Genomic DNA, 138,914 nt, shown 5'->3' with positions numbered 1-138,914 from the left:
TGTTACCTCTGAATATCTTTAGTGCAGGGTGATAGATCTCATTTGCCTTCCGGGGACAGTCAGAATAAAACAGCACAAAAGCAAATGACCTTAAGTCAGAAAACAGAGGTTTCTGAATTTAACTGCAATGCCTCACCTGCAATTTATATTCTCCTTCTTGCACAAAGCCTGGAAACATAGTTAAAGCATTAAAATAATTGTTGTTTAGCTTTCGTTGGAGTAGCCAAACTTAATGCATGAGCTGCTGCCTCTGGGGAGCTGGTGGGTCTAACCTCTACTCTAGAAATTCAGGCATATTCCAGCCTGCAGGTAGGATGTTAAACCAATGTCCTTTCTTCTGATTTCTTACATCAGAAACACAAATGTTAGCTTTGTAAAACATTTCAGGGTAGCTTCTATTTCTTGTCCTGGAACATTCCTTCTTCTAGGCTGGCTGTCTTGTGTGTTATTTCTGAATGCACAGCCGATGCTGTCTTTGCCTCTGAAAGTGGCAGCAGCTATTACTAGTGTTTTAATTCCCCCAGGGGCTGCGATACCTTGAATACAAAAGTCTCTTGTATGCAGCCAACGCTGTATTGTATTTGGCCAAAGACCTTTAGCCCGATCACGTCTTCTCCAGATCGCCAAAACCACACTACTTTGGCAGCTGCCCAGAAAGGCACTGCAAATGCTGACCTAGAATGAAACAGCTGGAAGTTTGGGAGAGGAATGCTTGAGTAGTGCAAAGCTGATTTGCTACGCTCATTAGTGAACATATTTGGAACCTGGCTGTGCGGTTCTGGGCCTGGCCTGACAGCAGGTTTTGTTTTATTGTTTACTTTCAAGCCATGATACTCGTGACAAACTCACAAACAAACAGCAACAAGAGCTTTCATCTGGCTCTGTGCATTGATAATGCTGACTTTTCCCCCTATTAGGTTGTTTTCTAATGTGCTTATCCCTCTTTTCTGCTTAGAGTCATAGTCTTAACTAAATTAAAAATGATACCAGACACTGCTAGAGCTCTTTTTGCATTTCATCTTTGAGAGCAAACCTCTCGCCAAACTGGGTATTTCATTCCAACATTGTAGCATAACATGTTCCAGCTTGCATAATAAAGACACTGTTTTTTTGTAATTCATTTAAAAATAACTTATTTTCATTGATTCAAGGAGATCTTTCCACTCCAACTAGCTGTTGTGAAATTGCAACGCCTGTGGTAAAATAATAAGCCCTAAAATAATAAGCCTAAGTCCCTAAGTGAGACTCAGATTTTCCCCAGCCTGAATTTCTTCTCTGCTCTCAATTTTGCAAGCACGGTTTGCAATGTCAGACCTTCTGAGTAGCTCCTCTACTATGAAGGATGCATTGCATGAGCTCTGGACTTGCAATCAGCAGGGCTGGGTTCAGTTCCTGGCTGGCTTTTCCAACCCAGATGCTGGAGAGTGTCTGTCCACAGTAAAGCACGTGCTTTCAAGCTAAACAGACATAAGCACATGAGCTTAAGTGCTTTCCTGAACTGGAGCCCAGAACAACTCTCCAATATCATGCCTTGAACAGTACAATAAGCGACATAACAAGACATTAAAATAGGGGCAGTTCAGTCTGTTTTCTGGGAAGATGCAGGTCTTCTACTGTGGCTCTAACCGACACATCAGGCACAAGGCAGCTGGGTTTGGGCTACATGGGCTCTTCCCAATGGACAGCACTGAGTCTCGTTGCAGTGTTGAAGCCTACTGGAGCTCTGCCCTTGGCTTCAAGGAGAACATGACCATAATGTTGGGACCCTCTCCTGTTTATGACAGGAATTCTCCTTACTTTGTTTTTAATTGTGTTCCCTACGAATGACGCTTATGTCATGATGGGATCTGTGCATCTATAGGTCGTTCCCCATCACTTCTGTTTGGTTCATTTCAACCAAACTTAGCACAGGAGTCTCGAAAGTTCCCACAGCTGTCATTGAAAGAGGTTTCAACTCCAGACCTCTCCTAATCAGAGCTTTTATCTTCTCAAACACCTGAGTTACCAGCAAAGCACATGCAGAAGATATTTTTAGATCTAAAGCCCATGCAAACACTTGCTGTGTAGGTTCACCAGGCATTGTTAGCAAGCTTTTTATTCAACTTCCACATACAAATTCCAATAATTAAATTGGCCACTCTTCTTGTCTTCCAACGGCTGTACATTTCAAGACATCATTTTGGAGGCACGTTATGGATCCCAGCATCGCAAACAAAGGCGAAGTCGCACAGCCTTCACAGCCCAACAGCTGGAGGCATTGGAGAAGACCTTCCAGAAGACTCACTATCCAGATGTGGTGATGAGAGAGCGCCTGGCTATGTGCACAAATCTACCTGAAGCCAGAGTACAGGTACCAATTCTTTGGTTGTTAGTGGGGGACATTTTAAGAGGTCCTTTGGGGTTCCTAGAGGGTTGACTAACTCTGCAGGTCTTTCAAGATGCTTACAGTGTGGCCAAAGATTTTTGGGCAGATGAAATTGTCAAAGAGGACAAAAAAAAATCCCAAAACCATTCAACCCAAGTGACAAATCTGCTATAGAAATTTTGTATCCACGAGCATATTTTTTAAATTTAGGGTTGTCTGAACTGTACGCTGCTTTTCATTTGTCCTTTTACATTTCTAGGGGGGAGGTTTTAGAAACTTCAACAGAAGTTTATACTTATTTATATACTTATGGTGATTTTCTGGCTTTCTCAGAAGAGCAGAAATGCAAGTAAATGCAGCTGCTCTCTTCCATCATTACCAGTACTTGTAACATTTCAGGCTAAAGTTCTTTTTTTTTTTTTTTTTAGCTTCAGCTAATGCAGCGTGCTTTGCAACCTGCTGGTAGGGAGGTTCTTACGTTGTCATGGTTTTTAAAGACTAAGCATCAAGTTCTTCAATGCAAGGTGGATAAGTGGTGGCTCTAGGAAAAAAAAAAACATACTTCAATTCTTTTAAACAGATATCAAGATATTTTTGACCTTCAGAATTTTTGTCTCTTGATCTACCTAACCAGCCAGCACAATCATGGATTGAAAAGATGTTTCTTCCAATCCATGTCTGCAGAGTTTGGTTAAAAAATATGGATTCTCCCCCATACCCTAGATCCCATTTCGACATATGAGCTTATACCTGTTATGACTTATTTTGGCATTTTCCTCTCTAGTTCTGGAACGCTGATAAATTAGTGTTTTCAGAACCTGGTAGAGCACTGTACTGTCAGCCAGTGTAATATCCTCAGATTCAGCTATAAGCCACCTTGATCATCTGACCAGTTTAGGAGAAAAAGAAAGCTTTTGCCTTAAAGATCCAATATAAAGGTAGACTTTTTTTAAAAAGTGTATTTATTGTACTATTTGTAAGAGCACTGAAAGAAGGTAGAGTTCTAAGTTCCAACCAACTAAACTGACATTCGGGTACCGTGGGTTTGCAGTACCCAATTTACTGGAGTTCCCTTGAGGCTCCCAGGCTGAATGATGGTGAGTTGGGAATTAAGGAGGATTTCCACCTGTTTTCTCCCCTTGCTATCTGCGACACTGAAGGTTTGGTTCAAGAACCGGAGGGCCAAATTCCGTAAGAAGCAACGCAGCCTGCAGAAGGAGCAGCTGCAGAAGCAGAAGGACTGTGAAGGGAGCCACAGTGAGGGCAAGATGGAGGCATCCATGTTGGAGACACAGACCACCGCCCCCGAGGCCGAAAAGGCCCAGAGCCTCCCGAGCGAGGTAAGCACGGACCTCAACCTCACCCTGTCAGAGCAGTCGGCCAGCGAGTCAGCGCCCGAGGACCAGGCAGACAGAGAGGAGGAGTTCAAGAGCACCTCGGAAGAAGTAAAAGCAGACAAGAGCCCTGGTGCGGACAGTAAGGCTTTGAACTGCAAGAGAGCAAGCCCAAAAGCAGGTAAGGGGCAGTGTGTTCATGGAACGTTGGTTGTATTTCTAAGGTAGATGCCAGTGGTTGGTATAGTCCTTAACCTCTTAGAACAAGGCATCTTGCACGTGGACTTCCGAAACTTGTGTCCCTGCTGTCAGGACTAAAGGGAACCTGTGGAAGGTCTGATTTCTGTTGTAACAGAGAAGGAAAAAATGTTCTGCTCAGATTAGAACTTGGTAGGGGAACAGTGTCTGGTAGCAGCTGGAAAGCTGCTGAGAAAAAGGACAAACCCATTTCTAGGAACCAGTGTGTTAAGCCTGACCCACAGGCAGGCATTAGCCGTCCTGAGCTAACACAATCCCTCTCTCATGGGACATTCCCAATACATTTTTTTTAGGAGCAAACCTTGATGTTGTGTGAACCCTATCTGGGTGAAGATCAGTGCTGGCATCTAGCTTGTAGAAATAACCCCTATCCCCTCTGTCTCCTGCTGCAGAGTCTCCTATCAGCGCAACGGTGACGCCTTCATCCAGCAATGGCCTGGCTCAGACCCACTCCTACTCCTCCTCGCCCTTGAGCCTCTTCCGCCTGCAGGAGCAATTTCGCCAGCACATGGCAGCCACCAACAACTTGGTCCATTACTCCTCCTTCGAAATGGGGACACCCTCTGCCATGCCCTACTTGGGCATGAACGTCAACATGGCGCCACTGAGCTCTCTGCACTGTCAGTCTTACTACCAATCACTGTCCCACGCTCAGCAGGTCTGGTCCTCACCCATCCTGCAGGCCTCCAGCTCCCTTCCAAGCCTGAACAGTAAAACGACGAGTATCGAGAACCTCAGGCTCCGGGCAAAGCAGCACGCAGCTTCCCTTGGGCTCGACACCCTACCCAACTGACTGCAAGACACGTTGCCATTGGCCACAAGAAGACGTACCAGGGTTGGCACTAGATGTATCATGCCTTGAACCCCCCACCCTCATCTCTTCCTGAGGAAAGGTGCTCCCATGCAGGGCAAACTTTGCATTTATAAAGGTCTCTTTAGCACCACAATTGCATCAGACCCATTGTGGTCTACCAGCCTGGTCTTCACTACGTATTGAATGAGGAAGGGGGAGAAGATGTATATTTAGAGAGATGAACTATCCTCTGGACTGCTGTCATTTAAGATTGTGAGATTCAGAAAAAGGTCTCTTTTTTCCGCCCCCTGGCAAGGTGCCAATGTGTTATATACACATTTTTGCTATTGTCACTTTCTTTGGGAAAAGAAAGAGCCCTGCTTTATCCTGTATATAGCTGGTAATGTTGAAAGCATCCGTCACCCATGTGTTACTGTCAGTGTTACAGACCTGTGACCTCTTTTGCTTTTATTCTTTCTTCTTTCTCAGTTTGAGTAGCTAGTCTCAAAGTTACCAGTCGGCCATCATCCCCACCACAGCTTGCAGCTCTTCTTGTGTCAAAGTCCTAAAGGTGTCTGAGATGAAAGGATGGCGCATGTCACTGCTCCACTTCTCTCTTCTCTGCTAAAGCCAATTTTGCAATGGCTGGGAAATATGCAAAGGTAAAATTCTAGTTTGAGCACTTCCTATAGGGCAAGCATTTTTCATTTATTTTTTTCAAAGCACTTGTTCAAAGATGGAGGATGAGACATTGGCCAAATGCTCCTGGCTATGTGGAGAAGAATGAAAGCCAAATTTACAGGACTATTTTTGATCTATTTCCTCCTTGATCCCCAGCAAAGTGTAAACTCTTTTATTTACAAATCATGGGGTTTTCCTTCTGGAGAGCTTCTTGGTCCAACTTTGACAGTAAAGGGCAATAAAAACTTTGTATGAACTCCTGTCGTGTTCATATATTACATATTAGAAAGTTCTTTGACAAAACCGTGATTAATGCAAGCTGTGTTTAGAAAAATGCTCTCACCATTTTTACCCTCAAGCCCTACAGCTTCAGAAACTGGTTATCAAGTGAAAATATAACAACTGAAAAATGCTGAAATTCTGGAGGCAAAGCAGGTGATGTGCAGGGGCTTTATATTCTCTGGAGATGAGGAAGAATAGATGAACTTGCCAAAAAACACAGGATTTATCAAGTAACCCAAATTCACCAACTTCAAAATGAGCTAGGTTAATAGTTCTGGTCTTGTTCCATTGGAATGACCCTTCATTTCAACAACCAACCTAGTTTTTATTATTATTTTATTCCTTTTTGAGAAGCAGTATTTCTGCAAACCCAAATGACTTTTTTTTTTCTTTTTTTGCCAAATCAAATAAAGCCATTGAAGCCGCTGCTGTTATCTTGAGTATCAGGGAGGAATGCAATCCAGATCTAATCACTGACGTTGCCTAGGACCAAAAACCCAAACCGTGGCAGGTGCAGGTTTGTATTCCAAGGATGTCAACCGGGTCTGCCACTAGCCCACTCAACAGAGCGGTGCTAATTCACTGCAGATGATAATCTGCTCCAGGACTGATTTTAATGTGTAGATGTAGCATGTGTGCCCAGTCCGTGGCTCCTCTCACTTCCCTCTCGGTTCAAACCAATCAGCACTGGTTCTGCAGCCATGGTTCAAATTACTTCTTTAAATCTTGGGGAAGAGCAAACCTCTTTCCAACCTCATTAATGTATCTTGAAAAAGCATCTAACTCTTGGGAGCTGAACTGGTTTTGGTTAGAAATGATGTTTTATCCCTCCTAATGTTGTAGCAAAAGCAGAACTCTGCAGAGGGGCAATTCTGCAGCAGCACCAGCTTCCAAGGAAAATGGAATGTCTTCCTGAAACACTTTTGTTCTGTCAAATACTTCAGTTTGGGGCTATATCTATCTCCTGCTTTAATTTTTCTAATTTTATCAAATAAGCCCCTGTGGCCAGCAGAATCTTTGCCCAAACCAAATGTATTCAGTGAAAGGGCCTTTTGGCTACCACCTTTGAAGGAGTCTGATTAAATTAAAAGCACCAAAGTGTATCTACAGTCTCCAAAAGGAACCTTTGAATGTCCCAACTGTCACTGAAACTAGGGATCAGATGTTTAATTTTTTTTCCTCTCCTTCCCCTCAAAACTGCTTTTACCTTATTTTTTAGCCTCTTGCTAATCTCAGCACACAGGTAATTGCTTTACGAGATCAAGGCACCAGCAAATTTAATTAATGTCCCTTACATTTTTTCTTCTAGTGCCAGTCTAGAAGTGAGACAATAAACCAAACAAGGTGGTAATCTGCACAGACACCAGAGCTCTTCTTTGTATAATAAAAGACTCCCACAAAACTGCAGGTTATAGGGCGGCTGTTTCAGGCAGTGCATCACCTTCTCCTTCCACCATCCCAGGTCAGATGGGGCTCCGGCATTGCAGGGCTGGAGAGGGCAACACGGTCTCAGGTCAGAGCAGTTATAACCTCACTGTAGGTCTCTGCTTTTCAGCAGAAAGAGAAAAATCTGTGAATATCTGTGCTACTTCTGTCAGTAAAAATAGAGTGCAAGAGAGAAGCTCTCTGAGCCGAGGATGAGGTTTGCCTTGATCCCCCAGGAGAAGATGGAGACTTCACACCAGGTCAGGGGGGAAATCCTGCTCTCTATCTTGGTGCAAAATTCATTTTAACGTCCTGCATCTTAACATGGCTCAATCTGCTCCTATGTCTAATCTCTCTCATCCCCTGTGATACTGCTGGGATACTCATGCGGGCTCTGCTCAGCTCCTATGGACTTTGTGCACGGAGTTTTTGACATGCCACTAAAATCACAGGCATCTGGATGGCACCAGCAAAGCACAGAACATGAACTGGTCCCTGTACAGACACAGGCGGAGGTGTCCAAATCTCTGTCATGCTCTGGGGACGGCTGTGTCCTGTGTGTCCCCATTCTGTGTGTCTCTGTCCTATGTGTCAGCAACTGCAAGATCTGCCAGCTGGTCCTAGACCAGGACCTGGAAATATTTCTCGTTTGGGGATTATTTATTCCATTCTGAGAGGATGAAAAAAAAAATCTAAAATTTAATAATAAGCAAGAAAAAGAAAAGCAAGAATATATGAGCCCCTTGAATAATTTTATGCTAAGTTGCTTTTTCTTTTTTTTTTAAATCAAAATCAACTGAAATTTTAAAAATGAGAGTAGGTTTCTACATAAAACCAAAATTGGTTTGAAAATGCAAAAAGCAAGAATCTAGATTCCTAAGTTATAAAAGTTTCACAATGAATTGCTTGATAAATCTGACTCTTACCTACAATTTATCTTAATGCATCTTGACATTGGGGCTTTTTAAACACAAAATAATAATAATAATAATAAAATAATAATAAAAGGGAGAAACTCCCCAACTAATTGAAACCTCTGCATAATGGGAAGACCAAAAGGAGTGCTATTGTGTCATTCCTCTTAGGTTTTTAAATAACAGATTTCTTTTTGAGGTAAGAAGAAATCACACAAATCTTCCCTGGTTGGCAATGAAGAAGATGATCTCCCTTCAGACCCTGTTCAAGGCTAGAGCTCTTAAGACATTCAAATTGTTGATAGAGTTTCAGAAACAAAATAGAGCAAAATTTCCTTCCCCTCGTTGTTCAGGCAGAGACTGATGCACTCCAGCAAAGCCGGTGGCTGGATGTAGTGCAGTTTCCTTCATCGCAGGCATGAAAAGCCTGGAGTGTTGATGGTCCCAGCCCATCAGATAGAGGAGCCGCTACGGAAAGAAAAATTCCCATATCCTGGATGTTCAGCCAACCTGATGCTGGGGCAGAACAGCACCGATGCAGTTTCAGCCATGGGAGACAAATGTAAAAAGGAAAGCAACATTTTGTATTTCGTAATGCAGACCAGCAAGGTGATTTTTTTTATGCGTGAAAGGAATGTTCCCCAAACAAATGCACAGCATGGCACTAAGACCAGGAAAGAGCGTATATGCTCCTTAAAAATAGTGGTGGAAAGATTGGAAAATATTCTCCTTGGTTCCTATTTTGAAATAGGTTTGTATCTGGAGATTTCCTCTGCTGGTCTTTTCCCCTTCTTACGGCTTTGCTTGCATTGGTGAGTCAGCTATCCCTCAAAACCCTTCTTACACAATTTTTAGATGTCTTAGCTGCAGACCTTGCAGGGTCAGGGCCTACGGGAAACCTGGTCTAAATATCTAAGTAAGAGTTTGCAGCAAAATTGCTTCTAGTGTGCAGGAGGAGTCTCGTGGGTGTTAATAAAACTAAAGCTTTTTAAACAACTCAGAAGAAATTCCAAATACTTACTAATGCCAGTCACAAAATCTAGCAATCAAAGTAGAAAAGGAACCTCTTTCTTTTTTTCCCTGTTTCTTTTTTTTTTTTTTTTTCAAACTGAAATATCCATGATATTGATTGTGGTAATGAGCAGAGGGACAAGTTTTTCCTGTATTTCCCCAACCAAAAATCGAGGTTTGCCGTATAGGAAGTATAAACCCGCCTCCCAGGCATCAAAATAACCACACACAGAGAACTTCTCCCACTCCCATTTGTGACTTATTTCATAATGTGAGAAATTTTGACCAGGTCTGGCCACCGCAGGCAGCCAAAAAGAGATGCTCATTTTGCTGAAGCAACCCCAAAGCGCATATACACATAGAAGGGATTTCTCTTCCTGTGTGTGGTCTGTGGTACTTCCATTTACACATTTTAGCAACATGAGGAGCCTTTGCAACAGTTAATATGTAAAGGACTTAACAAACCTCTGTAGAAAAGGAAATGTAAATTCAAAACTGCCATATTTTGTAAGTTAATTACAGTAGCTATGAAACATAACTCAATTAAGCTTAAAACAAGGCATTTACAGAACTTTCCTGCTGTTTTTAACAAGCTGTGTTGATTTTTCTATTCCTTCCTCCTTATCCCTTCGTGAACCCCCTGCTGACTTTTTAATGAGCTGTTCTAGAGCAGCACAATACATCTCCTGTTTTGCCTATCCAGAGCAAAGGCCTATTTCTTTAAGGAGTTCTGATCCCAACCGAAATCAAGAGGCATAGGAAAGGGTCGGTGCAATAAGCAGCAGTAAAAGATTTCTGACAACAGTGCAGTTCTCACAGAGGACCCTTCGCCTTTAATCCCAATCCTGAGCATGGCCTCAGGATCTGCTGCAAATTTCAGGATCTGCCCCAGATCATGCAATTTTGCTGTTTGCAAAGAAACCCACTGAGACTCCTAAAGCCAGACCTAGGCACTGCTCTGCACCACTGTGGTGCATCCGTCAGTGGAGCAATGCCAGACTGACCGTGTCATAACTAAGAACAAAACTGAGTGCCCAAATTTGTTTATAAAGAATATCATATTGTCATATCTTAAGTTAAATATTGCATCTGGTCTACTACAGATGGCCAAAGCCTTTTCTAATGCTCTCGTTATTGAGCAGTGCAGTCTCATGCTGGAGAAGTTTGTATGTGTCTGTGCAATTGAAAATAACACTTTGGTTTATTTTCTAACGTCAAGAGGCAAACATCTTTTCTTTTTTCCAGCTGCTGCTCCAAAGCATTCAGTTAGTTCCAAAGTGTAACCGTGTTTGTGTGTCAAACCTATCTTGCAAAGGAACAAAGGCTTTTAAAGGAAAACAAAAAGGAAATCCAAGTAATATACTGTACAGATTGCTGTAAAATTGAGCTGTAGTGTAAGAAGTTGTGCTTTAGATTTCACTATTGATGAACTCAAATGTGTATCATATTTATTTATTCTGGTAGGTAAAAGAAAAAGAAAAAGAACAGAGTTTATATTCATTTCTGAAAAACTGCAGCATGACGCTATGTACCAATTGTGCCCGTCCTGCTTTCTGTAAAATTATTGCCTGTTTTCATATTCCACTAATAAAAAAGGAAAAAAAATGCAATGAAAGGCTCTGTTTGCAAGTCATTCGACAGCAGCAACCTGGGTGCCCGGGTCTGGGTCAGCACCACTGGCTGGCCCTGCAGAATCATGATGATTGGGACACCCCGCAAAGGAGTCATCTTCATGGGCACAGAGTTATCAGCCTCTTGCTGCCAAGGCCCCTGACACCAGCAGGGTGGTGGTGGGTAAAACATCCTTTTGGCTGCGAGACACTGAAGTTGGGGGAACTGATGTTGTTTCATGCGAAGATGTGGTTGCACTTGAAGCAGAGAAAGCCACTTTTCCTGTCTGGCACCTTCTGGGCAAGCAAAAGAGGTTTGGTCTGTTGTCATCTTCCAAAGTCATGCCCCTCTGATGGGACAGGGGCAGCATGACCAGCCGGCTTGTCTTTACAGACAGCACTATAGGATCAATTTATCATCCTCAAACATTTCATGGGTTTTCCTGCAGTCTGGGGAGCGTTTCTATTCTTCAGTGGAAGACTTGTCCCTTTTTACAGCTTCAGGTGGCCCTGGGAGGGCCATGCTCAGCCAGACAGAAACTGCTCTTTCAGGGTCATCTTGAACATCCTCTAGATAGTGCAGGGAAAGATAGTCAAGACTTGGGGAGTGATGTCAAGGGCTTTTGCATCTCAGCTATGGGCATAATCTGACACCTGATGAAGCTGATGAAAAAAAGATTTTCTTTTCCTGAAGTTGTTGAAGGTTTCTTGAGTTAATATAATAATGAGGCTCTTGGGAAAAACAAAACAAAACAACACAAAACTTTTGGTTTTGGAATCTCCACCTACCCCCACCAAGCTTGCCCATTATGACTTTTTGTTTTCTTTTCCAACAGTAGAAATATCATAGAGGAAAAAAAAAAAGGTAATTGAAACATTGGGAATAATGATTTATATCTTCTGTGGTACGTTCATCAATAAACCACGAAGAATTTTATAAAGGAGTTCCATTTACCCTCATTTTACAGTTTGAGAATCTGGCACACGGAGGAAGAAAAGTGACTTTCTCTCAAATCAGGTAAGAGCCCGACACAGTGGGATATAGATAGGGATTGGGTACAACCCTGCCAAAATACTTTTAGTCCTTTTTTTTTTTTTTTTTTTTTTTTTTGACCTAATTCCATCAATGACTTCAAGGACCATTTGATCACATGTACCCAACATTTCAGTCATGTAGAGCCATCAGATTGCAACTATGGCTGTTTCCAGAACCATGGGTCAGGTCATAGAAGGTCCTATTGGCCAGTAGACTCCCTTCCTCACTGCGTTTACAGGTTTCCTTTCAATACTAAATATCCGCTTGATAAAGAAAGTCCTCCAGGTGTCCTTCCAGGCCACCAAATAGCTCACTCTCTACAGCCATCCAACTGCTGCCTACAGGACATGGCCACAGCCATGTCGATGGAGCTGGGGACAAGCATGGGGACAGCAGTCAAGGTCTGTCTTGGGCAGAAATACCCACGGGGCTCCAACAGTGGCCAATGATCTGCTGAGGGCTGGAGGTGGCATCTCAGTGGATGCAGGCTCCTCGCTCACCAACGTGGCCCATGGAGACAGGACACAAACGATGCTCACGGCTGGAAAGTGCTCTGGAGCCAGCCACCCTTCCATGGTGAGGCCTTGGCTTTTGGAGAATTGGTGCATTCCTGCCTCTCAAATGTGTGAGTTATGAGCAAGTCCCCTCTTGCAGTTATGTCATTAAGAATAAGATCAGAATAAAGTGAGATCGGGATCCTACCCATCATGCAAGGTCAATGAGATAAAATCAGTCAACCACTAAAGCTGCAGTTCAAAACTCCAGAAAGTTAAAGGTGATGTTTTGGGCATAAAAGTCATAGCCTAAAGTTATCTGGAGGTTTGTTCCAGAATAATACAATGTCAGAGGAAAAATAAGATTTGAAGGAGCTCCAGAGCTCTGTATTAACTGCATATGTGGCATTTTGATCCATTTCCATAAAGCATAACATAATATTTGCTAAAGAAGGAGGAGGAGGAAGAGGAAAAAAAGACCACAGTTAATATTCTCCTTTGGATCCCCCATTTGCTGATTACTCTGCAAGCTGTGTAATTGGGTGTCTCTGGCAATATGATGAAATGTGCCACAAACATCAAAAAACGGTGCTGTATTAAATCTGCTTTTCATAATCTCTTCTCATTTCCCAGACCTGAGACATTTTATTCAATTTTTCCTGACTAAGTTGATATGTAAAGCCATATAAATATATCAATGCAAATAAATACATATATATTTTTCAAATGCTCATCAAAATGCACTCATTACGAAGATTTGCATCAAGGGTCTCTCATATTACTGTTACCAGAAGTAACTCTTAAAAAAAAATAAAATAGTATTTTTAAGAAAAGTTTAAGGAGCTACATGCTACTTTTTTTTGTATCTCATTAACAACTCCATCTCTGTATATCATGTTTCAGCCTTAGCTTACCTGATTAGAAAATCATTTCCTTATTTGCATGAAGGACAAAAATCTATGCAAAGTCACCATAATGTTATTCAATCCTAGGAAAAGCAGCAAAGATCCTATTACACACTGGGGCTGTCTCTGTTTTCAGGAGCTGTAAGTCCAGAAGGGACCAGGCTGGTCTTTTATTTTAACCTGCCACCAGACACACATCAGAAAAACCTACCCTAGCTTTGACATAGTAAATAAGAAATGTCCAGGTGACTGAAGTACCTGCAACTTTTTTCCAGGTATCACTGAAGGTCTCCGCATGCATTTTACTCCATGCCTTCAGGATCTGCTGCCTGTTCTTTGGTGATGGCAGATTTGTGAGGGAAATTGCTCAGCTCCACTTCCCTAGATGCTCCCACCAAGATCTCCAGCCAGACCCTCAGCCCGGTGGGGACTCCCAGCCTCCGAGGTTTCCTGCTGCAGACCCTTCCTGTGCTGCAGCTGGCAGAGGAAAACGCTTTCATCCCTGTGCTCGCAGGAGAGTGTCAAGGCGAGGAGGTGGTAGGACTACATCTGACCTGCACTGGATTTATCAGATTAGACCCAGAGCCTGGAGGGTATTTAGCTGGCCAACTTCTGCAGAAAGCAGTGCAGTTAGTGAGAAAAAGAGTTTCCAGTAAGTCCCGGCTCACCAAAGCTTGTCCCAGGAGGCTCAGCCAGAGCTTACGATTACTCCCAGGCTCCTGGGACTCGTTTGGCAGGGGTGGGAGCAGGGTGTCTGCACCCTGCATCTGCACCCGAGTACTGCTTTCCCTTCCCAAGCCCTGGTCAACTCCCAGCCAAAGCTGGGCATCGCTGGGACACGTGGAGCCTGTTCCTCGTCTTTACTTTTCCTGGAAGGAGCCAGGCTGGGGTTGTGCCTGCAGGTGATTGAATCCCTCTGCTCTTGGGAAGCCCCGATCCCGCAGGAAGGCGCATTGCCTTCCTGACAAATCCTGAGCAACGAATGAAGGGACTGAAAGCAAAGTCAAGACTGAGATAGAAAACACATCCAGACTACCAGCAAGGCACAGATTTCCTTCAGTTTGAATTTCTTTCAAACACATTCTCTCTGCATTAGGAAAACAAAATACGGTTGTGCTGGGTTGCACTGTATCCACAAGAAAACATATGGGAGAGTTGATAAACAGGGGTGCCAGGTTATTTCAGTAAACATAGCTGAAGGACTCATAAAAGATGATGTTATTTGGATGTTTCATCTCCTGGGAGACTGAACTTCCTCCTTACAGCTTTCATAGGAATCAAAAAGGAAAAACAAATCTCAGAATGACCACATATAACAGAAAAAAATAGATAAGTTCATAAAACTCAGCATACAGCAGCGTAAACTGACCTGAAGCACTCCACACCAGTGGCATCACTTACGTGTTTTCCACTGCGTCCTAGGCTGAAGGTTCATCCACAGCATGCTGCGTCCACAGGGGATATCAGATGAAGCCAGCAGGCAGCATCTTCAAAACCACCAGCCCTTTTCACAGGGTGCATCATTAACCTGGGAACTGCTTTCTGCAGGGTGTCAGGAAGCCAAAAGTCTACATCATGTTGGACAAATATATGGGAAAGGGAACTGCCTAGAGCTAGTCCCTCCAAAAAAAAAAAAAAAAAAAAAAAGTGCTACCTCCAGTTCAGGGTGCCCTTCAAATCACTAGAGGTTCAGGAATATTTAGAGGAGGTTGCATGTGCTAACCCTACACCCCTCTTGGTTCTGCAGCATCGAGCAGGCAGCAGGCCAGGCACAGAACCAGTCCTCAGCAGAGCTGGTTCCCATTAGGCTGCTCAGCTTGGAAGTTCAATTCCCTCTGCCTTTCTACTCAGTCTTCTTCCAGGCTCGTCCAGGAACCAGGAGGACATTGCAGGGTAAAGTGCAACTTTCCGTTACAACCTCCAAGGGCTTTTGCATGGCAGAATTAAAAGCAGTCTGTTCCTTCCAGAGCACTTTGCATAAAGCTGCACTTCAGATGACCCAAAAATAACATAAAATAAATTGAAATAAAATAAAATAAAATAAAATAAAATAAAATAAAATAAAACAATAAACTAGAGAATAACAGGTCTGAAATTAGACAGCAAAAGAGGTGGTGGCCCCTGGGGTTATTCCATCATCAGTAAGTCGTGATGAAATACCTATTCTTCCCAGGCTGACTTTGGAGCTATCATTTTTGCACAGGAAAAGCCATGCCTTACCCCAACGACAGCTGCAAGCACAATTTGATTGCAAGTGCAATATTTATGCTAATTTCCCCATTATTTCCTTCCTATGAAGTCAATTAAAAGGCCACAAGGGCCATGAGGGTCACAAGGTCTGAGTGAGCTGAGAAAAGTCACCCATCTCAGCTATTCGCAGCCCATGGCATGGGAAGCAGCCAGGGGCAGGAGACCTTTTCTCCAAGGACTCCCCAAAGAGGAGCAGAATAAAACCAAGCAGTTCAGAAGTTGACTTAAAATCTCCCTGAGGTTGTCTCTACAGAGGAATGAGCGGGGGAAAAAAATAAAAATACACTGTTCGACCTTATAAAAATCATTGCTGACAGTTTTTCTCATGTACGGAGCTATTCTATAGTTAAAAAACAACTTCCCTATAATGAGATAAATGGCTTGTGTTTGGTGGAGGTGGCTCTTTACCCTTTAGCTTGTGGGTTGTTAAAGCTGAAAAATCTAACAGTTTTATTTCTGCTTCAGTTTTGCTTTGTGCTACCAAAAGAAAAAAATGTAACACCTCCCATAGGTGCTTCTCCCTTCTCCAGATAAAACTTTTAACTACCTGGTGAAATTTCTGGTGCTTGCCCTGCAGAGACCACCAAGGCTGAAACTTTTTCCCCAGAAGAGATTATCTGCTGTAGACAAACTTGCATGTGCAATTAAGGATACATTTACTGCAATGTCAAGAGAAGCATTGCAGCGTCCCAGATATCAACCCTGCTTCACCCCATCCCTCTCCCCGCAGCTAACGTGTTTGCCTAACCTCTCCTTAACAGGCACCTTCAAGGAAAAATGAAAAAATAAAGCCTTCTGATCCATTCTGAAACATGAGATATCTCTACACCCTCAATCACATCTTAATTTCCTCTCCTAGCTCTCCGTGCTGGAGAGGATTGCTCAGGCAGGAATGTTTCTGAAGTAAGACAAAAAAAAAAAATTACATTAGTGGGGAACAATGGAGAGGGGACCCGGTGGAGCAGAAGAAGTGAATTAGTTTTGCCTTCGGAGACACCCACGGAGAAGAGAGGTGCCTGAGTTTCTTTAGGGCGATTCTTCTTCCCGCCCAGCTCCTCTGAGTGGCTTAAGCCCTGGATAGGCTTCACTTCTCATGTTCCTGCACGAAGATGAGCAGGCAAGGCTTTTCCTGCATCCATGCAATGCAGAGGGAATGGGAAAGTGGGGCCGAAATGTGAGATTTTTGCATAGGGAGCACAGAAGGGCTGAACTCTCAAATAACTAGAGTATTATCAAAGTACTTTTTAGGCCCAAACAGATCAAGAATTCTTGCGTGCACCTTCAAAATTCGAGTTCATATTTAGTTGAAAACTCCAAACATTTCATTTCTGCATTAAGTAGAACCCCCAAATCTGTCTCTTCATTTTCCAGTAATATCGGAACAACACTTCATTCCTGCCAAAAAAATAACCCCTGATTCGCTTGCCTTTACTTAAAAAAAAAACATTTAAATTCACCCCTTGAAGTACTTTGCTGAAGCAGGACGTCTGTTCAGCAGCTCCACTTGGCATTTAACCCCCTGCTTTTTGGCACGTCTTGTGGGGGACCGGGGGCTCCTCTCTGGTGAAGTTCGAGACTGTCAGGCTGAACAAAAGCAAGTGTGGTTTTCTTTTCTTAAGGATGAAGTGGAACACACACCAGCCAGGATGTCTTGTACATTGAAAAATTCCTACGCTGTCACGCTTAACTAATAAATTGTCGAGCTATGTAAACAGGGCCAGGGATGCTATTTATTTATTTATTTATTTATTTATTTATTTAAAAGGGAAAGAGGCTTGTCCACAGGTTTCATGCCAAACGTGTGTCAAAGCAGTGGGGGAAGAAAAATCAACAACGAAGGAGTTTACAGACAAAATATTAAGAAACCCAAATTGGGTGAAAATTGCTTTCTGACAGATATCACCTATTGCAAACGAGACAGAAATACAAGTAATCTTGTAAAAGCAAAGCCAAGGACGGACTTGTACCTGCCTTAGATGAATAAGTATCCCATTATCTTGAAGAATGAGGGCCTCAGGCTGTGATTATGCCGCTATTGTATTCTAAACAGCATGGTTTGTCAAATGGAATAAATCCCAGCAAAATCAAATAAAAAAAGGATCCAATTTGAAGCCCAGCAGACAATTTATTATTTTGTTTAATGTTGCCCTCTCGATGTTACTGATTATTGGGCAAATAGCGCCGTGTTTAAGCATGTGTTTAGAGGCGCCTGTCCCGCTCGCTGGCTCCCTGCTGTCACCCTGAGCAGCTCATGGCTGCAGGAGCCACCACCGTGCTCGGTGGCCTTGGCCGGGCCATGGTTACAGCAGGACTCATGTGGAAAGAAAGACAATATTTGGGTCTCTTTCTGCTTGGATGAGTTGTGAGGTGACTATTTGGCGTAACAGCATTTTGCAGCATCTCAGCAGAGAATTTCTCCATTAATTTATGAGATAGAAGCAATTTTTTCCGTGTTCTGATGCTATTTTATGCATTTCAGGTGATGGCCCATCTCCCAGTGGCCAACTGAAACCAATAAGAGCTATGGAATGTAGCCTCCTAATTTGACTTGAAAGCATCATTTGTTAAGAGCTATGAAAAACAGAAGAATTTTGAAAACCTATTTTTTTTGTATCTTTTTGTTACAGGTGTTTAACTTTCCCAAAGTTCATCACTTTGGACATGGTAATGTCATTCATTCGCTGTTTCACTTAATCTCAGTATTGTCAACCACGAAGATCAAGAACGTTACTCTCAAGTTCCTAAATTAATTAATGCTCGGCTTGACTTTCAGCTGCCTGATGTCTGTAAGCTACAAGAGAGAAACTCACTCACAACTGAGATGCTCTCTTTTTCATAGAACTTCAGGAGTTGTGTTTTAACCTGGTTTTCATCCTTACTCCTCAGATACTGAAAACTTAGGAGAAGGAAAAATTTTTGACAACAGGACTCTTGACCAATTTTCTTTGACATTTTGAAACAGACAGGCTTTGCAGAAAGATGCAATGCCCTGTCATACCAAAAGGAATATCTAAGGGTAGTTGTTATCTATAAAGCTAATTTGGTCATTTGCCCAGCTATTTTGATTAGTCCAGGATTTATATATCCTGCAAAATATGCTTTTCCAACACAAACAAGAAATAGCAGCAAGATTTCTCTTTGGTTTTCACGGGACAAGTGAAAAATATTCTACACACTACACACCTATAGACATTAGTCAAATGGTACCCAGTTTCCTGTAAATGAATATGAGTATTTTGTCAGATTCATTTCTTCTCTAGCAGATTTCTGCTGAAACACCTTTATTTTATTTATTTTTTTTTCAGTCTCTGAAAACTCTTTGAATATTCTCTAATCGGTTGTTCATATGGTCATATGTTACTGAGAACCAAATGTGGGCCTTTTTGTGCCTTAGATGATTGGGAAATAATGACTGTGACAAAATCTTCCTTTCTATGAGGTCCTAATCTGTAACAATGCTATGAAAAAATTACAGGTGGAAGCATCAACAGTCTCTGTGTCCTTAAGCTTTCTGAAATGAGCACATGAATGTTTCTCAAGGGAAATGAAACCCGTTTAACTCTATAGCCCTGGCAGCCTCAGTGTGCTTTGTTTGTTTGTTCTGTTAAAAAGGTTTCAAAAATTACCAAAATTTATTCTTTCAGAAATATTTACCTCTTTGTTGTTTTCAAAATACGTTTTTTCCCCTTATTTCTAAAGTTTCCTTCTTCTCTTGAACTTCTGTTTTCTACAACCTGGAACATTAAGATACTACCTCCCAATATTTCCAAAGAAATTCTCACCAGGATGCCAAACCCACCTAAAAGAAGAGAAGAAAAAAACAAACAAACAAACGAACAAACAAACAAAAAAATAACCCAAACTAAAATTCTCAGTGAAAGTCATGAAATAACATGCAAAAAATAATAATAATTTAAAAAAAAACATGACACTGAGCCCAGGACTTTAAAAATGGAGTATTCTCTCACCAATATGGAGGCTTACACCTTAAAATCCTCCGGCCTCTTCAATATTAACTCTCACCATGTTCCTTTTTCCCCCTGGAGCAGCCAGGCTGCCTGCCTACAACCCTGAACATCCAACAAGGCCCTGACCCCTCTCCCAGCTCCTGCGCCGTGGGAGGACGTTTCCAAGAGCCCATCTCCCCATTCAGGGTGATGATTATGCTCTCACCATCACGTTGAAAGCCTTGTGCAAAGGGGAGGGAAAGAGGGGAAAAGAATCCAAAGGAATTCTGGCACCCCGGCCCGATAAGAAACTTTAGCCCTATTCAGCAGCTGACAACCGCTTGTAGAATATGATCTTAATCCTGTTTCTAACATTCTTTCGCCGTTCGGCCTCCCTATTCCAGGCTGTATTCTTCTAACTGTCGCTTTAGCAAATCCCCCAAATAGAATTACTGGGGGAGATAAACATCAAAGGGAATTCAAGAAATCTACAGTAGGTTCACACAGTAGGGGAAAGAGGGGCAGTTGGGGGCAGTGGAAAGGGCTGTCTCTCCCCTTGCCTTGAGCCCCTTTCGGATTGCATTCCTAAGGACTGGCCCAACATCTCTCTGCAGAGCAGCCCCATAAACCTGCTCAGCAGCACCCTGGTTTTAGTAGCTATTTTTTATTCTGCTCGAAGCCCTTTTCCCTCAGAAGGAAGAGACCCTGGTGTTGTAAAGAACTGTACATCATTACCACATGCAAAAACAACTCTTTTCTCGGAGAGGTGCATCACCCACATGCAGAAGATGGACATTGGAGAAGGAGGACATGTTCCTGGTATGAAGCAGAAGTCAGGAAAGGACTTGCCCAGCAGCACACAAGAAGTGTGTGGTAGATGCAAAATCAGTGAATGTAATTTGAGATCCCTCAGTAATTCCCAGTAATTCCCAGTAGAAGCAGGAGCCTTCAATGTGGAGACACACAAAATCATGCTGTCTACCCTGAAGAGCTTCCCAACATGGCTTGAACACCTCCTAACCAGAAGAAGCGCCTGCTGAGCCTGAGGAATCATTCATGTTTATCACACAGTCTCCTCAACCATCAACTTCCTCTGTAATTACAGCAATGACAGCACTGTGTGCTGCCCCTCCTGGGCCAAGGAAATGGCAGGACTCTGTAGACAGAGCAAGTCTTTCCATCCTGCCTCAATTCAGTCTTCTGGAAACAAGGGACCTGCCTTCTGCTCACTATATAGTGATGGTGAGGGATGGACTGCTACAGACAAGCAGTTGGCCCAATCTTAGATGCTGTATGGCATGGCCACGGTGAAGTATAGACCAGAGATCATCGGACGATCCCTTCCAAGCCAAGTTATTGATCTAAATACCATGCTTCAAAAGGAACTGTCCTACCAATGAGGCACAGTCAGTTTAGGTCATTGGAAAGAGTACAGATAATTCAGAGAGATTAACCCCAGCACCACATGAGCATCCCCTTCACTCTCCCAGAATCACTCCCTTTCACATTGGCCAATACACAGCGTCATTCACACTAGCTCAATCAATTTCTTCTTCCCAGCCCTTTCTAGCAGTCGCAGCCTACAACAGTTTGAGGGAGCATACAGAGATGATGCAGCCAAATTGTTTTTGTACAAGCAGATACTGTGACAGCTGGACAGTTTCCATGACTTGCAGCTTGGGAAATTCAGACTGAATATTAAGAAAAATAAACCTATTATGAGAGTTGTGCAGCCCTGGAACACAATATCAGAGAGCGCCTTCCCTGGTGGTGGATTTCAAGACTTGGCTAGACACGGCCATGTCCAGCCTCATCTGGCATTGATGACAGCATTGGTCCAGGCAGCAGGTTGGGCTGGAGAGACCAGAGATGCCCCAGCACAACCCAAGGATACTTCTCAGTTAGTCATGCACCAACTGTCCAATAAGCAGTTTTATTCTGAAACAAACGAACAAAACAAAAAAACTGTTTCAAGAAGAGTGCCATGAGACTCTGTGGCAGCTTCTAGAAGATAAAACACTGATCACATCTAAAAGAATGCAGAGACCTAAGAGTAGAGCTTCCACCACCCACACTAAAGGATTGACTTTCAGTTAAGAAATACGGAGAGGCTTCAACTTTCAGCAAATCAAAGGTCCTTCTTTTTTCTTTTGTTACTGCTAGGCAACTACATATGGTTTAGAGAAAGAGTTCACATTGTCGTTAATGGTTTTCATGTTTGTCAAAAGGGGCTCAAAATCATTCTACACTCATTGATGGTCTAGGTTCACGTCTCATCAGACCTCAGACCTCCAGTCAACCTGAATTGCAGTGTAGTATTGTCGATGTATAAACCACGGTAAAATAATTCCAGCTCCTCTCTTTTGCAAAAGCAAGTGTCAAAACTTGTTTTGGACAATGAAGCAACCCTCTAAATATAGCACACACATGAAGATTGCCACATTATAGCAGTTATTTTGCTTCCTTTTAGCACATTTTGTGGTTTTGGCATCTCACCTCTCCAGGGGAAGCTGCATGGAGACATTCCACATCTTCAGCACATTTCTAGAAGGAAAAAAAATTAATCACAGAGGTGTACCATTTTTCAATCTAAAACTGCTGTGACAGATTTTCAGCATAACTGCTTGATTTCAGCTGTATGATGCCCATGAAATATTCTTGCAACCTTAGACCATCCTGAGAGTACTTACAAGACATGGGAATGCATTGTCTCTGCTCATCTCTAGTTAGATCTGAGGTGGAAAAGCATGTCTAGCTTTCAGCAGCACTTCAAGAAAGAAGTGTATTCTTTTTTGAGAATGGAGAAAAGTCCACAGGAAATCCACAGGAAAATAATGAGAATGACTGGAAAGCAGCAGAAAGAAAAACTAAGAACATTGATGCTTTGCAACCTAAAGAGAGAAGGGCTAGACCACTAGAACAGGTTATTTGGGAAAGAGATGTGCTTTCCTCCTCTGAAGCTTCGCAAGAGAAAAGTTAACACACAGCCAGTAAGAACAACTATTAAGATAATCATTCATGCTTCAGGATGCCTTCCAGCAGCTCAATAACTGTTTAGAGACAGAAGGTCAAGGTGAGAAGAGGATCACTGAATGAGAATGAGCTTTGTATTTTCTTCCTGAAAATGTAGAGTGCTTAGTGGACATGGAATATCCCTTGGGCATTTGGATTCAGCTTCAGAGAATCCCAGTTATAGGCGACTTGCCCAAGGTCACCCAGGAAACCTGTGGCAGATCAGGAATTAAATTCAGCCTTGAAACCCCAAGTTAAGAACTTTATTCTTTAAGTTTTGCTGATCAGAGTATATCTGGGTTCTTATGAATACACTTTTGCCCTGTGAGAAGATCTCAGCTCTCATATGTCTTTGAGATACTCTCTCTTCCACTAGGTCATTTGATATGTTGGGAATAGCTATTTACTTCTCACACTTTGTATGACCTGTCTATCTGTGGCTAGACTGGTCCCCAAACCTCCTTTCCAGCTTCATAATCTAGTCTGTCACCTTGCAAATCACAAGCCAAAGAACTTGAATAAATTAATTCCTCTTGAAACAGGGAGTCCATTCTCCAGTCAAAAGGCTGCCAACAAGAGCGCACCCCTCACCTCACCTTCAGCAAATTGCTACACTGGTTAATTACCCTCACAGTCCATGTTAATCTCACTATGAGATCCTGTCTCATCCTATGGCTCATACCTCCTTCTCAGGTTGCTTGAGATTTCACCCCTGATTGCTGATGGCATCCACAGTCCCCCTGGTTATGAAAAGCTCAGCCAGATCAGTTGCAAAGGGAGGCTTAAGTGTTTCCAAGACTATAATGAAAATTCCTTTCTGTAGAAACTGTGACCCAGACATGAAACCCAAACCTCAGTGGGAGACTTCTAATTTCACAGGAGACAAAAGCCAAGAGCACTAAAAAAATGTCACTTGTTTGGAGAATGAGGCTTTATCATTCAGGTGTGAGAGCTCTGTCACCCTCCACCCATCACTTTATTTTTGCTGAGTTTTTGTTCTTGGGATTTCCACAAAATGGCTACAGGAGCACTCTGTCTCTGCCTTGAGAGGACAATAGGACAACCAAAAAGTGAGGCAGATTTTTAGGATACTAGAATCCCTTCTTGATTTATCCTGAAAATGTTTATCTGGCCTTGAAAGATTGTTTAGTGAAGATCCAGGAGATTTGATGGTTCGCTTGGAACGTTAGTGCACCTGTTTCTGAGGGCAAGGTCACAAGAACCTTTTAGACCATAACATTCAAGGCAACAGTCCACCTCACACAGTTATCCCTGAAGGCTCACTCGGTTGTGACAAGCGACATCTGAGTCCTACTGCATTCATCCTGGCAGCATTCATCTGAGGTTACATCATTGGTTTCCAGAGATGCCCCTCATCAAGCAACACATTTAGATACTTCAAAAATGGGGTGATGACCATGCGGTTCCTAGCAAGATGATGTCTCTACACAGAGGGAACAGATTTGGACAACATGTCCTATCCATGAAGATAAGGTGTTCGGGCACCTCTACCGTTAGCTCCATTTGTCTTCTACCAAGTGGCATCTTGCATTCACTGCATACAGAGACTGCTCTGTATGTCCAAGGAGCAGCTCCATGCTTGACTCAATAATGTGACACATGAGATGTGCCCTGTATGTCCCAGCACCAAGAACACCTGTCATACAGGAAAAAAAAAAAAAAAGTAAAGATGTCAGGGTACGGTATGCTATTGGATTTCATCCACAGCAGTGACACCCCTGCTTTACATTTAAGTAAAAAAAAAAAAATACTCCCACAATGTCTGAGTCTAAGGAAAAAAATACATAAATAAACAGCTCCAAGAAATCAAATATCTCATCCCCACATGTCACTCAGAGAGATGAGGGGAAACCAGGGCAGGAGCATGGTGGTGTGCCTCCATCACAGTCCTCCGCCCTCAGGTTTCTGCAGGCACAGTGAGAGAAACAGTACCACAGTTTCATGCTGAAGTGCCCCAATGTACTTTGCTTTTAAATTAAATGCATTTACCTAATCACCTGTTATATTGTCCCTGAAGTGAGACAAATATAATAGTGTCATATTCAAAACATATGTTTCAGAGCTTGGGCATCCACTGAGTCCAACACAGGAGATGGTTTTGTATTGCCAGGCTCAGGACAGAACCTGCACATTCATGCTCAGCCCATGCAGACACTGGCTACATTACATCTGTGTCTGAATGAGCCTCAGGGTCACATCATATTCCCTCTCTCCTTTCCACACATCCCTGCTTTCCAGAGGGTCTAACAGGTCAACCCTGACATTCAGAGGAGCAGAATGTGTGTGCTGCAAAGCACCCACATGCCATTCCTGGGAAGCTTCCAGTGTTTCTCCATACCATCCAATTGCAAAATCAGCTTCTGGAAGGACTCTGCTTCTCAGTCGTGTAGCTGTTCGTGCTTCCGTCATTAGCCTTGCCAAATTTTAGTCACTTCTTAAAGCAGTTCCAATTAAATGGCTTTTCAGTTAGTTTGATCAGAAATGCTTTTTGCTAGGAGTGTGGCACACCCATGAAATCAGGCATTTCCTGCCTATAGGAGAGCTACTTCCTGAAAAAAAAGTTTGGATTTTCTTTTGGAAAATGCTCAGCTCAGAAACAGAATTATGTGACTTTGCAGCCAACATTTTCCTGTATAATTTCTTCCAGAATTTGAAGTAGATTCTTCCCTCCTCCCCGTCCCCCATTTTTTTCCTCGTCAAAATATTTCATGGATAAAAAAAAAACAAACCAAAAACATTCTCCACTGGCTTTGAGTTCAAACAGGCAGGATTTTCACACAGCGCAGACCTGAGCCTTGGAATTGCTCTGGCTTCTCGGCATCCATTCGGTAAAGTAGCTCGGAGTACCCAGATTTGTCCAAGGCACGCCTTCCACCAATTTAACACTGGGGAAGATAATCCGGTTTTAAAATGAGGAAAAAAAAGTCTAATATAGATTTGCTGGGGCTTTCCTTTCCAGCAAATACTTATATATATATATATACATATTTTTTTTAGCAGCAACTATCCGAGAAACATACTTTTAAGGTTGGATCTTTCCCTCCTTCTCAGCCTCTTGACTATAGGTCTTAATTTTACGTGTATCGTGTTTTCCCCTTGTTGTATACACGTCAGTTCAGAGGGTCACTGTGATTTATTTGACCAACGATGGCTTGATGGACCAGATTGCAGTGAGATAGGAGAACTGGGCTGCTTCCCTCCCTGCTCCTAACGCTGAAAGATTAGATGGGGAAGGCAGATAGCCCAGCTTTGGAAACAAGCAAATGAGCAACCCTAAATACCTTCCTAGGCTTGGTGACCGTAAGTCCTTGGCAGTGACTGGTCCTTGTGGGATAATGCCAGGAATAGGCATATTAAGCACATGAATGTCAAGTTCTAATTCATCTCTTTAATGTTGTACAGTAGGAGGACTGTACCCCCCTGCTGCGGTGTAATTTCACGCTGAGGAGTCTGATGGGGCTTCCTGCAGACTGATCCTTTATGGATCAGAAAACTCACTTTCTCTTTGTGTTGGAGGGCCCAGAGATTATCTTATTAACCATTTCCATGCCAGCACAGATTAAACACCAGAAGAGGCTCTGCCCCTTCTGAGGACTCCTCTGTCAAGCATCTTTTCTTTTTTTTTTTTTTTTCCTATGGACTCACATTGCAGAAGTGGAGAGCATTAAAAATCCAACCCTCTACCACAGGATACCATATTATGTGAGCAGATAATTTATTTTGTATTTTCTTGGCTTGGGTGCAACACCAGCCTTGCTTGAATCCAAAGTCAGTTTAAGCAGATTCTTTCATCCACATTAGTTCTCCTGTATCCCTTTTCCAGGTTTCTCTTCTTTCCTCTTTTGTCCCCCAAAAGAGAAAGTGTTTAAAACTTCTTCAGCAGTGATGCCCTTCAGGTACCACCTGCCCTCGAGCTGCAAGTTTGATCTGCAGGAGGTAGAGATTCTCCTCAACCAGTGCTACACTACTTGACAGTCATATTAAGCCAGCTCCAAAATCTGATTTATTGGATCTCAAAACGTAGAACAGGCTCCCAAACATGGTGTGGATGATTATCATCCAGATATGGTCATGATTATCAAGTGTGGCCTAGAAGTTGGACAGAGAGAGCTGGAGGGGTCTGAGATGTCCTCACTCCTGCCTGAGGGCAGCATGTGCTAATGGTCACAGTGACCTGCAGGTCCACCACAGGTACCAGGAGTGACCTGGTCAGCAGTAGGAAGGGCTGCTAAGCGACTGTTAAGTGACCTGCCTGAAAGCTCAGCCAAGACCTTGCTGTGGAGACAGCAAGACATGGCAGTGACCACTCCCTACTTCCTCTAAAGGTGTGGGGCACAAGAAATGCACCGAGAGCAGGATGCAGGAGCAAGGATGGAGACCAAGGCAGGTTCTGCGAGACTTCTTCAGAGGGAGAATATTCCAGCCTTGGGAGACAGAAGCCACATGCTGTGTCCTCAAATGGTGGCATAGGGCCACCCTGGAGCCATGACCCAGCATGTAACCAGAGATGATAGTTTATAATCTCCTTTTCTGGGATGGCTGTCCTCCTGGTGCCTCCCATACTCCATGTTAATCATCTGTAGTCTTATGTCTTTGCTTAACAGGGCCATTTCTCCCAAGTTTAAAGTACAATTTACATTTGAGAGGCTTGTGTCCTTCTAATGGATTCCTAGTTGTGCAAGGAGTTTATCAGCGAAGGTATTTCCCCATTCACAGACCCACCAACAGACCATTCTGCACCATCTTTAGTCCCACATTCCGCTGTGCTATGCATAACAAACTCCTGATCTCATGCAAGTGCATGTTTCTGCAGGTTGGGAGCAGCTCCAGCATGCTCTGATGACCTCTTTGAGCTCCCCGTTTATGCATCTCCCCATGCATCAACATAGTGTCCTGAATCAGGGTCATCTCATCCCTCTCTCAGTTCACCTGGTGCACCAAATGCAAGCTCTTCAATATAGCCTTTAGTAATTTCAGTCATTTTAGTTGAGGATATTGTTGGCACCTGCTCACATGTCAGGCTACAGAATTGAGTGACAAACATCACCACCACCAGAAGGCTTTTTGCAGTAATGGAAAACAACCTTTTATCTGCTTTTACAAGTCTTTTTTTTTTCAAATCTGAAAATAGCATCAGCATCATCTTATCATGACCAATTATTTAATAGCTCTCCAAGCAAAAAATAGTCCTTCCAAACCTACATGGCTATGTACATTTCTTTCCAGTGGCTATCTTACTGGATTAAGATGTATTGCTGACTGTCCCCTCTTGCAAACTGACCTAAGAATCCCTTGGGAGAAGTTTATAACTTGCACCCTTTAATTTTGTATTTGCAATTTAAGGACCTTCTCCTCTGCCTGGGTGAGCTGGAGCAGGTTTGGGAGCTTTGACTGTTGCTGCTGGATGGGACCCAGAGCGGTGGGGCTGCCTGTCCCTGCTGTCACCTCCCTCACCAGCAGCATGGAGCTGCAGGCTAGGACAGCAGGTGGAATTAAGGGAATGGTGTTGGAGGCAGAGCCCAGGAAGGGCCTTTGCCCTGAAATGGGGGAGATCTTCAGCGTCAATAAATGTAAAGCCCCCTATTCTGCCTGGTGAGGCAGGTTCCCTGGAGCTGGCGCCTGCTTGAAGGACCCTCTGCAATCCGCAAGCCGGCAGATCCCGGAGCAGCGGGGAGAGCTGTTTGTTTAGACCTATGTGGGTTAGGCGGCTCAGACTTTATTCTTGCACTTTGATAGGTTCCTAAATGAAAATCCAATAATATTTTAAGCAGAACGAGTTCCCATGAAAGTCATTTCTAAATCGCCCAGCTCATCCTACCTGTCGGCTGGATTCTCCATCCCCAGTGGCCTAAGCCGGGCGTCACGGCGCCGCTCCGGGGGCTGTTACTCCAGGAGCAGAGTCCGGCCAGGCCAAGGCAAACGCCGGCTCCTGCTGCCCTTTAACGGACATGTAAATAGATGGGAGGCTGATGAGGAGAGCAACCTCTCAGTTAGGAAGTTCTCCAAAGCAGCTCAGCAGAAATAATACTTTATTCCTGGTGGTGCAAATAACTGATATGCGCCGGCTAAGAAGGGTTCATGCAAATATTCCTGAATTAAGCTCCGTCTGAAGTTAGAAAGGAAAGATGATAAACACACCCGGCTTTAAAACTGCAAAATATGCTTTGCAGGCATGAAACCGGAGGAGTAACAAAACTATCTGACATCATATTAAACAGCAAAGCATTTCTTATTCTCAAGGCTGCAGTTACCTAAAACCAGAGTCCCATTAAAGAGCCCTAACTATTATTTACATTTCTAAATCTTAAAACCATTAACAAAAGCCACTTAATTCAATTACTTTCCCTGGGCGCCAATGTTATTACATTATTGTCATGAAGCCGAGTTTGGCTCTGGATTTCTCTTTTTTTTTTTTTTTTATTCATTCCTCTTTTCTCCTCACCAAGTGCCTCCTCCCCACCTCCCTCTCCTCCTCTCCCCCAATGTCATTGTGTAGAACTAATGGGGTAAACTGAAATGGTATCTGTCCTCATTGACAGGTTTATGAGAATTTAATAAAGCGTGGCGCGGATAAAATGAGATATTACAAGGCCACACAAAGCTGATTGACTTCTCCACGTCAGCATTTTTATTTGGTTATTTATTTATTTCTTCTCAACGCCAGGGTGATCTCACCAGTTCTTCAGCGCTGCCGGCCCACGGGAGACGCGAGGGGGAGGGAAGGTGTGGGAGGCAGCAGGGACTGACCGACTGATGAGCTGGTTCGTTTTAAAGAAGGACCTGCTATGAGGTGGGTTTCTGGTGGCACCAGGAAGATGAAATGGCAGGAGACCAGCAAGGGCTCCTCTGTGGCTGCTTCTGTTGCTCAGACCCCTTGGACCTCCTTGGGGCCTGGGGCGAGCTCTCTCCAAGCTGTGACATGAGATGAGGATAAAATGGTCCATGCTGTGGACCCTCCCCAGACTGAGGTGCAGGAGGGCTTACATCGGTCAATGCAGAGACTGATCAAATCTGCCCTAGGACCCAGAGGGTCCCCAGGAGGGAGAATCCTGCTCCTGCCATCGGGAAACTCCTGCAAGCAGCTCCCAGCCAGGCGCACGTCTGCTCCTGGCCTCAGCTTCTCCCTCTGTCCAACGCCTCTCCTGCCCTTTTAAATGTTAAATGGAGATTGACAGATCAAACCTTCCCTCTGGGAGCACTGGGAATGTCTGGGTGTACACGTAAGTGCGGATGCTCCCATCCGAGGGCAAACACGGAGAGCTGCCAGGCCTGGAAATCGGGCCTGTGCGGTGCCTGGCTGCTTGTCTCCCTCTCCTGGCCTGTTCGGAAAGTGAGGCCCAGAAAAAAAACACCAACCTGTTCCAGGTGTGTGTTTTTCCAGGCAAGGAAAAGTTGTGCTGGTGACCCAGGAGATCTGGTTTCAGCCCAGACACTGAGAGACACAAACGTGCTCAGGACCCCACTTAAATCTTGATCCCAAACTACGGAAGAGTGTTTCTTTGTAAGAAGATTGTCAGGATTAAACCCGGCTCCTGTTAGACTCAACATTTGGCCTGTGGTGGCTTGAAACTCAAATAATTTCTGCTGTTTCCCCCACTCCTTCTCTGTTCAATCAGAGAGTGGCAGAGAGGCCCTTGCACGTTCTGAAGCGCAGGGAGCTCTGCACGCAGCGAGGCCAGAGCTGACAGGGCAGACCAGCACGCCACGGGTTCGAGCCGCAGCCCCGGGCACCGGCACCAACGCCAGCCGCAGCGGGTCGAGCACCGTGGGTGCCAGGATCAACACCTGGGCCATCCTCCTCAGCAAAAGCAGACAAGCCAGGAGGGACTGACAGTAAATCTTCCGTCATTTTTTAGGAGGACTTAAATCACCTGAAATTGAAGTGTTGCTCTCTACAAATGCTCAAGTTGTCCCATCACCCAGAGAGACAGAAAAGAGGCTGCTGCCTCCTTCCGTACTCACTGCACGAGCCGCGTGCAGGCTTACAGGGTGCAAAAGCCTCTGGAGCCCCAGATTTAAGGCAGGCCAGCAGCTCAATCCTGCTCTCTGGTGGCTCTCACCCGAAAGGCCCTGTCGCATCCAGTAGCCTTCTCAGAGGACCAGGCCACCACTGCTTGTGACCCCAGTAACGGGTTTAATGGAGTCAACAGACCCTGAGCAGCATCCTATAAAGACCAGGTTCATACTGTGCAGTACTCAGGGACATTTCACCCTCTTCGCCATGCTGGCTACACTCCGAATGAAGTTTTAGAAACAGAGATGACCCCCTATTTTCTTCTCTGAAATGCAGCACTAAAGCAAAAGACATGGTCAAACTTGTCCCCCCTCTTCAGGTTTGCTGCCTTGGCTCAGCTCCCCCAGAGTTGCTCAGGATGTAAATGTATGTAAATCTTTGGCAGTATCCACAATAGCCCCCTATCTCCTGCTCTTTTTCTCTCTCCAAGCAGCTGGAGTAATTACAGTGTAGCAGTGCCAACATGAGGCATTTCTGCTGATGAATGCACTCAATCTAAGCACAGTTTTATGTATCATTAATTCAAAAAAATAACTTTTTTGATGGCAGATAATACTGTAATCACTCACAATTGCCAATACAATTATCTTCATTCAGCTGTGTAAAACAACTACAGGAGTAATTTTAGTCACTTAAATTTCCTTTCTCCCTCTTTTATTTTCTTATTTTTTAATGTTCACAGGAAGTTCAAGGCTGCTTGGACTCAGGTTGCTGTGACAGTCACTACCCACTCCCTGACCTGCACAGAGAGGAGAAGGTTTCAGAGCCAGCCCTCTGCCCCTCATTTGCAAGTTAAGCTTAAGATGGTTTAAGCAATCTTAGGGTTCTCCCAAAGGGTCCCAACATCCTGGACACCTCCCTGCTAATCACTTTCCTGATGTCCCATCAAGCCACCACACAACAGCTCTTCCATGTTACATATGGAGCAGCCAGCTAAGCGTAAAAAACACTTACAAAATGCCACGTCCCCAAAAGCTCTTCTGGCTAACAAGCTGCAGATTTTAATAGGCCAAGTGAAGGGGAATGTCTCCTCTCAAAGATATTTTGAGAGGCCCTGGTGTTGCTAAGGGAGCCCTGACACTTTTCACAGGCACAGAAACTGAGCAGTGACAAGGAGGGTCAGCACAGCCGCTGAGTTGCATTCCAAATTTTATTTCCATAGAGGGGGAAGTGGGGATTTGCATATCACAGAGCGGTGAGCTTAACCTGGGTGATCGGTTGGCTTTGGTCCTCTGTTGACATGCCACCTTCAGCTGCCTGTGTCTGCACATGAGGCTCTGAGACACTGGGCTGTGGATCCCTCTCTTCATCCCTCCAGGGTACCTGTGTTTGCACATCAAACTCTAACTCACCATGGTGGCTGTGGGTCCCTCTCTTCATCCCTCAGGGGTACCTGTGTCTGCATATCAAGCTCTGACTCACCAGTCTGTGGGTCCCTCTCTTCGTCCCGCTGGGATGTCTGTGTTTGCACAGCAGGCTCTGCCTCACGAGACTGCAGGCTCTCTCTTTTGCCAGGTGGGCGAATCAGGATTGGCCCTTCATTCTCCTCATCTGACCAGGACACCAGCGTTGTCACATCAGGCTGAGATGATGTTTTTACAGCACTCTGCTTCTCTGATGTTGACACGAGAGGCTGGGGTGATGACGTTTGCCCATCACTCTGAATGTCTGCTTGGAGAACAGCTGTTTGCACGTCATCCCCCTGGTTCTCGGCGATGGTGGTTTGCAAGGCTGTTCTTTCCTCTGCTGGTCTCTCCTCTGCCTTGCTGATTGTGCTGGACACCTCTGGCAATGTGCTACTTGCCTTTAGGGGCTGCCAAGCCACAGAGGCTTCTCCCAGGGAGACCTCATTCAGTTCTTTTCTCTGGGCTGTGCTAGCCCCTGAATCATGAGTTCTCTCTTTCTTCTCATAGGTCAGTCTTTCAACCTCTTTCATGAACCGAAGGCACAGCTCCTCCTGCCATGGTAAAGCCACACACTGGACAGCCACAGGCAGCCCTACAGCTCCTTCCACTGCCTAAAACAAATGGAGAGCAGAGAAGCCTGACAGGGGATACTCAAAAGCTGAAGATCTAACACATCTACAAGCTCTGGTGGAAGGAAGGTTTCCAGGACCTTAATGAACATACCACAGAGCAGGAGCCACACACAGGAGCACTGTCCTGACCCAAGGTCCTCGGGAATAAGAAAGTCAGGCTACCTCTTCTTGAAGGAGGTGGAAGTGTCCTCTTCTCTGGCAGCCAATCCAGACCCGAACTCCCATATCCATGCTCCCATATCCAGCAATTTATGATGTCACCAGCAGCAAACACTTGTGAAAGTGTTTGGACCTTGCCACCAAACCAGTTCAGTGGGATCAGGCCATAACAAGCCAAAGACAGACTAGCCAAGCCTTAACACTAACACCTCAGCAAAGGAAGACAATAGAAGAGCAAAGACCCCATATATTTAAATTGTGCCAGGTCTGGGGCTGCATGACAGCAGCCGAGGTTTTCACAAAGCACGACCCCATAGTCCAGTTGGAATTACTGTGTTCTGACAAAGTGAGCTCTGAAGCAACAGGTTTGTCCTAAACTTCCCAAACCCTGGAAAGAACCCATCCTTCTCACCTTCCTCAGTCCCCTGTCCCAGGGTTCATCCAAGTATCCACTGTAAAGCTGCAGCTGTTCTTCATCTGCCTCTGTGACCACGGTGACAGGCACGACTCCCACGGGGAAGTTGAGGATGTTGTACAACATAGTGGAGGACAGAGCATCTGGGAAAGAGTGGGGGATGGAGTGGGATATCCTGGGAGCATGTGTAAGGCCTCTGACATGCCAAAAGCACTGAGGTGGACCTCAGTACCCTGCTGCTTCAAACACAAGTGCCTACACAATGCAAGCAAAAGCAAAACATCCTAGAGCCAGGAGCAGTTCCTCACAGAGGGCCTAGCTGGCCAGTATTAACCATAGGCAAGAGCAGCTGAACCAGCTGATTTATCATTTCAGTCCCCCACCTTGAAACCTTCCTAGTAGCTGATATATTTTTGGTGTTCAGGATTCTTAGGCTGTGATTATCCCAGATTTCATTTTGCCTTAATGTCACCCCTTGAGATGTCCTCTAATCTCACAGGTAGGATGAGAAGGGAGGGCTTGAGTTATATGGAAACAAAGCTAGGACTTCCATAAGGGTTTTCTTGGATTTCTCTATGCCCAAATAGGTGGATTTCCAGCTGAGTCTGTCCGTTTGTCACCTGTTCTTTGAGACTTACCAAGATTTGTCTCCACATAGTCCAAGCTGAAGGCTGGTCCAAGCACAGGGCACAGTACAACATCCAGGTCAAGGTTCTTCCATCGGGTGATGAATTCCCAGCGATAAACCTAGCCAGAGAGAGTCAAGAGATTGTTACGGATTCCAGGATGCACCAGCCTCCTCCTCTCTTGGGAACCTGTGGTGCTTTGCCAGCTCCACAGATGATAAGAGTGGTACGACCCAGCCCCATCACAGCACTGAGTCCAGGGAGGGCTCAGGAGCTTGTACCCTGTCTATACAATTCTATCACCCTCTGTAGCACATTAGCAATCAATATGAACCTGACATTTTTTACCCCTGACAGCACTGTATGTTGCACTCATTTGTAAGCTGTTAATTTCAGCTGTCTGGGAGCACTATTAGAGTTGCACAGACTAGAGTAGTGACTGAAGCTTTAGGGTGTTTGCTTTCAGCAAGTAGGTGAACAGCATGAGTAGGCTGCAAGCACCAGGAAAAAGGGTACGTGTTTGGACCAGTCACCAATAATTCCCACTTCTCTAAAAGTGTCTTGCTGCTTCTCTTTGAGGACAAAATCTTTGATGCTGACAAAGACATATGCTGACTTCTGGGAAATCTTTTGCTTCCCATGGCTGTAACAGCAGAAATGTCCTCTGTGGAGCAGTAAAATTCAATTCTGCATTTTTTGCAAGAAGCATAAAGCCACCTGGGATTCAAAACACACTGTTTCCTGCATGGGTAGAGATCTTACAAAAATCAGGGTCCAGGATTTTATCTGTGCATGCCACACAAGAACCTGAGAACCTATGTCAAACAGCCATCACCATCACAGCAGTGGCGAGACAACCTCCCTCAGGAGCAGGGACGGTATTCATCACATTCAAGGAATCCCATTACCATCATGGCAGCATGGAGGTCTGCGAGTTCCTTGGGTGACCTGCAATGAGCCAAACACAAGCGATGGTCACTGAGCGGGTGTGCAGCCTCCCTGGGAAAGGGCACAGAATGTGTGCCATGCAGTAAAGCCACTAACCCCACACACATGGCCCTGAGAGGTGCTGCAGCAAAACTCTCCTTAACCTGATCCTCACACTGCACAGTGGGTCCTGCTGAAATCTCACTACACATTTATTGTGACTCTGTAGCCACACAGTGATTACAAGAACAACTCTTGGGGCTATGCTTCCTGTCAGCAGGGAAAGGAAATCACAATCTTATGACTGTTCTTATGCCTACTACTTGCAGTTGCCATCTGGCTAATGCACCCATCAGAACAGTTGTTCTAAAGCGGAGAGCCTGACCAGAGCTTGTGCTCAGCTTTCTTCCCCGCATTATACTGCAAAGCCCCTTTCTGCAGCATCCTGCTGCCACCCCAGTGTCTAACACCCAAAAGGTTCTTACCGTGCTCCACATGGCAGGTCCAAGTAGCTGGCAAAACTAGGGAACTGCAAAAGAATTAACAGTGGCCATCAGTGGACAAGCTGAGGATGGCTGTGGCTGCAACAGGCTGTGGTTTCGTTCTGGAATAAGTGGGCTTGGTCCCCACGCTACTCCCAGAGTAACTGAATCCCAGCCCTTTCTGTCAGAGCTGATGATTCTGAGTTGTCAGAAGAGCATCAATGTTCGGAAGTGACCTGGGAGACAGGAGGCAAAATCCCATGGCCTGGGGGTCAGTGGGCTTTCAGACATCCCAAGCTGTGCTGCAGTGTTCCTGTCTGACCTTGGGCCACCAGTTACAAAGCAGAGTCCACACTGTCAGGCTACCACAGGGTTCGAGCTTGCCTTTGGGTCCACACCGTTTTAGCTTTGGCTATTGCTTCACCTTGAATCAACCTTTCTCTTGGGTATGTGGCCACCTTGGTCCAAGCCCACCACCACCATCCCAAAACAGCTGAATCAAGCCTGGCACCTCCAATATCTGGGTTCTCCTTTTGTTGACACTGCTGTGCTGTTTGGAGCAACTCGGGATCCCTGAGGTGGACCCAGCACCCTCCTTATCTTCTGAGAGATGTGGCCCTCCGCACCCAGGCAGGATGTGGTAAATGGCAGGCCACTCACCAAGGGCTTTATGAGACAAGCCAGGATCTTTCTTAGCAGAGTTGGGAGCCCGTCACAGCAGATGAAGTGGCTACAGCCTGGATCCAGAGAGTCCAGTTTGCTTGGAGGGAAAGACAAGGATGAGGTGGGCACAAGTCAGTCGTATTGCTGACAGTGAACGAGGTATCAGTGTCTGATTTATTGACACCAATACACGAGCAGAAACCCTGCAACCAAACAAAGCCTGCACCTGGGAAAGTCTCACCATCTCCTGGTGACCCTGAGTGTTGTAAAGCAAAAAATGAGGCAGAGCTCTGTTCCCACCCAGAAAAGACCCCTATGGTTCTGTGCTCTGGGACTTCAGTCTCACCAAACAGCTTATGATTAAGCAGGGGAAGCAGTTAAACAGGGAATAAACTATTTGTCTGTCCCCACTCGGGCTGCAGTAATAATCTAGCCAGGGAGTGGGACTTTTCATCTGGGTAAGGGCCGCTCTTAGACATCTGAATTTGGCCCAAAGGGGCAAGACGAAGAGCAGATGTTGTTACTGTGGATGTTTTAGTGCATCAGATGTGCTGCAGCCTGCAATACTAAGAGCCATCCCACCTCCCCACAGGGACCTAGCACCCTTTTCTCACTTGTCCCAGGTATAGAGGCAGAGATAGGATGCACCAGCCATACCACAAGCATGCAGAAGCATAGTTGCTGTCAGCAAAGAGCCCTTTCACAAACAAGCTGTTCATTGCATAGTCAACACTGGGAGGAACGAAGGGGATCATCTGCGGGAGGAAGAGGACAGAAACTCAGTATAAGAGCTGATTCGCTGTCTCTGGGAGTGAGTTTTCTGGTGTCTATTAATAAATACCCATCACTCTTCGCTCTTGGAGGATCATTATGGGAGCTTCTCCCTTCTCCCCTGTGTTGGTAGTCTACATTCATGAAACCTTTGAGGCCTTCTTACCTTGGATACCTCAGTATCTTTGTTGAAGTGAGATAAATTTGGCTGAAGAGTCCAATAAGAGAAGGAAAGAATAGACAAAAAGGCACATGTGTATGTGCATTCATGCACACCCAAGGGGCCCACCTAGCTAACCTACCGTGTGTCCAGCCTCCTCGAGCAGCAGACGGGTCTCATAGACAGCCCGAGTCACACAGGGTGGAAGCAAGAAGTATCCATCCAGGGAATAGAAGCCAATCCGAAGGGGAGTGGGGCTGCTAAACACCTGTGAGAACAAGGAGCTAGAGAATGGCTGGAGAGAAGCCCAAGGGGAAAACTTCACGCAGGGCTTAACCTCCTCTACATTATCTTTCCTCCTATTCTTCCTACTATCTTCTGCCCTCATCACTTGTGGTCAGTCTATCTCAGTCTTTATGGAGTTTAGTCCCAGGATAACTGCAGAGATGTCAACCCATGATGCCAGGATTTTGGCTCAGGTGGGAACCTAATGGGCATTAGTTCCATGTATTGACTCGCCACTCTTTAATAATTACCTCCATGTTGAAGGCGATGGGTGGCACCGTGGGGTCCAAGCAGAACATGTCTTCACACAAAAGTGCTCTCATGCACAAGACCAGACTGTCCACATCTCTTGCTATTGGTCCCACCACACCTGCAGCTGCCACAGAGAAAAATATACACAGCTTCTAGGCTAAATACCTGTTCCTCAGTTAAGCTGGTAGAGGTCATAGGATATGTCAAGAGTGGATGTGTTGCTACCACACAAGATCATCTTGCTTTCCTTCTTTCCTTCCCACCTCCCATGACCATCAAAGAAGATCTTTTATTATGCAGATACCAAACAGAGACAGGAAAGTTTAAGTCCATGAGATTTAGCCCCCAGGTTCACTTTATATGTCCTACGGTAGCATCTTTTTTTTTCTTTCTTTTTTTGTATATGTGTGTCTGCCTTTTGCTGATTAAGCTGATAGACTTTTTTTTTTGGCCAGGGCTGAGAAGGGCTTTCCACCCTCACTGTGACAAAACTGACATTGCCCATGGACAGACATGCTCATGACCAAAATGAAGAGCAGGCAGCCAGAGAGTTTGGTGACTCTAGGTGGCAATTTCCTCTGACCATGGCGAGCTGTGAAGCCATCTGGCCACCCTTGCTGTCTGAAGAAGCTTTTTATTAACATGAATAAAAAGCTTCTTCCTTGCTTTTGAGGTCTGCATACCCAGTGTCTGGCTCACCTGTTTGGAGGCAATGCGCTGGTTCACTAACTCCCCAATAACTATGGAAGAGAAAGAAACACATTTTTAAAAACAAAAGACAGCAATATATGAGACTCATGGATAGAAGGTGAGACAGAGACTGCAAGCTTGCTGCTAGAGAAGTTGCTGAAGGTTTGTAATCAGGAAGAAAGTCTTGTGGATGGGGCTGCCATTAAGTGGGCTAGTTGCTGCAGGTCCCTCAGACACTGCAAACACCCACAGTTGCTCCTGTTCTCCTTTCTCTGGCCACTGGATTGCTTTATGGCTTGCCTCCTAAAGAAACTTTACAAAAGTTTCTCGGCAGATGACAAGGCATGTGAGTTGGACATTTGGTGATGCCTTCCAGACTAAATCAGCATTTCTAGGTTCGTTGAGCCAGGTGATTTCTCCCAGCCCTTTGCCTGGCATAGGAGGGCAAGGCTAGATGGCATCTGTCCTACCTGCAGCTCAGGGGACCAAGCACCTTCAGGTCATCTCTTCCTGAAGTGGTAAGAGCAGGCTGAGCATGTCAGTTGGGCTAGTCTGGAAATGCTGGTGAGAAAAAACAGACTTTGGATAATGCAGGCAGGGCAGACCCCAGCACCTACCTGAGCCTGTCGCTTGTGGGTTTGAGCCCGCACAGCCCACAGAAGCTGGACAGCAGGCGAATGCTGCCACCAATGTCCAATCCAAAGCCCAGGATGGAGCCTCCCCCTGCAATCAGAGCTCCCTCTCCTCCAGAACAGCCTCCAGGGCTCTTATTGTGGTTGAGAGGGTTCAGCGTCTGGCCATAAATGTCATTGCTGCAGTCATAGCTGGAAGAGATCAAAAGGAACAAGTCAGTCATTGGAAACCTGCTCTTTGTTCCTGCTGTGTAGGATGGAGGAGCATTCACTCCGTGGGTGAATTCAACTGGGTGAGAACAACTTGCATAATTCAGAAGAGAACAACATGGGCAACTTGGCCAATGCAAGCCTCCTGCTGCGGGGACTTGGTCCCTCTTCCAAAAGCAGTGCAAGCACAGGGGAAAACAAAACCCATGAGGAACCACAGAGCTTATGAGTAGAGAAAAGAGGGAGAAGGGTGGCCATTTGCTACTGTCCTCAGTTCAGCTACATCCATACAATGAAGCCAAACAGAGAAATGTAAGGGGCGGAACAGGTGCGCCATGACTTATGGTTATGCCAACTACCAACTCTGAGATGACTTCAAGTTCAAGGAAGGGGATAGAGGCTAAGCTATGCCTGATCTATGAAACCTTATAGAGAAATTAGTGTTTGGTGTATTGCAGAGCACCTGCTGAATTGCACCCTTCTCTGTTGCCCCTCTCTAGGAAGATGAAAGTCTCAGCAGTGTCTCGGGGAGTCAAGGGTAATTTTCTACCAACCCTCAAGACCATGACCCAGGGCAAGCTCCACAGGGCTAAGTCTGGGACAAGACAAGGCTACCATTACAGAGAGGAGGTCCGCTGATTACTTGATCACACATTGTGCCGTGTTGGTTTTCACGAATGGGATGGCTCCTTGGCTCCTCAGCACTCTCATCAGCATGCTCTCCTCTTGCTCTGGGACACTAAGCTTCTCTCCTGAACCACAGGTGCAGCCACAGCCCTTGAACCCAAAGGGCAAACACAGAACTCGTTAGAGATACAAAGCAGAGGTTACAGCACCACTGCTAATGAGTAAGCTTGCAGGCCCAGCTTGAGGGCTGTGCCCATGAAGACATGGAAATCTCAAGGCTGTTCCCCCCAAAAAGAATTTGACACTCCAGGAGACTTTTAGCACCAACACGTAGCTGCAGTCAGCCTTCAAATAAGCCTTTTTTGTCCCTTTTCCCAATCCCAGGCTCAGGTGACTAAGCACTATGATACTCTTCCCCATCCCACACTTCTGCACATCAATTCTCTCTCCTTTTCCCATTGCGTTTTTACCCTTCTGCAGGTCTTACTTCAGGTCCCTTTGCCATCTATTTCTAACCAGCTGGATGAAATGGTGAGTAGACACAGGAAAAAGCCCATCACAAACCAGTCTTCTTCATGACATGGCATGCACACTTGCACCCAACCCCAAAGGCTCACCAGCTCTTAATTCCTGAGCTTCCCAAATACAAGGAAAACAGAAAACACCTTGCAAACCACATGATCCTTAATGCTGATGGGAACACCATACAGCAACCCTTTCTTCTTGTTTCTCATTTCCTGAATGTGTTGCAGGCAGCTAGGAATAAAAGCTGTCACACAGTTCACCTCCTGGTTGACTTCTAGGGCCTTAGCATGGAAGCACAGAACAGAAGAGAAAGGTCAGTCACCTCTCTAGTCCACACAGTCCAAGCTTATTCTCTAAGCAAGAATCAGCAAGAAGAGAAAACCCACTGCTATCTTCTGAGAGATTCTCTGCTGTCTCCTATTTGACCTAAGAAGTGCCCTATCCCAGGAATCCCTTTGAAGGTCCCTTTGAAGGAGTTGAGCCCTTCGTTTTATGAACTATATGTGGCCCATGAGCCCTCAGCTGACAACCTTCCTAAGTAATAACTGAGCTTCATTCGGCCTTGAAGAAAGCAGTTTGTTTTGTTTTGTTTTGTTTTGTGTTTGTTTGTTTCGTTCTTCTCACAAAAGAGATTTTAAACACATCACTATATATATTAAGCTTGGTATTTGTGGTGGTAAATGCCCTTTGGGACCTGGATGGGATGTGCTTCTTTGCCCTTTCCACTCCTGCTGAAGTGGAAGGTGTGTAAGGTGCCCTGCAGCAGAGAGTAAGGCAGAATCTGCCTCTGTACCAGAGGACCAGTCCTCTGAACAGGCAGAACAAGGAAACCAGGGCCACTTCTGCTGGACAGGTGACAAATAATAACTCAGGGAGATGTACTTCTTTGTTATACAGTCAGAAAAAGGAGTCTCTATAGACCAAGGATTTATCTGCTGCCTGTCCCCTAGCAGGGCTAGTCCCTCACCTTCTCTATGTAGGAGTAGAGGACACTCTCTGGGGACAGGGAGCCTTCTTTCAGTTTCTCTACCAGCTCCGCCAGCGGCAGCGACAGGATGTGGCTAGTCTGGACATCCGGGTTCTGCAAAGGTTTCAGGAACAATTTAACTTCACCCAAATGACCTCCTTTTCATATGTATATATATATATATATATATATAAAAAAAAAAAAAAGAAAACAGATTCATTGTAGGCGTCTAGGAGTCAGCCCTATTAAAGGCTGGGCTGCTGCTAAACCAGCTCTGCTAGGCACTGCCAGTATGTGCCAATGCCAGTAGTGTTTTGAAAATCATATTGATTGAAGGCTGAGCTGTGAGCAAAGGGAAAGAGCCTGCATGGAGGCAGGGATGATTTGCAACTAATTCAGGACCTGATCCAGACCGCATTAGGCTGAGTAATGCTACTCAGTAATGGCTGAGCACATGCATGAAATTAGAGAGTCCTGGAGCCTCATCTGCTCTCCAGTGAGCAAAAAGCAGATGTCCTGATAAGGAGCATGAGATATGGACGAGTAACGGAGGTTGTGCAAGCCTAGGTCCATGAGCACTCTCTGTCAGAGCAGAGTGCACCAAGTCAGAAACCTGCTTATAGTTCAACCTGCTTATAGTTCAACTTGCTTATGGTAACTCAGCTATTTCAGCTTGAAGTAGATTAAGGAGCAACCAGCCAGACCTCTGACCAAGGTCTTGGAGGCACAGTGAGGATGACAAGCATATTTTGTATGCAAAGGTGAATATAAAGTGGACATATGTCTATGACCTCATTTGAAACACACCATATTCTTGAAGGGACCCAAATGTGACATTACCTCTTCTTTGAACTGCTGGACGGCCTTCTCCATCTGCTCCAGGGCCTCTCCATGGTGCTTAGCTCGCACAAACTTCCTCTTCATCAGCTTTCTCATGGCCCAGGTGAGAGCCACAAGGGAGCTGCACACCACGATGGGGACGGAGCAGGGGTTATCCCCCAGCCCTGCGAGGAATTGCTTCACCTTCTCACAGATCATGGTGGCAAAGCCCTCCCCGGAGCCAGCAACCTACATGGAGACATGAAAGGAAGGGAAAGAGGCCACTAGCGAAGCTTGGACCTCCCAGCAGGAAGGGAAAGCCCATGGGAAGCCAGGTCGGACCCACTTCACCTCTCCAAAGGGCAGCCCAGGTGCTTTCTCCTGGCAAGGCTGTGGGTCTTGGTGCCTCCACGGCGCATTGGTGTCTCCAGGCCTCGCACTGGCCCTCGCTGCGTCCCCCAACACGGGGCCACGGCTGGCGGCGCCACCGGTGCCCAACTGCCCCCTTCCAACTGCCGCCTAGAACCTGCTGGCAACGCACTCAGGGCTCCCGCACTCCCATGAAGGTGTGTGTCTTGCCACCGTCCCGCTGGCACATCCTCTCCACCACATTAACGAGATAAAAGCTGCTACTGCACGTTACCTGCAGACCTGCATTAACAGGGGGGTGCTGCTCCTCAAAGACAGAGTGAGGAGGTGGGAGCCATGAGCTCCGGTCAGACTCCTCGCCCAAATGGCCTCTCACGGCGCGGGCTTCAGCCTTGCCATGTCGAGCATTCACCCAGCTTCAATGGCCTCTGGCATGGGGCGAACCAGGGCACCAGCAAACCCTCCCTCACATCATGGTCTCTTGACAGCCACTAGGCCCTGCCTGGGGAGCCTTGAGGCCTGAAGCGGGTCTGGCATTTCCTGGTGTTTTCCTGACAGTAAAGCCAGGAAAGTCAGGCCGGGGGTCATGTCACGCTCCATCACATCTGCCAGCGATGGCTGAGGCACAAAGAAAACATCACAAATCCTTTCTGACAAGTTTTCCATCACCCTTATAAAGAGCATCTAAACAGGACAGCTTGGAGTACAGAGGCAGGAATTTTTGCGAGCAACGTCGAGTATTTTTAGGACAGGCACATGGAGAGATAAATCATGCTGATGTTTCCAAACTGCAAGCCCAGGCAGCACCTCCTTGAGGGAGCCGGGACGCCAGTTCTCAGCCTTTAGCAAAGCGCTGGCGCTCACCCACGTTCTGCCTCACCCATGCTCTGCCAGTGACAAGGCGGACGCTGGAGAGCACAGGCCAAGGGCATTGATTGTTTATTGCTCCCAACAGCCACCTGGGTTCAGGAAAAACATCGGAGCCGGGTATTTTCAGGAACTTTCTCTGCTCTTTAGATATGGCCAAGGCCATTCCCGGAGAGCGCAGGGAGGGGCGTAGGGGCGTGCGCTCCGGAGACCCAGCCTCATTCAGGGAGCCACAAAACGCCTGGGACGGGAGCGCACCACGGCGTAGAGGGCAGAGCAGGTTTCTCTCCAGGAGCCTTCCTGCTCTGAGGCCAACTCCTCTCCGCCTGCGCTGGCGCCGGTTGCGCGCGCGAGGCTGCAAAGCACTGACTGCCTTGTCAGGCCAGCCCTTTCCTGTGCGCAGATCCCTCCCAGATTTTGCCTGCCCCTTCCCTCGCTCTCCATCCGCTGCCGCCAAGAGCAGGCAGGGACAGTCCCCAGTGGGTGCCGCGGTGCTGCCGGAGGAGAGGGGACACCCTGGCAGTGGTGATGGCCGCTATGGCGCTGCTGCAGCTGCCCGTGCTGCTCTGCTGCTCGGCCGCCAGCCTGCTGCTGCTGCTGCGGTGGCAGCGGCGAAGGAGGCTCTGGAACAAGGTGAAGGAGGCTCAGCTGAGGCACGAGCAGGGCTTGGCACAGATGGAGAAGATTGCGCTGGGCTTTCGGAAGAAGGTGGGTGCAATAATCTCCATGGTGGGAGGCCGTAGAGGGGGGTGAAGCACCCACCCCGCATGGGCTCGTTGCCTGCCCCAGCGCTGTCAGAGCAGGCAGGACTGGCAGGTGCAGACCCCTCTTGCAGGCACAGGGTCTGTGGCTTTGCAAAGGGCAATTGCTGGGCTGGTGGGAGGCCGGGCTGTTTTTGCCAAGCTTGCGGCAGTGTTGGAGCTTTGCCTGTGTCCTGGCTTATTTCTAAGGCCTTGACTCCTATCAGGTGGATTTCTTCCTAAAACCCGTGTGTCCGTGCACCCCTCACTAGAAATGCTGGCACCCCCTTCAGGGTACACCCCTTTGGGGAGTGCAGTGGCGAAGGGGAGGAAAAGCTTTATGGGTTTCCGTGTGCTGTGCAAGCACGGGGCGGGGGGGCGATGGGCAGCAGAGCAGGTGTCAGCAAAGTGTAACTTGAAACGAGAAGAAGCTGCTACTTCTCTCAATTTGAAAGTGCCGTTTGTGCTCCTTGACCTCTTCCGCCTCGGTAAAATGCCCGGCATGACTAATAGGGAGGCATTAGGAAGAGGCAAGAGGGCATCTGCTGTGGGCGGAGGCCAAAGTGCAGCTACGCAGCCCGGGGATGGTGCTGGCAGGGCAAGGGACAGGGATGGGGAGGAGGCAGAGGTCGGGAGCTGCTCGTGTCCAGCTGGCTGCTTCTCGGCTCCAGCTTCGCTCCCGTCAAACTGTCCACCCCATGGTATGAGTAAACTCTCCCGGGCTTGGAGCCCGGCTTGGGGAGCGAGGCTTTCAAAACATTTAGAAGACAGCAGGAAATTTTTTCCTGGCTCAAAAATGAGCCCTGTGCTCGGCACGAAGTTCTGCCTGGGCCACGGTGACACCAAGAGATCTGGCGTCAGGGATGATCTCATTCCTGGATGGAGCAGCATCCTCACACCCAGGGCGAGTGCATGCTGCCATTCAGCAGGGAAAAATGGGGAGCAGAGCCCCGGCCTGAGCTGCAGCCGGTGCGAGCGGGGGTTTGTGACGGTCTCCTCCTGATCAGCAGGTGCGGGGTAGGACCAGGCTGGCTGGGACTTCACCAACTTTGCATCTGTACTAACTCAGCAGGTTTTCTCCCATACACACCAGGAGCAGGGCTGCAGCCTTGAGGCAGCCTTTGGATTAAGATCATTTGGCACCGCGAATGGCAGATGTTTTTAGGATGAGCACGAAGGGGAGAGGCAGAGCCCTTGGCACATCAGCCGAAGCAGTGATGGTTTCAAACAGCGGGCCATTCCCTGTCCAACCTTTCCCGTAGCACCCCTCTGTGAACCCGGTCTCCATCCTCTCTCTGTCCTTGCCGGAGCTCACCAGGAAACTCCGTGATGGCTCTCTCCCTCCGGAGCATGTCTTCTGCGCCTACGTGGGCAAGGTGAGGAGCGTGCGTGGTATCTCCCTGGAGCTGGCACCGACTCTGTTGGGAGAAGCCCAGTGGGAAAACACTGCCTGGCTCAGATGCTGCTGAGCTGCCACTGCCTGCCGGGTGGCCCTGGTTCCGTCAGCACATTTCTGCAAGCTAAAGAGATCGGGATGTCTGGCTTGCATCTTGGCTTGGAGAAAAACAGGCAGCAAACACAGTATCTGGGAAGTCCATATGTATCTGGAGACATGTATAATCTATATCTTGTAAGATTTATTCAATAGCTGGGTGCTCATATGTCTCTCCTCTGCCCCCTAACAAAGTGGGCTAGAAAACCTCAAAGACACAGTGTTTGGTTCAAAATTCCTCCTGCTTTACACTTTGGGTGTTATTTTGCACAACAGCAGAATTACAATCACGAGAAGAGCCTCTTGCACCCTGCTATGCTGAGTGTCCATTGAGACACATCTGTTTGTACCAGCTGATGCTGTGGTCCCCTTGCATCCAGAAAGTATTTTTGAATTTGGCGTGAAAACATCTGGTAAAGAGGCACAGAGGGCTGTCCTGAGAGAAAACGGCCCAAGTGGGGAGGTGGGCAAAGGGGAAGAGGCAGATGCCCTTTTCCAGATAGTGGTTAACAGCATGGGCTGAATCCCCCCTGTGGGCTTTGTCGGTTCCCCTCAGGCCCTCCAAATCACCAGAGAAACCAACTGCATCACGGAATACATGTGGGAAAGTGAGACCCAGTTCCAGCAAGCGGTACGGCCGGAGAAGCCGGGTTTGCTCTTTGGGGTGCCCGTCAGCATCAAGGACTCCATCAACTGCCAGGTACTGCCAGCGTTGCCTGTCCCAAGGTCCCCACGATTTTGGGTTTGGCGGCAGGGGAGGCTCGACTTCTGCATCTGCCTGCACCACGGCACTTGCAGACACTGGTGCCCCTGCCCTGCCAGGTGATGGGATTTGCTGCCCATCTCCCACATCAGCAAATGGAGAAGGCTGGTAAGATTTACTACAAATGCAGTAAGCTTGCATGGTGGGTGGGAGTGTCCCCACCAGCTCTCATGAAGTGCTGGTTGCCGGTCAATGCCCTGATTTATTTAGATATTTCCTCTACTGCAGAATATCCTGTCAGTCCCTGGCAGAGTATTGTAGGGCAGGTCCCATCTGTGCCTCAGCCGGTAGCGCGGTTCCTGAGCACCGTCCTTGCCACCACAGCTGTGCGGGAGCCCTGTGACCTCCTTCCCTGAGCACAGGAAGGGGAGGAAACAGGAGGCCAGCTGGAGAGCGGGAAAGCAGCTTTCCAGCACTTACCGTTCCCCTGGGGACCCCGGTCTGTCCGTTGTCCTTGTGACATCCCTACACAAGCCAGAGGAACTGGTAGCAGAGGTGGACTCACATCTCTATAAATAACACAATGTATTATGTAAACAGGGACTCTTGGGTGCTTAAAAGTTCCTTTGCATTTACATAAAAGCCACACTGCTGAGTAAAACTGCAAACCTCCATTTGGAAACCCCTCTGTCCTCTGTTCGCAGGGCTACGACTCCACCATGGGGTTTGTGAGTAACATCAATAACCCTGCAGCAGAGGACAGTGTGCTGGTGCAGGTGCTGAAGAGGCAGGGGGCAATTCCATTTGTGAGAACCAACGTCCCTCAGTCCCTTGTCAGGTGGGTGAAGAGCCTCCTGCCCTCTCCTCCTTTCCCTGGCGGCAATGGTGTTCCTCAGTCCCTGGTCTCACATGAGGGCTTTTATCAATTCTAGGCTAATTTTCCTTTCCCCTTTCTTTTTTTAAATGTTGACACCTATTCCCCCTCCTCAGTCTCTCTAAGTCTGAAAGGTACTCATAATGAAAATCAATTGCGATTCCAAATGAAATAAAGAGACAAAAGAGGAGAAGCGGAAAAGAGAAATCTGCCCTTATTTCCTGGGTATTATCCTGCCCACCAAAACTCCTGATGTGGCTGGCAAGACCACTCTCGGTGTCATTGGTTTGGCTGAGGTAAGGTGTGCTTTCCTGGAGAGCTCCCCTGACAGCATCCATGTGTCCTGCCGAGTGAGCTCCGGCCAACCTGCTCCCTGGACGACTACTGTTGAGCCCCTGTAAACTGCCTTAATTTTGTGGCAATGATTGGCCACATTCTTTTTAAATAAATAAATAAATAAAATTTTAAAAAATAAAGTGTGCCGGAGGGAAGCCACATGAAAGGTCACCTGCTGGGATTATCACATTTTATGCTGGTTCCTGGGGAAGCCCAGGCCTGCAGATTGCATCCAGCCTGTTCCCAAGCAGGGGCTCGTGCTCTGCCATCCTCCCACCATAGGAGCCCCAGGCCTGCATGGGCAGGCTGTTTCTGATGGCCAGCAGCTCTCAGTAGCACCTGGATGCAGGGGGAATCTTCCCAAGAGGTGTGATGGATTTGTGCTGCTTCAAGGTCTGTCTCTTCGCTCTGAGGATGACTTGGCAACAATTAGTTGGCAGTGAATTCAAGTCCTGGGACTACTGTGAAAATGCCAATCTTCTCAGGAGCTTTGGGAAGCTCTCTAGGCCTCAGGGATGTCAATATAACAACTAGTGAATTGCCTATTTATACAGGCTTTTAAAGCCAGCCATGGCTTGGGTTTCTTTTATGTGACCTCCCACATCCACAGATAACTACAATTCTCTAACCTGCACACATGTGCTTTCTCTCTTCCTCTCCTCTTTCTCTCTCTAGCTATGACTGCAATAATGTAATCTTTGGCCAGACACTCAATCCTACGCTCTACACCAGAACCTCCGGAGGCTCTTCTGGTGGAGAAGGGGCACTCATAGGAGGAGGTGGGTCCATACTGGGCTTTGGGACAGACCTTGGAGGGAGTCTGCGTTTGCCTGCTGCCTTCTGTGGGATCTGTGCACTCAAACCCACCGGGAACAGACTCAGGTACTGCAAGTAGTGCAGCTGCCCAGGTGAGACCCCCCTGGCACCCCCTGACCGCTGTGCCGGGATGCTCCTGCTTCCCTTGTCAAAGGCAACAGGCAGGGCTCATTTCTCCCTGCTATCCAGACATTTCCTGGCACCTGTATGAAGGGAAGAATTGTTCCAAACAGGAATGTTCCCTCAGAACAGAGATGGGGGAGACTTTCCTGTCCCCATATTAAGGGAGGGGGCGGGTCATTCTTGACAAACAGGGCATAAATTATTCAGCCTAGACTGAGTGCTTCTCTCCTTGCCCTCCTCTCAGTCTTTCCTTGCCTGACCTCTGCATTTGCTTAGGCAGGGCAGTGCTTTCACCAGCACTTGATACTCAAAGGCTTTCCCTTCTCTGAAAACTGCTCAGCTGCTGTTTGTTGTGTCCTTACTTCACAGCAAGAGAGGCACCATTTCTGGAATCCCTGGGCAGAAGTCAGGTAGGAATTGATGATTGTCCTCCAGGGAGGGGAGTGGGATAGGGATGGGAAGGAACCTCAGCTGGCTATGGGGGACCTTCTTCAACACATTCAGAGAGTATAAGTTCCCTTCTGGGGGCCCCTTTCTAAAACTAGCCCTATGTGGCATTACACAGCCGACTCAAGGCAGCCAAGTTGAACACAGGAGCTTTCCAGGAGACCCGCTGTGTCTTGCATGTCAGTAAGGGCAGTTGAACAGAGCTCGAGATGTGCCCTGGGAACAGGCAGGGTGTTGTGCTGTGGCTGTACTTGGCTGCACTGTGCAGCTATGGCCAGAAGGCCCAAGCAACCTGGTTTTCCTGGAGCATGCATGGCTCTAGCTCAGGCTATAGGCCAGCTGGAGGACCCTTTTTCCTCTGACCCTGTCTGATCAGAAACTAGAAGTCTCTGAGCATGATGTCTGGGTATAGTGACTCTGGGTCCATAGTTGTTGCTGTGAGGACTTGCGGGAGAGGAAGACTGCTAGTAGGAACTGTTGCTAATACTAGATTGGATCAAAACTATACCAAGGGGCCTTGCTTTTGGAGAACATCCCCTGTGCAAGCTGTGCAGCCTCTTGAAAGACACCTCCCTCTTCAACCATGAACACTCTTCTCTTTTCTGGTCTCCTCCAGTGGTTGCGGCTGTGGGACCGATGGCGAAAGATGTGGAGTCCCTGGCACTGAGTATGCGGGCGCTGCTCTGTGAAGACATGTTCAACCTGGACAGCACAGTTCCCCCACTTCCCTTCAATGAAGAGGTAAAGGGCTCCAGACAGGGAGGATGAGCTTGTGGGAGAGCTGCCTTTGCTTGATCTCGGAAGGGCAGTGGCTCACAGGAGCAACCCAGGACTCATTCCAGCCTGCTGCATGTTGTGGGTGGACATGTGGGCGAGAAATTTACTGTTTTCCAGTCGTGCCCTGAGGCATGGCTGTATTGCCAGCTCCTGACAGGGCTGGCACCCCTCCAGCTGCAGCATGCTCTTGTTCCACAGGTGTATTCTAGCACAAAGCCGCTCCGCATAGGCTACTATGAAACCGATTCCTTCACCATGCCAAGCCCTGCCATGAGACGTGCTGTTCGGGAGATGAAGCAGCTTTTGGAGGATGCTGGTCACACGGTAGGACATGGCAATAACCACTTGTGTGAAAATCAGGAGCGAAGACTGCAGATTCGTGCTCTCTGTCACCCACTGCAGCATTGTAAATGGTTTTTTTTTTTTTTGTGCCCTGGGGCCTCTTTCAGCATCAGGAAAACAAGCCCATTCTGCATCTTTTGAATCATCAATTGTCATTCAAAGGGAAAGCTGCTTTTTTATTGGTAGGGATAGTTGGGATGAGAGGACTGGTGGCCTCAGACGCCATAGGCTGTCCTGGGGGATCATGTCAAGAAATCCTCAGTGTTAGCCAAAAGAAACCCAGCTCAGGGCACTGTGAGGCCCGACAGCTTCTCCCACCCAGTTGTTGTGTCTGTAGCGCTGACTCCTTTTCTCTTGTCATTTCAGCTGGTGCCCTTCGAACTCAATAACACCAACTACTACATTTTTGACTTATTTATTAGAGGACTATTTGCAGATGGAGGCAAATCATTTGCTAAGAAATTGTAAGTATAGCCTGGAACAGCTCGGTGTGATCAGTGCTTTTCTATGAGTGCCTTCCCTTAGGGGAGCCTGGGTTTCTCAAACAAACGACTGAATTAAATTTAGGTCTAGTGTAGTGCTGGATAGACCAAGGGGAGATAGGTTTGCTCTTTATCTGAGTGCAAGATCTGGAAGAGGTAGAGTTGGGTTCAGTTCTTGACTTTGCTGTAGATGTCCTGTGTGAATTGTTTAACCTTGCTGCATCTCAGTTTCCCCACTTTAGGGTGTCTGAGGCCAGTGTCTGTATGTGAGAAGTAGAGCCACTGGAAGTATGTAGAGGCTACACCCATTGAAATTTATGGGGTAACTTACAGACAAGCAATTCAGCTGAATCTTGGGGCTGTTTGGGAGCGTGACCAGCATGTGACAGATCAAAGGGAGTCAGATTAAGAGAGCCCATAAATGCCCAAACACAATGGGAATCGGAAACCCAAAGGGATGAAGAAACTTATTTCTCTCTCTTAACTATATTGTTCAGGTGGGTTTGCCACACAAAAGCTAATCTACTGTAATTGTTTCCTAATGCTGCTCAGCTAAACATCCTTTTCCTTTTCAGCAAAGGAGAGATAGTCGAAGGCCTCACGCGACTGGTATTATGGCTGTCAAGGACACCAAACTGGCTAAAAACTGTCCTGTCCTGGATTATCAATCGCTTTGTAAGATTTATTTCTTCCTAGCATAGATGGAGTCAAGCAATACTTGGTGAATAACTTGTTTCCCATTGGAATGATGCTTTGCCATGGGCAGTGCTCCAGGCTTTGTTTCCTGGTTGTGTTTAGACAAATCTCCTCTAAACCAGAGTGATGCCATTACAGTTACCCCTGGGCCCATTTTGGAGAAAATCCACAAATCCTGCCTGAGCACTGAGTCAACAGCTTGTTTTTCTGCTACTGCTGTCCACATTAATTACAAGACTGTAATTAATGTAATTCTTTTCTTTATGACTTTCTTCTTCTCAGGTGCCCCGACTTTCGAGTCTTTTAAGAAACACAAAAGCAAAGTGAGTAAATCTGAGTCTAAGCCAAATGATAAAGTTTTGGGGTTCTCTTCTGGATTTAAAAAATAGACATCAATGTTTTCTACATTAGGGATACCTCAGAGTCCTGTGCATCTGGGAAAACATAAGGCAATGATGGGAGCAATCAGAAATTTATGCCAGTGCCATAACCCTGTGGGGTTTGACTGAGGATGGTAATGGGGACAGGGAGTCACAGCCTCTTCTTTATGAATTAGATGAACCTTGCAGGCATTAAATATGCTGTTAGCTCCAGCACTGGTTGATGAATCCATCACTGTATGAAGTAGGGGCTGCATAAGACAGAATGAAAGGCCAAGGCACAGGGGCTTGCCCTCGCCTGCTCTGATGACAGTGGTGCGCTGCCAGTGGTGAGAAAGCACTTGATTTCCATAGCTGAGAGGGTGTATTTTGTGCTATGCCTTCAAAGCTGTCCCCACATCAGGGGATTGGCCTGTTTTATCCAGGACTGGCCTCTTAGAAGAGTCCCAGTCATGCAAGTTCAGTGGGAGGGCTGAAAGGGACTGCAGCCAGCTGAAAAATGGAATATAAAAACTGAGATGTTTTACTTCCTTGTCCAGCACAGTGGAAGACCTCTGGAGCCTTCACTGTGAGTTTGAGGTAAATAATCACCATTTGGGGTATTGGATGTTTCTTTCATTCTTTGGGAATAGGTGGATTCAATAGCCAGGGGTCATACTTAAAAAACACATTCCTTTTCTTGAATTAGTGCTTTTTTTTGCCTCTTTGCCCTCCGATTTTAGCAGGGGAAAGAGTGCTTTGGTTGCAGGGAGGGGTGCAAGTCAGGCAGCAAAATGTTGATGGACTTTTTTATCGGGCTCAGGCCTGACGTTCCTTGCCCCAGAACGGGTGGCTGCTCCTAGGGAAGGGTTGGAAGCCAGGCTGGGAGCCCACGGAGAACTTTCAGCTGGCAGATGGGTGGCAGCGTCTCTGCCCTGCTGCCCCATGATGCTTTTGCTCCTCAGGAGTCTTGCCACAAATTCATCGCCCAGTGGAAAAAGCTGAACCTGGATGTCATGCTTTGCCCCGTGCTGGGTCCTGCTCTTCCTGTTGGCTACCCTGCGAAGCTTTCAGGTAGGACTGTCTGTGGATGCAGCAGAAATCGCCCTTAATCCTTTACCTCCAGTGTTCTCCTCCTGTTGCACCAGTTGTAAAGGCGCTTGTACCAGTCTGAAAGGGAAATACTGACCTTCACCCCTAGCTTCTCCAAGCACTGTTCAGGTGGGATGTGCTCAGCTCTTGGGGCTGCTGAAGGCCCAGCATCTTGGATAGCCCCCAAAAGCCATCGTGGTGCACAAGGGAGCCAAAGGGCAAGATTTTCTTCTCCCAGACGCTGTCTTTTCAACACAAATAATCTGTTAACTAGAAGTGGCTTTGTGCATTTGCCATAGGCGTGCAGAAGGCCTTTCCCCACACACAGCTCATGCGGTGATTGCACCCCTCTCCCACAGTGGCAATCAGTTACACCATGCTGTTTAACTGCCTGGACTTCCCCGCCGGAGTGGTCCCTGTCACTACCGTGACAGACGAGGATGAGGAGGAACTCAAGAGCTACAAAGGATACTACCAGGACACCTGGGACCAGATTTTGGCGAAGGTGAGTGCCAGCAGGTCCCTGAGGAACACCGGCCTCTCTGGCCCGTCCTGGGGATGTCCTCCCCACCCTCACCCCACTCTTTCCACAACAGGGCTTTAGTGGCAGCGTGGGGCTGCCCGTGGCCGTGCAGTGCGTGGCCCTGCCGTGGCAGGAGGAGCTCTGCCTCCGCTTCATGCGCGAAGTGGAGAAGCTCGCCGAGGAGAAGAACAGAATCGTCTGAGGCCCACGCGCTCACCAAGAGCAGCGTCTGAGTGGTGCTTGCCATGGCAAAAGCCATCATTTCACTTAATTAACTCATAGGACTCTTTCCCACCCACAAGGCTGCACGGGTAGCTGTGATGGGTAGGAGGGGAAACAGAGTCATGATCTACTTGGTTGGAGTTTTTGCAATGATTACCCTAATACAATCTTTTTTATGATGGAAAGGAGTCTGTTGTTTGATGTTTTGAATGGGAATTAAATAATCCTCTCAACACACTCCAGGGAAGTGGAATAATATGAAATAATAATAATAATAATAATAATAAACTGATGCAGGGGTGCTAGTTTTGTCCCAGCTGCTCAGTTGTTCAGGCTCAGGCTCACAGTGTCATAGGAAGAGAGCTGCTCCCTGAATGTTCTGCTCCAGGGAAGCTGCTGGAGAAGAAACGCAGTATTTTTGCTTGCCGTGCTCAGCAATCAGAGTTTGGAACTGCAGCCTCTAGCAAACAGGGAGGAGCTGGCAGCTTCCCACAGCACCCACTGCAGCCAGGGGGGCACACAGGAGATTGCAGGGGAGCTGCCCTCAGTGGTTATCAGCTCCTTGAGCTGAGCAAACACCTCCTCTTGCTTCCCCACAGCACCAGCCGCTGCGTCACAGGTGGAAGCAGGATGCAGGTGTTTGGCATCCAGAGGGACGCTCGGCCCTGCATGCTCCCTGCTCCGTAGGTTCAAGGGAGCCAGGCCAGGTTTTCCAGCTGGGTTTTCCATCTCCCGCCTGGAGCTGGCAGCGCAGGGTTGGCGCTGCTCCGGCGTTCCCAGGGTGCCCGGGAAGGACACGGATCCCACGTCACTTGAGTGTTCATGGCAAAGGGCCAGCCAGTGCCTGGCAGGGTCTGTGGCCGGATGGATTTTCTTCCCCTTCCGAGCTAAGAAGATTTTGCCAAAAGTAACAGTGTCACAGAGAGGTTACAACAAACCTCCAGCAGGAAAAAAAAAAAGAAAAAAAAAAAAAAAGCTTATTTATTTACTGTTGTTAAACTTATGCCCTTGGGGCAAAGTTACCACTGTCCCCAGGCTCAGAGGGCTGCACATGCTGTTTTCAGGGAGAGAGATGACAGCTGAGCACCTTCAGCTAATGGTCTTAGCTGCTAATTAATTATTGCTGGAGATGGGGGTGTGGTGGGAGCAGCCCAGAGCCGAGTTCTGCAGACCTCCTGCTCAGTTAATCAGCTCTATCCCCAGCCAGCTAAGGCGGCAGCAGTGGCTTGGGGAGAACAGCCTGGGGACACCCCTCCGAACCCAGTGTGATCTGAGCACGCTGCTTGCAGCTCAACCTGCAGCGCTCCTCGGGCAGGCAGACCCTTTCAAAGTCCATGGTCTAAAATCTCCATTCCTGGACTTTGTTAACACAACTCTGCTTCAGAGTTGTTCTTGCACAGGACAGAACTGAACAGTCTGTGCATTCACCACCTCTCTGCAAGGAGAAACTAGGAGCTCCAGGTATCTGTAGACCAGAATGGAAAGGTCTGGAAGAGATATGACCCAAGAGCGACTGTGGCAGCTCCTAGATCCTTCATGGGCAGATCCTCGCCTGCTCTCAGCCCTGCTCTGTGGTTCAGCTGCAGCCACTGTGTTGCTGAAATGGCTGGGTCAGAGACAGATCCAGCAGAAGATGGAAGAGGCAAGGAGGATGCGTGATCTGGCCTTGGAACGAATGGAGAAAGCAGCCTGCAGGTTTAAAAAAGAGGTAAATCTGGGCAAAAGTGTTGGGAGGAAGGAATTATCCCAACAAAGGTGGGAATGCTGATCAGCCACCTTTTGAAAGGTGGCAAGCACAACAGTGCCTGTGTACAGTGTGCTTGTGCCTTGGGTCAGCACCAGCTCTTCTTGAGGGTGACCATACTCCTGGGTCAGGAAAACGCGGTGAAGGCAACGTAAAGGCAGTATTGTTTAACACGGAGCTGTTATGGGAATCCTGTGGATTTCTGGCAGACCAGAGCTTGGGGCTCCCTGCATTGGGCTGCCAACCTCAGCAAGTATTCCCTCTGCCCCCTGCACTACTGCATCTTCATCTTTCCCCACTGCCAACATTTTCTGTTCCCATCCCCTCACCCCTGCAGGAAACTGGCTGTCCCCTCATCCTCAAAGCGCAGGAGGGGCTTCGGTCCTTGGATTCAGAACTTGTCTTGAACTCAAGAAAAGCTCTTTTCTATTTTTGTGGGGCAGAGGGAGGATGGGGACTGTGGAGAGGGTGCTGCAGACATACCAGACATTCTTTTTCTCTCAAGTTAATGATAAATTTTGAAAACCTTCTGTTGGTTTAACTGTCTTTCAACACGTTGTCTATTAATTGCAAGGGGCCAAAGGCCTGGAAAAAAAGTAAACACAAACCAGCCACTCATACCTCTTAGACATTCACACAACTCTCCAGTTGAGGTGGGGTTTTTTTCTGCCTGTTTTGGTTGTATTTTAGCAACTGAGACTTGGGAAATTCCCTCCTCCAGCACACTGCTCTGGGCCAGATCTGCAGTTCTATAGCCAACACCCCTTAAAATGCTGCATTCAAGTTCATCCCTGGGTAGACATTAGAACTGTTGAAAAACTAGAAAGTAGTTTTGTGAGAGATTTTCAAGCTGTTTTCCTTTTTTTCTTTTTTTTTTTTACTTTGCTAATGATTTTTGTTGTTATGTACTATATATGGCATTTCTTCTGCTTGAAATTGTGTCATGCTTATCCTTGGGATTATTTTTAATACACTGAAAAAACAGTGTTTCAGTGATGGTGAAGTAACCTTATTATTCTTTGACATTCTTCAATATTTTTCAATGTTGCAATAAACCACCCAGTGATGGGAATGAATATACCTCAGTGGTTTTCAGGTGAGCTAGACTCTTCCCTGATGAAAACTGTCACTATCTTCCCCCTTGTATTCAATTTTCTACCCTTTGCAGAACCCAGGTGTCCAGACCGAGCACATCCTCTCCCTGCCGATGGTGGAGCTGGTGGAGAAACTGAAGGACGGGTCCCTGTCCCTAGAGAGTGTCCTCTACTCCTACATGGGGAAAGTGAGTGATCTCTCCAGCATATCTGGATGCACAAACAGTGGGAGGGGGATTTCCAAACTGAGAAAGAGCCAGTGTTCTGGGTTAACTAGCAACTCTGGGGACCACAGTTTGTCAATACCATAATGTCAAAGGGTGGCTTATGGACAAATCAATCAGACAGAGATCCAGGACAGGAAATTATCTCAGTAGGTAACATCTGAAGTCTATAGACAATGTCTGACTAGTGAATGCTGGAGGTTTGAGGACTGAATATTCAGCTTAAACTTTAAATTTAAATGCTGTTGTCTTTCCATCCACCCATTTCGCTGCTCTTCACCCTGTCTCTGTGCCTCTGGAGAGGCTTTGGAGGTGACGCAGGAAGTGAACTGTGTGACAGATTTCATTCACGGCTGTGAGGATCAGCTCCGGAAAGTGAAGCAGCAGAAGGAGAAGGGGCTCCTCTATGGCATTCCTGTCAGTATCAAGGACCACATTAATTGCAAGGTACGTCCCTGGTTCACCTACCTCTTCCTGTCCTTGGCCCGGACCTAGGGACAGCTGTTCCATCCTTTCAACCCCATGCAAGTATCCCAAACAGATCTGGGCTTGTTCCTTGGGAATGGCCAAGAGTTCCCTCAGACAAGGATGTTCTGAAATGAGTATCTGTGGACTCAGCAAATTCACCTTTCTTCTGAAGATTTATTTTTTATTTTCTTGGAAAGTGTCTAACTTCCCTGGACCTTGAAGAGCTTTATTTCCAATCCCCAAGGGTCACGTCTCTTCTGGCGGGATGGTGAAGTTCCTGGGACAAGTGAAGGAAGAAGACAGTGTGATCGTCCAGGTTTTAAAGAGCCAGGGAGCAATCCCCTTTGTGAAAACCAACAACTCGCAGACCATGATAAAGTAATCACTTTCCTTCATGCAAATGCGGCTACACCATGTGACTCCTGTGATCTGAGAGTGGACCTGCATGTACCAACTCCCACCCTTGTGCAAACAAATTATGCACTAATTTCTTTCTCTTTTCAACTAGAGTCATTTCCTCATTGCTTTTCTACAGAATGCTAGAGAGACAAGATCTTATTTCTCCTGTATCTGATGCCCCTTTCTTTCTAAATCCAGCTGTCCCAACAAATCTATTTCATATTGATCCTATTCTCCAGGATTAATTCCACATTCATCCCTGTGTGAATGCTCAATGCCTGGTATTTACAGTTTGCAGAGACAGAAATACTTCACTCATCTGCTGATTTTCCTCTCCACAGCTATGACTGCAGCAACCTCATCTTTGGCCAGACGCTGAACCCTCTCAACCACAAGAAGAGCCCTGGAGGTTCTTCTGGAGGCGAGGGAGCTCTGATCGCAGGGGGAGGCTCCATCCTGGGAATCGGCTCAGATGTAGCTGGGAGCATCCGCCTACCATCCAGCTTCTGTGGGTTGTGTGGACTCAAACCCACAGGCGAAAGGATTAGGTACACCCCATCATCTGTCTGCTGCTTCACCCACTGTGGAGGCTGCACAATGTCTCCCACAGATCACTGAACTATAAAATAGATATCCATGGTCTCATTTGGGGTTATGTTACTACCCTAGCCTGACTGCTTCCTTATGATATCTAGGGCTTAGGACTCTATTAATCATACGTGATTACCTCTAACAGTTAATACAGCAGAGAGCTATTCAATCCATAGCCCTGACCATGAAGCTAAAAGCATCTGTTATAGGATCATCTCCTTAGATGGTTCCCAGACCTTGGTTTGCTTGTAAGAGTTCTCCCTTCATCAGGGCTGATTTAATCCTGGATGAGAAATTATACCCACCAAGGAGAGGAGATGAAAAATCTTTCTGTCGCTCCTAACTGCTTCCAGTCCTTGAAAGTCTTTCTAGCCTAAAAAGTGCTAAGTAGGTGTAGGATCCTTCATTCTCCTAGATGATGTCCATGGGCAAATGGGAAGTTTGCAACTCGGCATAGTAACTTACTGTACAAGAGCTGCTACTAATTCACTTCTCCCATTATGTTCCTAGCAAGCTGGGTATGGTTACTCCTCTCGTAGGAATGAAATCGGGTAAGTCCATCCAGATATTCTCCCATTTTCAAACCTTCACTTCTTACAACTCCTTCTACTGCTGAGATGCCAGCAAAAGTCCTTGTTCAGTTATGTGTCTCGTGAATGAGATAGATAGATGATCTAATAGCCTGGATCCTGCCTTATGGTATTACCTCTTTGTACTACTTAATCTGCTCTTGACCATGGTAGAGTCGAGCTGAAACAAAATGCCCTTAAGCAATGCAATGAGTAGTAATGAGAAATGTGAGGTGCGTAGCCATAGGCCTGGGATATTTCACTGAAGAGTCTTCAAGGAGTCTGCTGTCCTTGCTTCTGCTTGGGCTGTGCCAGCAGACACCTGGTCCAGAGGGTCAGCCCCAGATATCCACCAGCCCTCTGGGTCTCCTTGCTCATATCCCTCAGACATCACATCATTCTGTGTTCCCAGCTTGATTGAAATCCTGCTCTGCTGGATCCCCACCAGTAAGTAGGGGCCCCTCTGCCTGCAGTGATGGCATCTTTGTGCTTGCAGTGACTGCGATGCTGGGGCCGATGGCGAGGGACGTGGACAGCCTGGCCCTGTGCATGAAAGCGCTGCTCTGCAAGGAGATGTTCCGGCTGGACCCCACTGTGCCTCCCATCCCCTTTGATGACGAAGTAAGGCTGAGACAGAGGCAGTCCCATGCTTCCATTTCCCATCAAGAAAGTGGGATCTTAGGAGACTCCCATCTGGTTTGATGCTGCAAAAATCGTGAAGGACCTAGAGGAGCAAATAGTGAAAGATCTCTTCCGAACAGAGTGCCTCCATCATGAACAACTGCAAGAAATAGCCTCACAGCAGGGTTGGCAGGTCCCTATCAGCTTTTCCTGATGCAACCTGCCAGACATTGAGCCCTTGCCTTTCCTTCTAGGCAACACTCAAAGCAAGCTTGTTGGCTTCATCCTGGCCCACTCCCTGAAGGAGCTCACCTCTCCTGAGCACAGAATCTCACTGCTCCCATTTTTCACGAGGGCTTTGTTTAGCCTGAGAGCCTTTATTTGACCTAGAAAGGCATCAGCATTTGCTTTCTGCTACTGTCATCTGGTTGTTGATTTTTCGTTCAGGTTATAGGGCCCTGATCTTTCAAATACTCAATACTGTCCCCAATACTCAAACAATGCAGACCCATTGCTTACCCTACAGAAACAAGCCCCTGAACTCTTTCCACAGCCAGGCATCCCGGACATATTATCTGCAGAGATGCTATCACACTGCCATCCCAAAACTGTCACATCCTCACATGGCAAGAGGTAGTATCAGAAAAAAACTTAGCAAGGACCACTGTTGCAGATTTCTGTCCTGAATATCACTTCTGCTGCTTTCTACCAAACCTATTGCTCCTTGTTTTCCCTCCTATCTGAGAGTCCTCAGTGCTGCCTCCCCTTGCCCTGAGAATGGTCCTATGTTGTACCTCTCATGTGTCCAAGTGTTGTCTCCTCTCCTCACAGGTTTACTCCAGTTCAAAGCCACTTCGGATTGGGTACTATGAAGGAGATGGCTACTTCATGCCATCACCCAGCATGAGACGTGCTGTTCAGCAGACCAGAAAACTCCTCCAGGAGGCAGGACACACAGTGAGTTTTCATGCCTGTGGTTGCCAGGAGCTGTTATCCTCCTTCACCCTATACAGTTTGGACAAGTCACTTCCCATATCCATTTCTGCTGCCCATAAAATAAGGATCATCCTTCCTTTACTCACTTGGTGCTACACAAGTCACCCCTTTTCTAAAGCTCAGTCTGGGATTTTTTTTTTCCTGTGATGCCTGATGCCCCAATAACTATGAAATTCTCAGCAGTTTCTGTGATCCTTCAGTCCCTGAACCCAGTTTATACCTTTCATGGTGGTATCTTTGAGGCCTCCCAAGAGGCTTCTCTAGGAAGTGGGGAGACAGGTCACATTACAAGTATGTGTTAATGCCTTGGAGCATGGGGAAGGGCCATGGGCAGATGCTGCTTAATCAGCCCCTTTGAAAATGAGGTCTTGCAGGGCAGCACAGGCCCCCACATCCCTCCAGATGTGTGACCCTGCATACTAGAAGCAACAGAGTGAGATTTACAGAAGGGTCTACAAATCCTTTGCCTCTCTTGCCTCTTGAACGTGGATGGTTTTCCTGCAGCTTGTTCCGTTTGCACCGCCCAAGATTGACTACATGGTAGATGAGCTCTTCACTAGAGGCCTCTTCTCGGATGGCGCTGCCCACTTGGTGGATTGCTTGTGAGTAAATCCCATTTGCTTTGAACGTGAGCCCTGGAACTTGGCACCACATGGCCAGAGAATTGTATGCATCCGTTTTTTATTCTCATGGGTGCACACTGAAGAATGGGCATCAGAGGAGCAATTTCTGGAAGGATGAATTTAGTACAGATAACGGTTAGTTCACAGGGCTAGTTAACACACATAGATAAGAAACTATGGGGAAATAGCTTACCATGTGTAAGCTGTGCTGTAGCAGCTGATTTTATATGCATGGTTAATCCAGAGCACATGTGAAATATTCTGTATTATTTTAACCTCCTTTAGAGGCTAAGCTTAAGTGATTTCAGCAGAACTTAAGGTGGAAACATGTCCAAGGTTTTCTTTGGTTACTCTGTGTATGGATCTACCTCTGCAAAGCACTTTGGCGTGCTGATGATGTAGGAGTTGAAGAACTTATTTCTTTATAGCTTTTACAGTAAGCATTTATGCCTGAGCATCTAAACCCCATGTGATGGTTGCTTATTCAGTGCTGGACTGAAGCAGACAGATTTTGTCTCCTAGAAACTTCATCCTAAGACAAAGTCTGCTTCAGAAGCAGCACTGCTACCATAGTGGGTTTAAAACTGATGGGCTTGTCATGACTACCCCTTCACTCTGTCATCTTCCAGCAAAGGCGACATCGTGGATCCCAACCTGAAATCCCAGTTCAATACTTACAGGCTTCCTGTTCTGGTGAAAAAGATCTTGGCTGTCATCTTGAAACCCCTAGTAAGTGTGTGGATATCTCATCTGCCTCATAGTAAATCTTCAGATGGATAGTTTTCCAGAAGCAGGGAACAAGCCTGCTCTACCCTGAGAGTGTTTGGATGCTTTATGTTAAGTACCTGATGGGATTCAAAGTGAAAGATGTCCCTAAACCCTGACTTAACTCATTAAGTGGCTCGACGGCCTTTAATGAACTCATGAACCATACAGCTCATTCAGTAATGGGCTCCACAGAGAATGGAGGTCAATAGCAAGGATCTAAAGAGCATCCCCACATCCAGGAGATGCTCTCCAGACCTAACAGCATCATCTAGAGCCTTCTTTGCTTGGGTGGTTGTGATAATACATATGAGTCAATGTCTGAATGAAACCACCGTGTTGGAAACCATAACTGTTGCTCAGAGGGATTCCTACTAGGACAAGATGCATGCCTACACTGGGATCTCTTAATGAAGCCCACTATTTCAGCTGCACTGTCATAGGCTAATCCCAAGTTTTTTCTCTTCCCTCTGTCAGTATCCAAGAATCGCTCGGGATCTTGATGCTCTCTGTGGAGTGGGGTAAGTAGCACTGAAGCAGCCTAGAGGAAGGGGATGTAAGTGGATGTGTCCACACAGGTTCTTGCAGATAGATGCCAGTCCTCATGTGCTAAGCCCAGTCACAGGGTTGTGCAGCACAGGCTGAGCTTGCACAAAGATGCACTGTCTCAACACCACTTGGGCTCAGCCCAGGGTGCTATCCAGGGTTATATCTGGGAATTATTTTAAGAGCTCAAGGATCCTCCTCATAGCAGGGCTAGGTTGTCTCCACAGAGCTCAGCATGGATTGAAACAGGCTACTATCTCTCTGTGCAGCATGTGGCATGTTAATACAGACACCTCTGCCCACTTGCCTGTTTAGTGCCTGTCACAAGCAACTCATCCTTGTGAGAGAAATAGAGACCAATAAAACTATGAGTGAGTGAATTTAGAAGCCTTTGCCATGATTTTTCTCTAGATGTAAGAGCAAATGGAAACATCAAAGTATGACTTTAGAGAAAGATCTTTTGATGTACTTACTATAGGCACATGTGAAGCATGTGGTCACTCATGTGATCACCTATGTGATGCTATAACCCCAGAAGAGCTTTCAAGAAAAATGGGCCATTTTATTTATAGTTCTCTGTTGTTATAGTCCCAGTATTTATTTATTCTGTCACCACTCCAGGTCTGCGAAAAACCTCTGGAATCAGCATGGGGCAGTGGCGGTAACGTGATTTTTTTTTTTCCCTTTACTAATTGTAGTGAGAGACTCTTCAAGTCTTATATTGAGTTTCTGAACAACTGCTTTCTGCTCTGTGTTGAATTTGATATTGGAAATAATGGATCATGTGGAAATAAAACAGTTGGGCTTTTCTTTGGGAGTCATGCTTTGCAAAAAGTGATAAAACCTCAAGGCAATAGTTGTGTGGAGGTCTCTGCTGAATGAAGGGTGGGGAAGAGAGATTATACTTTGCCTTGCATTTTTAGGCAGAAATAGCATAAGAAAAGCTACCAAAGATGCCCCTCTTCTTAAATTCTGTCTCTTGAAGCAAATCCTTCACTTCAGACAGCAGGTGCTATTACTACTTGCAAAGATTGTGCCTGAACTATCAGGCAGAGACTATAGGGGTCAAAAATTGTGGCCATGAATGCCTTGGTTTAGGTGTATTTTGTATGATGTCATTTGGAATGAGGAACATAAGAGAGGAAGCACTGGCCTGGGCAACTGAGTCCAGGGTAGTGCACAGACTGGTCAGGTTCCTCTTTAAATCTATTTGAGTTGTATGTTTGCACTTGCTTTTACTACTCAGCTCCTTTCCTCTGTGATCTGATAGTTAGAAACCTCTGTTTCCAGTGTTGTTTATTCACTTTCATTTTCTCTTTATCTTATTCTTGTCCTTGAGCCTAAATAGCTTTCCTTTTCTATGATATTTCTGCACTGTCTCCCTCATCCTTAATCTATTTATAGACAGCAATTATCTCCCCTTTTACCTGGTATTTTTCAAGGCTAAAGTAGCAGAACTGTTTTAGTGTCTTCCCACAAGGCAGGATCTGTGTTCCTGGGACACCTTTATAGCCCTTCCCAAGAACAGAATGGCCTCACCAGGCAAACCCTGACAGTGTCAGTCACTCAATGGAAATATATGGCCATTTGCAGCAGGTCCAATATGCTGTTGAGCGAAGAAAAATCTCACAAACCAGCCTAGCCACTGGACTGATAGGAATGTCTGGAATGCAAAGGTTTTGGGGTTTCTTTTATAGATTTTTTTTTCCTTCATCCAAAACCATCAGAAATGCTTGCCTTGGACATATCTCCTGTCTCACAGACTGTCATCTCCTCTCTCTTTCCCTGCAGGTTTACCGCACAGAATTCATTGCTAAATGGAGGAAGCTAGGCCTGGACGTGATTCTTTGTCCTATGCTGGGTCCAGCCTTTAACCATGGCTATGCTGGGAAGCTATTTGGTAATCTCTATTTAGATGTCCCTGGATGCACATGTGTATTCATAAGGCAGAGCTAGAGCAACATGTTTTGTTCTCTCGGACATTCCCTGAACAATGTGCAGTGCCTTGTTTTTCCTGCGGCTGCAGAAGGGAAGGAGAGGTCTCCTCTGGATGGGTCTTTTGTGTCACACAGGCTGCAGGTTTTCAGGTTATCGTGGAGTAGCAATTAGCATCACATCCGCTCCGGTCATTACGGAGTGACCTGTCCCTGGACTGTCCATCCTTCCCTGAGGAAGTTACCCCAGGATCAGAGGGGCGGCAGACCTTAGCACAAGGGCCATGCTCTTCCAAACGTGGCCTCCTCGCATTTCCCAGTACTCAGGCAACAGAGCTGCTATTTTGCTATTTGCAGTGACTTGCAGAGACGCAGTTTGATTGCTTCTAGCAAACAGTCTGAATTCCTCATCTCTTTGGCAACAACCCTTTCAGAGCCAAAGTCCCCAGAACTGAGCTGGAAAACTGGGTTATCTTGAAAACCTAGCCAGGATTATCCCTGGGGCACGGAGCAAATGGAGTCAGGATATGTCTGAACTAGATCAAGGATTTGGCTCTCTCCCAGAGTGGATTAATCCTCCACCTCACTCATCATGAAAGCCGTGGGGTTCTCTCTGGTTTCCGCACATGTGTGGCCCTGAAACTTTCCTGCCAGAAGCCCCATGGTTTCCTCAGCTTCAGCACTTCCAATCCACAATTCACCCAGCCCGAATTATCATCTGAAAATCCCCGCTGGCCCAGCACACTGAACCATGCCATGTTGTGTGTTCTGTGTGATCTCTTCCAGCTGCTACCTCCTATACCAATTTATACAACGTCATAAACTTCCCTGCTGGAGTGGTGCCAGTGAGCACGGTCACGAGAGCCGATGAAGAAGAACTGAAGCATTACAGAGGATACTATGGGGATCCTTGGGATAAGAGGCTGAAAGAGGTCAGCAGGGGAAATGTTTAAGTCATATTTAATTCATAGCAGAAGGCTCTAACTGTCCTGTTGGCAACATGATTCATTTTTCTCAAGGCCTCTCTCATCTCCTGATAAGAGGAGTTTCTTTAACAACAAAGTTGCATGCACTGTGGTGGGACCCTGATTGTGGTGCAGCTAGCCTGGTTTTCAACTACTAGAAGCCTGCCCTCTCATACGTCCTCCTTGGTCTCTCTCCCCTTTAATGTCAGGAAGCTTCATTCCCTCATGTGGCTCCCCCGGGGCTCTCACTCACACCACACCGACCACTTTTTCTCTGCTGCAGGCTGTGGAAGGGGCCGTGGGGCTGCCCGTGGCCGTGCAGTGCGTGGCTTTGCCGTGGCAGGAGGAGCTCTGCCTCCGCTTCATGAAGGAGGTGGAGACACTCACCCAGGGCATGAGGAGAAACGTGTGACTTCTTCTGGCCTGCCTTCACCATGAAGATGCTTTTTCGCACCCTGCCCATCACTCCAGACAGTCTCCTTGATGCACAAAGCAAGCTATGGGCTGTAGGTAATGATCTGCAGACTCTGAATCACTGTTTCCCTAAACTGGCAATAAAAACTGTTTTAAAACGGTCAGCAAAATCTCCTCTCAGTTCAAACAGTGTTGTTTGTTAGAGCTAACAATGAGCCAAAGGTTACTACCAAAATTAATGAGTTAATGTTGGACCGAAGGAGTTCAGTAATGACCCTATAACGGTGTAAGATCTGTTGCATGATACAAGGTCAAACAGCTATTTACCCAAATATTTTGCCAAAAGTGGCCAGTAGCTAACATGGGAGAGCATAACCAGTAAGTTTAGAATTTCTTCTCTGCCTGTGCCATTAGCTGCTTAAGAGACTTTCTGGTGAAGGGCTGTAGTCAGCCCACTGTGCTTAACAACCTCCAAGAAAGCTCTCCTTCATGAACTTGTTGGGTTGTATGCTGAGAGAAGAACTAATTTATTCTCTTAGCCTCCACGATGCCCATGGGCAGTGGGCTCCACAGTTTAAACAAGCAATGAGTAGGGGAAGAAAAGCTTCATTTTCTTTGCTTAGATGTATGCTGTAAGAAATGGTATCTAGACCTTCTTCATGCACTTCTGTTTCTCATGGTCTCTTCCAGTTGAACAGTGAGAGCAAAGGGTTTTTTTGGTTTGTTTGTTTTTAATTGCTGGCTTACACTTGAGGAAAACTTGAGTTCAAGCAATACTGTGGGCTGCTTTTGGACTGTTTGAGCTGTCTGGTGCTTCCAATCCCACTCTTGTGCTTTCTGGACCTGTTCCCTGAGGCAGAGTGAGAGACTGGAAAGGAATGTGGGGGTGATGGAGGAGTATGAAATGCTTTGATCGCATAAGTGTGTCTTGAAACAATACATCCATGTTAGCAATGATATGGGCCTTCTCCGAGCTCTGCATAGCTCTCCAGCCACAAAGGTCAGAAAAGAGGCAGTATTTCCCTCGTAGGAAGAGAGAGAGGCTTCTAACTCATCTACCACATATGCTCAAGTTCCCCTGTGAGTGCCTAGCAAGCCTGGATGCGTCATGGTGGGACCTCACCCTGGTCTTCCTTCTGCGCTGGATTCATGTGTGCCAATCCTGGCTCCTGAGCCTGACTCATGATCCTCAGTCCTGCCAGAGCTGATGAGCACAGTCCTGCTCATCAGTGTCACCAAGCATCAGTGACAAGGGGTCACTGCCAAAAGTGGCCACAATGGGTCACTGATGCTGTTAAAAAAAAAAAAAAAAAAAAAAAAAAAAAAGTGTAAATATGTCCAGAAGCTGTGTGACGGGGCTGCAACAACTTTATTGTGAGGTGAGGATAGCTCTGAATTAGGAAGGTTTTTCAAAGGAAAGATGTCCTTGTAAAGTCAGTATTTAAGATGTTCTCTGGTCTGGCATCATGATGATGTCACGATCCCAGGACAAGGGTGGGTTTTTTTTGTTTGTTTGTTTCTTGGTTCAAGCTTGAGTGCCAAATACGTTTTCAATGAAAATACATGTCCCTGAAACTTCAGTAAAGTCCAAAGAAGGTGCTTAGAAATAAACGAGGCACAATCTGATGGTACTGTGTCTCTCATGAGTGTGGCTGCCACTCCCACGTGGGGATCTTGGTCCTGAATCAAAGCCATATGAGAGAAAAAAAAATGGAGGAATGAACTGTGAGCCAGATAGACCTGACTCACCTGTGAAGCTGAGGTGTCCTTTGAGACACGCTTTTGTTTCCTCATGTACAAAGATAATGGGGAAAGCGCCATGCTCAACCATGTTACATGAATATTGTGAGCATGGGTTAGTTCACGTCAGTTAAATGTTTTGGACATGGCAAAATATTACAGATCTGTGATATTTTATAGGTTTGCTGTGGTCTTTGCACTTTCCAGGTCAGTGAAGAACCTGTGGCAGCAGAATGTTTTGCTGGAGGTAATTTCCCTTTCTGGATAAAAACAGTGGGGTTGCGTGCTGGGGAGAGGTTGATGTTTAACTTTGCCTTTGCTTACATGGTTAGATGGTTTCAGCTTTCTGGGCTGAGACAGAAGATATCAAAGAAGTAAGGGACATTTCTCTTAGCAAGTTGGGCAGTGTCCGAAAGATCTGGAGGGAAAAAGTTCTGTATTTTTGCATATCCTTTTAAACTCAGGTTGTAAAGTAATTTAATGATCTCCTGGCTCACCTGACACCTGATAAAGCCTTTCCCACCATATAGGGCTGAGCTGTGTCACCGGTGATGGACGTTGGTGAAGAAGGACTGGAACATCACCCAGGGCGCTGCAGGAACCCTTGGGCTAAGCAGCTGAAACAGGCCAGCTGAAAGCAAGAAGGGTCCTCTTGCGTGGGGTGTAGAAACACGTCCAGGAAATTTATTTGCCCAGGTTTTGTGTATTTCTGAGAACTCTAATGGATACAGAACATGGATCAGAGCTGCACTGGGGACCCCCTCTAGCATTTGTGCTGAGAAGGTCTAGGGTCTGTCTTAGCTATGTAGCTGGGAGGATTCCATCTTCAGCCCCCTCCAGATATTTCCGTTGTCTGTGTCTCTGTTGCAGGCTGTGGAAGGAAGTGTGAGGCTGCCTGTGGCCACATAGTGCCTGGCTTTGCCATGGCAGGAGAAGCTGTGCCTCTGGCTCCTGGAGGAGGCAGAGATGCTCACCCATCAATAAGAAAAGTGACTTGCTCATCAAGGTTTGGCCACCTGGAAATGCAGTTGTGGCTGCTGATAAAATCCCCTTTGAAAGGCCAAGTCTGTTTGGAGACAGCTGGCTAAGTCTCCATTAAACATTTACCAAGTGTCTAAAGGGCAGGATCAGAGCACAGGATCTAGTGTGCAAGAGGATGTGGGATGCCAGTGCCCCAGCTGTCTCTCAGGAAGAGGTAAATAATTCCCTCACCTGCTGAGTCTGTTGCAAGGGTGACATCTCCATCATACCCAGATCCTCAGATCCCACATCTGGCTCAGGAAGCCCTTGCACAGATCCCTGGAGTCAGGGCGACAGTTTGGGTGTCAGTGCAGGCTCTACTCATATGCGCCTTCCCAATGCATCTATCTGATGTAGCTGGTATCATGGGCAGGAGCTGGACTGGCTGCTGGTTTGTCCCAAGCAGACTAGTCTTGTAAAGTCAACAGTAATTTTGCTGAGGATGCCACTGCAAGGGAACACAGTAAGAGGTCAGCTTAACTAGGAAATTATTGTAATCTTCAGACTGTTTCTTAGATGCCAAAGGGAGTTTTGGCCAGAGCCCCTCATGAATCTCACCAGTTAAAAACAAAGAGAACATTTGCTACGAAATTTAAGGAGAAGCAACAGTAAACTTGTCTCTAGCCTTAATGGGAGAAGGTCTCTTTATCTTTCTGTATCCAATTCCACACTCTCTTGGACTGGGATTGGGTTGTGAGATTCTGTCATGACCTTTCTGAGCAGAGAGTCATGGACTTTGAATGAGGACCCACCGTGGTGCATGAAGCATCACAGCAGTGCCGAACTGTATCCCACAGGCTGGCTGGATGGGGAGCAGCATAGGCTGGGGAGTTTGGGAGTCAACAAGGCACCCAACCCATATGCTTCCTCTTGACATACCATCACTGTGCAGGGAAATTTTGTGATTTCATTTTTCCATTTCCCACTGTCCTTTTAGGTTGCCCAGGAAGTAGGAGAGTGGCTATTTCCTTGCATCTTCTCTTCAGCTATCCCACAGCCATTCCCTCATGAAGGTCACCTCACCATGGCCCAGAACGCCAGGACAAGGCCGTCATGCCCCAGAGGTTCCCTGGCCGTGCCGATTTCACCTTCCCCACTTCCCAGTCAATCATTGTCCCCCGCACGCCTCGCTGAAGGCAGCTCTGCGGGGACTGGCGTTGGACTTTCAAACCAGTTCCTGAGCTCACATAGGGCTGGTGGGAAGAAGGACAGGTTTGGGGAGGCGGTGGGCTGTCCTGCTCTGCCGTGCTTCCCTTCCTCGGTCCGTCCCCAAGATCAGTGGGCAGCAACACCATGCAGCAGCAGCAGCAGCTCCGGCAGCTCCTGCCGGACTGGGAAGCGGGTCCTCCTACTGCTCTTGCCCTGCTCGGCGGCTCGGTCGCAGCCCTGGCAGCCTGGAGGTGGCTGAGCGAGCGGCAGATCCAGCGGAAAATGGAAGAGGCTCGGAGGAGCCGGGATCAGGGTGTGAAGAAGATAGAGAAGGCTGTTCAGCAGTTCAGAGAGCAGGTAAGTTGCCCCTCGGCGGGTCTGGATCACACCAGGGTGGTCTGCTGATGTTGCTCTCCATCTCCTCACTCACTATAGCTTTTCTAACATGGCGTCCAGAGGAGATTTGCACTGGAAGGAAGGGAGATCACTGCTCTCCTCACAGTGGCTGAGATACAGGGAGGGTCTGTAGCCAGGGAAATACGAATTACGCACTGGGAAGAGGTTTTGGACAACACAGATGATGAAGCTCTGGACCTTCACCAACACAAATTCATGTTCTTTAAGGAGTAGAAATGTCTGTTCATTCTATGAGTACAAGAAAAAAAAATCTTCGTAACTCCAAGTTTATTTAACTGTCCATACCCTTCCCCTATATCTCTGTCTCTAAAACCTTATTGAGGGCTCTCAGAGAATCTTTGAGAGCTTTTTCCAGGGATGAAAGGGAAGGAGGGAAGGAAAGGGAGGTCTCCCAGCCCCACAGGCTGCCCAGGAGATACTTGGCCTGACTCAACACTAACAAAGCACAGGCATTGGTGTCCCTCTGGGAGCAACTAGGACACAGTGGGGATAAATAAGGTAGGTACCCAACCCGCATGGATGTGGTGACAGATTCCTGCTGGGACATTGATTGTTAATCCCCTTTTCTCCCTGCTCTGCTCTCTTCTGAGTACGTCATGGATAAACCCTCACATGTTTACATAGGTAATGTTCCTGTGCATAAAGCACATCAACTATAAGTGATATATACCTTTTATCAGCTTTTTTTTTTCTTTCAAATATAAAATTAAACTATAGAAAGAGTTGGTGGTAGAGCCCTGCCAGGCTTATTCACCTGAGCAGGCCCTACTGGCTTCTTTGGAGCTTGTCAGACTCAGATGTTTAGGTCAGACTGGGCTGACTCCAAAACTGACAGCACAGTGTCACCCACACAGAGGGATGAAGGGCCAACCTGGGACTTGTGTGCAAGGAATTCATTACCATCTCATTAGTGCTGGTGTTTGCACAGCTAAGATTACCTTTCAGTAGAGGGTAAGTGGCACAGTACATGGAGGAAAGCCCAGAAGCCCTGCCTCAAGTGCTGTCTTGGAGGTGCTGTCCTGGTGTCCCTTCTTTCTCGCCTTGCAGGTCTCCCATGTCCAGAGTGCTGACATCTTGTCCCTGCCCCTGGTAGAGCTCGCCAGGAGACTGCGGGAAGGGTCTCTGTCCCCTGAGACAGTCCTCTACACCTACATAGAGAAGGTGAGAACCTATCCACAGCATGAAAGGCAAATCACTTACATTCCCCACACCATGGTGTGTGGGTTAGTGGTTGAGAGGACTTGCCAGAGCTGTTGATTATGACAAGTCTTTGATAGAGCAGATATCAGAAGAAAGATATTGAAAGAAAAGGCTGTCTCCTCGGCCAGCCCCCTCCTGGTTAGCCCTTTAAAGGATTTGACTTGGGATAATCTAGGGAGGGCTTGTCTGTCATACTAAACCACTAGTCCCTATGTTACAGATCCAGGTAGCTACTGAATGTGCCTAGATAACTACACTGGTCTTAACCAACACGTCTTTCTCAACGTGTCCTGGCAAAGGCCCTGGAAGTGACCCAGCAGACGAACTGCTTGCGACATTTTATCCCAGAGTGTGAGGAGCAACTCCAGGAAATACGACGACGAAAGGAGAAAGGGCTGCTCTATGGCATTCCCGTCAGCATCAAGGATCACATTGGCCACAAGGTACTTCTCTTTGTGCCCACAAAACATCCCACGGGGATATAGGCTCGGGGTTAGAACATCCCTTATGGCTAACTCTGGGAGCAGGATGCTGGGTTTGATCCTGAGGCAATGGGCAAAGGAAGAATATCCGTGGATTTGCATCTGGGGCGGGTGAGGGAATAGCATGAAAAGGAGCAAGGACTGCTTTAGGGGAAGTCTTAACCCGGCAAGTGCTTGGCAGCTCTTTACTACCATAGATTATCACTGGGACAAGGAGTCTTTGGCCCTTCCTGCAAGTGCACATGCAATAAGGAGCAGATTAGCCCCACAAACATGGACACCAGGTCTTCCTTCACAAACTGCAGACTCCAGCTGCAGATGATCTGCACTGACCCTCTCCACTGTCATTTTTCTTCTTCTCAGGGACATCTGTCGACCTGCGGGCTTGTGCAGTTCTTGAATGCCCCAGTGCAAGAGGACAGCGTCCTAGTCCAAGTTTTGAAGAGACAGGGGGCCATCCCATTTGCACTTACCAACGTGCCACAGTCTCTCTTCAGGTAGTACCTCATTAGGAACCTCTTCTCTGGCTGTGTTTCTGAAGTTAAAACCCAGCCTGAAGGCCCGGGGACAGGCTCTCTGTATGATTCTTGAGATACTGACTGGCCAATTTCCCCCTCTCATCAGCTACCAACCATCCCAGTTCAGCAGAAAAGGGCTTTTATATAAGAGTTGGTGGAAAAGACTCACAAAGAAAGAAATCAAGCGAACTCATGTATGGGAGGGAGAACTGGCCTGTGTGTGCTTTCTCCACCGCAATGCACAGCAGACAGCTTGAATACAGCACTGGGACTCAGAGACCCTAGTTTGATTCCCTGCTCACCTCAGACCTCAGCCTGCACCTCCGTTCCCAACTCTTTCTGATGGGAATGAGCTGTGTCCCTAAGGGATGACAAGGAGGAAGGGGTTGGCTGTGCCCAGGCGCAGGGTAAGGGACAGTCAGAGAGGTGAAGGCATTAGGCTGCTCCTGACAGTCTGCTTGCTGGTTTTCTTCTCTCCAGCTACGACTGCAGCAATGTCATCTTCGGCCAGACGCTGAACCCTCTCAACCACAAGAAGAGCCCTGGAGGCTCCTCTGGTGGTGAGGGAGCTCTGATTGCAGGGGGAGGCTCCATCCTGGGCTTTGGATCGGACATTGGTGGCAGCATCCGCCTGCCATCCAGCTTCTGTGGGCTGTGTGGGCTCAAACCCACAAGCGAAAGGCTCAGGTAGGTGCTGGGGCCTGCCCTGCCTGCTCTGCAAGGAGCCCCCAAACCCACGCTGCACCTCACAGCTCCTCCAAGCCCACATGTTCCTTGTCCTGCACGCCCTATAGTCAAGGACAAACTGGGGCTGGTGCAGCAAACTAACAGGTCTGTCACATAGAACAGCAGTCCCTTGTCAAGGGATTGGGAATTCAGACTGAAAATCCCCCTGGTCATCCAGATCTCTTGAGATTATCTTACTAATAGTGAAATGACAGTATACTTTTTCTTTGTCCCCTCCCAGCTTGTCTGGAGCAAGTGGCCCAATCAACGGGATCCTGTCAGGTATGTGAATTTAGAATTGTTTCTCTATACATCACAAAGGCTGTGGAGAGCAGGAAGGGTGGAAGGAGAGGCCATGTTTGCTTGTGCCTGGACTCCTCATAGGGCAGCATGAAGCTTAGGCCTGGGTTCAGGATGCCCAGCTGTAGATTGCCACAGCTCCTTAGGGTCACCAGAGTGAAGTTACATCATCTCTAAGGCCTACTGTAGAAGCAGAAAGGCTGTATTCACTGTCTCTGCTTTGTTTAACCTATGTGACTTCAGTTCAAGGATCCGCTCTTTATACGACAGGGCACGTAAAGTGGAGGACAACAACATCCTATTTTACTGGAGATGCTTAGACTTGTCTTAAGTACAATTGAAGGGTTGATGCCTCTTACAACCTTTGCTTTTGCAGAGGAAGTCCAGATCGATGGGCCAGCACAGAGGCAAACAGTGGTCCCCACAGTACACACAAGGTCTGCAATGACCAAGACCTGTCAGAAGGACCTCTAGATCATCCCACCTCATTGCCTCACCATCCCTTGCAGCCAACCTGGCCACACAGAGAAGAAATCAGTGTTTGATATACCTGCTTGCTTAAAGTGGATGTTGGTTCTTGTCTTCCTCCAGTTCCCGGTGCACTGGGCCCGATGGCGAGGGACGTGGACAGCCTGGCCCTGTGCATGAAAGCTCTGCTCTGCAAGGAGATGTTCCAGCTTGACCCCACGGTGCCCCCCATCCCCTTCAATGAGGAGGTGAGTCCTTAGTGACAGAGCCCTGGTCCTCTTGAGGGCGATTTCACGTCAAAACGTGAAGAGGTTGCTGTTTATTTCATGTTCTTAGGGGTGAGTCACAAGAAGTCTGAGGTGGAATTTCCCACTGTGGAATTACAAAGGCAGTAACAAACACCAGGTCACGGGACAGATGAAGGGATGGAGGGTCTGGTGTCCAGCCAGCTCCAAGGATCCCAAGGAAGAAGTACCTGCTCAGCATGCATATTTTTTAAGGGTCCATGCATATTTTTCAAGGGTCCACAATCATTACAGTGTAACAACGTTGTTAATTTTCTTTGAAGGCAGAAATCATAACTGTTAGAAAAAGATTGGTTAACAAACAAAAAAAGTAATTCTTTTTGCCTCTCAGTTGTTGTACGGGTTATTGGACTGAAAAAGTCCAGCAAAGGGTGGGGAAGAGGATGGAGAGAAAGGAGAGTGCTGGACATTTGGAAAGGGAAACTTGTGGAAAACATAAGCAGCAGCTCTCTAACACCTGGACCTTCTATCCCCTTCTGTAGTGGGTTGAAGATGGGGACAGGTCTAGTCCAGTAAAACTGGAAGTTGTTAACTAGTGTTCCCTTCCCTTCAGGTGTATTTAAGCTCGGCTCCCCTCCGGATTGGGTACTACGACACCGATGGCTACTTCCCGCTCCCTCCTTGCATGAGACGGGCAGTGCATGAAACCAGGGATGCTCTGCAGGCAGCTGGGCACGAGGTGAGCTTGACCTCACCAAGCTCTTCTCCCCGGGGTGTCTCAAGCTTCGCCCTCCCTGGCTGCAATCACTCTTCGGAAAGTAGATATAATCCCCAAGCCCATCTGAGCACGGACTAGCCAAGGGTAACACTGTGGGAAAAATCATCTATGGCAGCAGAGATTCTGGTGAAAGTTGCTATGTCCATACCCACAGCGCAGTCACACACAACATCTCTGGGGTGGCTATAGCAGTGCCCTCTCACCCCCCTGGGAGGTGGCTGTTTTGCATTTGAAGTATTTCCACAGTCAGACACAGAAACTATTCACATGCCCGAGCTGCCACATAATCTTGTACTTTGGTGCAGTTGGTGCCCTTTGCTCCACCTCGGATCCACTATGTCATGACCGAACTGTTTTTGAAGACATTTTTTGCTGATGGAGGCCGTACTTTTTTGGATCTGTTGTAAGTAGGAATCCTCCGGCAGAAGTGCTGTAAAACATCTTGTTTTCCGTGCCCATGAACACCATGCATGGGAAAAAATAACCCCCCCTCCCACCCCAAACAAGAGATACTCAGATTTCTGAGATAAGCAAATGGCCTCTCTGCCGTGATCCCCTCCTCCTCTTGTTTCTCAGCACAGGAAATATTGTAGATCCAGGCTTGAAACCACAGGTGAACAGCTACAAGATCCCAACGCTGGGGAAGAAGCTGTTGGCTCTGATTCTTAAACCTCTGGTGAGTCCTCGGCCTGTGGCTCCAAGCAGAGTTGTGTCAATACAGCCTGTGGTGCTTGAAAGGGTAGTGGTACTAGGAGATGCTTTTAACTGGAAACCCTGGGATTTCAGACCAAGGCAAATGGTTGGAAGGTCTTTTCTTGCTGGGATTTAAGGAAATAGGGAAAGGACCAGCCAAGAGTTATAAGAGGATAATGCAGAGCCCTCAGCAAGCAGTTCTTCAAACACTGAACACAACTCTCCCCACTTTCCTACTGGTTCATGCAACCGCGAAACACAGCAGCAGGCAGGCTGGAGTTTGAAGCCCTGTCCCTGTGTTTGGGATCTCCCAAAATGCTTATTTTCATGGGAATTTCTCATGGTTAATGAGAAAGGGTGATGGTCAGTAGCCCCTTCACCAACTGAGCATCATTTTGTAGGGTTTTTCTCCTTCATTCTGTTTTCTCTGGCTATCTGTCCACTTGGGTTGTTCTCAATTAACAGGATCAAAAAGGTAGCAGTGAATGGGAGACAACCAAAGTGCCTGCAGAAATCTGGTCTCTGTGGGATAATGCTGTAAAAAATGTTTTATTTACTAAAAATAGTAAAGGTGACTTGTTTCACATCAGTGTTTTTGTGAGAAGCAAATACTCAGCTGAAAGAAACAAACAAGGATCAACAACAAACAGAAATCAGAGCTATGAGGAACATTTTTAAGCAATTTCATTCACCCTCAGAGCAGTGTCCCCAAGGAAAGAGGCGGGCCGTGATAGGAGGTCTCCCAAGGTGACACAAGTGGCCACGTCACAGCCTAACAGGACTCTCTTGCCTTTGCAGTTTCCCCGTCTGGCTGACTATCTGAGAGCCTTGTGTGGAGTGAGGTAGGACAGCACCTTCCTCATCTGCCACCTGGGTGGGAATGAGCTGCACCTTCTGCAAGGGGTGCCCGTAGCAGGGTGAGGGGCACCCGGCTCAGGATCCTCTCTGGGTGGGCTGCCCCTCTGTCCTGACTACACTTTAGCCTTAAGGAATACATCTCCCCACACCCCATGTATTATAATGCCTTCCCCTAGGGCTCAAACGTGTTCTAGGTTGCTGCAAGGTGAGAAGCAGCTGACCATGTCCTACCAGGGCCAACACACAAAGTCAAAGGCTTGACATTGCATCCAGGGAGCTCAGGAAGCATTCCCTCTGGGAGAGATACCCCAGGAGACGCCAGGGTGTCCCAGGAATCAGGTGCAACCCTGTCAACAACGGCTTAGATCCACCAGACTTGCCTTGTGTGGGGAATGAAAACAGACTCCCGTGGTCTCTGTCAGCCCTAGTTTTTGGTGATTCACCACATCAGACTGTAGTCCCCTGGGCCCGAGATGAGTTATAAAACACTTAAAACTTTGCTTTAGCTTTGAAAGTGAATTTCTTATGTAATGAAGGGTTAAATGACATACCCATCACATCCCATTTTCATCATTCTCTACAAAGAGGAACGAGCAATGAAGATACTGATAAAGAATCCAGATCCCCTCCAACACAAATGAGTTCTCCAGTTCCTTCAAGATACCAGAAATGTATCCATTTTACAACTACCTCAGGCAGTCTGATAAGAGCCCTTTCCCCTTGAAGCAAATCTGGGATCCACAAGGCATTAAGGGGTTTAGATAAGATCATACAGTAAGCTTGAACAGAACTGAGTACAAAACCCAGCCTCACAAGAAGAAACCTTGTTTCATCTTCTCCCAGACATTTACCCAAATTCCAAAAGAAACTTTAGCAAAACTGGGACAGATGCGCTGTTTTGAATAATTGCTAAAATCAGTGAGGCATATCAACTTGGAGGATAAATTAGGCAGTGTTCATCTCATCTTAAGGCGTTATTGTGGTTTCCATTTGCAGGTCAGTGAGTAAGATGTGGAAGCACCAGCATCAGGTAACGGTAAGTTTTGAGGACTTTTCTCTCTGCCATCATGTTATGAATTGAGGCTTTACAGCAAGTACCAGATTGGGGTCATTACTTAGGAAAAAGAGATTGTGCAGTGGAGTGCTGAGGAGGACAGAGGATAGGAAAGAGACAAGGCTGGGCTTGCTGGGCCTTTGGTTCAACCCAGGATGGCCTTCCTGGTAGCGTTGCGATTCTGCAGTAGCTTCTCCATCGTGCAGACACACACTGTGCCCAGCTGCTGCCCTTGCTGGGTCTCTTTTCCTCGTGCATGATGACCTGCACGATGTCACCTCCCCTGGAGCGCCAGAGCCTGGAGCGCGGCTCAGAGAAGTTGAGATGCTCCGCGTGTTGACAGGCCCCCCGTGTCCCCTCTGCTCTCCCCACCAAGGCGTACCGCACGGAGTTCATCACCGCGTGGAGGGACCTCAGGCTGGACGTCGTGCTTTGCCCTGTCCTGGGCCCGGCTTTCACTACGGGCTACCCTGGGAAGCTCCTCAGTAAGTGGCTCTGGGGCCCTCCCAGGAGGGGAGAGGACCACTGTGGTTGTAATAGGACAGGAACATGCAACTGTAAGGGCTGCTGGGGAGCTTTCCTGGCTCCCTAAGCATTTTACTGGCATCTCTGGAAAATGAGGACAGACATGTAGATGACATGATTTGATGAGAGTTGTTTCATGCAGTGGGACTTGGGACTCTCATACAACCAGTCCTCTGCGGTATCTCCTCCCAGATGCAGATAGTTCTCAGGAGACTTAATAAACATGTTGAAGTTTGAAAGAATATAGGTGGCTGTGGCTACCTGAGATCTTTCTTTTGCTTCTCGCAGCTGCCATCTCCTCCACGATGTTGTACAATGTGTTGAACTTCCCTGCTGGCGTTGTACCTGTCAGCAGAGTGACGGAAGCTGATGAAGAAGAGCTGAAGCTTTATCAAGGATACTGTGACGACCCCTGGGACAGGACACTGAAGCAGGTCTGTTACACAGAAAGGGAACTACTCTCTCTGGAGAGATGCCTACTACTGCCTACTGCTGGAGAGTAGGCACAGAAGCACCTCTCCTATAAGGAGAGGTTGAGAGAATTGTCCCTGTTTGGCCTAAAGAAGAGAGGCTGAGAGGGGATCTTATTAATGTGTATAAATACATTAAGGGAGGATGTCAAGAGGAGGCCAGACTCTTTTGCAGTGGTGGCCAGCGATAGGACAAGACACAATGGCCACAGACCGAAGCACGGGAAGTTCTGCCTGAATTTGAGGAAAAGTGTCTTGATTGTCAGGATGACAAGAGCACTGGAACACGTTGCCCGGTGAGCTTGTAGAGTGATTTCCTTGGAGATAGTCAAAACCCACCTGGACACAATCCTGTGCCATGTGCTCTAGGCGATACTGCTTGTGCAGGGGGGTTGAACTAGATGAAAGGTCCCTTCCAACTTCAGTCATTCCATGTGGAAGGAGCAGAGGCTGTTCAGGGTACTCAGACTAATAGTCTTAATGAAATCAGGATTTTCTAAATGCCTCCATTAATAAGTTACGATACTCACTGGCAGGGTGAGAAGAAAACAAACAAACAGATAAAACTCTCTATATGCTTCATAAATACCATTCTTTTCCCAAGCCTCAAAAGTAGGTAAACAGCTGAGAGGGACTGGGGGAACACCCAAGGCCTAGATTACAGTCTGCAACCTCAAGGAAGCTATGGAGCCAAAGCTCCCTCTCTGATAGCCACAGGCTGCAGCTGCACTGCAGTTTTCCCCTGCTCCATGATCCATTCCACCAGGCCCAGGCAGGCAGCAGAACATGGATCAGGCACAAAAAGGCTGCAGGGATTTGGTAAGGAGACAGCTCAAAGCAGAGCTGTCTGGGGGAGGGCTGACCTCACGCACACTGCCCAAGACTTGGCAGCCCTTTCCACCACAAGAACAGCAAGAGACTTCTCTGCCCCAGTGAGCTCCAGCGATGAAGCCTGCACCTAAGTGAACAACAGAGCTCAGCCTCCCTGCTTTCCATGACAAGCCCTTGGGTCAGAAGGGACCAGCCCCAGGGCTCAGGCAAATTTCCAGCAGCCCCTGGAGGCCTGAGCTGCTGTGGGCAATGCCTCCCTGCTTGTGTCCCTGCTGCAGGCTGTGGAAGGAGGCGTGGGGCTGCCCGTGGCCGTGCAGTGCGTGGCTTTGCCGTGGCAGGAGGAGCTCTGCCTCCGCTTCATGAAGGAGGTGGAGACACTTCGCCGTGAGCAGACAGCAATGTAGCCTCTCCTGCACCTGCAGGGGCCAGGGGCAGCCGAGACACGGAGGAGAGCGCTCTGTGACTTCTCCCCACTTCTGCTCAGCAAGACCTAACTTGCAGCAAGGAAGGAAGGAGAAAGGAACAGCTGTTGACGCTCCCAGTCCTTGCCATGACGTACATAGCCTGGAAGGGACACAGCGAGTTTCCTAGTTAGCCATTAAAAGGATTGTAATTCTGCCTAATTTCCTTCATCTTTGCTGGGATGCCACTGGATTTATCTCTGAACATCTTACTGGCTGAAACAGAGACTAAGCAAGTGTCAGAATAAGTTTTCCAGAACATCATAATGCAAACTCTTCACGCCACCAGACCCTTTTGCTAGACAGGGCCCTTGCCTTGGCCACATTCCCTTCTTCCTTTGCAGAAAAAAATCACAAAATGCCTACAGGTTCCAGACTGACTGTGGGGCTTCACACATCATTCTGTAATACTCATGTCCTGCTGCTCATTCTCATTTCTCCCCATAAACTGATATGCTTGAAAACAACCAGTTCCTTCTACTGCATTAACGACCATGCAGTGTCCACACTGCACTGCCACACTAATGCTCATACTGGCCCAAGATGTGAGGCAGGCAGCAGTGCTGCCTTATGTTGGGTTCACATGGTCATAGATGGTGAATTGCCAGCTTCCTGGAAGGATGGGCATGGATGGGAGTTTCACCCCCATTTTCATGCACACGGTGTATTGCAGAAGAGTGACAATGCTGAGACAGCAAAGGATCTGAAAGCTCAACAGGATTTTCTTGCTGGCACACTGGAGTAACTTCATAGAGATGTAACTGTGGGCTATTCTAACAGCAGTGCAGAGGACTGTGTATTTGCATGAACACAGGCAGGTCTGCCCAACTGTTATCTTGAACACAAAAACCCAGAAGTGTAGCTATTCAGCAAACCTTGCCATAAGCTCCAATAGTCTACTATTTACTACTCACTGATGGGTTTGATTACGCGAGTGCACAGGTATTGCTTGCTCAAAGCCATAGGAACATCTTCCTACTGCCCGAGAAACAGTATCTTGTGTGTCTAGGACTGTTTACACCCTTCCTCAAACTCACCCTGCCCATGAGGGACAGCAGTAATCACATGCCTTTCCACAGCACTGAGCTTTTTCCACCAGCAGATTTCTAACATCACAAGGGTATTTCCACCTCCACAGCAGCAGCTTCCTTAAGAAGAACCTCTTCTTCAAGGACCTCAGGCTGCTCCCTCTAAAAACAGCAAGCGCAAAGCAGCAAGATAAGCAGAGAGAAACTATCGGCACTATTTGCAGATAATGAGATATAGGCCAGAAAATCTGGGGTCCCCAGATGGTGTTTATGAACCTGTTCATTCAGGATCAAAACAGACAGCAGGGAGAGATCAACATCCACACAGGGAGATTTAGCCCATTCTGAGACAGGCAGGATGAACTGCTCTCCCTGGTGAGCTCTCTCTCGCTTTCCACGATTAAACACCTCAGCCTTAAACAAATAAATGACTAAGAGAGTCCATGATACGTCTTTCTCATTTATTCTCTATGTCTGCAGTGAAGAGATTTCCTCTAGCACATTTAAAAAAATAAATAAATACAGAACAGTTCTGCTTCCCCTGGAAACTTGGGGTATTTCACTATAGTCAGCAGTGGGAAAGCAAGTTCAGTTGCATTCAAGATGGCCCAGGAAGGTACAGTGAGGAAACTGGAGGTCCCACACAGGCGAGAGGTCTGTCATTCCCTCTAAGTGCGACGTAATTTGCAGAAATACATCGGTCCAAAGTTAGCTGTAAGGTGAGGAAGAACAAGCTCCCCCAGCCTGCAGTCTGAGGAGAAAGAAAATGTATCCTGGAAGAGCGTCCGGAAGTAGCTCAAGTCCTTAACCTGGGTACCAATGTTGTATTCGGTTTCCGCGATTTCTATCGCTCTCTCGACCACGTACTCATTCTGCAGCTGAGAGAGGGAGCATGTGGAATACACGACTTCTCCTCCTGGCATGGTAGCAAGGATTCCAGCCCTACAGGCAAAATGAACAAATATATCAATACGAGAAAGGGAATGTAGTGGGACACCAGCATTTCTGCCCTCTGAAATTAGGAAGCCAGCACTTAACCTCTCGGAGATGAGGAGAGACTAATCTCTAATCTCCTTGATCTCTGCACACTCAGCAGCCTCACAGCACCAGTGCAAATTCAAGACTCTTTTAGACCACAGCAACATGCACTGAGGCAAATATACAGATGGCTCAAACTCTCCTATGACCTCCTTCTGGTTACTGCTAGAGACAGGAAGGATATTTAGTTGACCAAGCCTGCTTCTACCTTCTCACACACATTGCTTGTGGCTTGGTGTGTTCAACTACTGGAATTACAAAAATGACATGCATTTTCCACATCTGCCAACAGGAGCCTGAGCTCTTGTACAGGCACATGTAATCGGAGAAGGAGTTTCACTGCTGGGCACTTGAGGGAGCTGCTATTATAAACACACAAATGGCAACACAGCATAGCTTCGAGCTTACTCACACCAGCAGCTGCAACTGCAGCATTGGCAACATCTGACGCTCCTTGGATCTCCTTTTGTGGAAGATGTTGTTGTCCTCCTCCATGACGGAGTGCCTGTCAGTCGTGCAGGGCACATCCACAAGGACCTGCAGCAGCAGAGATCCTGCATCAATCCCAATCCCAGTTAAACCTTGTGGAATCTTCTACCACAACCTTCTCTTTGCGCAGCTCCTCCCTCCTTGCCACTAACACTAGCTGGATTAATGCAGCTCTTTGTACCTTGCCTAGCTTGTTCCACTAACAGAGTACAGGTATTCACCTATGCTGAACTGTTACTTGTTTGGCAGCTTTCAAGTCTTCAGGATGAGCAGACAGATAGGACACAAAAGTGCTGGATAATTTTACATCCTCACGTGTATCCTCATTTAAACTTTCCACTCAGTGCATCTTGTTGGTACCGTGACAGTTACCCAAGTGGATGCAGCTATGCACTGCCAACGCTTAACCACCTCCCGCAGCAACAAAACCACCCTCCCACAAACAAAACAAACTGCTGAAGTGCAAACATCATAGCTGGCACACCAACACACCCCTGACTGACAGGGGCAGGAATCTAGAGACAGGATGTGGTTGACGTAACACCTAACCTTCAGATTTAACCCCTTGCAGGTTATAAATAAGGTAGGGTTCTTTAAGGGCTATTATACAGGTACAGCTGAGCATGTCCCTGCTCCAGATCCTGCAAGAAACAGGCCATTTTAGCTAGAGGAAACACCATATGTGGCTTAGTCTTACCTCTTTCTCTACATGTCAGAAGACATGGAGAATTAGGCCTACCAAGTTACACTGCTAAATAAGCTACTGTCTTCCTCTGAAATAGGAGGAAACTGAATTTGATGGGATTATCTTCATGTTTTTGGTCACTAACCTTATGGAAACTTCCACTTTCCAGTTCTGCCCAGTTCCTTCCATCCCATGAAGTGATACACACAGTTTCCTTCACTTGCTTGGGAACATAGCTATTGAGAACCTGATGCAGCCTTTTCGTGCGAGAAATGGAGATGTCATTGGCTGCCAGATGTCCTGAAGTGAGAGAGAGACAAAATGGTACACTGAGAGAGACATTCACTCTGAAAATAATAAATCTGATTGCTGCCTCTTATAACCACAAAAGATTAATGGTCAGATAGGCATTTCCTGGGGGACCAATACACACTGTAGACCAGAGGTCATCAAACTTCAGGAGGTGCAGTAAACATTGTAGGTACAAAAGCTACATCCACGTTGTTATAAACTGCTTTTCTCCTAAAGACTTTTCTCCAAAAGCTTCCTGCAAAAGGCAAAAGCTTTTGTCACTGTCTGTCTCCTATCACTGAGGCAACAGGAGCTCCCAGCTCTATGTGAAAGAAAGAAAAAAGGAAAAAAATGAAAATGAAAAATAAAATAAAATAAAATAAAATAAAATAAAATAAAATAAAATAAAATAAAATAAAATAAAATAAAATAGCACTTTTCTTCCCACCCTTGCCCCCTTGTTTCTGGAGAGGAGCTCAGCCATGAACTAGATCTTCACCAAAGTCACAATACCTGCTGGGACAAAACACACCAAATTTGGAAAGATCCGCACTAGAGTAACTCCCAGAGAATCATTCCTTATTGTCTTCAGTATAGCTCTTATCTTAACCCTGGGCTAGAAGGAGCTACCACAGCAAGCCCTCTCATTCCAGGTTTGCACAGCAGTACGAGGTGGGGGAGTAACCCCTTTACTTACCACAGAGCCCTGTCTGCAGGATGGCCAGAGTCTTTCCACCTGGAGCTGCACAGAGGTCAAGGACAAGGTCACCAGGTTTAATGTTAAGCGCCAAAACAGGCAAAAGAGAGGCTGCATCCAGGAGATAATAGTTGAAGATCCCCAGAACATCTGGCCTAGTTTGTGAAAAATGAATAAATACATAAATAAGCATGTGAGGAAACACAGCCATTGAAAGTTAAGCTGGGTACATACAAAATAAGCTGATAACACACACACAAACCCTCAGACTGGCAATAAAAATGCATGGCTTCCACTGCAAATGTTCAGCAAAACAACAGAAGAGTCTGGCAGAGTCTACCATAGCACTTCTCATAACAAAGTAACAATGCCTTTTGAAAATACGATTCTAATTCTTACCCAATTCATGCATAAATGTGCTGGTATGGCCTGTACTTAATACTGGGCTAAAGAAAAGAGAGTTAATAATTCTTCCTTACATCAAAGCTTTTGTTTTGCCTAAGTTTCACAACAGGATGAGAAAAGTAGGTTTTATTTCTATTCCCAGAATCCCTGATAGTGCTGTCATGAAATTTCTAGCAAATGGGCTCTAAGAAACCTAGACTACTAAGATGAGCATCCCTTTTTAAAGTGTAATTCAGGAAAAGGTCCTGTAAACATCTGCGTGAAGCACGACACCCCTGAGCTCTCCAGTTAGTGTGGCCACCTCACCGTGCTGAACGGAAGCGGGTGATATCTCCTCTGGGGAATGTGTAGCACTTGATATTGGGGGTGACGAGGGCTGAAAGCGGTGGCAGTTTTGCAGCTTGGTGCTCGCTGGGCACTTCCTGGGGTGCGCTTTGCTCCCTCGCTGCTGGTTCCACAACCGAACCCTCCTGCAAATGCTGCACTTTTTGGAGGCCTTTGGAAACGAAATCTGCAGCGTTCACCAGCTCCAGCTCCTGGGCGACGTGGTCAACGTCGGCAAAACCGTTCACCAGGGCGCCGTACTTCTGCTCCGAGAGCAGGCTGACCCGCACCGAGGGCCAGGCCTCCCCGAACCGCAGGCTGTAGTTCATGTCGAAGTTCTGCAGCGCCAGCGCCGTGGACGGCACGCGGGGCGCAGTGGCAGCCTTGGGAAAAGGAACGGGCGACATGAAGGACGTTATGGGGCTGAAGCAGGGGGCCGAGGGACGGCAGGGCGGGAAATGGCGCCCCCCATCCGGGGGTCCCAGTCGGGCGCGAAATGGCGGCCCTGCCGCGAGGACCCCCCATTACTCCCCACGCGAAATGGCGGCCCCGCGGCGAGGATCCCCCGCCCCGCTCACCCATTTCTTCTTGTACCGGTAGCGGCGCGGCGCCAGGCCCAGCAGCGGCCGCAACGGGCCGAGCCGCCGCAAGAGCAGCGGGGCCGCCCGCCCGCCCAGCGCCGCCATGGCCCCGCGCCGCCCCCAGCGCGGCGCTCGGGCGGGACGCGGCCGCCCCCGGCGGCGGCTGCTGGGAGCGCGGCCTCCCGCCGCCTCCTCGGACACCTCGAGCCCCAGGGGAAGGGACTGGGGTGGCGGAGGGCGAGGGGGGATCCAGCCCGGCCCCGGGAGGGTCTCCTCTGTGCCCTGCCTGGTTGGACTGCGCCAAAGGGGCTTCGCTACCACGGGCACCAAGCGGTGGCCATGAGGGGCGGCTGCCAGCACTCCCCACAAGACACGTTACAGGCAGCACGTTGCTGCTTCCCAAGGGACAGCACCAGGTTTCAAGGTCTGGAACAAAGAGGACTCTTAAAGTCACAAATAGCCTGTTTAACAAGTCTCCAAACAGTGCTGAGGGACACAGTTTACCGAGCATGGTGTTGAAGGGCTTGTGGCTGGACTCAGTGATCTTGAGAGTCTTTTCCAAACATAACGGTTCTATGACTATGAAAGACCATTTCCCAGGTGTTCAAGTACACCACAAAAGTCACACTTCTAAAAAAAAAAAGTGTCACCCCACATCCTGCTTCCTGAAAGGAGTTTAATTGAATCACAAGTTACCATATCAACAATAACCTTCTTGTTGGGTTTGAAAATATCTGCTGCAAACAGAAAAGCTCTTGCCCATGGAATTGCATTCCAGCTGCTGCTCATAAAGGCTGCACGCTTGCCCATGGAATTGCATTCCAGCTGCTGCTCATAAAGGCTGCACGCAAAGGAGGTTCCCAAAAGCGAGGAAGAGCCCCCCTCCATCCACAGAGGCACTACAGCCCACACCTAACCTGGCACTGGCACAAGTGAGAACCACAAGCATTAAGAAATAAAAGATATTTCCACAGGAACCTGATGTTTAATATGGAAAATTACAGAACATTCACATGTGTTTTGTGTAGCTGCACATCTTCCATGAAAACAGATGCAGCGACATGCTGACATTCAATCACTGCCCAGCTGCCAGAAAGCTGTGTCATTGGTATTTCACATTCAAAATAAAGGGGCAGCAAGCAGCACTGTGAATCCAAGAAGGATTTTCTGTTGGATCGTGGAAGCGGATGGATGAATACCCCAGTGTTCACTTCAGTTTACTGAAGAGTTTGTGAGCAACCTGAAAAACAAGAGAGAAAGCACTTACTATCAAATTCTCTCAGTTCAAAAGATCTGAAAATTAGCACAGCTTTTCACCCATCACTTGTTTTTTTTTTCTAAACCACTAATGTGCATGGCACTACACCTCTCTGCTCATTTAAAAGTTTTACAAGTATCAGAAAACCCCTTAAAAAAATAATAAGTTGAGATTTCTTACAAAGCATCAGCCCAGATAAAAAGGCTTAATTCTGAATGAGTAATGCTAATATAGCGAAGTATTATTTCTATGGCACAAAAGCAGTCTCAGAAACACTGTTAAACGCTCCTGTGCTCACAGCACCAGCAGGGAGGTTGCGGCCCCCGTGCTGCACTTACGCAGTGGTCCCTGGCATGGAGGAAGTCGAAAAGCTCCTCTGTGCACTGCTCCTCGGTTTGGGACCTCGAGTTGACGCGCGCATCGCACAGCTCCAGGCGCTCCCGTGCCTTCACGCACTTCTCCGTCTGCTCGCAGTGCTCCCGAATCGTGGTTAAGGGATCCTGCAGACACAGGACCGCGCTGAGCACGGAGACACCCAGCAAGGCAGCGATTCTCCCCCTGCAGAGTTCGCTGTTGTTTTATCAGTTACAGCCTGGCGCAGCCATGCGTCCTTACCAGTGTGTGCGCTTAAATTGCTTCCACCCTCAAGTTTATCACCAGCACAGAGCAGGGAACAGCAGGCCAAGCGCACAGAAACGTGCTCGGCTGCCAAACCCCGAGCGGCGCCGCGCTGCAGGCGCCCGGGCAGGGTGGCAGGTGCCCGCACGGGCTGCGAGAAGGGCCCGGCGCCGCCGCTCCCTCCCGGCCCGCCCCGCAGCGCTGCCGCCTGCGGCCTCTTACCACCAGCTCCTCTTCCTCCTCCTCCTCCTGCGGATGAAGCAGAGCACACGCGTTACCGCCGCCACCGCCCGCCGCGGCCCCGCGCACCGCCGCGGCCAGCGGGCTCTCGGCGCGGGGCGGCTGGTGGCGGCCGCCGGGGCAGGGCAGGGGCCGCTCGCGGCGCGCTCACCTCGGGCTCTCCGGCGTGCACGGTCGTGTCGCGCAGCCCCATCGCGCCGCTGCCGCCGCCGCGCAGAAGGACTCACCAGGGTCACCCGCCGGAAGCGCTTTCCGACCGGAAGCACCTTCCGCAGCGCCGCGCAGTGACCTTTGCAGGAGAGCGGCGTTTGGGAGGCGAGCACTTCCCTTCCCAATATGGCCGGGCGCACCGCCTCAAGCTCCCTGCCGCAGGACGCTACGTCTTGCTTTTGTTCTCTTTTCGGTAACAGCAGCACTGCGACCCGGTCGCTGTGCCCTCACTGCCCAGGCTGTCCTGTCCTCTCCTCCTAACCTGTCCTGCGGAGCAGAGGCGCCGCTCACAGTGACCTCCCCAAGATGGCCGCCGCCGCCGACCGTCCCTCCCCCTCGCCAAGATGGCGCTCGTGGCGGCGCGTTCCCGCCCCGTCCAAGATGGCGGCGCGGCAGCGGCGGCGGCGCTGAGCGGGGCTCGCCGCGGCCATGGAGGGGCCGCCCAGCCTGTGGGAGCTCAGCGGCGCGGCCGTGAGCCGCAGCATGCGCGCCCTCGAGACCGACGTGTGGGGTAAGGCGCGGGGCCGGGGGGCGCGGGGCGCCGGGGCCGGCCCGCACGGCGCCGCCGCTGCCCTCTCCTTCTCCCGCAGCGCTGCCCGGGCACCTTCTGCGCGGCCTCCTGCCGCTCCTCAACGTGTTCTACCTGGAGCGGGCCGAGGGCGCCGCGCGGCGCGCAGGTGGGACGCGATCGCGGGGGACGGGGGCGACCGGGGGGAGATGGACCCCTAGGTGGAGGGGCACCCTCATAAATTGCAGGAATTGACCCCAAACTGAAGGTGTGAGGCCACCCACACGCTGCAGGGAGGAGACACGAAGTGGGGAGGTGGAGCCCCTAGTGGGGACATAAACCCTAGGTTGGGTGGACCCCCCCAAACTGGAGGGCTGAGCCCTAGTCTGGAGGATCAGCTGCTCCCTGAGTTGTGGAATTCCCCCTCTTCCTTCCCCGCCGCCACAGGGACAGACCCTTCCGACATGGGAGAATCAATCCCAAAACGGAGGCACTAAAGGGCCCCTCTCCCCTGACAAATGAGGGGATGCTCCCCCCCCCGGCTCCCTCAAACCGCAGGGATGGAGCTTTGCAAACTGAACAAATAGGCTCTGAGCTGGCGAGATGAACACAGACAACATAATTATAACCCTTGCCGGGAACGCTGGTAGCTCAACTCCGCCACCTCATCACAAACACACGGAAATCCAACAGGAAAGGCAGCTACACCCGTCCAAAATCCCAACCCCACTCATGGACGCAGGCAAGGCTTTAATAAGCACAGGCTGTGTTGTAACGCTCTTGGCTTACCAGTTGCTTCTTAGGTCCAACAAAATCATCCATATTGTAAGTTCTATCTCTTAAAAGGGGATGTGTTTTTACTGTGTCACATCCCACGTAACAAATGCAAAAGATCTTTCTCTTGCTCTAGGAGCTGAATTTGCTTCCCCTTAGAAAGCTATTTCCTCAGCTGCCCAAACACACATACAAACCCCAAGGAGGGGGAGTCTGCAGGACTTTGGGCTGGAGGAAGGGGTAAAGGTGTCCAGTTTCTTTTTTTCAGGCCTCTCAACGCAGCCTATTTGGCGCAAGCTCTGGGATGATGTGATGAAAATCAGGCCACCCAACTCGGAGGTGAGGAAAACCTGCTCATGAGGAGTGGAAAAAGAGCACAAAGCAAATGCCATGGGTTTGGAAGAATTTTCTTTACATAGAACTGAAAAAGTTTCATTGACGTGGCATAACAAAAGAACGGTTAGGAGACAAGTTGACCATAGTCAATAAATAAACACTCAGAAGAAAATTTTTGATGATGTGCTCCTTAGTAATTTAGCTTCAACTCCAGACCCATGAATATATTAAGTTAAGCTAGAAGAGGAATGAAATGATAGCAGGGAGGATAACTCAGCTTTTGAACAAACACAGCGAGGAAGACTATTGTGGACTAGGAAAGTAGTTTCAGTTGTGCTGGTAGCTTTGCTTGAGGTCATATTTACTGTAGCCTTAACAAATACCAATAATTTTATTTAGAATAAGAAAGATCTTAGCTGACTTTTTCTTGATGTGGCTTTGTTGAACTGCTTTGTCCTGGTTGACCCTAAGGCGATGTAATTGCAGAATGTAACCTGTTGGAGGAAGAAGTTCCTTGAAACATTCTTCTTAAACGTTCTTCACGGCGTCTTGGATGTTTCTTCCGACTGGCGTCTCAACGACCATCATTTTTCACCGTTGCTGCACAGCTCGCAGCACGTTACCCAGCTCACTCTCTGCAACATGCTGCAGGCAGTGACCAAGCTCACTGCTGAACACAACCAAAAGGTACTCGAAAACCTGGCGGGCTCCCTGCGAATACTGAAGTTTCAGCACCTGCTCTCCACTGACCACTCTGTCAGACATTCCCTGGTTTTACTTCTTCACCGACTGATTCACCATGGCTCTGTCAGCCAAGTGTCCGTGTACTCCTGGCCTGTTCCTGACACAGTTCTTCTCATTCTCATTTTGAGCATGAGTGCTGGCTACTGGTGCTCGGGAAAGGTGCTTCCGTATCGCAGCAGCCCCTGTGGCCTTTGCAGAGAGGACAGTGCCCAACGACAGGAATCAACACGAGAGCAAACGGAGCTGGAGCGTTGCGATGGGAGGGAGCGGAGTGGCGACAAGGAGCTGCCGGCCTCCCTCGGAGCACCGGGGGCTCAAGAGGGGCTGCCCGGGCGCGGGGCTGACGCTCCCCACGGCCCAGCCATGTCTGCACTGCAAAGTGCTCCTTCCCCAGACGTGCTGCGTGAGGAGGGAAGCAGCGGGGCGTCCTGCAACCCCCCTGCAGGGTCTTCTCCCCGCAGCCTCTTGGAAGGGCCGTCCTGTCGGCCCGTCCTTCGGAAGCTCCGTAGGCGTCAGAAAGCTGCGGTGGGGAGGAGACGCCGCTGCCCCCGGCGAAGCAGGGGCGCGTATGATGACCAGGAAGACCTTTATGATTTTGTTTTTGCTGTTGCTAGAGAGAATGCTTCAGAATTACGTGAAAACAGTGTCACAGAAGGAGAAAACGCTGATAACTGTTCTAGCGCCTCCACAGGATCTCTGTGCTCCAGCAGTGCTGGTTGTAAGAAAAGAGGCAGCTCTCCTGGGACCTTCTCACTGAAAACTGCTCAGCGCTTCCGAAGCGTGTCCACACTGGAATTGTTCTCCATTCCTTTGACTGAGGATGCCTGTTGGACTCTGAGTAACCTGCTGAGCTCCTGGGTGTCATTAGAAAACCTGGTTCTGTCTTACAATGGTTAGTGGTAAGAACAGGATCCTTCCTTCCAGCCTTGTTTTAATAGTAAGATTTACTGCTTAGATTTGCCCTCCTTTTATTTCCTTGTTTTATGGAATGAGCATTTTAAGAGTAACTAGTCCTGAAAACACCATTGGCAGAGACTATAATATGAAGAGTGTGAGTGAAGAGTGAAGTTGTTTGAAGGGAGAAGGACAGCCAGAAATGACAGAGAAAGGCCTTCATATGTTGGAGGAATTAATGCAGAGATGAAAATATGGAATTGCAGAACACATTAGGGATGAGAAAAAGAAGGGAGTGGGACCTAAACCCAGTAGATCTCAAGGGCACATGATGTGTCCAGGAGACAAACCCGAATGCAGGGCAAACTCCATTCACGTGCTGAGCCCACCTTCCTCGTGGGCCAGAGGGACAGGCGCACCCAAAGCCGGCCGGTTTTTCCAGGCAGGTGGATCCTCATGTGCTGCGTTTTCACACCTTGCATAGTGCAGCTGGTAACAGGATTGGAGGCTGAGAATAAACCAACGTGGTGAATGAAGTGTAGCAAGTTCTGTGTGTATTGAGGCAGGAGGAAGAGAGTTGTGGTGATTTTGTATGTCCACCAGACACGGCAAGAATCTGTGACTTAGTGGTTTTGCATCTGCAAGTGCTGATCTGTACCAAAGATCAGAGCCGAACATTTGCAGCCAAATACTAACGGTATAAATTCTGTTCCTTAGAAAATGGTTTGGTCCAGCTATTCTTGCCATATGATCTAGTGAAAGGCTGCTTTTTTAACCAACAGGAGGCAATGTTCAGTTTTGGCCTTGCATCCAGTCATCCTACCTGCCTGTGAGAGACAGCACAGCAAGAAATATGGGGTGTCCCGTGGGCATATGGGGGGTTTGCAAAGAGAGAAAGTCCAGGCAAAATACACTCGTGTCTTTACCCTGACCATAGCCTCAGTATCCCTGGGTTACTGCACCAGGCAGCTGCAAGGAATTTTGATGGTGGTTTCTTGATGCTTCCCAGGAGAATCGGAAGTCTGTTTGCTGGTCTCTCTTCCAGCAAATGTACCAGGAGGGGAAGGAGAAGGGGGCCCTTCTGTCCCAGAACACCCCATAGCCTTGTGCTCAAATGTCTCCTTGAGGAAGGGGAGAACCAAACCTCCCTCCTTCTCTCATGTTCCAGCTTAAGAACTTGTGGATAAAGTGTACGTAGTAGAAAGCTTCTCCTCTAGCACTCTGTGTATTTACCCCTTGGCTCGAGTGGCTTGGCTGGGCACTGAACAGCAAACTCCATGGCCGGTGCAGCTCCAGCCGTGCATGTTGCAGCTCTGGGCCCGTGTGTGTGACACCACCTTTGCTCTCTGTCACCGTGTTGGTTCCAGGCCTGGGGGCGAACGTCGCGTGCCTCCTGTGGGCGCTGCGGGCCCTGTCGCGCCGGCCGGGCTGCCGCCTGCGCGTGCTGCGCCTCAGCGACGTCTTCTGCCACGTGCCCTGCGTGGAGCTGGTGCGCTGCGTCCTCAGCGCCCTGCCTCGTCTCCGCACGCTCTCCGTCAGCTTCGACCTCAAAAACCAGGCCGAGGGCAACGGGCCAGGAGGGAACCCGAGCTGCAGCGAGACGGAAATCCCAGGTAGGACATGGATTGGGAATGATGAACTGGATGCGGCCATTAAACTGCTCAGCAGGCTCTGTCTCTTTGATGGTCTGTGGACTCTAAGGCTTGGCCAGTTTTGGCCCACCTTTGGGTGGAAGGAAAGTATTCTGTGGTAGTCACACTGCCAGAGGTGATGGTTAAGCACTTCCCATGCCATGGGTCACTGTTTGGGAACTTACAGCAGGGTATTTACAGCTCAGAGGTGTCTCATCGCTCTTGTTACTTGCTGTCACAGATAAGTGAGGTATTTCACTTGTAAGAGAGAAGCAGCAGGAATGTGTTTTCTTGAGATAAGAGTGATTTAACAGAGTTTGATGGCAAGGTACACTTGGTTATTTACGGTATGGAGGGTAAAACAGTAACTACATAAAGGGATTGAACAAAACTGTCCTGTTGAGTCACAAGGGTCGGAGTGCTTTGCTCCCGCTCCTCCTCAGAGGAGTCTGGGGGAAGCTAGATCCAAACTTAGTCTCAGACGTGGTCAGTAGTTTATATCTAAAGGATTATGTGCACAGTCAATCAGAGATGCAACTTAGCAAAGTTTCCGTGTGCTGTTAGTCACTTACTGCGCATCTGTCCTGGGTGAGGAGTCTCTCAACCTTGAGGAGCAGCCCTGAGAGGTGCCCCCATTCCAGGGGAGGTTGTGGCCAGCAGCCCCCTTGCTGCGGGCTCTGCGCTGCCTCCCTCCTGTTGATGGGCTATGACTGACTAGCCATGTTGCCCACCAAGGGGAGGTGGGTTGTAGCTCGCTTAGTCCTTGGCTGCCTGCTGCTGTCCCCCTCCCCAAATACCAGTTGGAACCAGGCACGGCTGTTCCAGCTGTTTCTGATGGTCATTGCCCGAGCTGGGGGACAGAGAGGTCAGGTGCAGGGGTAAGGGGAAAGCACCTTGTCACACCCTGGAGCAGAACAGCAGAAACCAGGGCTTGAGTGAGTATCCACGGGGGTAATTGAGGACTGCTCTGGGGGGACACCGACCGCTTGGTGGATGAGCTTTCCTAAAGGGCTGTTTTGCTGCTAGTACATGGTAGATGGTGGTAGTACATGACTCCTGAAATGGGCCTTCAGCGATTTAAGTTATTCTAAGTGTGCATTGCTGTGCAGCTCTGTGGGGTAGGAGGCTTGACACAGTTTAAGCACGTCCAGTTTAAATGACACCTGTGTCAGCCAGGCTTCTTGCCTGCCCCAGCAGGCTTGGCTGAGGGACAGGCCCACCACACTGAGCTCCCTCCCTGTTTTCCTTCCCTCAGAGAGCTGCCTAGAGCAGCTGGAAATCCGGTTCCCGCGGGAGCCTCTGCACACCGCGTTGCTGCTGCCGGTGCTGAAGGCGTCGCGGGCCCTGCAGCAGCTGTCCCTGGACAGCGCCGCTCTGCCCTGTCCTCGGGAGCTCCAGGACCTGCTGCGGGCGCTCAAAGGTACCATCCGAGCCCTGCGGCGCAGCGGGGACAACGAGCTGCCATCGCCCTTCCTTGGGGCCTCGCTTTTTAGTTGACTTTAGACACCCCCAGTCACTGCTTGCAGTTAGGCCAGCCAGGCTCGGCCTGGCTCTGGAAGCAATTCCAGTGTGTTGGCAAGGCTCTGCACCCATGCTGCTAGGCTCGCTTCCTGGGAATACTTAGGTGCTCAGGCATCTGAACCTCCTGGATGCGGGTTCCAGGCTCCTGCCCTGTCCCTCAGCCTTTTTAGCGTGGAGCCAGCTCAGGTGGGTCCCTTTCTTCCACGCAGACATCCTTGAAGTCACTTGAGAAAAGGAAATGGGTCTTAGCCATCCCCTTTTGTGCTGAGTGTGTGAACAGTCCTGCACAGCAGGTTCATCCCTCTTTCTTCATAATCCAGTCACTTTCTGGGCCTAAACTGGCAATTGTGTCAGGTTCTTTTTAGCCCCAGACCATGCAGTGCTTTAACCAGGAACTTGTCATGCTTTTAGAGTGCAATCCAGACTTGAAGAAACTGAGCTTCCATGATGTGAACCTGGCTGACCACCAGAAAGAAGTTCTGCTTTTGCTTCAGGACCCCATTCTGCAAGGTATGGCAAACGCCTAGGCACTCATGTCTGAAAAGGTGCTCTGGGGATGCCTTGAGGGCAGCTGCTTTTGACTGGCCACTGTTTTAAGAGGTGGTCTTAGGATGCACAAGCTCTAGCCCAATGCCATTGGCCTGAGGCAAGAGCTGTAACTGTGGGCAGAGAGGGAATGTGCCTGTTCCTCCGAGTTAACAGGGCAGAGAGGAGCAGATGCAAAGTTGATTGTGCTGCAGAGGGGAATCCATAGTCTTGGAAATAAAACAAAAGGCTTCTAGCCTGCCGAGCTTGTCTGCTTTTAACGGGGTTAACTGCTAAACCACCTTCCTGGATGTATCACTGCAGTCTTCAGGAAATGAAGCAAAGGTGCTGCCCTGTGCTACCCACTGCAGGCCCCTTTTAACCTGGTACCTGCTCCTGAGGAAGCTCCTCTTGCTTGTATTAGAGGCTGCAGCCAGCTGCAGGATGTAATTATGGAATAAAGGGTGCATAGAATACTGAAATATACGTGAATCTGTTTCTTCTCTAGAAATCACATTCTCCTTTTGCCGGCTGTTTGAAAGTTGCACTACGGAGTTTTTGTCAGAAATAATCAATACAGTGAAGAGAAACTCATCTCTGAAGAGCCTCAAACTGCCTGGGAACCGCCTTGGTGCGTGCTGTGAGTTTAAACATTTAGGATGGTTTGCAGCTTGTATCTAACACACATCTTCATTTTCTCCCCACTTAGGGAATCACAGACTGGTTGCCCTTGCAGACATTTTCTCTGAAGATTCCTCCTCTTCTGTTTGCCAGCTGGATGTCAGGTATTTTTCCCTAAAAACACAATTTCTTGTTTGGGGATGCTAGACCTCTTGTGGGCTCAGGCAGCCTGAGCTCAATTCTGTTCCTTACCCCAGGGAATACGTGCCCAAAAAAAGCTTAGAGACCACTCTAAGAGTCACACAAAAGCTAGGGGTCCTGCAAGAGTCACCAAGGGTGGCCTTTGCCCTCTGAAGCCCCATACTGTCTCTTTCATAAATGCTTCTAGCCCAAAAAAGCTTTATTTTTTTTTCTCCTCCTTCTCTGCAAGACTGCTTCAGACCCTCCCTGCTCTGAGGGTTAGAACTAATGTCCTTATGTACATTTATTCTTAGGCATCAGTGTGAATAGCTCTGTTCCCAACTGTCCCAGTCTGCTGCATGTGCTCATAGCCCTGTAAGATGCTAAGAACTCCTTTGTGTTCTTTTTGTCACTGCTAAGACCAGGTGCCCAAGTTTAACTTACCCATAGTTAAACACTTCTGATAACTTCCAGCCCTTACAAAACAGAGTTATAACACACCAAAACTGACAGATCCTTCTTACTCTGTATTGCTGGAGGCACTTTGCACTGAAAGTCTGGAGTACCTGCACGGTCATTTACCAGGGGGTGCAGAAATTGAAACTAGTCAAATTATACTCTACATGACTTAGGTGATATAGAGTAATACTTTTAGAGGATATGCTTAATGACTTGGGTTTTTTTTCCTGTCTTCCTTTTCCTGGAAAGCTCAAATTGCATCAAACCTGATGGGCTCCTCGAGTTCACAAAGAAGCTGGAAGGCCACATCCAGCAGAGAGGGGGTCACATTAAATTCACCCACCTGCATCTCTTTCAAAATTGGCTGGACCAGGACGTGGAGACAGCCCAGGAAGCCCTTGGGCGCCTCCGTGCCCTGTGCAGCGTGGTCAACGACACGTGGGACTCGTCCCAGGCCTTCGCCGACTACATCAGCGTCATGTGAGGGACAGCGGCACCAGGGAGGCCTGGTCAGCTCCTACAAAAAGCAGTTCAGTGCATGAGCAGCATGACTTACAGTACAGTGCTGCGGGGAATTTGGTTTTTTTTGGGGGCCTCTGGTCCAAGCAGTGTCTAAGCAGTCTTTCTTGTCACTTCTCTACTGATTTGAAGAGGTGCTCCAGGGAAGTGATACAAGATCTGTCTTGTAACTGCTTAGCTGCAGTTCCATCCTCCTCCCCCAGCTGCTTCCAGTAAACTTCTGAGAGAGCCTACAGGTCTCTGAACAAGCACTGAATTTTACTCTGAGTAGTCAAAAATGTGGTGGTGGTTTCAGTAAACTTCTGATAAATTAGAACACCTCATTCCCCATAAAGGGAGTAGAAAACAAATAAGCTAAAGGAAGGCCCATCCTAGACCTCATGTATTTGGAAAAGTTTGCTTTGTTTAGCAGAGAAAAAAAAATACAGCCTATGGATCCTGCTGTTTATTTGTAATCATCAGTCAGTGGCTGGCGCAAGTATTCTTGCCCCCATTCTGTATCTGCCCTCATTTTACAGAAGTTTTAAATAGTTTGTTCTTTTGTAACATTTTCATAATAAAAGTGGAATTAAGACCCATAATGTACCAAAGTGTGAATTTTATTACTGCAGTGTAAGGAGATTAAAATACTACTCCGTCAGGAGACCCTTCCCATGCTAAGCATGTGGTTTTGCAAATGGTATGACATTAATAGGGCTCCCTTTCCTACTGCCTGAATATTCTTTCAGGCCAGATGTTCAAAGTACAACTTGAAATGATTTTTTTTGCATGAATCTGCATTCAAATGCAATTAAAAATGCTCACATTTCACAACAGAAATGGATCCTGCCACTTTCTGCTCAGCAGCTGTAAGCCATAGCTGTCAGGGGAGGAAAAAAATATATGACTCTGCACATCTGCTGCTCAAAAGCTGCAGGTTTAACAAACTTGAAGGCAGAACTCAGCCAAGTAGAAGGCACAGACATCACCAGCAGGAACAGCAGTGCTGATCAAGCACCCCCTGCCTGGTTATGCCCAGTTCCTATGGGGCATTTTTCCAGGCACACACAACAGCAGCAGAGGAAAAGCTGTAACATTCCTGGTTGCTGCAAGCAGACCCTGCCCAGGCCCAGGCACCTTCCCACCTCTCAAAGCCACACGGTTGCTCTGCTCTTCCCGAGTCCACAGGCCAGCACTTACTGCTTTCCACTGCCCCTTTTCTTGAAAGGGGCTGAGGGGAGGCAGACTGCCACAGGAGCCTGCCCTGGCCTCCACAGGGGACAAGGACTCCTTAGGGAATCCCTCGCTGCTCCTCATGGGAGTGATGATGGAAGGTGAAGGTGACAGCAACATCCCAAGCAGCTTTTAGCACAGAGTCCTGCAGTCCCCGCTTGTCAGCGCAGTGGTTCCACTGGGAGAGGTCTGAGGTACAGTCGGACCCTTCCGGAGGGGGCCGCACCTGGTGGCCGTTCACGCAACGACGACACTTGATCCTGGAACAGAGAGATCTGGTCAGGGCATGGTGCAAGGTCCTTCCTCCACCTCGTTGGCTTAGGGGTTGCTTAAAAATGCAGCAAAATAGCTTCTGGTTTCACTCTCCTTCATCTGCAGTTCCTGGCAAGTGGATTTTCAGGCTGGCTCAATCACTACCCTGGCTGTCATTTAAACTCACAGACTCTCTGGAATGCGTGACAGAGGTGTAAAGAATCACAGGGGTTCAGAAACCCCGGGGCTTTGTTCCTAATGCTGCTCCCCCTCCCTGCTTAGCTATGTGCAAATGGGCTGCTAGGAGTCCACCCACATCCAAGAGGAGAAGAGGAGCCAGCAGGACAGAGGTAGCTGTGATGAGGGGTCTCGTGAAGGGCTGAACACTCCTCACCAGGGCATTCCCAGCACTGCCTTGGGCTTCCTCAGCTCAGGGCAGCACGTGGGGCTCCAAGCTGCTCTTTCCTGGCTCCCACCACAGTGCCCAGGCTGCTTCCTGAGCTGCCACAGGAGGAGACGAGCAGCAGGGCAGGCTGCCACGCAGGCAAGACACAGCCACAGAGCCAAGCTTCACATAAGCTCAAAACTAACCCTCTCCATTCCCTGCCTGCACTGAGTCTTACTAACTTTCCCAGTGAAGTATGTTCCTGCATTCCCTGTCCTCATTCTGGTGGCTACAATACCATAGGTCTTCTAAGATTTTTTAGTGTCCACAGCAGCCCTGGCAGCAGAAGCAGCTCTGTGTTCTGGCACTTGGGGACAAGGCAAACCAGCCAAGAAGGGCAGGGGCAAGTCCAGCTCTGGCAAACAGCTTTCTCATTAGCTGCAGTGCTTCAAAACCTCCAAACACACAAGAAGATTTACTTATTTGTCCATCTCTCAAAGCTTTTATAAGACAACAACAACAACAGGCCATCAAGAAAGTGCTAATCTCCAAATGGTTAAGAGTTTCAAGAGCAAACACACTCCAGGTCATCCCCATTGAGCTTTCTCCTCTTGCCTAAGGAGGCTCTGAATCGAGCAGACCAAACAGCAGAGGGTTTTTGCTGACCCCATCCATCGTTATTCAGTGCACTCACTTGTCGTGGGTATCGCTCTTGGTAGCCTCATTCAGCGTGAACAGCTCCTTGAGCTCCCCCAGTGAGAAGTGCCTCTCCACATCCTGCTCCTCATCCACCACGCAGCTGCTGAGCGCCTTCTTGTGGGTCTGGCGCTGGAAGATCTTCTCCTCTATGGTCCCCGTCTATGAGAGAGAAAATCCCAGGGGGAGCATGGTTGGGACACTAGTATTAAGGAGTTTGGGAGCTAACAGCTGCACTGTTTGCTACAAGCAGCTGGTAAAGAGACAAGAAAGGCTACAAAAACCACCATTATTGCCTGGCATTGCTGTGCTTTACAGGAGAAGTGTCTTCTGCAGTCAAACTCTCCTCAGAGAAAGAGGAAAAGCAACAGCAAAGGATACTACAGGTGACATGAGCATCAGCTGTATTTTCTGGTACACCCACACACTGATCAATCACACACTCTGAGCAGGTGGGCTTAAAGGCCAGTATGTCACACTTTTAAGGCAAAATCTATGAGAAAAATCCATGGTTATTTTGCAAACAAGTGTAATACAACAGAGAACAGGGTGACTACTCAAATTTGTAGACTGGCTTTTTTAGTTCTAAAAGCAAAACAGTGCTCTGGTTCCAGATGTAGGTGGGTCAGAGGAAAATTGGAACCCCATAAGGAACAGCTGGGCAAAGATCACATGTACAAATGCACGGAGAGAGGACAAACATCATCTGTTTTGCCTAAGTAAAATAACAAAAGATCAGGGAACACAAGCTTATAAGAGAGGCAGTGATTCAAGGGAGACACTAAGTTAACAAAGAGCAAACAAGTGACATTTGTGATCAGTTTACACTACTGATAGTGCAGCACTACTGTAGCCAGGGAGCACTAGCTGCAAAAATGCTCATCTCCTGATTTATAGAGCAGCTACCCCGCTAACTGCCTGCTAGCCCCATTCCAAAAGCTGCTGTAACCCTGGGAACAGAGCTGCTCTTTTAATCAGTATGTGTACACGCCACAATAGACTGCAGGCAAGTTGATAAATAGATCTCAAAAACAGACACCTTGCGAAACCAAAGAATTCAGGTGCCTAAATGACTTCAAAAAATTAAAGATCTTGGCATCTTATTTGGAAATTTTCTGTTGTTTGTATTCTCACAGAAGTCAGTCATTATTAGAAACCAAGGCCAGCATGAATATTCATTGTTTGCCATGGTAATATGCCTTAAGCTTGGAAGCAACTGAATTCCAAACAATTCTCATCACTGACACCGCAGCAGCCTCTCCCTTCTGGTCCCAGTCCCAGTCCGGGATGGCTCCGAGCCCGGTGGTATGGAGGAGAGGAGTTGCACTCACGGAGAGCAGCCTGTAGATGTAGCAGGTCTTCTTCTGGCCATCCCTCCACACGCGAGCCATGGCCTGCTCGTCGTTAGCCGGATTCCAGTCCGGGTCAAACATGACCAGCCTGTTGGCCCCGATCAAATTCAAACCGCAGCCACCTGCTTTGCTGCTCAACATGAAGATGAACTCGGGGCTCTGCGCAGACAGACACACATGGATTAATGTCCCCCCACGTTTACTCACAGCTCCCTGAACCAGGAGGACAGATGGGGCCAAGTGGCAAATTCCACATACTGAGGGGCTGTTGAATTGCTCCACAATCTTTGCTCTCTTTTTAATGGACATGGTGCCATCCAGCCGGACATATAAGTACCTGGAATACATAACATTTACTATAGCCTGAGCACTGTAAGAGAAGAAGATATTTCACAGCCCTGTAAGAAGGGGTTGGACTTTACGAGCTTTGCAGAGGGCCAGAGCTTTTCTGCCAAGTGACCCACAGCAGCCAAAGCACAAGTCACCTTGGAGAGAGATTCCCAAATTGGAACTAAAGGTACAAGAAAGGTCACAAGTTCCTGCTGATAGAAACCTTAAAAATAGCCAATTTCTTTTACAGTGTACACTAAAAGCACAGTTCTGGAGAATTAGATAAATGCAACCTAAAGACAAACCTTCTGTTCCTGCAGAGCTTTTCAAATAGGTCCAGTGTCTGGGTGTAGTTAGAGACAAGAACTACCTTGTCGTTACTGGTACTTTTTGTAACAGCAAGGATGTAGTCCAAAACCAGCATCTTTCCTGGAAAGAAAAAAGAAACATCCTAGAGATGTTCCCAAATTCCTGACCTTGGAGGGGTACTTGTTGGGGCACTAAAGGCAGTCTTATAGGTTGCCTGGGTTAGGCTGTAACATTACCTGAAAGTTGAGGCTCCACAGCTTTGGTGCTGTAGCCAGCAGGGAACAAATCCAGGGCTCCAGTAAAACCTTCCTCCTCTTCCACACACTTGTCATAGATCAGGGCAGGATCTGGAGAACAGACAGAGCTCAACAACCCTGGACAGTGCACCAATAATCTACAAATCCACTCACCCGCAGTGAGACACTCACGGTTGCAGAGCTTCTTCAAGGAGGTGATAGAGGAGAGGGAGGACACACTGATCTTGCCCTCCTTCAGCTCCTCCACGGGCTTCGCTTGCTTCAGGAAGTTCTTATACAGCTCAGCCTGCAGAGGCGTCAGCCTGGAACAGAACAAGAGCTCTGCAGGCCCAGGCCTTCCCCAAGCCAAATTCCCTCTTCCTCCACATAGTAGCTTCCTTTTAGTTCCATTTTCTCTCTTCCCCCTGCCCCCACAAAGCACAGGCAGTCTAGAACTGCCTCCAAGGCTGAAGGAGCATTTCTATCTCAGCCCAGAGCTGCAGACACTCTGTTTGTGGACACAGTTGCCCAGAGCCCACCAGCTGGCAGTAAGAAGCCCATAGCTGGGGGTGACCATTCCCGCTGCAGGAGGAAAAGCAACATCCTTTTAACAGCTGCAGCTTTAGAGAGAGATTCCCAAATTGGAACTAAAGGTACAAGAAAGGTCACAAGTTCCTGCTGATAGAAACCTTAAAAATAGCCAGTTTCTTTTACAGTGTACACTAAAAGCGCAGTTCTGGAGAATTAGATAAATGCAACCTAAAGACAAACCTTTAGGAGGAAAAGCAACATCCTTTTAACAGCTGCAGCTTTATTCCTGGAGGGGAACAGTCACTAGAACCACCCAGGGCTTTTTGCAACTGTTCAGTCCTTCCTGCTGCTGTTCCCCTAGCCCAGGGAGAACACTTGCTTTCATACCTGCAGCACACCACCTGCTCGATCTTCACGGGCAGATATTTGGATAGGATGTCTGAAGTTCTTCGTATTAAACACCTGCGTGGAGGAAAAAGAAAATCAGATGCCTGATGACATCAAAAGCTTCCTTTGCCAGTATCACTCCTCAGGAGTTTGAGGGTGCCTTTGATATCTAGTCATCAAGGGTCTGCCTGTGACAGCCCAACACATGGCAAAGCCCTGGCATCAGCCATCCAGCCAACCCCATGCTACATCAGCCCAGGCGCAGAGGTGTCCCACAGAGCAGTTCCACCACACTTCACAAATGATGGGATGCACTACAGAAAGTGCTGAGCAGAGCAACCAGAATAAAGAGGAGGTGCAGAAACCCAGTTATGCCAAGAAAGACTGAAAAGTTACAAAATCTGCAGAAGACAAGACAGGAGGCACGTAAGACAGGCTCAAGATCTGTCAAAGCCTGCTGCAGAGAAAGAAAGAATCTGTCTTCCAAATCCATAAACAGCAGGATGAGAAGTCACAGGCTTACACTGCAGTAAGGAAGATTTAGTTTGCACATTAAGAGCATTTTCTAACTGCAAAGACAGCGACAGCCTGGAAGCGATGCCTGGGGAATCTGTGAGGTCTTCATTGCTGGGCAGGGACCAAGGGATGGTTTAGCTCTAAATATTTCTGCCTTAGGACAGCAGGATGGATAGGGGCCTTCTCCAGACTCCTTTCAGCCCTACCCCTAGGATTCCACATCTCTTTTGATCACTCTCATGCTCGTAATTCCTACCAATGCGGCAAATCAAGAGAGACCCTAGTAAGAGTTCTTAGGGAGAAGATCCAGTCAATTTTCTGATGCTACTAATCCCATTAACCCTACAGAGCCAACTCAGCTATGAAAGAGCAAGCTGGAGTCTTTTCTGACTTAGGCATCATCAGTAAAACTGAACAGCATCCCTTGCTCTTTCTGTCTCCTACTTGCCTCTGGGTTTGATGGGTTTTCAGCCTTATCTTGCCTACACCATTCTTTATTAATATAGATAAAAGGCTTCTATCTCTCTGTTCAAATCTCAGGAGAAAACGGAAATAGAAGACTCAAATCATGATTTAGCATCCAAGTACATGTGCTTGGGGCTTACTGAAGCTAAATCCACCATTTCCACATGTTATCTGTCAAACCAAAACAACACATTATGATGATTTTTTTAGGGCACAAAGTACTTGTTTAATCACTTACTGAAGATGTGCAAGTAGCAAGAGAATTGTTACAGCTAGGACTGTAATCTGGAGAGATATCCGTGTGCACCAAGGGTTTATGCAACAGCTCTGTAAAGAGAAGGGGGAAGTTCACCTGTTCACAACGCTGATCAGCTCTTTAAGCCTCTCCTCTCCTTTGTGTCGCTCTGCTTCACTCGCATCCGCGTCTCTGCCTTTCAAGATGGGAATTTCAAAGTGCCTTTTAAACTCTTGTGCTGTTCCTGAAACACAACGGAGAAGGTAACAGCTACTACAAAAAAAGACTTTGATCAGCATTCCCACAGCCCCAGCTATCATGCTGCAAGCATGGCGCCCTTGCCCCTTCAATTTGATTTGTTTTTCATTCTAACTCAGAAAGATTCAAACAAGGCAGGAAAACACGTGCAAAAAAATATATTGAACTCCAGCAACATGGCACCAGCACAGATCATACAGTTTTTATTAGGCCTAAGTCCCACCTGGCATGTTTTGGTTTTGCTCACATATCAGCTATACTTTCACTCCCGGAGTTTGTCCTTCAACAGCACAGGCACTATGTCTGTCTGTTCCAAAACAACTTGCAATCAGTTGCTTGGAACTGGTCACAGGGTGAAGAAGTGACTACTACATGCATGTAGCCTAGATGGCAGCATTTATGGTATTAACCTCCTTTCAAGAAAGGACTGGAAGAACAGGGAGACTAGTCTTGCCCAAGTACAGGTCAAGAAAGTCACATCCACCCCCTGCAGTAACTGACTAAACTTAAATGCATGAAAGAAGGGGGTATATCTGCTCCCAAGATTTCTCAGCGAGAAGATGGGATGGTGGAACAGCGGAACACAAAAACATGCAGCCCAAACAGCACTTTTAAGCCTCAGAATCTGATGGCTGGTGTTTAGGTAGGGAGCGATGCGTGCACTGAATTTAACAGCAAGCCTTTGGACTGGATGCCCAACAACCTTAGAGAAACATGAGAGAAACATTACAGCAACAAAGAAGTTATTTATAGGCTGGCTTACTTTCTCTCCTTGACAGAAAAATGATGTTTCTTGACAAAGATGAGCTTCTTAATACTGGAAAGCTGTGTAGCTGCTCCTAAACCAGCATGCAGGCAGGACAGCATGTAAAGCCTACTTTGCTTTTAAAATGAAAACAAGCTTACAGTTGAGCATAGGAGCCAGAGCCTTTTTTAATCTGTTAAATTAATTACATTGTGGAAAGTTTTTGATTCTGAAAACTCAAACTAAATCAGCAACTCTCTTCCAATGAGGTTTTTTTTTTCCATCTCAGATAAGGTTTACCCCAGATTTTCAAATCCTCATGTTAAAACACAGCAGTCTCAACCTCAGGTGTTAGACATCACTACTCTAAACCTCTGTCACAAGTATCTGAAAGCAGGATGGTGGACTGTCAGGGATCTGGGCTTTGCCACCTGCTCTACCAGAGTGCTCAGTTCCACCTTGCACCAGTCCCTTCAACTTTGTGTGTCACAAGGACACAATAAAGATAGCAAGGGAAATCTGTCTCCCAGACTTCCTCCACATTTCTCACATTCATGTTTCTTACCCAAGATGCCTGAATTGACAAAGTGCACCAAGCTGAAATATTCGAGCAGGTCATTCTGAATGGGGGTGCCGGAGATAAGGACTCGTCGGGGTGTATTTAAGTTGTTGAGAGCCTGATACGTTTGATTTTCAGAGTTCTTCAGTCTGTGGCCCTTTGAAAAAACAAAATAAATAAATCCATGTGGTTATAAATCCAACAGCTCTGGGAGGAAGCAGTTTGGAGCCCCCACCAGCACACAACATGAAAATAATGATAACCACAAGGTCTAACTGTAAGGTTCCCTTTCAAATATAGGGACACGTCAGCTACCAGCATTCAGCACCAACCACTGGATCAGGGATCCTGCAGTATCTAAGGTCAGGATCTCAGGCCATTCAAGACCACCCATACCCAGGACTGCCAGGCGTTTACACACTAATAAAAAGGGTTCCTCATCCTACAATAAGCAGTTTGAATATGGTCCCCATTCCCTGACCACAGAGATAAGTTTCGGGTAGAAAACATACTGCTCTATATCAGTATTTTGCAGCTCATGCTCCCTGGCCACTCATGGCCTGGAAGAACTGGGAGACAAGATGAAAAATAGCTCTCAAAAAACAAAACAAATCCATTTTTAAGAAATAAAGCACACCCAGCTTCTCAAGAGCATGAACCAGTTGAAGAAATAACCCTGAAAACAAGACCAGAGCAAAACAGAGATGAACGTTTGCCTATGTTTTATTTTGCCACAGACAAGCTGTTAGATTGACACTGCACATGACATGGTTGGGAACCCCCGAGGGCTCTTTGATTATGGCCTCCAACACAGTCTGCTGAAGTGCTCCAGGACACTGCCACATGCCTGGGCAAAGCAGCTTTATTAGTACCTTGGTGCTATGCTGCAGGATGGAGCTTAACGAGGGGGAGAGTTTCTGACCGCGTCAGGCCACTGCAGAGCTGAGCATTTGTCAGGAACAGGGGAAGACACAAGGGCAAGGACCTGCACTCACTATGGGCTGCTGGGCACAGCAGGCGGGCCTGGCATCTCCTTCCCTCTGCCAATCCCAGGGACACTTGGAGTGGGGACAGCTCAGGACTCAGCAGGCAAAAGCTGGATGGAAGGTTTCACACTGAGGGAGGTTGTTGGCTTTTTAGACTCCTCTGAGCAATGTTTTGGCAGATACACAACCACACCACTGTGTGGCACCAGCATTTAACAAATCCCCTCTCAATGGCAGCACAGGACACCCCAAAAGCTGCCGGTCCCCAGCTTGACCAATTCAGGAAGGTAAGAGATTCAATTCCCTTCTTTAGGGAACCACTGACTCACTACCTACAATCACAAACAGGGGAGGATAAAGGAAAGATCAAACCAGCTTCAGTCATGGGAAGACAGAGCTTGAAAAGCCAAGCTTGGCAAAAAAAGAGATCAAACACTCAGCAACCAGAGAGACAAGCCAGGTTTGCCTCTTCCTGAAGCAGCAGCACATGTGGCAATGCCTCACCTTGCTCTCTTACCTCCTGCCCAAGCGCACCCATGGCAGGAGGGAGGAAGGGGTCCTGCCAACCCCACCACCAGCACAGAAAACCTCTGAGCTCGCTGCCTCAGAGCCACTCCAAGGCACCCCGTGCAGGGGCACCCACGTACTCTGGGACACAAGGTTTCACCTGGCTATTTTGAGATTCGAGTCCCACTTCCATGGGATACCTGTTATCTCCAGCAGAAGCTGGATGGCACCTAATGCCCCGTGTCCTCAGCAGGGCTGAGACTCGGACAGGAGACAGTGAAACAGAGATTCAGGATGTTGCGGCTGGAGGGGAGAAGGCAACTCAGCAGTCCAGGAGGGCAAGGGAAAAGCACAAAGCAGGAGATTTGGGTACAACGACTGACTTGATGCACTGCCCTAAGCCAGACTTGAACAGGCTGAGCAGAAAGGGACCTCCTCCACACCACAACTGAAGAGTGCCAGATAAAGTGGCCAAGAGCAGCCCACACTACGCACAACACCATGCTGAATCACAGACTCATCTGCTTTCTGAGGCCTCTGCAGAGCTCTCTTAGTCAAAGCAGAACCCCGTTACTGGGCAGAACAGGAGACTGCACAAACAGAAGGAAGTTCTCAAAGGCAGAAGCAAATAAATAAACACAAGAGCAGGGCACACCATCCCAACAGAGAAAGACAAGCCATTTGACCATCCTTCCTTCCCATACTTCTGCTGGCCCCTCACACCGAAAAGACCCCATTAAGGGCAGACCCCTGTCAGGGACCCAGGAGTAACTACCAGAAGGTACCACTGGCCATTTCCCATCTCAGTTCCTGGGAATACCCTCTCTCCTTCAGGCCCACCCAGCATGGATGGGCTGGTTATTCAGGGCCTTTCAAACATAAGAATGCGGAGTCTGCACAGCAGACACCAGTCCCTCTAAGCAAGCAGTTTTACCCAAACGTGAAGAAAACATGCAGAACAAGTGTTAGCTGAAGATTTACCCCATACCTCATCACATATGACCAAGCCAACGCTGCCCTTCTGCAGCGCCTCAGCATGGAGGCGGAAAGTCTCATAGGAGATGATGAGGATGGGCGAAGGCACTCGCAGTCCACGCTGGTTCATAAAGCCAACTGTGGATGGAAATGGGAAAAAGGGGGGGGAAAAAAGATGGATGAGAAAGCAGTAAAAGAATCGTGTTCCAATTTTGCAGTTGAGACTGATCCTTTTGCCGTAAGGGTTTAATTGAACCTTTATCTATATCAATGCTTCAAACCCTGAAGAGCTGTTTCCTCCAAAACACTTCTCCTACCTCCACACACTGTTTTCTTTGCAGCTCTCCCCCTTCCAACCCTCTCCCACTTCCACCAGTCATCTTCAACCACTTCAACTGTTCCCCTCCTCATTAGCCCACTCTTCCTGGCTAGGGAAAGGACGTGGCACTGGAACCATCCTTAATTAGGCATACAGCTGCACTTGGGTTATTAGCAAAGATGAACTATTACTAGCCATGTAAAACCTGATTTAGGCATTGAACTAGACGAGAGACTTTCTTCAGCTGCCAGGGCCCTAAGGACAGCTCACAGATCTTCACATCAGCTGCAGCTGGGCTTTTTCTAATTACAGATTTTGACCAAAAGAGCAACTTGCAAGCATTTCTGTACCTAGCTTACGGTCAATCTCTTCCTTGGAGCCTCCATCAATGGCCAGCGGCTGGATCCTTCCCCCCAGCCATTTCTCTACTTCGTTGTACCAGTTTCTCACCAGACTGGAGGGAGACACCACCATGGCTTTCTCGATTTCAGGCTTGCAGTCCGGGCTCTGGCGCAGGAGCGTCCACATGAGCGTGATGCACTGCAGGGTTTTCCCCAGGCCCATCTCGTCTGCCATGATACAGCCATGACTCCCAGGGATCCGCCTGCTCGTCACACAGTCCCACAGGAATTTCACTCCCTGCCAAGGAAATGTTCTCTTAGAGCAGGAGGGGACACGGGCAGAAAAACAGCTTGTCAGGACTGATATTACAATAAACAGCAAAGCTGCCAGCACATCCCTGCAGCGTTCTAATGAGACAGAGGGAAATGGCTAGAGATGCAGCTAAAACGCAGCTGCACGGAGGTTAGAACAACATTACTGGTGCTAACACATACCTCATAACACGCACCAAATACTACTACATTGTAATTGTACAATCATAACTAGTTCTTCTGACTCCACTTCCCAGAAATTTCTAGCCTGGTCAAGACCAAACACGTTAAATGCCCCAACAACACCCAGTTAGGTAGTTCTGAAAACAAAAGATCATAAAGTGCCCAGGCTCGTGTCCATCTCCCAGGACACTCTCAGTAGCCCCAATCTCTTCTGCCTAGAGAAACCACTAGGACTTACCTGTGGACACATAACCCAAAGCAGATTTAGCTTCAGAGAAGACACAGGGCTGAGCCTACAGCTCACGTCACATGCTGGGAAGAAAGCACAGTTGGGCCCTTATCAGGCTCCAACGGCCCAAACAGATTCAGGGAAGAAAAGACAGACTCTGAAAAACGTTCCTCTAGTATGTGAGGATGAGGAGTCAGAGAAAACTTTGCCCTGGAAAACACGAGCTCCCTGAACTGTGCCAGAAGAGCAGGAACTGGGGGACAGGATCTGGAAATACCTGCATGGATTCACTGGACTATAGTCTGTTGTATTGAACTGGAAGACAAAAGTGTCACTTTTACTCGCACGTCAAGTCCTTTTCTTTTTTTCCCCCCCCTCCCTCTCTCTCTTTATTAAAGGCCCTCAACAGCAGGTTAGTGAAGTTTGGGCCACACAAATAATACACTGCTGACTAAAACACTAAATTTGGCTGGAGATCCAGTAAGGTAACCCCCCCAGGGACTGGGCAAAATACATGATAAAAACTGAGCAAAGCTGGAGGAGAAAAGACAAAAAAAAAAAAAAAAAAAAAAAAAAAAAAAAAAAAGGTACAGGAATCTTATAGCTGACAAGAGCTGAGACTGCTATATGAGAGATACTTAGCTGTCAAAAAACAGACAATGTGCTCAGGACACCAACACAACTGTCATTATACGAGAAAAGTGCCAGCAGATAGTGTTTCATCCAAAAGAAAGTGCCTCCAGCCATGTACCCAGGGACCTGCATTACACTGGCTCAAGTTCAGCACCAACTCCAAGATAAAAGTACAAGCCAGAAGCAGCCCACAGCACTCGCAGAGCCATCTGAAGATCTCTTGCGTGGGGACACAACCAGCTTGACCTGCTTAGCCTGCAAGATCAGCTATCACAGCTTCCCTCCATGCTGCCTCTAGGCCTAAATGATAATAGTGTAGCTGTGATAAGCCTCAAACTCTCTAGATATCCAAGGGAGATATTTGGGGATTATTACCCACAGTTCCAGGGCTGGGACTTTGCATATACTTAAGATGGAAAATGTTTTTCAGCACTCTCCAATCTACAGAGATCGCTGACATCTTGCATTTACAAGGAACGGCCTGTCAATAACACAGCAAAGTAGGACACTGCTGTACACTGTGTTGGAAGCATCACAGCAAAAACAAGACCTTCTGAATTTACTGGCTCAGAAACTGCAGATCCAGCCAGTTCTGCTGACCACTAAACACGGTGTTTTGAACAGTTCACCCTGCCCAAGTCAAGATTGTGCTGCTAAGATAGTTTATTTTGGAATGTGATGGGATGTTATTGCAATAACTTCCTCTATGAGCTATTCGGGTGAGCTACATTGCGATGCAGAAAACTAGTCTTTTCCTAAGGTTTCAAAGGCAACACAAAAGCAACCAATGTGCTTTCCTAGACCTACAGAACCAGTGCACAGCGTTCTCAGAAACTCCCCACTCCCCAATAGGAGCAGATCTGACCTATATACCCACAGAGAACAAACCTGCACGTAAAGAAATGTCATTTTTATACTGGGAACACACTGATCCTGCTAGATCAGAGGCAAGAGAGGAGAAAGTTCCTACCCACTAGAAAGCAATAAATTCCCACATTTTTAAGGCCACATAGGAGCGCTATAATAGTCACAACACATCCTCTTGTTTAACCCAGGACAGAGAATATCTGCAGTGTTCAGACCTCTAAGATGTTGATTAAAACAAACCTATTTGATTTTGCATTCGCAAAAAGCTAGAAGAGTCTATCACATAACACAGACCTCACAGCTGGTGGGTAATAATTCCAGCAAGAACAACTGCAGGTTTTTGAAATACATCAAGACCTCCAGACATACTCTCAGGCCCCAGTGCAAAACTTACTTCTCTCTGATGGGGCCGTAAGACACGGCTGAGAACAGGATCCACCACGACATGGACAGGTGCTTTGTCCCTGCAGGAGCCAGTCAAGAAAAATTAATGTGTGATTAATGCACTCTGCACAGCATATGTTTGTTTCTCTTAATCTCACTGCTATTCTAAGCTCTCCTCAGTGGCTTGAGGAAAGCAATTGCCAACAAAAGAAAGAAAAACAAATGAATTTAATTTTGAGAAAAGAACCACGGGGGTCTGATCTACTATCTGCAGGTGTCACTGAAGCTGGGTGTGTATTCAGACCATGGTTAAAACAAGGCCAAAACATGATTCAGAGACAGAGGTGAAGTTTATTGCTATTTTCCTTTTCTGAATAGCAAAAGTAACTGCATTACTTCAGAGACCAAATCGTGAAACCACCTCCTCCATCCATGAGGATGCAGCTGATAGTCTTAGCTCTTTTACATTACAACAGTACTGAAGGAGCTACTTAAGAATAAAACCCACCAGGTAACTAACATCTGAAGATCAGTCACCCCCCTTTGCTTCTCCCTCGATGCTGTTGTTTCCTGACTAACCACTGAATCATAACATTTTCTTAACAGCTTCGCCATGTGCGAGTCCTTAGCCCCTTCAGTAGGTTAAATTTTTGGATGAGTGGGAGATCAAACAGCCAGTGGAAGAACAGTCTGACATGGGCACAGTCCTTCCTTTGATTAGTACCTTACCTGAGCAGTTCAGAAGCAAAATACCAGCACTCAAATTTCTCTCGATACTCAGATCCCAGCCTATACACCTCTGGGAGGAAAGCAAGCAAACCTCCACGCACGAGCAGGCCAGGAGGGAGGCGTCTGCACCAGGGGATGACTCACTTGTCTATTTTCAGCTGGTCATGGGCACTCAGCGGCGGGGGCTCATACAGAACCAGAGCTCCTTCCTCAAAAGGGTCATGGAGAGGGGACCTCAGCCCTGCCCGTTTGATACCCAGCGCCCGCAAGCCCAGCGGCCCTGAAAGGAAACAAAGGCAGAGCTCGAAAAACTGCTTTGAGGAAAAGAAAACCACGAAGGGGCAGATGAAAGACAGGGCTGTGACCCTGCCCGCTGTACGGAGCACATCTGGGTGTGCCGTATAAGCTGGCACACAAGAGCAGCACTAGCTATTTTTGAAGGTGACTGATGGCTTCATCCCAAACCTGTGACATGGGCATTCAACCACCAGCAGGCAAAACACCTCCCTCAACTACCTTTGAGCTGTTTTGGGGCTGTAGCTGGTTCTTAAAAGCTGTTGTTTTGCTTTCTTAATAGACAAACATGACTCAAGGATCTATACATTCCTAGGTATATAGTATGTCCTGGGCCAAATTCTCTTTTTGGAACACCTAACTCAGGCCTGGCAGGACTTGTTGCTAAAGATCTCTTCCTGACCCTGCATAAAAGATACAATTAAGTTTTATAGTCTCACAGCACCACATTGTCATTATCTGGTCTAGGGTATTATTTTGTCCCTGATGAGCAATAGCAGATGCCTGTTCTCAGAACCAGTTTCTGCAGAAAGCAGAGATTAAGACAAATTCTTTTTCCTGATACTATTCTTTGATGTCATAATTCTAGAATGGTGGTGAACATAAAAAGAATATGCATACAAACTACTACTCCCACTACAGCTCAGGAAGACATCTGAGCACTGGGAGGCAACTCTGTCCCCCAGGATTGATTTTGCTTTGGGAAAAATCAAAGCAGGGCCAATTCCTCTGCTGCTTGGTGAAGTTCCTTGCAAAACAAGAGTGTATCATAAGCCGAGATAACGATGCCTGCACATCAGGAAAAGAGAATAGGAAACAGCTTCACCTCCCCATTAAGAGAGGATGACAAGTCACAAAAAGCAGCTTCCTCAGTAAAAACTGAATTTCAGAATCCCGACAAATTTGTTTTTCCACCAGCCAGGAACTTTGTCAAACAAAACTCTTTTTAGGTTAGTCATTTCATACTTAGTACTTGCCTATAGGCATATTTTAAACTAATGTTCGAGTGACCCGTCTTTGAATTTTTAGCTGGAGGGTGAAGGGGAAAAGAACAGCCCCGTTTGCTTCCGAGATTTTATGTTCCAGAGATTCAAAACCAGCTGAGGCTTTGAACTTCACCTTGAGACTTAACACACCAAGCCAAGTAGAAAGAAAACTGGCACATATTATTTTTCTCGCCCACAGCCTTCCGCCTGTTAGTACCATTAGAGTATTATTTAGATGATAAACTTCCAGGCCCGGGAATCAATCTTGCTTTTGTGTTTGCAATATGGGATACAGTGTTCCGGCACTACATAAAATACATAATGGTAAGTATGAAAAATCCAATTCTGAAACGTAGGATTATCCAAACTAAAGACTAGCAAAATTTTCTTATTTCTTACTAATGTGCCAGTATTTTTCCTTCAGAATTAAGTCAGGATTTCTGGAACATATGCATCAGTGCAAAAAATAACAATAATCACAAAGATATATTTGACAGGCCAAAGCATCATCTGCTTTGCTAGAGCTAGGCAGTACAGATGACTCTTAAACCTCCTCATCTTACCTTTATAATTTGGAATAGGAACTTTGAAAGGTTTGGACAAAATGCTGCGAATAAAAGCCTCCTAAAAATGCAAAAAAACCATGTTTAACAAGTTTGACATCAAAGACTACTAGAAAAGAAAAAAAACAGGATGCTTCTTGAGAACTCAGTTTTCCATGGACTAAGAGACCCTCTATTCTCACTGAACCCCAACTGCTTTCAGGGACATCCAAAAGCAAGAAAGTGACACACCACGATTCCCTCCATTAGCCCTGCTATCTAAAATTGTTTTCTTCTGTGTTTTCTAAAGCATGAAATTGATTTTCATAACTCCATCTTCTTAAAACAGTAGCATTACTCACTTCTCTAAATGCTACTGCTTGCCCACCTGCTTCAATGATGCAGTCAGGCAACTCCTTCCCTGTGAAGAAGCTGGGTTAACACTGTAAGAAGAGTCCTGCTGCACCAGCCCAGTGTCCAGCATCCAGCACCTGGGCTCCAAAGGTGGAAGCCCATGGAAAACAAGGCAAGCAGACAGAACTCCAGTCACCTGTGTGGAAAGCTGCCCACATCCCTTGGCCAGATCCTTCACACAGGCTCCATAACCCTCCTTTATTCAGATTTTTGCGCTACAGAAAGCACTCCCCACCACCACCACGCTTCCTTCAAGGTAGCGGAGCTGGACAAAAGGCCTGTCCCAAAAGCCTCAGATGACATCCGAATTCCTCTGGTGAACGAGTTCCACGTGCAACCCCCACACCCGACCCGCGCTGGCACAAACACCCCCTTACATGCTGACTGCTATCCAGGCAGAGCGGCCTGTTGGTCAGCTGCGCCAAGGGCTTCCGGAAGGGCGACCTGTAGCACTCGGCGCTCTCCGCCTCACTGCCCGGCTTCTGCCTCTTCTGCGTCTGAAAGAGGAACCACCACCAGCCCAGGGGCCGCGGGTGAGGGCAGAGGGCACCTTGGTGAGCGCCTAAACAGGCCAGGGCGGCCACCCGGCCAGCGGAGCGGCTCCGCGCGGCCCCGTCATCACCCACCGCCCACGGGCAGCGCCAGCAGCACCCTGAGGCCACCGTGCCCTGGGCTTTAACCTGCACCAAGGCTAAAGCACTCTTCCAACCATGGAAATTAGCTAACGGCGCCCAACTGGGGAAACAGCAGGCCCAGCTGTGCTAAAGTGCGTTTCCCTAGTATGCAGGTGGCTCAGCAAGAAAACAGGAGGAAAAAAAAATTGTTTTTATAAGGAAAGAAAAATAAGATTAATTTTTATTGAGAATTTCTGCACCAAAATAAAAGCAGGATGATGAAGGGGGTCGGTAGCATGGAAAACACTGCCTGAAAACCCCAGAGGCTCCAGGGGCGAGTTCCTACTTTAATTTTGTAATTCCTCAGCAGGTGACAGTGCTCCCACTGGAACCCGGGGTTCGGCCACTTCACAGGGCATCGAGACAAACAAACCGGGGGTGTTTGTGGCTGGACACATCCCTGCCCAGGTGGTTTCCCTCGAGACACGGTTTTACCTGCTGCTGTCGCAGAAGTGACAGGGCACTGGAAACACCGTGTGGGGCTCTCCGATCCGCGCGGCGCTGAACCCCCCACCCCGACACTCTCTGCCGTTTAAACAACACCCGCGTGTCCCCAGCTATCGGCCTCCGAAGCGCTGCGAGGTTTGCGTGGCGGAACTTTCCCAGCGCCGGGGAAGGGGCCTCGTCTTCGCACAGCGTTTCCCTCCCGCCAAGCGCCCGCCGGCCCCACAAAGCGCCGAACCCGAACCCGGCTCACGGGGGCCAACGCGAGACACGCGGCAGCGCGCGGGGGCCCCTCTCACAGTCGCGGGGCGCCACTCCGGCTCCTCCTCGTCGCCCGCCTTCCTCTTGGCCAGCTGGCTGGGCGCCAGGCTCCTCCGCTGCAGGGGGCACCGCGCGGCAATCAGCGGCGGGCGGGACGGGGCTGCCCCCGTCCCGTCCCGTCCCCGCTCCCGGTCCCGGTCCCCGGTCCCGCACTCACCATCGCCTCCCGCGCTGCGCCGGTGGGGGGTAATAACGGCCGGGCGGGGGGGGGGATAACGGCCAGGGGAGGGGGGGATTTGGAAGCCGGGGGCGCTGGCGGCGCGCGCCGCTTCCCGCGCGCCCTCCTGTTGGCGGGAAAGGCGCGCGGCGGCCCCCTCGCCCCGCCCCCTCCTCCCAAGCGCCAGGCGTGGCCAAGCGAGCGCGGAGCGCGGCTGTGCCGCATCGAGCCGCTCGGGGCTCCGCGGGGGGCGCGGGGAGGCTGTGGCGGGAAGAGGGAGGACGGCGGGAATGGCGGGAGGTGGACGGGCTAAGGACATCTAATGATAGATGGGCTAAGGACAGGCGGGCGGAGGGGTGCGCGGGCAGGCAGGTCACTGAGGGGTGGGACAGAGTGACAGAGAGGACGGGCGGACAGACTGATGGGCGGACAGACTGACGGGCTGACGCACAGACTGACTGACGGACAGTCTGATGGACTGACAGGCTGCGCAGACTGACCGACCAGCTGTCAGACTGGCACTCAGGCTGACTGATGGATGGAGGAAGCGACTGGCTGATGGATAAGGGACAGACGCCAGTTCCACGGCCCTTCCCGGGGCAGCTGCCTTTCCCGGGTTTCCAGGCAGATTTCCCGTGCACAGCCTCGCAAACAGGAGGACAGCAGCTGCGGAGCCTCGTCCCCCAATGGCCGTGCCGGGTGTAATTACCTACAGCTAACGAAGCCCAGCTAATGCCCTGTCAACACCGAGCACACACAGACCCCCCCACAAAAAAAACTCACCATCAACAACAACGAAAAAAAACCCACAGTGCCTTTGGTACATTCTCAAGGGCATTTCTGGCACTTGGGGTGAAAAGCAAACCCACAGCCGCAGCAATTTAGGGGTAGATTTGTTTTCCTTGGAAGCGAAGGGCTGGTTAGTCTTCAGGAAAGAATGAGGCGGTTCCGCTTGTTCTGTGGATCGCAGCTGACAAGGGTAGATCATGACTGATGCTCATTGCGTGGTTACAGGACAGGCTCCTTGCAAATCACAGAACCGTAGGATTTTGGAGACACCCAGATAAATTGTCCTTTTGCTACCCAAGCAAAACCCTGAATAGCTACAAGAAATTATCCAAGTCCTTATTTTTTATATAGGAATAGTGGAAAGCAAATTATGCTCTTTAATGCAGTTTCTCAGCTTGCAATTGGCCATGGATGGGCCTGTGCATCTCTGCAGGAGAGGAATATAGTCTATAACGCAAGATATGCCCTTTAGTAGGAGTCAGAGCATGTCCTTGAGCCTGAGTGCCCAGAAGCCCCGGTCACCAACAGCTCCAACACTCCTTGGGACAACAGCAGCTCTCCGGGTGCTGGCCACGATGCAGCTGTGTCGCCTGGGGGTGGGAGGAATGGAGTCAACCCCCAGTGCAACCAATTCGGGGAGATCAGCTCATCACACGATGTTTCATCCGTGTAGTTCTTCAACGGGCTCCGTTATGCGCCTTGAAAATGTACACCATAAAATAAGAGTGGGTGTAAGACAAAGCCGAATTCCTGCAGCACCAAGACGTTTGCGGTGGGATTCCTCAGAGCCGTTTACACTGGCTGAAGATCTGTCACTCTCTTTATTTATTTTCCTGGCTTTTTTTTCTTTCAAGACCAAATGCATTTGTCAGGATTTCTGAAGTGCTTTCAGAGCTCAGTGACTAATGTTAGATGTTGCAATTACTGGCTCACTGGGCAGAGAGTGGTTCTATAGGAAAGTAATTGGCTATTTTTCCTGGCATGAATAATATTCATATTAATAACCTCCCTCACCACAGCTTAGAAAGCAATTCTGCTTTGTGCTCTCTGCCGGCTAGGGGAACAGACACATATTCTGGCCTAGGCAGGCTGGATCAATAAAAAGAGGAAGGGGAGGCAAAAATGTTCTTTTCCTGCTTTGTGTAGACGTTAATGCTCCAGCAATAGGAAAGATCTTAAGTCATCTTATACCCAGCACAACTGCTGTCAACTCATTCCTATTACAGCCTTTCTGTTCTAACAATTCATGAAAATGCCCGAGAGGAAAATCTGGGGTGATGCCAACACCTAGGCTGGCCAGCCCACTCCTAGGCAAACAACACCGCAAGGCTGCGAGCCTGTAGCAAGGGGAGCAGATGCAGGGAAGATCCCGTTATGTTTGGTACAAACACATGCCATGAAATATTCCCAGCTCCGAACAGTGCTGCACCGAAGGAATATTCCCTTCTTTCTCCAGAGGGAAAGTCTGCAGGACTTGCCCAAGGTGACCGGCCATCAGCAGCACGTTGAGCTGCTCCAGGCTGCGGTTCCCATCCCAGGTGCTGCTCAGCGCCCACGTTTCCACGTTTCTCTCCAAAGCAGCACCTTCAGGTAGAGGCAACTCTCTCCCAACTTCCTTCTTTCTAATTACACAATTTACTCCTTTTCTGGCTGTAATCAGCTCCCATTTATACAGCCGCGAGACATCACAGGATAATAATCATCATTGCAAAGAATCCTGTGGTCTCCCTTGCCATCTCTGCAGCGTGCTGAGTCCCTCCAGTACAAGCAAAGCGAGGAGAGGAGGCCCAACATGGTTACAGGCTTGTAACCATTTTGGGGCTTGAGAAACCGCCCCCAAACCATCAGACTGAACCTTCTTCCAGCCCCCACCATGGCATTAATGCACGGCACTTGCTAGGAGCCAGGAGCACGCTGCAGCCACCACGCGCTGCAGCCACCACGCTCTGCACTGGGCTCCTCAGAGCCGGGGCCGGACACCTCCCCGCTTCCCATTCCACCCAGTTCCTGGCTGATCCATAGCCCTCCAGTGACTCCTTGATTTGGGAGATTTCCTTCTTTAATCACCCTTTATATACATATATTTATGCTCTGGACTATAGCTGCTCCCAGCTTCCCATAGCACCTTTTAGGAAACGCTCTGCAGGAACTGGAGCCTCAAACACAGCACTTTGCAGGCAGGTAGCAAGGACAGTCCCTGCTCAAGAGAGTTCACAGCCTCCTGGCCTCTCAAGAGGGCTTGCGAGCTTAGTGGCAGGCAGAAAACAGCGTGAGAGAAAGATAATGTGAGAAAATGTCCCCTGGTGAAGGCAGAACTCAGACCTCGTCTAACAGCTTCAGTCAGAAGGTACAGAAAATGGAGGTAAAACCTATAATCAGGATAATAAGAGCAGAGCTACAGCTTTACCAAAACTAAGTGGTGCAACCTGGATTTTCTCAGGTGAAGCTCTGAATGGGCTGGGATCACAGGAGCAAAACCCCAACGTGCCCATATAGCTTGGACATGTTCAGTTGCAGAGATAATTACTTAAATATCCTTCCCAGTTAATTCCTTTGCAAACCACGAGAGGGAAACTGAGTACGATTCTACCAACTTGCTGTCAGCTGGAGTTGTAATCCCATTTCATCACTGTCAGAGGCAGCTCAGACGCCCTTCCACCAAAGCCACTCACCAAGAGAGATGAAACATTAAGTGCTCTGAAAAAATTAACTTTGGGGAGAAAACCCCCGTGGCTCTGCTGAGGGCAGGCGCCGTTCACCGCGCAGGCCGGCCGCGCTGCACGGAGGCTGAGCTTTGTGGAGAGGATCCCAGCACTGCTGTGGTTTTGGGCCTGTTTTCACAGATGTCGCAGGAAAGAAAACTGAGGAATGAGCCCAGACGGATGCGGTTCCCACCCCGAGCCCTCCCTGAGGAGCAGCCGGCCCGGGCTGTGGCCAAAGCAGCACGGCTAAAAGCAGCAGGAGATGGGGGTGCAAAATCCCCAGGGCCGCTGCTCTGGTGAGCTTGGGAGCCCAGGACAGTTGCGGTTTCTTTCTCACAGGTTTGACCATCCCCTTTCCAACGGCCTCCTTGGCCGTCATGCTTCTGCGTCCAGCCTTAATCACAGTCTCAGTGTCACTAACCAGACCATAATAAGCAGCCCATTCCTCTTCAGCTTTCCCGACAAAGCATCTGGAAGCAGAGGTGCTGCTTTCAGGCACCCACTCGTGCCTTAGGGAGACCTTCTCTGCAAAGTCCTTCCCCACCTTTTGATTCCAAGATATTATTGCTTTGGCAGTGCGTTTTCCAAAGTGCATTGGCCTGACTCGGGTTTTGAATCAACCCAGAACATTTCGTTTGATGCAAAGCAAAACATTCTGTTTTGTTTACAAGCTAATTAGCCTTTCTTATCTCCCTCACCTTTTTAAACACAGGCAAGCCAACATCCCAACCTGCAAATACAAAAAAGCCTGGTTTTTGAAAACCTCATACTCGTTCTCTCTTGGCACGTCCAAAAACACATCCCTTATTTCTTAAGGGGGAGGAGGGGAGGCTGAAATGGCTTCCCAAATTTGCCTTGATTTTGCAAATTGTCCTAGCTCTTTCGCAGCCCCATTTTTGCAAGAAATTTACAATCAGTTGCAATCTTCCTTGTCAAGCTCAGCCATTTACAGAGCACTCAGGGATGTGCAGAACGAATCCAAGAGCAGGACCTGGCCTCACAGAAGGGAGACAGACTCGGATCGTGCCGGGTCCTCACCAGCCACCCGGCACAGCCACCACAGCTCTGTGAAGCTGTTTGCATGGGTGCCACCACAGACACAAGCATGTGTCTGTGCGAGCCCAGCTGCAGGACTCGGGCTGAAACGCAGAGCAATCATCATCCCAGGACAAGTACTTCCATCACATCACATTTATGACCTCCAGAGAGACACTCTATACTCAGTTTGGGTGCAAGTTGAAGGAGAACACACAGACATGCACACACAGCACATGCATACACACACATGCACTCGTACAGACTCCCTTCCTAAGCAGCTAAGCTGTCAAGCATCCTCAACCACATTTAAAACAGGCACTTATCAGCTTGGTAAGGCCACGAAGAACCTGGTTGTGATGCCCAGATCCAGGTTTGTCATAAAGCAGGCAGTGGAGGTGCATGTCTTGGAGCACATCCTTTGAAGTGCGCACAGACCATCACTCCAGCTCCTCTTGGAAAAGAGGAGCTGGTGGGAATAACTCACCAGCAACTGGGTTTTCATGGGCATTTCACCACGGCCAGAGCTGCCCCGCTCTGCTGTGCTGCCTCCGGCCCTCTGAGCCTCCCGCGAGCTCTGGGACTTGGGGGCCCATTTGGGAGTTCACAGCAAGGACGGTGCGAGCTCAAATACACCTGGTTCTGCCAGTAGACAGACCATGGGGTGCACTAAGAAGAGCGTCTCCAGCAGGTCGAGGGAGGTGATCCTGCCCCTCTACTCAGCCCTGGTGAGGCTGCATCTGGAGGATTGTGTCCAGTTCTGGGCTCCACAGTACAAGAGGGATGTGGAGCTGCTGGAGAGAGTCCAGCACAGGGCTACAAGGATGATCAGGGGCCTGGAACATCTGCCCTATGAGGAGAGGCTGAGGGAGCTGGGCCTGTTCAGCCTGGAGAAGAGAAGGCTGAGAGGAGACCTGAGCAGTGTCTATAAGTACCTCAAGGGAGGCAGTGAGGAGGATGGGGCTGGCCTCTTTTCAGTGGTGGCCACCGACAGAACTAGAGGAAATAGCCGGAAACTAAAGCATCAAAAGTTCCACGTGAACTTAAGGAATTTTTTTTTAACAGTGAGGGTGACAGAGCACTGGAACAGGCTGCCCAGAGAGGTTGTGCAGTCTCCTTCTCTGGAGATCTTCAAAACCCGCTTGGACGCAGTCCTGTGTCACGTGCTCTACGTGACCCTGCGTGTGCAGGGGGGTTGGACTAGATGATCTCTAGAGGTCCCTTCCAACCTTAAGCATTCTATGATTCTATGATATTGCCCAGCCTCATCATCCTGAGCTGATGTGTCACCCCTAACTGCATGTGACTGCTCTCCCCAGTCCTAACCCGCTTTGCCTTTGCTTCAGAAAGCTCTCCTCTACCAGGAGGCAAAATTTTATTTTCTTGGAAGCTGATTAAATCTTCAATAGTAATATAAGTTCTGCTGCTATAAGTAACAGCACAGGACATGCGAAAAACATCATTTCATTGGGGCAATTAGTGCAGTCTAATTAAACCCTAGTCTTCTGATCAGGCTCTACTGATTAAGTGGGTTGCAGACACTCTGGATTATATTAATGAAATGAATCAGTTAATTACATGACAATCAATAAGAACTAAAAAGTAGGACAAGCAATTTGCCTTTAAATGACCATCTAAATTCATCAACATGATACATGTCTGTAAGTGTTAAAGGAAGGGGCAGACTTGACAGATCTCCTAGGCACAAAGATAATCATTTCTGATGGTTACAATCACTAAGAGCAGAGAATGTACAGCATCTCCCTGCAAAAAAAATACTAATTTTTATAATAGTTTACAAAACAAGGAGCATATCAGCTAATGAAGTTATAGGGGGAAAAAAAACGAAATTTAGCTCTTTGATAAACTGAAAGTCTGAATCTACAGTCATGACCTAAAATGATCAGCATTGCTGTGAACCAGAAATATTGTGGTCTTGAATGATTATTGGACTTAGGGCTCCCATCTAAATTGAAAACCCTGGTGAAGTGGGAGTTGGAAAATGACATTGTTAAAGAAGCAATTTTTGCCTTGAAAAGCTTACAGCCTGAATGGAAGGACTTAAAAATAACGGTGGGGGAAAACTATTTTGTGAAAAATACAGAAAGACCTGTGTTGTTCTCATTTTGCAGGGTTCAAAACAGAATATGAGGGTTTTTTCAGCATTTGTAGTGAGTGTTTTTAATCTCTTCAAGAAAAAAAAAAACTGTTATCAAGATGGCTATTGAGAATTTCTCCTCTCTGGAAGCAGTCTTTTCAGTCAAGCTAAAAAGTAATAACATCTTCAAAAAATTTTCAGTGAAAATGTCATAAGAAATGAAATATCTGACAAGCACAACAATTTTCCCATCCTTGAAAAAAAAGAGATTGGGGGTTTTATTTTTGACTTTTTGCTTTAGGATTCTGGCTGATGGATAAAGCAGAATTGGAAAGGTAACTTCTCCCTCTTTGAGAGGTAGAGGCTGAGGACCAGAAAGATGAAGCGACTTGCCCAGGCAGAAAGGATCTCTCAAAATCTCTGGTGCAACCCGGGACTGCATTAGTTTGCTCCGGGCTTTTTTGGGGTTGGTTTTGGAAGGTTTTCTGGGATGGACACTCCAGCACCTTTCAGGGCCCTTGTCCCAAGGGGATACCTGGTTTGCAGTCCCTGCTTTCCACCCCTGGCCCCATATAGTAGCAATGCTGAGGGCACGAGGTGATGTGAGTGTTGCTCAAGAAACAGAACAAAAGCAAAACTGCAATGCCAGGGCACAGCAGGCAAGGAATTTGCTTGCCATTTGTGGGCAATCACTGGCCAAGTGCTGTATGCCTTGCTCGTAGAGGGGATCAGGGGAGCTGGCAGCTTTCTAAACCCACTAGAAAAAAGCAAAAAAAAAAAAAAAAAAAAAGCAAAAAACCCCAAAATCTAACAATAAAAGGCTGCAGGAAGCAGAGGGGAGTGGATTGCGGTGAAACAGCTCTGCTCGTGCAAGGGCAGGCTTTAGTGATGCTGAGCGCTCTGGGCTCCTGGAATTGCCTTTCCAAAGCCTCTCCCGCTGGTTGCCGAGGTAGGGCCTGCAGAGAGTTCAGGCAAATATCTTTCATCTTTTTTTAAGCCTTGTTTCTGAAGGAAGCAGGATTATGTCTCTGTTCTCACTCTCTCTTCCTAATAACTTCTAAATCCTTTGGCTGTTTGCACCATTTTTTTTTTTTTTTTCAGAAAGGGACCTGTCTCAAAGACAGGCAGTTCTGACAATCTGGAGTAAATCTGGAGTAATCAGGGAGAGGAAAGAGACTCTGCTAGTGCCAAGTGCTGCTCCTTGACAGTCACACCAGAGCATGAAACATCTCATTTGGGGGGAAATGTGGAGCCCGAGCAGAGCTTGGCCTCCGGCACCAGCTCGGTGGGAAACGGGCCGTCCTGGCTCGGGCCCTCGGCCTCCCAGGGAAGTCATTGTGAGCTCCAGCAGGGTTTTGCAGTTTGCCCACAGCAATGCTTAAATGTGCTTGTTTCCATGAAAACAGGAATAAAGAGTCGATTTGTAGCATGGAAGGAGGTCAGGCTCAGTGCTGCTTTAATGCAGCGCTGCTAGAGCCCATGGGCAGCTGCAGGAAAAGAGCTTGATTTCATCTTGGGGTGTATAAAGAGGCATAACCCATCAAGGCACGGTCCTCTCTGTGCTGCTGGAACACTGTGCCCAGTTTGGGGCAACCAGATTCAAAAATACGTGGGCCCACTTTTAGGAGGGCACAAAGCAACCAGTGTTATCAGAACCCTTGAAAAGTGGAGATTTAGGAAGGCTGAGAAGGACCAGGCTTACTTATCCCCAGATACCAGCAATGCAGGGACAGTCTCTCCAGGAGCTGTCACAGCTCCAGGTTAAATAGTGCCCTAGCATTAAAATAAGCCCCCCAAAATTCACTGCAATACATTGTACTCAGTAATACATGGATTTCAGCCCTCACTGGCACTGGGTATCTCTGCAACTGCCTCAGAGCTCTCTGAACTCAAAGATGTTCAGCTGCACCGGCCCTGCTTGGCAGAGCAATCAGGCCCAACGCGCTCAGAGCCCATGCGGCAACCCACACGCTGGGCGTTACAAACGGCCCCCGAACAGTAGGAGGAAGCGCTTTGCCCTCTGAAAACCTTGTTCTTCTTGAAGAGCCTATTTTGAAGGCAGAGGGCCCCTAAGTCAGCTGAATATGGCACGGTCTAGTCAGCAAAGCCTGGCGCCTGCACGTGCAGAGACGGTGGGGGAATCGCTGCTTGCCCGTCACCGTCACCCAGCACACCTTGATCTCAAGCAGCCCCGAGCGCTCGGAGTGAAGAAACACGTCTTCAAAGAGGCAGCAGGAAGTTAATCTGAAAGCAAAGGGGGCAAGAAGTAATTAAAAAGCACAGCTAATCCAGTGCTTCAAAATAAATGACATCCAGTCAGCCACAACACACTCACTAAAACTAGTGAAAAGAAAAACTCAAGAAAAACTGTACGGTTGGGGATGCATGGGCTGGACTGCCGAGGCAGGAGCTCGTGGGACCCCTCACCATCACAGGCCGGGCAGGGAACAAGCTGCTTTGAGGGCTCACACGTGCAGAGGGCTTCTTACATCCAAGTGCACTTCTCCTCTCTCCATCAGGAACATCCACTGCAAAAAACATGCTCAGAGGTGCCCAGGAAAGGAACTCGCTGAGCTTTAGCTCTCAGTAGGCAACTGCCCTTGTTCTCATCTCCGCCTCCCTTAACCCCCTTTGCCAGCAAGCACAAGGTCCAGCTGAGAGCCTCACTTTTGCTCTGCCTCTTCATGGTTTTGGTACAGAGACCGGAGCTTGTCCTGAATTTAGGTCACATTTGTCACATAGTTGTAACAAACAAGAGCAAGGAAGACTGCAGAACTGCTGAAATGTGTTATTTCACCTTCTTCAAACCAAAATGTCCCCGTTTGATATTCTCTGTGCAAAGTGCACTGACTTTTCAGTGCAGTATTTTAGTTGTTATTTCACTTTCAAGAGCTGAAGCTTGGCCCATGCTGCTCCTGGGAAGCCTGGTGACAAATCAGAGGCCATTTATGTTGTGTGTCTCCCAGGCCCAGGCAAATGTAATGTCAGAGCTTGGACTCATCATCCTCTTGCTTCAAAACTGCGAAAGATCCCGTGGACTGTTCACATAATCCCTCCGTCATGCAGCCTGGTGCAGCCTTGGAGGGCAGATCCGGCCATCCCTGATGCCCTGGAGAATCACCTGGATGCCGAGCAGGCTCCTGCTGCTCTGGGGTTGAGGAGATGCCTGCGTGTGATCCCTGCTGCCACGCTCTGCTGTCAGCTCTGCTCACAGGCACATCTCTATAAGCCTCCCAAGCCTCTGTGGAGCTGGGGCTGCTGGCAACAGTAGGAGCCCTTTCCCCCACTGCAGGAACTGATCCCTCCTAAAACCTGAAGCGATTGCATTAATCAGTTTGCTTCGAAGTAGGCCATGCTGAATGTGTTTGAGCCCGGGTGATAAAATGAGGAGAGGAAGAAGCGCAAGGAGATTAGAAAGGGATCGTGCTTAATTTGGGAACGTCTCTGAAGATTTATTCCGAAGCATGAAAGCTATGGAGAACGCTCCCGCCCAGAGATTAAAGATGCTCTGACTCACATCTCTGAGGCCTGACAATAGCTTATTCAGGAGAGCTGCCTGCAACCATCACAGAGAGGATACAGTTTTCCCAGGGCATTTCAACTTGAGGCAGAAAAAATAATAGACTTAGGAGTTTCACTAAATACGATGACATGCAATGGCCTTGGCCTTTCCTAAAGCTGGTGGTAGATATCTGCCCTTTCGTGGGCCTGAGAAAAATAGAGCCAGCAGTCAAACACAACTTCTGAATTGCCATTTTCCTGAGCCTTCGATTGCCTTTGACCTCCAAACCAAAGCCAAGCTAAGGAGCCAGCAGAAAGCCCTTGTCAGTCACAGGGCAGGAGAGCAACCACCAGCAATTTCCTGATGTGTCCCTTCATGTCTCCAACAGAAGCTAAATCCAGGGACTAGAGCTGCACAGTTGTAGTGTCCAGTTGGCTTCTTACAGGCTACTTGTCTCTCCCTGCTACGTCGCCAGCTGCCACACAGCCCTCATGCAGGTGTCACTGCACAGCCCACTGGACGTGTGGACCTCAGTGCCTCTCAAAATCACCTCTTACAATCAGTGCAGAAACAAACCTGTGCTTTACTCAGAAGGGTTTTTCACTGGATACTTCAGTGAAGAGCTCGTGGATCATGCTACTGGCACCATCAAGGTGAGTCTAACAGGGTATATCAACTTCAGCTGCATTTATATAGCACTCTGATCGCCTTGGCACCCACATGCAGCTCAAAGGAGGGGTTCGGAGGCATCACCTCCTGTCTCCAGGAGGTCAGTGCTGCTGCAGAGTATGGTAGCAGAGTCCTGCAGGAACCACCCTCCCCGAATGGCATCCTGCAGGCTGGGTACCACAGCTCACGGGATCACAGCACCAGAGACCAAGCGAGTAGCCAGAGCACTGTGCTAGTGATGCAGGAGAGGCTCTTCTGGATTGCTGTGTGGCCTGTCAGCTTCGGCGCAGCAGCAGAGAGAGCCCTTTCTAGGCAGCTGCAATCGCTGCCCCTGGTTCTGCTCTCCAAGAAAGCCTGGGCAGAGACAAGCCCAGCCCAACAAGCAGCTCTGCAGAGGTTGTTTCGATCTTCCTGCTGACGGGGAAGGACAGCCAGAGCCTGCCCAACAGAACGGCTGTGTACTAGCTCTCAGCATCCAGGTAATTGTGCTCATCTCCATCCATCTTCCTGGGAACGGCAGGTTCTGTGGCCAGACGTAGTGCCCGTTATGCCGTTTCTTTCACGAAGCGGGCCGCAAATTGATTTTGAAACACAAGCAGGAACCTGTATCAATTTCCCCCTTGGAAGTGTGACAGTATGTCTGCTTTCTGCCAGCTTGGTTTATTCTAATCTCTGCTCTGTGTGTGTGCCTCCTTCATCTACTGAGACGGGTAGAAAGGATCCCATCTTTCTAATGTCAGCCTGGTGGGGGGCAGAAGGTGACTTGGCAATATGACATGGCAGAATGACAGCCACCCCCACACTTTACGCCGTGTCCATCACCCTCCACTGGCTTTGTTTGCCACAGGAAAGGTTCAGGGAAGCGATGTGCAGGTGATCAATTCTCTACAGCTCAGTCAGGCATTTCCAAATGATGATATATGATGGCAAACCATGGAAGGAAACTGAGCTTAAAGGCTAATGCACAAGTTTTCTTCTTGTGCAAGGGGACTCCATTAGAAGACCCCAAATTTTTAAATAATGCAAAGTTATAGGGCTGCTTTTGATAGTTTTGAGTCTCCAAGGCTTGTGCTTTAAAATTTGTCTTTGTAACTAAAACCTTTGGAACTCTGTACACAGAGGTGAGAGCCATGAGCACTAGAGCACCAGCTCTGATGTAGCCTTGGAGCAAGAGTAAGATCTTCTCACTGCAGATAGAGCCCAAAGTGCAGCTTGGAATGCAACCCCCTCTACATCTCAAAAGCTCCAATTGCAGAGGGTCTCCACAGCCAGAAGAAGTTTTCTTTACAGATCTCTTTTGGGTTAAATGCTGCCAAATCAGTCAAGATTTCCCTCCTTCTTAAGCATGTCTTGCAAGACCTTCTGATTTGGTAATATTCCTGTCACCAAGCACAGTTTCATTCAGCACATGCAGCCACTGTCTCTGGTCTTGTGAGAACCTGCCAGGCAGTGTGGACAGAAACCTGGTGGGAACATAGTCCTCGTAGCTCCAGTGGGGTAGGGCTGGAGGAGACTTTGGGAAGGCACTTAGTCCAGCCGCCTAGGTCAGTACAAACAGGTGTTTGTTCCATCTGTTCTTTAAAACCTCCTGCCATGAAGAGGTCTTGGGATCGTTTTTCATCCTAATGCTGAACCTGAATTTCCTAGCTTCTTCTACTAGAGATGCTAAAAATTCCATTATTCCATGAAATTTTTACAGGAGCATTTTCCTCTTTCCAAAGCTGTTTCAATCTTTCTTTCAACAGATTAACTCTTGGTTTTTTCCCCCCATTTTCCTGTTACAGTCAAGTTTCCTAGACCCTGTGATAGATTCCCCCCCTTCTTCCCTTAAAAGAGATATTTATGTCTTCCTTTTTTTTCTCTCCTCTGTCTCTGATTCACCCTTCTCTTTTCTACCCCGATTTTGCTCCATGGCTTCTGAAGCTGCACTTCAGGCAGTCTCTCCTTGCACCTAGCTAAAACCTGGTGCTATGTAGAGATGCGGTTCAGTGATAGATTATTTGCTCTGTCACTGAAATAGAGAATAGCCCTGGCTTGTAGCACAGCCCAGTTCATCAGTGTTTCATATCGATGCCTCTGAACCTTCTGCATCCAGATTATTCTGGGGCTAGCTTTAATAGTGGTTCACTGAGTGGCCTCAGCACAGCTCTAGTGAAATATCCACAACTTCTGTCCACCATAGAGCAGACAGAGCTGTTCTCAGTGAGACGTTCATACATATGCAGTATCTACACAGAAAAACATCTCAGGTCTTATAGGTGCTTCCAACAATACCGCCTGTCAGCTTCAGGATGAACCCAACTGAAATTTATTTAGGCAGTACCAGAAAGGAGCATCAGTAGAAAATTCCTCAAGTCACGTAAAAATGCCATTGATGCTTCTGGTGGAAAATCTTCAAATGTAAACACCCCGTTGAGATTGCTTTTTTGTCACCGAGTTGAAATCCTGACAAAAAAACTCTTCAGAAAAAAAAAAAAAAGGTCATTTGGAATGTTTTGACCAGCTTTTCACAAAAGAATGTGATTAACAATTACAAAGGGTTTCTTTCCACTTGAACAGTCCTTTATACCTGGTGGAATCTTCTGGATGGATGAGATTAAAGTATGAAAGACTTCAGGAAGCAAAAATACCAATAGATGCAGAAAGGACATCTACACATCTAAACCTTTTTTTTTTTTTTGTGCTTGTTCAGAGACAGAGAAGTTATGTGGCTAAAAACAGACATATGAGGTAGCCTTATGATTAGAGAATCAAGATTTTGGTACCCCTATATTAGAAGAAATGATGGAGCAAGGAAGACAGAACTCAAGGATGGATGCTGTGGCTAAAGCACCTGCCTAAAACACCTATGAGTTTATTCATATGACTCCATGATGTGAAACCATGCATACCCCCTGTGCTTGTAACACAGGCCTGGTCTCCTCTCCCATCCCTTCTCTTTAATTATTGCCTTAAAGAATTGTATTAAAAACTGTTTTCCCTCAGTTGTGTCCATTCCCCTCTGCCAGACTGCCCCTCCATTCACCACGAACAGTCTAAAATTAAACGAAAAAGAAAAGTGTTTTGAGCAAAGCACAAAAGCCACAAACATCTTGAGTAGAAATTGAGGGTTTTTTGGATCTTTCAAATGCAAGCACGAGTTTCTGTGAACTCTGTCCCCAAGCGTGTGAAACGCTGAGCAGGCCCAGAGGAAGAGCTCAGGCCGGGCTGGCATCGATTAGCTGAGGCCTGATTGATATGTGGATGTTTTAGGCTTTGTTCTCTAATGTACTTTCCGCAGCGCTAATAAAATTTCTTTTGAACAAGTGGGAACAGGTGATCACACCATTGTGTGTGTCTTGTCTGAATGATTCAGCCTCATGTTGTCATAGCAGCATGTCCCCAGCACAGGCTCTCGCACTGAAGGAGAGGTCTTTTGTCACAGGCTCTCACATTAGAGTCTTTTGTAGGGGCTGGTTGGTAATTTGTAAATGATAAACAAAGCCTGGTCACCTGCTTTGCTGGAAGAGGATTTGCTCTGTTTTTAGAATTGTTAACTGCATTTAAAAACAGGAGGAAGAATTAAATGGATCATTCACACACGTGGGGCAACCACAGCATTTACACAGGTAAAAATGAAGCCCAGATCTGGCCTGATTCTGAGAGGTAACTCTGCTCCTACACCCTTGGTGACAGAGCTGCATTCCCGCTACTTCCAAAGGAGCAGAAACCAGGATCCTGAGAGTGAGCAAACCCTTGGGGGAGGCAGGGGAAGCACCTCTTCTGGGCAAGCCTCCTGCTGCCACTTTTGAGGAGACACTTCTCGCATCTCATCCCTGCGGCATCCTGCAAGGTTAAGGAGACACCCAAGGAGGCAGATCCTCCACCGAGGCAATTCACAATGGATGTCTTGTTTAACTCGCTTCATAGTCAAAGGGCACGAGCAGCTGCAAGTCCATCTGAAATTGATGTACAGACAGTCATATTCTGGGGCATGTTCAAAAAAAAAAGAAAAAATCCAGTGCACACACCCAGAATAGTTAAAGGAGAATTAATATCCTGAAAGTTCTTAAAATCTTATATGTAGAAGTACTCTGAGTGTCACCACTTTTCCTTCTGTTTTTGCCCTAACAGACAGGGCACAACAGAATCCAGGTGTCTAAGGAAATTTTTGATCATATTTAAAAAGTGAGAGCAAGAGAAAAAAGATAGGCTGAGGAAACTAGAAAATGAGATGGGATTGCACTGTAATGGTGTGACCTCTCTGTGCTCAGAGCTCTGCCTGAAATTGGAAGAAAAGTGCCAATTACTCTGATGCTGAAGAAGGCACAGGCAACAAAACCATTTCATGTCTGCTCATTTCCCCCCGTGGCACGTAGCGCTCTTTCCACCTTGCTAATTGGAGAAAGTGTGCTAACAGCTCTCTGATGTCAGTTTAATTAAATACCTTTTGAATGCCTCTGAGCTGTTGGAAAAGACAGTGGAGTTGTTCCAAGTCTGACAGTCTGAGGGACAGCTTCAAATCTGGGACTTATTTCTTCATTTCTCAAAAACCACCAACCAGCAGCAGAGGAGTCTAATAATTTTGGATCCAGAAATCAGTAGCTGATAGCATTTGACTGTAGAAAGGAGGCTCTTCCACATACTGACAGTTCTTGTAATACTGTGGTGAGGACATTTGGTCATCTTGGGAAAGAAAGAGCAAAGGAAGGGCTCTGATGGAGGGAAGGCACCTCTGCAAGGGGGTATCTCCAAGAGGAGAATGCAACCAGCTGTCTCCCAGGAAGAAGGGCCACAGGTCTGTAAAGGGAGTGGATTAGCCAAGGGTGGAGGAGAAGAAAGGAAGACAACATGCTCATGGGGATGACAAAGAGAGATAATCCAACCCCATGGTAGTGCTGGCAGAGCGCTTTGTCCCACATCCACACGGGGCTCTTCAGCAGCTCTCGTTCTGTGAGAATACAGTGGTCTCTGTGCTTCCTTCGAGCAGCGAGGCTGCATGGGAATCAGGGCTCCTACGCGCGGAGATGATCTGTGCCCTAAATAGGAGGGCAGTATAAGACTGATTTCATAAAAGGTGAGCTGTGTGGAAACAACACATAGGTGTGAAGATGAAGGTGATAGTGGGTACCAGGTGGATTGTGGCACTTTGGCAGCAGAACCCAGATGCCCTGACAGCAAAGCCAAAGCTCAACCACTTTCTTTCTCTTTAGAACATCCATCTCCCTCCCTCCAGTCACAGCTAGTTTAGAAGCTGCATGGGTGAGTTCTGGGAATGCTGCCTATGGCTTAGGCATTGCAGAAAAGAACTTGCAAATAATCTAAGTGCAAGAGGAAAAATTTCAACATGAATTTGAAAGAGCCTATTTAGCTTATCAGAAAGGAGGTCAGGAGGTGACTTGATTACAGTGCATAAGTGCCGTCAGCAGAAGAAAACATCAGTTTCTAAAGAGCTTTTTAATCTATCAAAAAAAGCCAGAACAAGAGCCAATGGCTGGAAGATGAAGCTGGACAAATGCAAATGAGTCATGCAGCATGTATCTTTAGCAGAGGGGAAGATAAACGAGAAGAGCAAACTCAAGGAGAACAGCACTGTATTTTTAGGTGCCTTTCACTTGAAGTTGGATAATAGACCTAAGCAGGACAGAAGCTGGGTTGCCAGTAAAGACATATCAAGGTGGTGTTTAGAAGCCTGCAGTATAAGGGTATGAGGGGCATGAAACCATCCTGCGTGGTGACAAAAAAATGGTTTCTACCTCTCTACCTTTTTTTTTTTTAAAAAAAAAAACTGCACAGTGTTCAATAAAGGAATTATTTTAACAAATAAATCAAAAAGCCAATATTAAACTGTTCATCACCAAAATACAAAGGAATTTCCTAGGCTGTGCTCTCTGGTAACTAAGACAGCTTATTCAGGACTGAAGTCATAGCAGTCTTGGAAAAAAGTCAGTACAGCAGTGGGTGTTTGCTGGTGAGTAAGTAAATTCTATCACCCCTGACAGACTCTGTCAGTGACCTCTCCTGTTCTCATGAAATGTCTCCTAGCCTCTGCCAAGCCTTCTTGGAGCATCTGTTAGGTGCACTTAGAGCACTTCATTCCTCCCATGGCTGGCTGGAGCCATAACAGCATTTCTAGATTACCCCTCTCTGTGTTTCTTCCCTAAAACATGACCAGGGTTAACACAGTATTGAGAGAACTCCCATGAAAGCAGTGTAACCTCTGTTTAAAAAATAATAATAATAAAAAAAATTAATTAAAATAAAAAAATAAAAGGAAAATCCCTTAGGAACCTGCCTGATAGGACACATGAAAGGTTAGAAAAAGCAAGGTTCAGTTGTAGGAGCTTGCTCTGCTGTGGGAGCGTGTGAAACAGCTGAAATAACTGGCTACAAGTCTTTGCCCTGGCCAGGAGACAGCAAAGTACCTTTAACTGCCTTCAGTGCTGGCAGCATCTTCAGGTCCTCACGAGCTGGGGAGTGAGAGTTGAACCCTGCAGCTCAGCCCCTCTGCTGTCCCATGGGGTGAAGGTGACAGGACACCAGATCTGCAGAAAGAGGGACAAGCCAGACGTGGGGCACCCTGCCAAATGTTTACAAAACTCTCCTCAGAACAGCTATCATCACTTGGACGCAAAAACATGGAAAAACATTACAAACCAGTGCAAGTTCTTTTTCTGCTTCGAAATGTTAAAAAAATAGAAAATCCAGTTTTAAAAACCAAGTATAGTGATATATAATTTATATTTTATTAATTTACTTTATAAAACGTAAGTTAAACTAAAGGTTAAATATATTAAAGTATCAAAAGGAAACACGTTAGTTGATCCATGCTGAGAGTTAACTACTTTGGGTGTGTGACAAAAATCAATATTTAGCTTTCCAACCCAGTTCATGGTAGGAGAGATTTTTCAGCTCTTGAAAGGTATATTGGTTGTGACAGCTGTTTCCCATACTTGTTTGGGTGGGAAACTAGAGTGAATAATCCTGCCTATTCAGGTCATTAGGGACAGACAGGAATTTTCTCTACTGTTTATTACAAAACAGCATGTATAGAGTTTCCATCTGAGAATTAGACTACCAATTACCAGCTGTACAAACTAGGAGACAGGCTCAACATGGAAAAGTTTGCAGTCTAAATGCACAAAGATCATTAGTCTTGTTTTAAAGAGTTGATAATAATGGCCAAAGTCTTAAAAAATGGAGCATAGTGATTTCAGTAAGAGTTAGAGTCTGAGCAAAACATAACTTTTCTAAAGCTGCTCTTACCTTTTGAGTACATCCCCCTTTCCCTAAGGGAGAAAAGTTGCCCAAAACATTACTTGACATCAGGAACTTTTTTCTCCAGGCATCTGCCAAGAGGTGAAGGAAATATGCTTCTACAGTGCAGCTCATCCACAGTTGGGTTTAATCACTGTTAGTTCTAGGAAACTAAGCGGGGATGAAAGTGCGTTACATCAGCCATCTGGAGACAACTCCGGCCTGCCGGCCCATCTGCATCCCCAGTCATCAGATGGACTTCAGATGGAGAAGCTCCTGCTGGGCATGCACTTCAGGCTGTTTACTCAGCTCCATCAGTGCCAGTTTTCTGCAAAGTGGGAGGGACGGAGCCTGGTTTTGCATGGCTTGATGTCATCCTGTCCCCACCATGCTCATATCATGGCTGAGCAGGCTTGGGGCTGTGCTGACTGTCTGCAGGGCCCATTTGCACCCAACGTGCCACTAGTTCCTGTGTCATGGAGCAGGAAAGGGCAAGACACATTAATTTTGGCCTCTCTCTTTCTGTCTTTCATGCAGCTTGTAGGGATTTTGTATCTTAGAGATGGCTGTCCACATTCTAGATGGTAGGTGCTGGGGAACATGTCCATTCGGAAAGCTCTCACATTAAACATACCTGCAAGGTTTTCTTCCAGCCCCAGGAGGTGCCGCTATTTGGCAGACAGGGAAAGACTTAACTCCACTGAGAGCTTTTAGAAGCACTGTGGTCTGCAGGCAGAGACAGGATCCTTAGACAAACTATGTATAGAATTAGAGCCCCCAAAGCACAGGCTTGCCCTGCGAGAAGCAATAGTCAGCCTTCAGTCTTCTCCCTTCCCTTAGAAGGTGAATTTTGAGGATTCACAAAACTATACTTGGCTTCAAAAGATAATTATCCACTTTGCCCCTAAAGATGGAGGTGGCGGGGGGAGAGGAGGCAATCTGACCTCCTTTCCCAGTATGGGGCTTTTTTCCCCATCACTATGGACCTTTAAAAACTAAAGAGAAAGATGAGATACTTATCTCTTAGGCTTTGCCAAAACCATGAGTTTTCATGAGATCCATGCTATAGCTCTCAAAGACGATAGTGCCAGGTGGCAGCCACTGCAGGACAGCATCAAAACCTTATTCATCAAGCCAGCACCATTGGCTTTCAGCTATTTTTAAACCTCCCTGGGCCCTGAGGAAACAGCTTGGGGTCTCCTGTGAAGTGGAGAGTTCAGTCTCTCTCAGCAAACCTCAGAATCAGGTGGTTAACAGAGAGGGACCGTCCATAAAACATGGGGCTGGACGCTAAAATGGATGCTATTAGTGTTCTGGGAAGAGCCTGGACTTGTACTCATTAAGTCTGCAATCTCCAAAGTATTTATAGAGGGGGAAGAGCATAGCTCGCTGATATTCTTATTGTTGGAGCGAATGATCAATGCACCATTCACAGAGCTGTAGTGCCTCTGATTAATTCATAGCCACAAATAACAGCGGAGGACCTGCTGTGTTGCTATTACCTTATCTCTGCCTCACTGGTTGATTCTCAGGTACATGCAAAACCAACCCTTAATTGCTTGGTTAAAAACCTGTCAGCTGCTAGGGAATAAATGGAATGAAATAGCCACCTCTGCTGAGGAGTTTTACAGCTCCCCGAGATAACTGAGTGGAACAAATCTCCCTTTGAAGTCCCACAAGCACGAACACAGACAGTAAATACCAGGATGCATTCTAAGGAACTGTTAGAAAGCAGGAAATGGCCCAGAGGGGAGCAAACTTTGCACACTGGTGAAGAACTGGATTATTTCTATTCTACATTCAAGAGGTCCTGACTTGGTCACCTTCTCCACCAAATCTGAACACCTCTGAACCTATATAGCGTCATCCTTACTCTTCCCTGTGTGGCATACACTCCTCATTTTAGAGAGGAGAAGCTGGGACCTTGAAACACACATGCAATCTCTAGGCTGAAACAGGACTGCCACCTTCTTCAGACATTTATCCCTGTCGATGCTGCCTTGTGCAAGCACAGATGCTGCCGTGCAGCCTGCCTCCCCTTCAGACAAGAGTTACTCCCCAGTAGTAAAGTCCAAGGAAGGGCACCCAGCACTCACCATCTCTCCAGCACTGGATAAGGAGGCTGCAAGAATCCTTTGGCCTCCACCCAGCAGATTCAATCACAAATGCATCCTCTGGAGCTTGATCCTACACAGAAGGAAGGAGAAAACACTCCAGAAAAGCACAGGAGAGCTCCAGTGCCATCTCTAGTAGGAGGTATCCACCAGCTGGAGCAAATATTCATAGTTGAGCCCCCACTGTGGATGACCCAGACCATTAATATCAGGATTGTATCCCTCAGTCTTGTTGGTATCATGGCCAGACATGATGTATTCACTGTATCACAGAAGAATTTAGGCTGGAACCAACCTCTGGAGGTCTCTGGTTCAGCTTCCCTCAAATGAGGAACAGCTTAGATCATGTTTCCCAAGGCCTTGTGCAGCCAAGTTTTGAATATCTTTAAGGACAGTGATTCCCCAGCTTCTCAGGACTCCTATGCCAACGGGGGGGTGACCTGAGGGTGACCACCCTCAGGTTATATCATCTTATCCTGATATCTAGCTAGAATTTCATTTGTTGCAGATTGCACACTGCCTCTTTCCTTCACATGGCACCTCCAAGAGGAGCCTGACTTCACCTTCTCTGCATCCTCCCACCCTCATCAGCAGCATTGCCCAAAAGAATCACTTCTATCCTCCTCTCACTGCCTTGTCATCTATATCAACAGAACAAACATCTCCTATGGAGATGAGCAATGCTTTCTCATGAGGGCTGCACTCTCAGGGCTGCCCTGTTGTTCTTTAGAGGGCCCAAGGCAGCCTCCTAGAGCCCAAGCTTTTGGGGCTGTGTAATTGCAGAGATGCTCAGATGCCCTTGACAAGGCAAGCAGCCAGGTTTGTTCATGCTGCAGTAGGACACTGCTGTGGGATGGATGTAATTGCTTCTGAGCCACTCTCCTTAATGGCACAAGCAAATAAAAATGCAGGGGAAAATCAGCTGTGTTACATGGTGATGCTTTTAATTGCCTCAGCTAAATGGGAAATTAAATGCTGGAAACTTCAAGTCCTGTTTGATGTTTAGCATCCGTGCCCTGAAAGGATGGGTTCTCCAGCACAGCTTTGGTACACCCAGGGAGCGTGAAATCACTTCCAGATTGCTCAACGAGTCAAGTAATTGGCCTCCACTGCCTGAAACACCCTGGTGCAAGAGCAAGCACCACCTCCCAAGTGGAACGAGTTCAGAGCCACAGGGGCTGCTCACCTGGCATCTATATACATGACACTGAGGGCTCCCTGTCCATGCAGGGTAGAGAACATCTAGAATCTCCCTGGAGGAGCTCAGGGCTGAGCAGAACTGGGGACATGCATCCTGAGACACTGCAAGTGACAGACTTCCTATCAATCCTGAGTTATGTGCCTTCCATTTTTTCCTTGTTATGCTCAATCAAGATGCATTTGATTTGATAGTAGGAGGCTGTCAGTGTTATTTATCTCCTGACTGAAGAAAAAAAAATCATGGGATGAATATGGCAAGCTTTGGTAATGTGTTTTTCCCACAGATGGGAAAAATCAGCTCTTGCAAAGACTGCCATCCTTGGAGTGCTGCTTCTTCCCAAGCTGGGATTTATTCATTCTCTGAAACAGCATCCAGAGCCAGCAACAAACACAGACTGAGGTTTTGGGCAGGGAGAGGGGAAAAAAAAAAAAGTGCAAATTCCCCTGAGTTGTTGTTCTCCTCTAACTGGAGAGAGGAAGGTGATGTCCACAGGCTTGGATTTTTTTTTTTTTTTTTTTTTTTAAAAAAACTCCCAGGTACAACAGGCAAGATTCTCATCTGGTAAAAATGGCTGGAGCTGCATTAAAACCAATTTCTAGCTGTTGGGAGTGTCTAGATAATCAGATTTTTCTTTTAAATGGCTAGATATGATTGTACTGATCATTAAGAGACCAGAGAAAGACACTCTGTGTGTGTCAATATTCAACACATCTAAAAAATGCAAGAGGAGAAGGTATCCTGAACCCACTTCCCTGGGACACCGATTCATTTTTCTGCACTCACTGCTCCCCTCAGCCATCTCTTTGCCTTCCTACTCCTTGGGGTACATTCTCTAGGAACCTTTCCTCAAAGAGTCAGGGCTGGGTATGGGAATGAGCAAGAAGGGGTGAATCCTTCATCTGCCTCTTGCTCCAGCTCTCTCCAGGCAGCTCCCTCTGCTCTGCATACGAGAGCCAGACTGTGACATCTTCCATCTCACATCATGCCAGGCTAGAAAGACAGGAGGGAACCTGGATAATTTGCCTCCTGGTTTTCCAAGCCCTGCCAGGAGCACACTGTCAAACTGTAAAGCCTAGGGACTTGCCAAGGACACTACAACATCACCTGCCCTTCATCAGGACCTTGTTCCACCTTGTGCACACCTGACAGCAGCACATCCAATATCTGTTTTCCAAAGCTTTTGCAGAAGGCACTTGTCCCCAGGAGATGCTACTGCCTGGTAAGCAGGTTAAGAGGCACAGCTGGCAGATAACACCCTGCTGCCCTGGGAAAGGGGCCAATGCCAGGAGCAGGGATCTGCAGAGCCCAACACACAAGTTGCCTTTGCAGACTGCCAGGTCAGAGGCAAGGGCTTGCCCAGTGCTCCCCCTCCACCAAGGATCACCCCAGCTGGCTTCAGCAGCAGAGCAGCATCTCGTTACTGCTGATAAAGATGGTGCAATTGCAGAGCAGCCCTGATCAGAGCAGCGATAACCACTGATGAGAGCTCATCTCCTCCACATGCTTGCGTATTTTGGAGGTTTCTTAATATACCAAGAGCTAGTGAAACTAGTCCTAATCCAGCCTCCAGCAGCTTCTCAGCCAGGAAAGAGGTACTGACACCACCATCACATCCTTCCAGATGGACATTTTTGAACAGCTTTGATATCACACAGCAACACCAAACAGCTTCTCCTGGCATCAGCCTCCTGCCTACTACTCCATGCAGTCCTTCTTGGTCCTAGTTCAACTCCCTGTAGTCAACCAATCACCCTCCAGAGAGGAAAATTAGGTGACCTGTGTATCACACAAATACCTTCCCAGGGCTATAGAGCCCAGTAGAGAAAGGCACTACAAAAACCACATTTCAATGCAGAGTACTGTAAACACAAGTTAATTTTGGTTTTGTTTTTCCAGTAAGGACCAACCACTGGGACAATCTGCCCAGAAGAGTAGCAGGTTCTCCAGTTTGATGGATTCAAATCAGACAGGTGGCTTTTTTCCTTTTTTGAAAAAATGTTTTAACAAGGCTCCAGTGACTGGACTCAATAGAGGGGCAAGTGTGAGAAATAAAGCTTCCTAGTCAGATGATCTGATATCACAGGCTTATAACCTGCTCTAACAAGAAGGCCAGTGCCTTGACAAGACTGTGCCAGGCCAGCAGCCCCTGTGCTGCTGCAGGGAGCCAGGTCTCAGCTCTGCCATGGGAAAGACTTTTCCTAGATTTGCTCCCTGCTGGTCTTACCATTTCACTAGTTTGTGCTAGGCAGCACACTAGAGAACTCCATCCTGTTACTGGATTGTGCTGGGATATACTCAGCTGCAAGGTGTTCAAGGAACTGCTCAGCAACCACAGGAAGTCCTTCACAGCAGAATACTCTTGGGAAACACTGTGTTCCAGGTGGGTCAGGCATGTTGAGGCTTATCCAACTCTTCACTCCTCCACCTTGTGTGGAACACTTCCTCAGCACAGCGGATCTGCACAAGACCTTCCCCATCTTTCAGCCCTTCCACAGAAACTCCATCAGCTGAGCACCAGGAACCTACCTTGAAGTCTCATAGGCCACACTGTGCTCCATTGCCAGCGCTTCTTTGAGGCCAGTGCTTTTCTCTACCCTCTTCTCCCACACTCTACCCTCTTCACCCACAGCTTGAATCCTCTCAAGAGCAGGTTGGTGAACCCTCCCAAAGCCCCCAGGATTTACACAGGTGATCCCTCATGAAGCTAGTAGAGGGCAGTTCCCTCAGCTGTTTCCAGAAAGCCCACAGACTTAGTTTTCTTCATTCATTTTTGCAGTCTCAGGTGAACACAGAAAACTTCAAAGAGATCTCTGCTGAACACTATATTTTTGAAGCCAGTTGGTAGAGCAACTCAGGTGATGGAGGGCAGGAGCAGGGTCCAGCTGAAGCTTCTTCCCATGAGAAGTGAATCAAAGCCTGATGAAATGACAGCACAGGTCAATCCAATCTGCTCTGGGTGGAGAGTTCCCCTTCCCTTTGTTAGAAGGCCTTGCTTGACAGCTCTTCCTGCTTTAAAATTAATGAAACCTTTTCTAAGCTTCAGATTAAGTTCCTAGGTTAACAGTAGAGAAGGCCTGTAGCAAAGCCCCAGATTTTCTCTTTAATTACCATCAAGAATTCTACTTTCTCACTGAAACCAAGCTGAGAAAGAGACAACCTCTGTGATCCCTGCTGTGGAGCTGAGCACCTGTTCAAGAAAAGGTGGTAATCAGGAAGAAAGGGGTCAACAGAAGATGATTTTCTAAGTCTTTAATGATCTTCTAAGACTTGAGAGAGTGAATCTCTAATATGTTTACATAGCCAGATGCAAATCCCTTTGGCAAACCCAAAGCACTGCTGAATACAGCTATACAGAGAAAGTTAACAATGCCAGAGTATTGATTCCTCACCTATAGCCAGTACAAATCCTGGTGCCTATGTGGGAGGAATGATGGTGTTTGCTCTTCAGTGTCAGGGGAGACAAAACCAAATTGAAAACA

The 138,914-nt window shown here is 47.7% G+C and overlaps 9 protein-coding genes across 10 annotated transcripts in view; 5 read left to right on the top strand and 4 right to left on the bottom strand.

Annotated features, from left to right (window-relative positions):
* Window positions 1-4,750, top strand: part of DMBX1 (diencephalon/mesencephalon homeobox 1) — a 19,270-nt gene extending 14,520 nt beyond the window's left edge. Inside the window, exons 3-5 of one of the 2 annotated variants that reach the window (XM_088536302.1) lie at window positions 2,172-2,350; window positions 3,526-3,880; window positions 4,350-4,750. In XM_088536302.1, the coding sequence (XP_088392428.1) occupies window positions 2,172-2,350; window positions 3,526-3,880; window positions 4,350-4,750 (935 nt within the window). Of the gene's footprint in view, window positions 1-2,154; window positions 2,351-3,525; window positions 3,881-4,349 lie in introns of both variants that reach the window. The other variant, XM_010223035.2, reaches the window with a different exon arrangement.
* Window positions 4,751-31,014: 26,264 nt separating this feature from the next.
* LOC104575696 (vitamin D3 hydroxylase-associated protein) lies at window positions 31,015-41,819 on the bottom strand. The gene is given in 15 exon segments (XM_088536437.1): window positions 31,015-31,091; window positions 31,775-32,369; window positions 32,962-33,107; window positions 33,603-33,711; window positions 34,499-34,538; window positions 35,003-35,046; window positions 35,660-35,759; window positions 36,320-36,417; window positions 36,736-36,861; window positions 37,130-37,295; window positions 38,438-38,644; window positions 39,306-39,439; window positions 39,955-40,095; window positions 40,782-40,895; window positions 41,622-41,819. Coding segments are annotated over 15 exon segments (2,295 nt in total).
* A 1,554-nt stretch (window positions 41,820-43,373) lies between these two features.
* Window positions 43,374-53,045, top strand: LOC104578149 (fatty-acid amide hydrolase 1). The gene is made up of 15 exons (XM_088536430.1): window positions 43,374-43,544; window positions 44,839-44,952; window positions 45,625-45,768; window positions 46,476-46,609; window positions 47,657-47,863; window positions 48,290-48,330; window positions 48,984-49,108; window positions 49,343-49,468; window positions 49,853-49,950; window positions 50,544-50,643; window positions 50,947-50,987; window positions 51,584-51,623; window positions 51,989-52,097; window positions 52,475-52,620; window positions 52,712-53,045. Exons 1-15 carry the CDS (start codon window positions 43,374-43,376, stop codon window positions 52,838-52,840), a joined length of 1,725 nt encoding a protein of 574 aa, XP_088392556.1. The 3' UTR covers window positions 52,841-53,045.
* Window positions 53,046-54,244: 1,199 nt separating this feature from the next.
* On the top strand, window positions 54,245-64,986 carry LOC104578147 (vitamin D3 hydroxylase-associated protein). The gene is made up of 15 exons (XM_010225685.2): window positions 54,245-54,568; window positions 55,773-55,886; window positions 56,226-56,369; window positions 56,635-56,768; window positions 57,131-57,337; window positions 57,891-57,931; window positions 58,446-58,570; window positions 59,402-59,527; window positions 60,071-60,168; window positions 60,819-60,918; window positions 61,432-61,475; window positions 62,122-62,161; window positions 63,292-63,400; window positions 64,221-64,366; window positions 64,683-64,986. The coding sequence occupies exons 1-15, from the start codon at window positions 54,338-54,340 to the stop codon at window positions 64,809-64,811; spliced, it is 1,788 nt and encodes a 595-aa protein (XP_010223987.2). The 5' UTR covers window positions 54,245-54,337; the 3' UTR covers window positions 64,812-64,986.
* Window positions 64,987-68,866: 3,880 nt separating this feature from the next.
* Window positions 68,867-78,698, top strand: LOC104578148 (vitamin D3 hydroxylase-associated protein). Its single transcript, XM_088536285.1, has 15 exons — window positions 68,867-69,079; window positions 70,187-70,300; window positions 70,639-70,782; window positions 71,185-71,318; window positions 71,820-72,026; window positions 72,307-72,347; window positions 72,957-73,081; window positions 73,692-73,817; window positions 74,162-74,259; window positions 74,433-74,532; window positions 75,348-75,391; window positions 76,404-76,443; window positions 76,838-76,946; window positions 77,275-77,420; window positions 78,566-78,698. Exons 1-15 carry the CDS (start codon window positions 68,867-68,869, stop codon window positions 78,689-78,691), a joined length of 1,767 nt encoding a protein of 588 aa, XP_088392411.1. The 3' UTR covers window positions 78,692-78,698.
* A 1,655-nt stretch (window positions 78,699-80,353) lies between these two features.
* NSUN4 (NOP2/Sun RNA methyltransferase 4) lies at window positions 80,354-84,391 on the bottom strand. Its single transcript, XM_088536494.1, has 6 exons — window positions 84,284-84,391; window positions 83,688-84,088; window positions 82,977-83,131; window positions 82,134-82,288; window positions 81,227-81,351; window positions 80,354-80,718 (listed from the first exon to the last, which is right to left on the bottom strand). Exons 1-6 carry the CDS (start codon window positions 84,389-84,391, stop codon window positions 80,445-80,447), a joined length of 1,218 nt encoding a protein of 405 aa, XP_088392620.1. The 3' UTR covers window positions 80,354-80,444.
* An 860-nt stretch (window positions 84,392-85,251) lies between these two features.
* On the bottom strand, window positions 85,252-86,643 carry UQCRH (ubiquinol-cytochrome c reductase hinge protein). Its single transcript, XM_088536485.1, has 4 exons — window positions 86,554-86,643; window positions 86,385-86,411; window positions 85,883-86,044; window positions 85,252-85,526 (listed from the first exon to the last, which is right to left on the bottom strand). Exons 1-4 carry the CDS (start codon window positions 86,593-86,595, stop codon window positions 85,494-85,496), a joined length of 264 nt encoding a protein of 87 aa, XP_088392611.1. The 5' UTR covers window positions 86,596-86,643; the 3' UTR covers window positions 85,252-85,493.
* Window positions 86,644-87,016: 373 nt separating this feature from the next.
* On the top strand, window positions 87,017-95,302 carry LRRC41 (leucine rich repeat containing 41). Its single transcript, XM_088536477.1, has 10 exons — window positions 87,017-87,123; window positions 87,203-87,289; window positions 88,163-88,233; window positions 88,717-89,866; window positions 91,236-91,481; window positions 92,755-92,919; window positions 93,432-93,530; window positions 94,054-94,176; window positions 94,255-94,330; window positions 95,055-95,302. The coding sequence occupies exons 1-10, from the start codon at window positions 87,042-87,044 to the stop codon at window positions 95,287-95,289; spliced, it is 2,334 nt and encodes a 777-aa protein (XP_088392603.1). The 5' UTR covers window positions 87,017-87,041; the 3' UTR covers window positions 95,290-95,302.
* A 954-nt stretch (window positions 95,303-96,256) lies between these two features.
* RAD54L (RAD54 like) lies at window positions 96,257-117,959 on the bottom strand. The gene is made up of 18 exons (XM_088536420.1): window positions 117,918-117,959; window positions 113,865-113,988; window positions 112,871-113,055; window positions 112,101-112,161; window positions 110,402-110,537; window positions 109,539-109,608; window positions 106,930-107,218; window positions 106,274-106,398; window positions 103,799-103,949; window positions 102,348-102,474; window positions 101,015-101,089; window positions 100,289-100,419; window positions 100,097-100,207; window positions 99,857-99,980; window positions 99,480-99,558; window positions 99,201-99,380; window positions 97,868-98,031; window positions 96,257-96,796 (listed from the first exon to the last, which is right to left on the bottom strand). The coding sequence occupies exons 1-18, from the start codon at window positions 117,957-117,959 to the stop codon at window positions 96,595-96,597; spliced, it is 2,376 nt and encodes a 791-aa protein (XP_088392546.1). The 3' UTR covers window positions 96,257-96,594.
* Window positions 117,960-138,914: the final 20,955 nt, after the last annotated feature.

Source organism: Tinamus guttatus, unplaced genomic scaffold (assembly GCF_059628265.1).
Source record: "Tinamus guttatus ecotype Peru unplaced genomic scaffold, ASM5962826v1 Tinamus_guttatus_pri_ptg000044l, whole genome shotgun sequence".
Classification (NCBI taxonomy): Eukaryota; Metazoa; Chordata; class Aves; order Tinamiformes; family Tinamidae; genus Tinamus; species Tinamus guttatus.
The sequence above is the reverse complement of the archived record's forward strand: the minus strand, read 5'-3'. Positions and strand labels throughout refer to the sequence as shown.

Bases quoted from the DNA above. Each gene is read 5' to 3' on its own strand.
- NSUN4 (XM_088536494.1), bottom strand. From the start codon at position 84,391: ATGGCGGCGCTGGGCGGGCGGGCGGCCCCGCTGCTCTTGCGGCGGCTC. The intron at 84,089-84,283 runs GTGAGCGGGGCG...CCTTTTCCCAAG, and splicing joins ACCGGTACAAGAAGAAATGG to GCTGCCACTGCGCCCCGCGT. The intron at 83,132-83,687 runs GTGAGGTGGCCA...TTCACAAACTAG, and splicing joins ACCCGCTTCCGTTCAGCACG to GCCAGATGTTCTGGGGATCT.
- LOC104578148 (XM_088536285.1), top strand. From the start codon at position 68,867: ATGCAGCAGCAGCAGCAGCTCCGGCAGCTCCTGCCGGACTGGGAAGCG. The intron at 70,783-71,184 runs GTACTTCTCTTT...TCTTCTTCTCAG, and splicing joins AGGATCACATTGGCCACAAG to GGACATCTGTCGACCTGCGG. The intron at 73,818-74,161 runs GTGAGCTTGACC...ACTTTGGTGCAG, and splicing joins TGCAGGCAGCTGGGCACGAG to TTGGTGCCCTTTGCTCCACC.
- UQCRH (XM_088536485.1), bottom strand. From the start codon at position 86,595: ATGGGGCTGCGCGACACGACCGTGCACGCCGGAGAGCCCGAG. The intron at 86,412-86,553 runs GTGAGCGCGCCG...CTTCATCCGCAG, and splicing joins TGCACGCCGGAGAGCCCGAG to GAGGAGGAGGAGGAAGAGGA. The intron at 85,527-85,882 runs GTAAGTGCAGCA...CTTGTTTTTCAG, and splicing joins TCCATGCCAGGGACCACTGC to GTTGCTCACAAACTCTTCAG.
- LRRC41 (XM_088536477.1), top strand. From the start codon at position 87,042: ATGGAGGGGCCGCCCAGCCTGTGGGAGCTCAGCGGCGCGGCCGTGAGC. The intron at 87,290-88,162 runs GTGGGACGCGAT...TCTTTTTTTCAG, and splicing joins GGGCGCCGCGCGGCGCGCAG to GCCTCTCAACGCAGCCTATT. The intron at 88,234-88,716 runs GTGAGGAAAACC...ATGTAATTGCAG, and splicing joins TCAGGCCACCCAACTCGGAG to AATGTAACCTGTTGGAGGAA.
- LOC104578149 (XM_088536430.1), top strand. From the start codon at position 43,374: ATGGCGCTGCTGCAGCTGCCCGTGCTGCTCTGCTGCTCGGCCGCCAGC. The intron at 45,769-46,475 runs GTACTGCCAGCG...CTCTGTTCGCAG, and splicing joins AGGACTCCATCAACTGCCAG to GGCTACGACTCCACCATGGG. The intron at 48,331-48,983 runs GTAGGAATTGAT...GGTCTCCTCCAG, and splicing joins AATCCCTGGGCAGAAGTCAG to TGGTTGCGGCTGTGGGACCG.
- LOC104578147 (XM_010225685.2), top strand. From the start codon at position 54,338: ATGGAAAGGTCTGGAAGAGATATGACCCAAGAGCGACTGTGGCAGCTC. The intron at 57,932-58,445 runs GTAAGTCCATCC...TTGTGCTTGCAG, and splicing joins TCTCGTAGGAATGAAATCGG to TGACTGCGATGCTGGGGCCG. The intron at 60,169-60,818 runs GTGAGTAAATCC...GTCATCTTCCAG, and splicing joins GCCCACTTGGTGGATTGCTT to CAAAGGCGACATCGTGGATC.
- RAD54L (XM_088536420.1), bottom strand. From the start codon at position 117,959: ATGACGGCCAAGGAGGCCGTTGGAAAGGGGATGGTCAAACCT. The intron at 101,090-102,347 runs GTGAACTTCCCC...TCCTCCACGCAG, and splicing joins CTGATCAGCGTTGTGAACAG to GTGTTTAATACGAAGAACTT. The intron at 99,559-99,856 runs GTTTGTCTTTAG...TATGTATTCCAG, and splicing joins AAGCTCTGCAGGAACAGAAG to GTACTTATATGTCCGGCTGG.